The following is a 144,179-nucleotide window of genomic DNA, read 5'->3' as shown; positions in this document are numbered from 1 at the left end:
AAAAATAACATAATATTAAGTGGAGAACCCAGCAGTTTATAAGAGGTTTTCAGCTGAGTTCATCAGTAGTTTATGCTAATCAGATGTCTCAGATAAAACTCTATGTATGACATCCTCCTTTCCTCTCATGACCTAAGGTGTTGCCATTGCTGTTTTCAATTAAATTTTTAAAAATTAAATATATACAATAGTTTAATGTTTACAAAAGCAATTACATTTGAATATTTACCTGTCTAATATCTCAGGATTGTGATTTTTTGTAATACCAGCGTAAGGTTTTTAGACAAAGAGACTCCAGATTGCTGTTTATTAAAAATTACCTTTATTCTTTGCCTAGTTCTCTTACCGTTACTCATCCAAAAACTAATCCTTGAAAATGCAGTGGGAATGTTCTATTGACATGGTGTTCTTCACATTATTATTGTAGAATCATAGAATGGCTAAGGTTGGAAGGGACCTTAAAGATCATCAGGTTCCAACCTCCCTGCTATGAGCAGGGACACCTGACACTAGACCAGGCTGCACATCATCCAGCCTGGCCTTGAACACCTCCAAGGCGGGAGCTTCCACAGCCTCCCTGGGCAACCTGTTCCAATGCCTTACTACCCTCATGGTGAAGAATTTCTTCCTGATATCTAACCTAAATCTACCCTCTTTCAGATGAAAACCATTACCCCTTGTCCTGTCACTGTTGAAAAGTCCCTCCAGCTTTCCTGTAGGCCCCCTTCAGGTACTGGAAGGCCACTATAAGGTCGTCTCATAGCCTTCTCTTCTCCATGCTGAATAGCCTAAATTAGCATTGCAGAATACAGTTAGGTTCACTTTTCTGTGGTAAATTTCTACCCAAATGATTATTCAATCCAGATTGTTACTGGGGTATAAAAGCATCTGTGGTCTGTTGAATTCAATAGCAGGCCAGAGATTTCTAAGCATGTCAATTCATGACAATGTAAGCATAAGGAAAGCTCATAATTTACAAAGGATATGGAAGCTATGCTTTAATGAATTCTTGATTATTGCTTATGTACATCTATATGCATGCTGATGCACAGAGAAAACATTTATTTCCATGCCAATGAACACCACCAAACCTATTTTGAAAAAGCAAGGTCATCACATTTTCATTCAGTTCTGCCTGTTGTCTGTAACAGCTAAGTGCAAGAAAGAGAAGTATCCTGAAAATCCAGTGGAAACCTTATGGCAGGCATCTCCAAGCTAGTCATAGAAATATTTCCAAGACATGCATCTTGGTGTTATTGCTTTAGAAATCTCCCCAAATCAAGTTTCTGTATTTGGGAGTGATTTCTGTTTCTTCTTGATTATGAAGAAATCAGAAAGATTTCTTACAGCATTCACCCTGGGAGCTTCAGTTTTACCATTCTGAGGCTCTGTAAGTAAGTAGAGAGGTGCAAGAGAGAAACACTAAAAGTGAGAGTTGCAATTATGATTCAGAGAAACTCTGATCTTATCTGTATGAATTCCTTCAATTTTGTGTTATCCACAGTTAACCGTGTGGTTCCCTCAGCTATGCCTGTGCACATCTCTTGAAGTGACTGTGCTGACAAGGCCCCAGGACCGTATCAGTCCCTATATGATAACAGCCAAATAGTATCTTCACTTGCATCATCTGTCCCTCATCACCTTCTCTCCCAGCCTACTTCTCATGTATCTCTTCCTTTGCATTTCTGTATGTTCGTTGCTATCAGTTCCCTGCTTCCTGGCACTTTCTCATAGTATCTCTATCTTTCTTTTTTAAACATTGGAAGAAACAGAGAATTGAATTCGAACTGTCAAATTCATGCGTACTGCATAGTCATGTCCTGGACCCATGAGATGTGTTTACTGTGTCCTCCCTCTGTACCTTTTCCCTAGTTACTCATTCTCAGATCAGGCTTTCTGGGTGGAACTCCTCTCTCCTGACTTCAGACATGAATTCCTGAGCCAGCCTTTCATTTTCCTGCCTTACAGCAGGAAGAAATAGGTGCTTGGAGACATGATTCATCTCATGCATTTTAGATTCCTACCTTTGGATGAAACTACTTGAATCTTGGGATACCCTCTTTCTTTCCACTGAGTAGAAGGGTAGCAGAGGTAGTAACTAGCTAATAACCCCACTTGAGATACTTACATTTGGTCAGACAGATCTTCACTTGTCCTATGCCATGTAGACCAGAGCAAGTCAAAGGGAATTTGAAATAGGGAGATAGTGAAAACCACAATTCCAGCTCTAAACAGAAAAAAAGCCCTAACAATATAGAGTTGGCAGTACTGAACAGCTATCTACTGTTGCATGTTTTTCATGCAATTGACTTTTTTAAGTTGGCAATTTTAATGTTATACATAAAACAAAGCTTCAACAGAATCCAAATCAACAGCAACTACAATCTTCAAAATGAGTTGGTAGAAAAATCTTCTACACTACAGGTTTGTCTTGATGCTTTAAATGTTACAGCTGCCACTCTTCATCCATTTTATGAGCACTAATAATTGGATTTATGGCCCTGCAAGCATGGAGGTGAGGAATCATAAGAAAAATAAGTCTGCTGATTCACATGAAAAGTATGTGCCAAATAAACTTTTAAATCATTTTATGCAGCCTGTCATTCAAACATATTTGACTGTCATCCAAATTGTTGGAATTGTCTTTCATACAGAAAAAAAAATCTGTTTATTTTTAGGATAATTGGAAAAGCAACAGATTATCTTCAAATTAATGAATAGGTCAAGTTGTTTTTATAAGCTTAGTAATATTTTCCTTGTCCCTCCCTCAACACCTATCTTTGTTGCCTTATCATTCACATACTTCATTTTTTTGTTTTTGGGTGAGTCATGAAGTGAACATTATGATGATAAATATATCATCTCTGCTTCCTATTAATGTTAACTCCGTGGTGTGATTCAAGCCATGAACCTATTTTACTCATTCTGTCCTTTGTTGTTCATAACATTGACTGTTAACATCAACAGTACTGCTGGAATCACATGTTTTTACTTAAAAGTCAACATAAAGGTTTTATCTGCTTTACATTTTATAAATTCAGTCTGGCACATGATTTTCTATTACACCAGTTATTCACATGGAATGACAAATGTTACTGTAATGCAAGCTGTAAAAACTCGCCTTACATATGAAGCTGGTATTTCTTGCCTATGATGCTATTTGACTGATTTATTTCAGTTACGTAAATATTGTAAAAATTATCAGAGGGCTGGAGCACCTCTCCTATGAAGACAGGCTGAGAGAGTTGGGGTTGTTCATCCTGGAGAAGAGAAGGCTCTGGGAGGACTTCACAGTGGCCTTCCAGTACCTGAAGGGGGCCCACAGGAAAGCTGGGGAGGGACTTTTTAGCAGGGCATGTAGTAATAGGACAAGGGGTAATGGTTTTAAACTAGAAAAGGGTAGATTTAGGTTAGACATCAGGAAGAAATTATTTCCTGTGAGGGTGGTGAGACACCAGCACAGGTTGTCCAGAGGAGTTGTGGATGCCCTGTCCTTGGCAGTGTTCAAGGCCAGGTTGAATGGGGCTTTGAGCAATCTGGTTGAGTGGAAGATGAGCAGGGGAGTTGGAACTACATGATCTGTAAGATCCCTTCCAACCCAAACCATTCTATAATTCTCTGATTCTGTGACTCTTTTACAGCTTAGGCCACAATTTTAAGCTCAACTGGGACTGATTTCCCACACCATGTTAGAAAATTGATGCGCCCTCTGTGTGTGACTCAACATCATATTTGGGACTTTCTTACCAGACCCCAAGGGCTATACTTATATTCACACCATCCCTGAAACTTGGAATATCTACTTGGCTTCTCTGATTTCATATGAGCAACAAATGATTTGTAATAGCTCTGAGACTGTAGTGGTTGATGATCGTGACTGAGAGCAATTATGTGTATCTCTGAAGCAATGTGTAGCTGAGGTGTAATATTCTAAGGATAGTAATGCATCCTTTTGTGTGCTTGTGACTGAATAGTAAAGGAACATAAGATCTTCATGAAGAGGAAGTTAATGAAAATTTAAACGAAAAGACAACAGGCATTGTTTTCTCAACAATCCTTTCAGAAATAGGAGGCTAAATCTTGAAATTAAATTGCTGATTCACCATATTTATGAGCTCAGAGGAAGACAGAATTATTAGAAGCTGCTGGCTAATGATAAGGTAGAGAGAAAATGGTGAGATCTTTTGGATATGAACACAAAAGCATATGGGCAGATGCTGTGAGAGTCTCTGAAATTAGAAAGACAAGCTTTTTCAGCTTCCAGCCTTAGAAAAGACAAGGAAGTGCTAAGACTGTAGCTTAAGACAGTGGATTTTTTTTCTGAAAACAAATAATTTGTCCAGTGATAGCCAATAACTGTTGACTTGTCTTTTCATTCAGGGGTGAATACATGTCAGATTTATTTGCAGGGAAGTGATGTGGGAGTATGTGCTATGAATTTTTAAGAGATGGGGAGTGCAAAGAGGGTAGAGAGTGCAACGGGTAGCGAGTGGTGGTGTAGAAGACTGGGAAGCTTCCTAAACTGGCTTCTCCCTGGTAAATCATTATCTGTTGCTCCAATGGGACAAAAACCTACTGAATGCAAATGTGCTAAGGTAACCAAACTGAATAGCTGTAGACCAGTTCTTGGTCCAGCCCTAGACCAGGAAACTGCATGGCAAATTGACTGAGTGATGTCTTTTTTCATTCATGCAAATGGGACTCTTACTATTAACCTCAGTGGGTCAAGAAACATACAATAATTAAAGCAACTACGGGGACTTGCTCTTTAAATATCCTATTTGAGCACAAATGTTTGACCATCTTTGGTAGCCATTTTATTCTTGATGTTTAAACAGCAATAAAACTTAATATTCCATTTTCATTCAAGTATGGAAGCTGGAGTAAGTTTTGACATAATTCAAATTTATATGGCTAATTTTAATGTTAAGAGTAAACAAAGAAGTGGTGTACTTCCTGAAAAGCTCCTTTCCTTGGAAATCTGATTTATAGTATAATGTTGAAGAAGGAGGCCAGGACTATGTAAACACTTGCTGTCCTGTTTACTCTGGTTATCAGCTGGGAACTAGTGTACAGTCATTACAGCATGGTTGTTTTTCTGGTCCAGTTTATATATCTGGATTTTTTTTCTATTATTTGTTCCAGGATCACCACTGTCTGCTTAGCCTGGCTTCAGAGGACCCTGGTGTATTTCTGTACCTACAAGTTAAACCACCCTGTGATGCCTTGCTGGCTGGTCCCACACCACTCTTTTCATGGCAGGCTGTACCCTCTGTCCCTTTCTCTATCCCCAGGTGGAGATGTGTCCCTCTCTCACCCACAGCTCCAGCTCCTCCAGCACCCAGCCACTGCTCTGCAGCAGGTCCAACTGGATCTGATGTCTCCCAGAGACTGCCCTTCAGCAGCTGGGCCTGAGAATGTAAGCACAGTGACTGAGGAAGGCTTCTCCAAACAAAATATGACTTATTCATGGGAATGGAGTACTCAGGGGGAAAAATGTTAATGTGAGATGAGGCAATGTCTCACTCGAAAGGTAGGCAAGCCCAACTCTTCCTTTGACCCCCCTTTCTGGATGGGAATGCCACTGAAGAACTTCACTTTTCTTAGCCTCAGAGCATTTTTCGTTTTCAGAATTAGGCAGCCCCTCTGTTTTCTGTGTCCACACATTCCTCTTGCCAAGCTCACCCAGTAAAGAAACTAATGGACACTGGAAACATTCCTCTGACTGCCCTGCTTTTTGTAATGCATGTTGCACATCAGCAGGAGAGGACTCCCTGCTTCTAAAATTGAACTGTCTCTTTATTAACAGCCTCATTTACCAGGACACTGAGCTAGCAAATCAGATGCACTCAACTTGCCTGGCTCTGCTGCCTCCAAGCTCTGCCTTCTGCAACATGTGCTCTTCCTTCCAAGCGCACTTCAGGTAAGTTCATCTGTAAGTACTTGTAGGTGGCTGGATATCTACATTAATGCTGCTTATTTTACTGGAAAACAGGGAAAAAACCTCTTGAAATTATTTGTCTCCTTGCTGATTTGACAGACCATACCATGAGAAAGGGACATGTAATATTTAAAAAGAGAGTGAAATGTCTATAGTCCATTTTAAAACTATTTAGAAAACTTCTCGGTTTGTGTTTCATTTAATTATTAGATGCCAACAGAACAATTATTCTATAATTTGCACTCACATAGTAATCTAGAAAGTATTCATAAATGCAGATGAGCCTTTTGAAGGTAGTATGTATATATATATAAAATAAACAAAATCAAAATTCCTACCTCATTTGTGTGTTTTAAAATTCGGCACATTAAATATGAATGGCATTGCCTAAACATATAATATAGGGATTTCTTTTTCTTAAAAGGAGTGACTTGTCTTGGTACAGGAAGTAAATTAAATACTTCAGAATATAGTCTGTCTTTCTGAATATAGAAAAAAAAGGGGTGGAACAAATATTTGCTGCATCTTGTATTACTTGTAGGGAGTAGGTGCTTTCCTTGTGTCACTGCAAATGATATAAACATGTTATTACTTGCTTGTTGGCATACAAGCTAGAAATAAACTTATTATCTCCTTAATATATGCCCTTGCTACTGGATCTCAGGTTTCTATCCAATGAATTCAAGAGTTACTCTCAGCTTTCAGGCTAGGAGTTAAATCTCAGACCCACAAATGTCAATGGGAGGTTTGCCATTACATTAATTGGGACCAGGATTTCACCCATTGAGTATTTCTTGGTGAAGATCTAAAATACTGTGTTAAAAATCGAATGAGAGAAATCTCAACTTACAAGTATGTAAGGCATTCACTTCTATCCTAATGTAAAATGACTTGGTCAATACCCAGAGGCAGTTAAATTAAGCTTGGTTCAAGCTTTTACTTGCTGCTAAAAATGCAGCAACTCACATTTAGAATAGATTTTGTTTTCACTAAGAGAGAAACAGACTCCAGATATTTAGCTTGTGACATAGCTATGATTTATTTTAGACCATGCATCAGACTTGAGTAGACAGCTTAAACTGCCAATGTCAAAGGCTGGTTGTCTTAGAAGCCCTTCTAATTCTGCTAGAAGGTTATGCATCAGGTTACGCATAATTGTGCATAAGGTTCTGTGGATGGCACAACACACAGGCATTTTTCCTAACAAAACAGATGAATACATTAGCCAAGGATTTCTGTCTCAAAAAGCAATGTGTTTCTTCAGTGACAGCTGATCACTAGTGCTCTTTAGCTAAAGAATTTCAACTGCCAGGTGACAGCATGAAGATTAGTGACTTCTTAATGCATCCAACAACAGCATCTTGAATTTGGATCTTACATCAGTGATACTATAGCAATGTGAACTACGCAATAATACACAGCATTTCACAGATGTGCCTTCCCTAACCACTAGGCTTTCAGTTGGAGCAGGAAGAGAATAACACAAGCTCATTACATAAAAATACAGTCTTGCTATTTCTGCATAAACTTTTTAACACAAAAGCAAGCTCGGATCATTGGAGTGATGAAGAGAGTGCTCAGTGCAGCATCCAGGCTGTGCAAAACCGGCTTCAAGCCAAATTCATTTTTTCCTGGTTGTGGAACCCTGTTGGGGCTAGTGTATAGCAGAGAGTTAAAAGGCTAGTGTAGATGCCAGCAGTCTCAAAAGGGCTATTTTAGTAGCCAGGATTATCGGGGCATAAAGGAACCACAAAACCTTTGCTCTCTGGCTGCCTTGTGCCAACAGCATCCAGCAACGGAGCAACAGAAGGTGCTTATAGTATATGAGGTTTTCGCTGTTCTCAGGGAATCTCTTTGTCACCAACTCCTCTGGGATCCTAGACTCATGCAGATCTGCCCTTATTTACCAGCACACTGGTGTTACAGTTTTGGGGAGACAGCTGAAGTGCTGCAGATTACATTTTGAAGACGTGATGCTGACAAATTAAGTTCAAAGTCTTAGCAGGGCCCTTCCAAGTGGCAACTCTCCAGGGCTGGACAGTTATAGCAGTAACTTCTATAAATCTTTTCAGAAGCTCCTTGGGCTTAAAATACTTCTAACATTTCGTCATTCCCTTTAAACAAGGAAAATTGCCCAATCCCTTTTTGGAGGCCAGCATAATTACACTTTCAGGAAATAATAATAATAAAAAAGTTTAAAACCCAGAACACACTAGTTCACATGACATGATAGAATTAGTTAATTATCACAGTAAATACTGACAAAAATGTTAATACAATGGCTGTCTTAGATGCACTCCTGTAAATTTATGTTCATGCAAAGATGTGCAAAAAAGAGCTTTTAAGAGATTTGTTTGGAACTCTTCTTTGTAGCCAGGGAACAGTTTAATTTCAGCTATAAAACCTCTGCCAAGCTGTGTACATGTCTCACTGTACAGTGTGCATTTCTTTATTTAAACATGTCCCAAACAAAACCAACTGGACAAAATGTTTGCATTGCTTTACATATACTGCCTTTTCCTCCATCCTATTTGCTTGCTACTGCTACCCCTGTTAATTAGCATTCTGAAATATTTTGGAGGAAGGAAATGTGAAGACAAGTCTCAAAGAAGTCTCTCCCGTCTACAGCAATAGAACTGATCACATGATAACAGCCAAAAGCTCACAGGATACCTCAAAAGACAGTTTGGCTATATGCTCATGCAGCTGGTTACCTCCACGAATGACATAAATAAAATATCGCTTGTTTAAAATGAAAACTCTCCTGTGAACTCACAATTTGCAGTAAGGCCTCCAGTGAAGGCTTTTTTTTTCTGCCATGGCTGAAGTCGTCTTGCTAAAATTTAACCTCCATCCTCACATACTATATGTGCAACAAAACAAGAGAAAACAAACCAAAACAAATCAGATGATTGAACCTGGGACAATATTACATGGCTTCAAAAGAAGAAGAGAATCAAACTGATGAAGATTCAAAAAGAAAATGAAAGGAAATATCAGTCTGGCAAAATGAACAGATGCGTTGCACTGCTTTTGGACCGTTATGTTTCAGACTCTGAGAATACCTGACAGGGCACTACATTGCCTATCACTCTTAATTATTTTCTACATTGCTACATGATGAAGGTGATTTTGCTGTTTGTCAATGTCTTCATTGAATCAATTCATCTGACACAAAGTCCTCTCTGTTTCCTACATGGCAAAAAGGAAAAAGAGTTAGCAACACTTAGACCACCTTAATTGAATACTCATATAAATGAGCTGCTGGATTTATACCAAGTTTTCAGGAAGGTGAAAATCAAAAAAAGAGGAGATCCAAAGGACTAGTGGATTTAAAAGATCTAACTTCTCTTGATTTCTACTTATAGGTGTGATATAAAAGAGGAATTTTGCGATTACTAAAAAGAGGAACATGCTATCTTGGAGAAAACAGACTGTAACTGGAAGAAAGCCATAGGTGTGGCTGTGGTGCTGGTGTGGTTGCTGTTTTCGCACCCGATGGCAGGGCTGATGAAGCCACAAGGCCAGCAGAGATGAGGCCCTTCCCAGCAAGGTACGTGGGAGCTGGAGGATGGAGCTGAGGAGGGGGATACCTATGTGAAGCAAAGAGTGAGTGGTGGCCTTGCAGGGAGAAGAGCAACAGCAGTAGCAAAGAGCAGGGCAAAACCAGAAAAGATTGAATTGCTTTAGCAAGCAATTAATTATATATTGGGGTGGCATTTTTTGTCAGAGAAGTCATATGTGTTCCTGTGAACTAAAAAGTTAATATGTTTAACAAAGTCTCAGCATGGCTTAGATTTCCTTCTGAAATTGGCATATTTAAGGCCACACTTTGAATACTGTGTTCAGTTTTGGGCCCCTCATTACCAGAAGGACACTGAAGTGCTGGAATGAGTCCAGAGAAGGGCAACAAAGTTGGTGAAGGGTCTGGAATCTCACAAGGAGCGGCTGAGGGAACTGGGGTTGTTCAGCCTGGAGACGAGAAGGCTGAGGGGAGACCTTACTGCTCTCTACAGGTACCTGAAAGGAGGCTGTAGCAAGGTGGGGGTCAGCCTCTTCTCCCAGGTAACAAGTGAAAAGAGAAAAGTGGCCTCAAGTTGTGCCTGGGGAAGTTTGTATTGGATATTATGAAACATTTCTTCACTGAAAGGGTTGTCAGGCACTGTAACAGGCTGCCCAGGAAGGTGGTGGAGTCATCATTCCTGGATGTATTTAAAAGATGCATAGATATGATACTTAGGGACATGGTTTAGTGGTGGACTTGGCAGTAATAGGTTAACAGTTGGACATGATGATATTAGATGTCTTTTCCAACCAAAACGAGTCTATGATTCTGTAGCACCTTAAAAAACAAAGCTTGTGTTTACAAGAGGAGTACTCAGAGAGCCAAGGTGCAAGGCCTGTGAGGAAAAAGGAGCTGTGCCTGCTACACTACTTAAATACTTTATAATTTCCAGTATTCTGTGCCAGACAATCACTCTGATACATGTAAGTTGTACCACTATGATCTGATACATCAAGAAGCAAGCAGGTTACATCAGTTGTTGCGATCTTATCAGAACAAAAAACCCGTGTGTCTTTTTTTCTGTTCATTGCCTCATTTCCCAAACTATTTTTCTTGTGTTGCCTTCCCAGATTAACTTTTCCATTTATTGTCTCTTAATTCTTCATTGAAATTAACATGCCCCAGCATTTTTCCTTTAGTTTGTTATCTACCACCTGAGCATAACCCCAGTATTTGTCTTGCTGTTGTTCTAGTAGCCTGAAGGCTATTTCAGTCACAAAGAGAGCAAGCAGTTCAGTTGCCTAACTTGGGTGCCTGATGCCACTGGAGAAGCTCTGGGGTATCTAAGCCACCCATCAGAGCTGGTAACACAAGATCCATGGCAGGCCCACACCCTTGTTGACTGCCAGGTTGAGACAAAGGCAGATAACCTTTGGTTCATGTGAAGTTACACAAGATGCCTACATTTGGGTAACTGGATTGAGCCTCAACAGCTGATCATAAAAATATTATTGTGCCAACAATGATTCAGCTTGACTATAAATCAGTCTTTTGATTCCTGTTAACTTTTCCTGGTGCTGTATTTCTCTTATTGCAGCCTCTTCTCTGAAAAGCAATTAGCAAGTACTTATGTTCTACCTAATCTCTAGCTCATGTAAAGGAACCTCAAGCACAAGAAGTTACAATAACATTGGGAAGTAAACTGCTATTTACAAATTTACCCATTTGCCATATTAAACATATGCATCATTCCGTTTCTAAGCTTGAGTTTCAGTAGCCATAGAAACTGAAGAAGACTAAAAATGGCATCACTTATTTCCTTTCTTGTTTACAGATCTTGAAAAGGATTCCTGAATCTGCAGTCCTGTAGTATATTGCATGTGCACTTGCTTCCAGTCTGATTTTATGTTAAATACTGTATAGAACTTAAAAAACCCCCACTATCAGGTACCTTATATTATAGCATTTCTGATTAAAACTGAAGCAATGGTTCAATTGTGCTACTGTTTCATTGCATTTAAAAAAAATGTATTTCCTTGGTGACTGTCTATCTTATGAGTAGATGCTTTCATATATTGTGTCCATACTTCACAGTCCTACTGTTTTTCATTGCTTGCTACATACCCTTCTTGGCTGCTGCTCACAAATGATGTTTGCAAGAGGAAATGGATGGTAAAGTACTGATGCTAAAAAAAACACTTAGCACCTCAAAGCTGTTCCTATGGCAACCAAGCCCTACAGAAGTTTTTGAGCATATATAAAACTTCATGCAGTTTTCAAGCATGGTATTTTTGCAAATGCTGGTTTCTGTTAAACTTCCTAGACATCCATGAACATGTATTTTTAGGAACATACTTCTTTTGACATCATGACTAATTCATTGCTTGATTATGCTTTTGGGATGTCAACTGCCACAGCACATTACTACTAGATTTACAAAATCATGTTCATATTAAAAAAGAGGATTTTTTAGTCATACATATTCAAGTATGGTATCTTGAATAACTTAAGTTTTTAAATTAAATGTAAGCACCTAAGATTAAAAACCTCCTTTATTTTTCTTAACAGCTTGTAAATATATAAATCTAGTTGAAAAAATTAACCCTGTGTGTATTTTCCTTTGTGTGCTGCCTCCACTTTCTCAAACAGTCATTGCAATAGATTAGGAAGTCCTGGTCTGGTCCAAGAGCCTGATGGCTCCAAACTCAAGGTTTGTCACTTAAGCCTGGTGTATGTCCAGCCGAGCTCACCCCCTTTGCTCGGGGCTAGTTTTGAGGTGCTGCACAGCCCTGATACCAGGGTGCAGCCTGGTTCTGCTTGTGGGTCCTACCTGTTGCAAAGGGGACAAAGCAAGTGAGAGGAGGGTAATCAGCAGTTGTCTTTGTTGAGGTAATGTCTTCCTTCACTGACACACCTCCTTGTGTACACAGCACCTAAATATCCAGAAAAATAACCATATGACAGACAACAGGGATGATCCAGACTGAGGGTGATCCATCCTTGCTCCAGCAGTAGCTGGAGTCTTAGCAGCAGCATCTGTGGTAGCACCTACATGCACATGACTTTCTTGACGCATCACCAGTGCCTACATGCTGCTAGCCTGCAAGGTTCCAACTAACTTGTACATGGACAAGGGCATGTGACTACAACCTCATGGTCTGGCCATACTGTCATCTGCCCAGGTCCCACTGGCCCACTCCACGTGAACCACCAGCTGTGTGCTCAGTGAGAAGGACTTGCCTTATAAATGGATGTAAAGGGGAATTTTCCAGATTAATCCATATCCGGAACTCTATTTCCCTCTGTGCTCTCCTGAGATTTGCTCTTTTCCAACACAATAGATCTTTGCTCTGCATCCATAGCTTTTCTGTGCACCCAGCCTTTATCATTCATCTCAGTTTAAAAACAAAGTTTTTCTTATGCTTCAGTTGGTGCCTTGTCCCAGGCTGTTTCCAGCTCAATAGCCATCTACTAAAATTTAACATTCAATTTTTTTCCTGGGAAATACGGGCAGGAGTCTTGTCAGAAAAAATGAATATCCATGCAAGAAGCTTTATGATACAATGATTTTAAGGAAATAATTACTTGCTAGCGGTCTTCTTTCTCAACCACTGAAGAATTCAGGGTTTTTCAGGCTTTCTCCTGGGACTGTGTTTCATTAATATAATTAAAATATAAGAAAGCAACAGAAAAATCCATCATCTTGCATCACTGGGGTCCTTAAAATGGTATTTCAGGATGAGTATCTGTCTGGCCTACTACTTGGTCCTGAGTGGGGGCCTAAAGTCACCTCCAGTGTCATTGAGGAAGCCACATACTGCACTGAACACCCCATAGGAAGGGGTCTGGGTCAAGGTCTCTCACAGAACCTTCCCTGGGTTTGGATTTTTTTCTTACAAGCTGTTTTACTGCTATTGTCCTCAGTTACCATGATATGACACAGGGGAACAGGTCATCTTCAGAGAGGTTTGTCTGGAAATCAAGAAGTAGAAGCTACTAAGTGCCATCCTTTACTATCACATGCACTGCATCAGTCAAGTATCTATACATAAAAAGCGAAAGAACTTAAAATCAAGATTTTGTTTAATAACTGTAAAGCAAAAGTGACATCCAGTGGCCTGCAAAGCCAGACAGATTGTTTGGAGTTGGTATTATAAAAGAGCTGCAGAATTTTTCAAAGGCAATTTTGTCTTCTTTGCTGACTTCCATGAATTTGCTCTTCAGTAATCTCTTTTTTAAAGTTATAATTTGACTTTAAAAATATAAACATTGTGCTAGAGTGCTGAACAAACTTGGTTTGCACTTATAAGGATCTCAATAGTACCACAGTGAATAAGAAAACATTTTAAAATTGTGTATAAGTTCAAGAAGGAGAAAGGTCAACTTCACAAGGATTTGATTACTTCATTCTTGACACAATCTAAGGAATACTTAATTACTAGTTTCTAAAATTGCATAAATAAGAGTATAGACAGTTTATAGGCAATTTTATAAATGTGAATATAGAATGACCTTGATAAGATGTGCCTTATCCTAGAATCATAGAATGGTTAGGGTTGGAAGGGACCTTAAAGATCATCAGGTTCCAACCTCCCTGCTATGAGCAGGGACACCTGACACTAGACCAGGCTGCACATCATCCAACCTGGCCTTGAATACCTCCAGGGAGGAGGCTTCCACAATGTCCCTGGGCAACCTACTCCAGTGCCTTACTGCCCTCATGGTGAAGAATCTCTTCCTGATGTCTAACCTAAATCTACCTTCTTTCAGTTTAAAACCATTACCCCTTGTCCTATCGCTGCCCTCTCTGGTGAAAAGCCCCTCCCCAGCTTTCCTGTAGCCCCTTCAGGTACTGGAAGACTGCTTCTGGCTAAACATTTCCCAGACCACTCTGCAAAGAGGTCTCAATTCTACAGTGTGCTAATCCTCTTCTAGGACATGATAAAGCCCCATGGGAGGCAAGGTCCTTCTGCAAGGCGTGAACCATGCAGCAAACCAACAGATCTGAGCAAAACTGAAAGAGCGCTCAAATGCAACACAGCGATAGGAGGGAACATAATGCCCCATGACAAGGAATGAAAAGCATCAGCACCCTGAAACCAGGGCAGGCAGGGAAGCACTAAACTATAGCATTTTGCAAACCCAAGCTATTTTGCAATATGCTCTTGTCCTGCCTGCTTAAGCAAGACTGATTTCAGATGGATAAACTGGTCCATGTAACTCTACTTAATAGACCTCTGTCCAGAACTGTTTCTATTGAGAGACTAGACAACCAGTTTTCAATTGCTGGACATCTGCCTTCTGGTACTAAAGGCTATCAATACACAAAGTGAATCCCAGAAAATAAATGGCGACAAAGAAAGACAAAGAAAAATACAGCCAAAAGATGTTTGTACACACAAGGAAATGAATAGTAAGCTATGACCATCAAAAAGACACGAGTAACTGGCATTGTGAAGGAGAAAACCTTACAGAGTTGCTTTGTCATCCTTCCTGGGGTAACCACTAGGAACAGGAAGGCTGTACAAATACTAATGCAGAGCTACCTTTTTCTCTCAGTAAACCAAGACATGTTTTCTCACGTGCACTCTCTCCCTCTCTTAGGGTTCTCTAGTCATCCATCACACTGGAGACAGCTTCAAAGGCAAGTAGACTGTCACATCAATTTTCACTGGGAATTCAAATTTGCCCAAATGAGAAGGCCTTTTTGTATTCAGTAACTTTTAAAAACACTTGAAGAAAAGCTGGTAAAACACTAACTCTTTGAGTTATTTTGATGGAAAGAGGCTCTAGAATACACTCATTTTGAACAGTGACAATCTGGATCTGGAAAGAGTGCCAGTCGAAAACACATGAAAGGAGCGTGGTAAGGAAGTGAGAGAAGTCCCTTCAGAGCAGCTAAAGAAATAGCCTTGATCCTTCCAGCTTGTGCCTCTTCAGCAGAAACACTCAGCTGCAGACTCAGAGAACTTGGGAAGCAGTTAAAATGGTGCTAGTAGCTCCTTTCCTGACTTGGGGGGGCAACAGGAGACTGAGATTGCAATGGTTCTTCTGCAGTTTCCACTACAGTCACATTTGCTGAACAAGAAGTGCTTTCAATGAGGGATTGGAACTTTTCCATTAAAAATTTAAATTACAGTTCCCTCTCTATTGACACAGCAAACAGGCACCTTTGTAATCAACCCTTCTACTGATGTATGGTCTTGTTTGGGTGTCTTCCATTGGCAATACAAAACTAAAAGAGAAAAGAGAGTTAAGTAGGACACAGCCACCAAATCTGGCAGTGTTCCCTTTGAATATTTTTCTAAGGATTTTGTCCATATGAGTTCTGAGCGCAAAAGCCAAATGACATTCAGAAGGAAAAGATTAAGCTGATAAAACTGTGCAGCAAGTTTTTTCTACTATTTTGGCTGCCTGTGGTATACAAATTACATTACATTTTTTGTTTGATTAAAATTAAAGGAAGTAAGAGTAGGTACTAGCCTTCCTTTTTAATTAAACTGATTTAAAAGGATCATCTGTGTGTTTGTCCTTTCATTTCATACTTCACTAGCCAAATGGGTTCTCAAAAGAGCTGTGCTGCAAGATAGGATATCTCTAATGAGGTAGCATTATTATTTTTTAATTTTTTTTGCAGGTATCTACTCACTTTATCTGGATGCCTTATTGTTAATAGTCTCCTCTGCTCAGGCAGCTGTGCCTATGATAGCAGAACAACATGTTCCCTTCAGTACAGTGTGAGGAGTTATTTAATGTCCAACCAGAGATAAAATCTAAGCTACTCAAAAGGAACTTCCAAATCACCCTGTAGAAGGAGACTGCAGAGAGACAAGCTGCTGGCAAGAAGAGAGTTTAGAGGGTTATGTTAAGGATTTATTGACCATATTCCTCTTTCATTGGGCTGGATTATGCAATCTGCCATGTGCAGAATACTTGCAGTTTCTAAGAGCTGAGCAAGCATTACACATATGTGCAGAGCGAATACCTTCATTTAAGTGATATGCTGGGAAAACAAAGTCATTTTGCAAGGAGGTCAGGGAACAGGTGGTAGACACAGATATTTTGGAATGGTTCTTCCACACTTTGGAGCATGCAAGGGAAAAGATTTAATTTGCATTGTTACAGGGGTCGGTGGATAATTCCCTTCCTTATTTAGACATATTTACTGAAAAGGGAGTGAGACCACCTGGTAATATGTTTTGAAGCTTAAGTATTCCTGCAGGGCAGGGCTGTGGAGACCAGCTCTGCTGCAACATCACTGGAAGAGGGACTGATGGTTCCAGGGGACTGAAACGGTGTCCTGTGCTGTGGGCAGGGTGGGGAGATCCCCAGAGAGGTGTCAGGGACCCCTAAAATAAGGAACCACATTGCACTGGATAGTGAACTTTCAGTTGACTACATCTAAATAAGGTTAATCCTCCTGAGGCTTACTCTGCCTAATGCTTCAGGATGAATTTTATCAGGTGATGTTCTCACTAGTTAATTTGGGAATCTTAAACTTACTTAAGTGCTTATGTTTTCTTTACCCTAGCCCTTTGTCACTTGGGTGATTTGTGCCAGCCATCTGGCAGCAGACGCCCTTTGCAGAGCATTCTGCAGCAGAAAGGCATTAAACACTTCAGCCTTCGCAGCATCATCTGTTTAGATCTTTCCTCCCCTCGGCGCAGCAGACCAAAGCTTTCTCAGCCTTCCTCTTACTATTAGTGCAATTACAGAAGGATTTCCTGATACTTTTTACAGCCACAGCCTTTCTGCTTTCCCCCTCCCTAACAGCATGTTGCTCTCTTACTGCTGCAGCCATGCTGGGGCTTTTAGCGTTCTTCTTCTGCACCCAGGTGGGTAGCAGAGCCTTTCACAGTGGTGGCTCGCGCTTCCACCCTCTGTTCTCCCAACTTATTTGTCTCCCTCTGACTCTACCTATCACCCTCTGAGGTTGGCAAAATCTGCTTTTTTGGAGTAACTCTTGTCTCCTCTTGTTCCTCTTTTCAAACAACAGGGAACTCGGCAACTTCAGAAATAGCCCAGGCTGCCCCCATCATGATCTCTGAACTTGCTGAATAGTTAATCCTGGTGTACTATTTTTCCATGTACTTAAAGCACTTCATTACCACTCCTGTCCTTTGGATGTAGAAATGTAAAAGTACTCAGAAATCAAAATAAACTTAACATCTCTTGCTTTTGTGTGCTGAAACAGTTGTTCACTGATGCATTAGCATATGAAGAGGACAGAAAAATGTATTTAAAAACAAATGTAAGTCACCCTTGGTCCAACAGACTCATGGTTCAAAGATAAAAATGACAACTCTCAGGTCTTCCGTTCTAATTGAGCAATCTGTTGGAATGGTGAAAACTGCAGACAGCTTTTAAAGAAGTTGTTTGTACTTTCATTTTGATTCTCTTCAAAACTGCACAATAATTTAACTCTAACGGATCTGACCCACATTCCAATGAAACCAATGGAGAATTTCTTGTACTCATTGATGGATTTAAGCTATGATGGAAAGTATGGAGCAAAAGAAGATGTTCAGTATTTAAAGTTCAATCTTGATAATAAAAATCAGAAGGAATATTTATAATTTTTTGTTTATAACCATATTATTACTATGTTTATGATTACCATCTCTCATTTTGTTTGCCTTAGAGTAAGCAGAGTGTGTTCTTAAGAGAAACCATTATTAATGATCACTTGCAGGGATCTTTTAAAATATGCACAGTCTAAAATATCCCTCTAAAACACAAATAATTGTGTCACAGCATTAGCTTTAGCTTCACTGTCCTTCTGAGTAATGCACACTGCTTTAAAAGCTTAACAAGCATCCAAAAATAATGATAAACAACAAATTACCAAACTATTGGTGCAATTCGGTCCAAGCATAGTTCAGAGGCAGAAAAAGATGAAAAACAATGGAGGAAGTAGAGGACTATTATGTCTTTTTTATTTTCCTCTCTTTGTAGGCAAGGTGGAAAACCACAAAAGATGTTTAAATGAAAAGACAAAGCAGTATTTTTATCTCCTGCTCTTCCTTCTCCATACAAGCAGTATGGGGACTGACATCCTCAAAATTCAACAAAACTTTGGTGAATATTTCTAAGTGCAAAAACATGCTTTTCCAAATCAATATTTTGATGAAAATGAGTCTCAGTATATTGATGAAGAAAAAAAATCTTTGAAATGAAAAAACTGACCAGAACCAAAAGCTATTTCTAATACGACACGCACTGTTCGCATCTGTGGATGTGCAATGACAGTTAAGCATTTCCAAAACTTTGCTTGTTTATTTTGGGGAATACTTTGCAAATGGAATTTGCATCATTGTGGGCAAAGATGAGTCAAAGTATGGCTCTGGGATGCCAACAAAACTGTTTCAACCATCACTGGAGAGATGCATTATTTATAAAAGGCAAACTAGCAGGTTGATAAGATTTGGCTCAGAAACCCCAGAGCAATGAAGTGTCTGAGAGAGGGGTCCTTATTTCAACAAATCTTGATATAAAGCAGCAAGGAGCTGGTGACTGAGCAGCCCAGCACCTATTCCCCAGGGCAGCCAGGAGAGCTGCATGCCGCGGCCGTGCTGTGCGTTGGGATTCCAGCTCCTGCTCCCAGACAAAAGGAGCTTTCATTTAAACTGAGAGGTATTGAGTAACGAGCCTCTGCACAACACAACAAACCAAACACAACTGTTTCAAGCAAGGCTGTATTAAAGCATGGGAAATTTGCCATGGCCCCATGGTTTATCATTTTAATTGGAATAAGACAGATTCCATCAACGATTACAGAGCAGCAAGAAATATATGTTTTTCTTGAGCAGCTTTTGTTATGCAGGAGAAACAAAAAGCTAAGAGCAAAACCCCTTTTCAGTGTAAACAGATACCCGTCTAATCTGTAGAAGAGTGTGCAGGAGAAGAAGTGAAACAGGATCTTTCAGATACAATCAATACTGAAGAAGCAAATCATGGCTTTTCCACAGCCTTGGTAAGGGCTGCACCCAGCCTTTCTTACCTCTTACAAATTCCTGTGCTGGTGCTACAGTAACTTCCCTATACTTCTTGGAGCCACATTTCAACAAGAGTTTTCAAAGAGTCATTCTTTGACCTTTCCAGGTGCTGCTCATTTAGAGCAGGAGTCAGTGAGGACCACCACTAAGCAGGAAAAAACAGAATTGCAGCTTAGCATGCCTTGTTACAGAACTGGTATTTTCACTACAGTACATTAAGGATTTTAATATTATGCCTCAATGGTGATATAAAAGACCATAATGATTAAGTTTATTATTTTAATTAATAAATATGATAGCCTACTGGGTATTTTTTTCCAAGGTCTCATAGCCTTTGTGGAAATGACACATCATTGAGCAGAAGAGCAAAAGACTTAAAGCTGATTAATTTTTAATGCAAACTAGTTTTCTGCAGTTGGAAAATTCTCTAATACTGCACAGCTTCCTAAACTGAACATCACTATTCCGTCCTCTGAATACATACTGATTTCAGAGCAGACAAGATTAGGGACCTGGCCATCAGAGTGCAATACAAAACCATGTCTGGAAGAGAGGCTTCAATTTCAGGACACAAGGAGATGCATGTATCTCTAAAGGTAATCTAAAAAGTACCTAGCAGATATGCAGCTAGAAATGCCTGCAATGGTCAGCAGTGGCCAAAAGCCAAATAAAATAAAAGATGACTGTGCCACCACAACCCAAATGTGAATACTGTGATCAGTTTTTGGTAAGCAGTGGTAGAAATGCCTTAGAGGTGAGCAACAGATAGTAGCCAGCTCCAAAGAACAGCAAGTGTAGATAAATTTTTTCACTTTGGGAAAGACACATGTGAAAAAGGCTGGAGACCTAAAAAACTGCCACAGTTGGGATCAAGAAGACGAGCAGAATTATGACTCATTATTTTTTATGATAAGGGACATCAAATGAAATTGGTAGACAATAAACTGAAAACAACTGATTTTTTATTACTGAACTGCAGAATTTTGACTTAAAGGTACAGATGAGTTAGGAAAAATTGGTGGGATGAATTCATGGAATGTAGGTGCAAAGCTGCCTATTAAACACGGTAATCCGTGGAGGAAGAGACAATTGCTAGCTGTTCACTGGTAGGCCAGGAAAGGAAGGACATTTTTTGGTTCATGCCCTTTCTTCCAACTTTTTTTTTTTTTTCCCAAACATCTGCTGTTGGAAATAGAATTCTGAGCTGTTTCATTACCTATATATGAGCTGAAAATAAGAAGTTAAATATATTCCTTTAAATCACTACAGAAAAAACACATTTGTATTTTCATTGCAGTAAGAGTGGTCCCACTGCTCAGCTGACAAGCTGTCATTTTTGAGTGATGAACCATGTCTACTTATGATTATCACCCCATCACTGCTGTAGTACAAGAAAGAATAAATTGTAATTCTCAAAGCTAAACTTGGTGCCTAGTAAACATTAATAGTAAAAACATAATCAAGACTAATACAATGAAACAAATGGGTTTTGATTAAATAATGTCATGCAGAAACACCAGACAAATTGAAACACCATTTCCTAGAGTTGCATTCCTCTCTAATTCTGGTAGAGATTGATTCTGAGTGTGTACTGCCTCATAATTAAATCCATTTCTGTTAATATTTTCATAAAACACACTTAGCCAGTGGTACATAGCAGGCTAAAGGGTAGGAGGCTGACAGTTGCTGTCATGGCTTTGCTAAGTAGGAAAGCAGGAAATCACCAGACCTCCCTTTTTTCACATCTCTCCCATGCACAGGGGACAGGGAAGAGGTATCTTTTTCCCATGGAAAAAAAAAGCAAAAAAAAAAAAATCCTTAAGTTCTAAACTACCTCCTACACTTTCCTGTGAGTTAAAACTCCAAGTGCCTCCTGACCAGCTCTTGGCTTCTCACTTACCCGCTGTCAACTCAGAAATCTGCAGCACATTAAGAAAGCACAAGTTGAAGACAGACCAAAGTAAAGTGAATTAAAATGATGATAAATATAATAAGAAATATAATTTTAATTCAATAAAGCCATTCCCTTTTTAGTCAATGCTGAAGCAGAGTTTCCATTCAGAGATGCCAGCGAAAGAGAAAAAAAAAAAAAAAGGAAAAGTCAGGGAGAGCTTACATTAAAATACAGTGCTAAATCTAATTCTGCAAACAGCATGCGAGTGTAATGTGTGGTTTGAGAAAAAATCCAAATAAAAATATGAATATATCACATCAGTCAATCTCTATTTCAGGAAGTGAGGCAAGCAAAGCCTGCAGTGAAGTGTGCCTCCCAGAAATACTCTGCCACCCACAGCATTGTGTAACTTTCCTTTAGAGTGAAACACGGTTGGGCTTAGCTACTGTTAGCACCAGCTAATTGCACCCCATGCAACCTTACTGAAAGTTAAAAAAACAACAAATAGATGATGTTATTTCCCTCCCTCTGCAAAAGCAGGCCTGATTAAACTCCAGTTACAAAACCCTAAGACAGCAGAAATGTGTCCTGCAGTTTCTGATAGGAAAAGTGGCTGCTCACATCCCACCAAAGTGAACGGAAAGGCTGGTTTGCTTGAGAGCAGTTCATGTTTTGGATCTTGCCTCTGTTGCACCACTGGTGCTTCTCTAGTTTCAACTTTCTTTGTTTTGTTTCATTTCTCTTATTTTCTCTCCTATCATCTAATTTTCCTTTTTGTTCCTTTCAGTTTCCAAAAGTGAATAAACAAGGAAAATGTACATTCAGGAGACAAGACTCATCACCTGACAGTTACTTTTAGGCAACACTGATGCAATGATTGCAGCTGATAAATGACTGTATTACATCATTTTTAATTTGGCTGCTGCCATACTCTGTTTTCCATGTAGAGCATCCACTACACTACCTCAAACCCATTACTTCCTAAGCATATCCACATCGACTATTTCCTGGCAGAGTAATGGCTACCTCAAAGCTATTGCATGAGCAAAGTGGAACGAGAAGACAGCACATGATTTGATACTACTTATTCTGATCTCCGGATATTTAGTTGCATTTTTCAGTTGTTGCCCTATTCCTGTGAGGCCACAGCTTCCCACTGCTGCTGTAGAAATGGTTCATCTGCTGTTGCTTTCTTGCTTTCAGAGCAGGGCTGGTGGCAGGAAGCCACAATTGCTCCCTGTGTTTATCTCTCCCCATCTCACAGCCCTGACAGAGCAAGTCTATTTGGATAGCAAGAAGCTGTGGTAACTAAGCAGCCGCAAAACCTAAAAGGGACATTTCCCAGCTACTTGCACTGCTAAAAGTAAGTGAAAAATAAGTCCTTTATAGCAGAACAAGTATATTTTTTAATGTGAATGGAGTAAGGAAAAGGAATAGCAGATTTTACGTGGGTGCTCTACTTACATAATCTTAAACTAAATCTTTCTGCTTTAGAATAAAAACTCTTCCTCTTCCTAGAGACAGTTTTCACTGACAAAGTTATTAGCAAAAACTTCATATTCTAGTTACTATCTCTACGTAATTCATCTTGAGCTCTTCTGTGGGTAGTTTAGTATGTCCCTTCTTCCTCTAAAATGTAGCTCCCATTTCCTTAAGGAGTAACAAAATCCCTGCCTTTATGAAACAGACAGACCCACTTAACCCCTTCCTGGTATATTTAACACTTTGCCTCAGGAAAAGGTGCTTCAAGCAAGTATTACCAGATAGTTAGAAAAAACATTTGAAGGGATGGGTTTAAAATGCAAGCTTCAAACCTGGAGCTCAGCCTTCCCAAAGAAGGTAGTGCTGAGACCTCAGACTTGGGTTCAGGGTCACCTGGGGGGCCAGAAGCACACCTGGAGTGCAGACTGGGACCAGCATTGCTCCTGGACCCACTTCCTGTGCTCAGAACACTTCTGTAATTTTCTTTCTTCTTTTATTTAATTATTTATTTATTTAACAAACAATGCTAGTGACCACAACAGTCTCCAAGAAAGACTAACAAAACGGTGATGAAGACTACTAGCAGTAAGTTATTCTGCTATTTCCAGATGGGTTACTAGAAGCAAAGACAAAATTTTACAACAGTGGTGTTCCTGAAAATAAGATTTGATCCTAAAAATATCACCACAGATTTCAGGGGGTTTTCTGCTCACACAGAACCTAAGAGTTTTATCAGATGAGGATTTAATTTTTACGCCTCAAGTATTATTATTTTCAGTGGACTTGCATTATAAACAATGACAAGTACATTTTAAAGAAGAAGGGGCTATGCCTGCATTCCTGCAAAGGTAAACTCTACCTAAACTCTCTGTACACTTGTCCTCCTGACGTCCGGTAACCAGTGTAGCGCAGCTGGGCGAGAGACAATGCTCAGCCTCTCTGCACGACCTCGGGGCTGGTGTGAGGAGGTGTTTTCTGTGTCCTTAGTTTTTCCAGCTGAAGGGCAAGATTTTCAGGCACATTCTGGCTGCCTTTTACTGCTTCAGGGATGCAGAGTAGTCATAAAGTTTAATTGTCCAATTAAGCAGGGTTTACAGTTGCTTTGCATTGCTTGAGTGCCACAAAGCAGATGGAACAAACTAGAGAAACTGCGTCTTGGTTTGGTTTTTTTTGGTTCATTGGTTTGTTTGGGGCTTGTTTGTTTGTTTTGTTTTGTTTTGTTTTGTGGGTTTTTTTTTTTTGTTTGTTTGTTTCAGAAAAACACTGAACTAAGTGTTTTAAGTGTTTAAAAACTAAGTGTTTAAAACTAAGTGTTTAAAAACACTAACCTAAATACAGAGGTAGCTAGAACCTCCTCGTTCTCTTTACAAGAGGGCAGGGGAAGCCCCAGGTGTACAAGCAGAGCTGGCACAGGCAGGGCTGTGGCTGGCTGTGAGATGGAGGGGGAAACAAAGGGTGGGTGGGGCTTCCTGCCACCCTCCCAGGGCAGCAGAAACCACCTTTTGAGACCAAATCATGAGCAAAGGCCAAAAAACTAACAAACAAAAAAACGACAAAGAAAAGAAAACAAAAAAAGTATGTAAGCATCAATGACGATTTGCAAATGGAGGGGTCTAAACTTCAGTGGGGAGCGGCACTCAGTGAGGGTGCCAGTAGGTGAGGGCTCAGACCAGCTGAGCCTGCAGCTCAGCCTCTCACCTCCGGCTTTGCCAGGTCAGCTTTTCTGCCCCCCCAGCCTGTGCGGGTTTCTGTTTCTTTTCAAGCCTCTTGTTTGTGGGGTGACGCCGGATGCACGTGCCTCAGGAGAGAACAGCAAACACCCTAGGGTGGTGGAGGCCTCTAGGGACAATTTCAGTACAGATAAATACTGCAGTTATCTAAATGCCAGCAGGCATCTCAGAAGTGGCTTCATGTTGAAGAAAGCTGCCTGATTACTTCCAGGCTATTTTTTTATTATTATTTAAAAAGCATTTTGTGACAATATAAACTACTAGCTAGAGCAGAACTTCTCAAACTGCCAGCTGCAGCTACCAGAGGAGCCATGGGAGAATTCAGAAGGACCGAAGGTCACAAAAAATGAATCAATTCACAATATTTTTACATGAAAATGCCAACAATTTAAGGCAGGAAGTATTTTTCTTGATAAGTAGGTGGCATCCACGGCTTGCAGGATTTTCATGGAAACAGAAAAATCAAAAGAAAGCAATGTTTGTAAAACCAAATATAAAAAATTGTGAAATGGACCCTGTTACCAGCCCCCAGCTCAGCCTCATGGTATGGTGTCCCTTTGGTGAGGCACTGCCTGTGCTGGGGTCACTCTCAGCTCCTGGTTTGTTGCAGCTCGAAGTCCTGCTTCTTCTGCTCCCTGACAAAGTCAACCTGAAGTGCTTTGTTTATTGGATCCATGTCAAAGTTTATTACAACATTTTTTCAAGCATTGTTTCTAAGTGAGTGAAACTAATATAAATCAGCTGATTTCTAGTTGTTTTTCAGCGAGGATGAGTGGAGACAAATTTGACTTCGTACAAACACACTTCAGTTGAGCTTGTCCACTATGTAATGATGGGGCTTGAGGTGTGGTTCTTGCTCAGTGGTGACAGAAGACCTAAGGGAGCTTAGACCTTCACTCGCATGGCAGCTGGCTGTCCCAATGTGATCCCCCTCTTTCATCCCCAAGGACACTTGCAGCTACATGGGGCTGAGCCCTAGCCTGGCATCACCCTCCCCATCCCCTGCCACCCACACACACTTAGGTCAGCATGGAGTCCATTGTTGCAGGCTTGCCACAATCCTCTGACAAAGTGAAGAGGGGAAAAGGGATAAAGGATAGGGACTGAAACAGCAAGGAGGGGAGACATAGAAGGAATACCTATGTGGAATGGGAAAGGGATGAACAGATGATTGGCTGAAAAAAAAAAATCCTACTGCAGTTTTCAGTTGTGTTTTAACAGACTTTCATTAACAAGCACTTGTACAGGACCCTGAGCAGATGACAGAAGTCGCAAAGGTCACTTTAAGTGAACTGATTTCAAATCTAGCTCACATTAGAAGGGCTGGAGGTCTGACCACTAGATAGTTAGGCAATGATCACAAGTGAAATAATCAGTTGGTCCTTATAATGTAGTTCGAGTGGTATGAGCTGGCACTGTACAAGGTGTAAATCCTCTGCTTAGCCTAGTGTTTCCTCTGGAGTTAATGCCGGAATAGCAGAAAGAACCTGCATTTCAAGATAATTTCTCATTATCAGAACAGCCCATAAAGTGATTGTCTCTTTTGGATGTCTCTTTTGGAAGGAATAATTATGTATATTCTTTAGACCAGAGATAAATTATTTGGACCAGAGCTACCTACTGAACAGTCAGACATCGTGACTTAGGGACATAAGCCAACAAAATTTGAAATCCAAACATGCAGACATTAATAGGAACCTAGAGGCTTTAGATAAAATATGCATTGCAAATGCTAAGCAGAGAAGTTTGCACTGGCACTGCTTTCTATAAAACAAGATTTCAGTTGCTATGGTTTATAAATGGCCACATTCTGAGAGCAATCAATAAAGGCACTTAATTAAATTGAAATCAGGAAGACCGATGGGGGTTGTGGAGCTTCTGGTGCTGAAGGGAAGTGCTCTGTGCATGTTCAGTCAGAACTATTGGTTAGTTTAGTTAAGTCTTTGTATTCAGAGGATTCAATAATTGTATAGAAGAAATTCACGCTTGCACAGGCTGAGATCACTCAGAGACAAGATAGTATTTTTTTTTCATATTCCACAAATGATGGTCTGCCTCTTTGTGCAGACTGTTGAAAAGCAACTATTCTGTTAAGCTCATATGAGATTCAACTAACTGCAAAAAATTATGTTCAAAATTATATATCACTATACCGCATTTTCATATTTTATTGAAGCATGGTTAAAATTATTGTTATTACATGTGGAAAACATGTACCATATTGTTATTAATGTGGAAAAACCCAAGTGATCTATTATTTTAATTAAAAAGGTATAAACTCCAAATACATTAAAATCAAACTCCAACAGATTTGAAACTGGATACTATCTATGGATTAAAAAAAAATGTTTACATCAGCACCATATGATCTAGCAAAAATATATAATTATCATTAAACTGATTTTGGGATGATGGAAGATGGTAAAAAGTTACGTTTATGGCTTACCTATTTAAAATGACACTCGCCACAGAATGGAACTACATGATAGAGATTGTATGGGACTTTTTGATCAAAATACTTTAATTCTTCAAATAAACAACTAACAACTGAGTCCAGAATGCACAATAAACAGACTTGAAGAGCTTTTAACTCCAATCTTAAAAAAAAAAAAAAAAAAAAAAAAGGAAAAGAGAAAGTGTTTATATAAGAACAGCAATTCAGAGAGTATCTTTAAATCTAATGGAATACATTCTTTCTTAATACCCTGCATTTGTCTCAAGTACAACCCTAGTCTTCCTCTTGTCCTATCACTTGGGAGAAGAGACCAACACCAGCCTGACTACAACCTCCTATCAGGTAGTTGTAGAGAGCGATAAGGTCTTCCTTCAGCCTCCTTTTTCTCCAGACTATACAAGCCCAGTTCTCTCAGACATTCCTAGTAGGACTTTGTTGTTCTTCTCTGGACATGCTCCAGCACTTCAATGTATTTTATGTAGTGAGGAGCCCAAACCTGAGCACGGTATTCAGGTGCAACACACTACTTGAAGGGCAACGATGATCACTGTGGGAGGATTATTGCTTACTGTTCTGAATAATATCTTTGTTTGATACTATATGGTTGATACATGATATTTTTATGCCTCGTGAAGAAAATGTGCCAAACTCAGGGACTCCCATGGAGCCCAAAGCATCATCTGATCTGCAGAAGTGAAACAACATCCCAGGGGCCTGTTAGAGCATGGTCATGTACAAAGCATGCATGTCTCACACTGTGGGAGGTGTCTTGCTTTGGCAAGGAGTTATTGTTTCTCCTGTGTCCATTCAATGACTGTATTCAGGAACTAGCTGAAATTCCAACTTACTTTCTTTCACGGTTTGAAATGCATATGGGGCTCCTATTCTACAGGGAAACTACAATTTCTGTGTTGATGTTCTCGGTGGTTTGTTTTTTTTTCCAGCTCAGATTTTTCACATATTGATATATTGTACTTTCTCCTTGATTTTGATTGCCATAAAATTAAACAAATAATTTTGATTTTCAAAAAAGGCGTATTTTCCTTTTGTTGTAGTTCATAGGTGCCACACTAGTGTCTTTGGTTCTATGGTATTTATTTTGGAATGTTAATACTTTCCAGAAAAAATCATGAGGAGGTCTTTCTAACATTTAGATCAGTCTGACACTTTTGCTACCAGTGAAATTTTGTATCTGATCTGTATTTTCTACATCTCCCTAGCTCCACTGAGCAGTCCTAACCATTAAAGGACACTCTTATAAAACAAATAAATGAGCAAGAATATGAATAAGATGAAATTTTCAGCAAAGCTGAATTTTGGATGGAATGTAAACAGGAAGAGAGTCCAAAATGGATCTCTGTTGAAGTGGTGTTTATAGTTTAGCGCAATTCTTTGTAAGGAATCGATGATGAAAGTTCATTCATCTGTTTTTTTTAAAAACTGCATTTAGAAATTCACCAAAGCCATTTCTTTTGCTTCTTTATCTGCTTATCACAACATATGTGTCACTATGCCACACCTACGTTAAAATTGTGGAAATACATTTTCCAGAAATACTTTTTTCTAGGATCAGCATTAATCTATAGGTAGCACCATCAGGAAAAACAAACAAACAAACAAACAACAAAGCACAACAAAACAAACCTCTGGATCACAAGTTCTTGTGAAATTATGACATAAATAGTTAAAAAAGAGTTGTGTAAGACATTATAGATGATGAGCTACTAGGACTGCTGTGTTGCTGGAGGGTACTGCCTGAGCAGAGAGCTACTATAAGGTTTTTAGCCTAAGGTGTTGACTTTGCATTGAAATAATCTGGAGTCCACTTACTGTGCTAGTCTGTCAGAGAACTGACCCCCATCAGACAGGGCAACAGTTTCTTGAGGAGGCTGAAGCACAGCTGAATGAGTACAGATGACAATTCACAAAACAGTGCGTTTCAAGGGACCTTGAAATTATAACAGGTTTTGATGAAGCAGCTTTTAAAAGAGAAGGAAAAATCTGTATGCATATACCAATATACTTTCTGGGTTTCCAGTAAAACTAAAACCGAAGGACTAGAGGGTCAGTGCAGTTAACTTCATAGGTAGCGAAAAGGCGAGTTAGTTTTTAGTTGAAACCCATCAGTAACAGCCTTTAGTCTCTCTCTTACTTTCTTCTACCATTGGTCAGCTCCTGTGTTACATTTTGTCTTCCTTAGACTTTAAACACTTGTGAGCAAAGACTGTATCTTCCTATGCAATTTTATGACACATTACAAAAGCTGCTTATAATCCTCTCTAAAGCCTTTGGATGCTACTGCAATAAAAAGTAGAAACACCATGTACAGTACCAGCCAACAAGTATCCTAATGATGTAATAATAATGGTGATATTTCTATTAAAAGGACAATGAACTACTTGATGAGAGTTACATTTGCATGAATGTTCCAGTCCATCATCACAGGACACATATAGAATTATTTTACTTTGTGTGTGAGACCTTCTCTAGAAGAACAAAGTACCTCACTAAATGTGAACTTTGTCTGCATAAATAAAACCATCTGGTTTGCTGTTTAACCATCTGGTTTGTCTAAAGTTTATAGTCTCCTGAGTGTTATTCACAGGCCCACATATGATCAAGCCTCCACAGACATTTTTATTTGGTAAAAGCTTTCCCACAGCACTTTATTTTTTCTATCCGTTTTGATCTTCTAAAAAAATGCCATTTTAATACGTGTGTTGTAATGCTGCATGTGTTTGTGTTTCTGTGAACTGTGTGTAGATCTCCTAGTGGGTAGATATTATGGGCTAGATTCTCTTGGGAACAGTGGGGGAAGGAACTACAAAGAGCCATTTGGAGATACCAGACCCTATGATTTCTTCACCACTGTCCCTGAACAAAAGGCTAGGTGAGGGTGGACTTTAAAATGCATTAGCTGCTAACATGTACCGAGGCACTGAGAACTGACCTCTGTCTGAGCTCAAGAGGTGCAGCTGGTAACAGGTAACAACCACTTTGTTAGTCCTATAACAGACAGGGACTCTGCTGCATCCAATGGCTCCACAATTTCTGGCAGCACACAGCATCCGGATATTCTATCTGTATTCAGCCCTGTGTGAACAAACATACATTATTTTTCCCTTACGCTACAAGCGGAACAGTCTCTATATTTCTGCTCGCTCTCTTTGCTTCATAAACGCAAGATTTTCTATACAGAGCCTTTATAAAGCATTGCCAAAAGGGTTCATTCTCCTTCAAAGTTCAGCTGCTCCAGTTTCTGGAGAAAATGTCTCAGTTCTCTGGTAGGTCAGTAAGTACACAGCAGTTCACGAGCTCTGATACTTCTGCCTTATCTGCCCTCCTACCACAGGCAATGGAAAATGTTTCACTTGAAACAACAAACAGATTCAAAATCAGAAATAGAAATGACCTCAGTAGAGATTAATATAACTTTGCAGAAACCTATCTCTTTCTGCTCTAAGCCACAGTTGATGTTTCAGCAAATGAAGTGTATGCATAACTAGTAGTCTATTTTTGCAGTCAATAACAATAATCACACCTCTTTGTCTACCTAGAAGATAGCATCTTTCTGGATGCATTACTTCAAAATTGTGATTTAAAGAGAAATGTAGATTTACAGATTAAGGAGTGTGATACCATATTTGTAATCTGAACATACATAAATCAGCTGAGGCAAGAAGCCCCTATTTGAGAGATGTGCCAAATAGGTGTCAATTTCTATGGTCACTCTTCCCCAAAATTCTTTAACATAGAAAAGCAGAAAGCATCCCAAGAGGCCTGTGGAAGCTAAGGACCAGGACAACTCCTCTCTCTGCAGGGAAGCTGAGAGAGGGCAGCTGGATCCCACTGGACCATGCTGTGTTTAGTTTCTAAAAAAGGGAACTAAACCGAGAAGCAGCCTCCAGGGGCAGCAAAATACAGCAGGAAGCTTGGAGATGCCGTTCTGTTCTAAAAAAATAGTTTCATGTACATGATTCTATTTACTTGTTAGCTTATTTGTGTAGCTTCGGCGTACTGGGTTGTTGCCTGGTCAGCTTCTTGCAACTTTGATTCCTCTTGACTTATAAAAGCGTGGGTGTATGAGCTCGTGCACACATACTTAAGAGCAGCTTCTCTGGATGTATAGAAGAATTGAAAGTAATTCTAATTCCCTGTCAATAAATTTCACTAAAGCCTTGTACACTGCAAGTGAGGTTGAACATAGATGAAGTCATAGTCCAAACCTAAGTCCTAGATTTTTAGCTTTTATCCTTTAATATATGAACAGATTCTAAGATAAGTAGTTATACATTATCACTTTCCAGCTAAACTATGTTAACTGAATAAATGCATTTCCACCCATTGTAAATAGGATGCATGTTGTAAATTAAAGTCACTATATTTTATCAGATTCCAGCAAGTCAGGTAACAGAGCTAAACAAATGAGCCTTCATGTCTGTCAATATGCTCATATTCAAGATGGGCTCTGTATTTCTTCTGTTTATTGTACTGAAAGAGCTATCCTATTCATTCAAAACTAATTAATGTCCAAGTAGCAATGCTGAGTGGATCCTAAGTGACCTGTTGTATTTCTATTTACACGTAATGAATTCCAGTGTGAATATGCCTGTGTCAATTTATACATAAAAAACTGGCATGTTTTCAATCTCAGTGTGACATTAAAATTTATAATCTGCAAAAAGGAGTCAGCATTCACACCAATCAGGATAATCCATATCCTTGTTTCAGAGCTTACGTTGTAGAGCTTCCTTAGAGAAGGATGATTAAACAAAAAAAATTTGGTTTAGATTTTAAATATTTTCTTAGGAAAACAATATTTATTAACATGAAAATCTTGTGTGATCCTTATTTGTTTTCAGAACATACTTCCAAGAGCTGGGAAGATTTGTTTTCTGGCATGCTTCAAACATTTTTCCATTGGTCATAGCATTCTTGCACTAATTGAGTTTAGAAAACTTCAGCTGCTGCCTGGATTAATACGATCTGTGAAAAGCAAGCATCAGAAATAATAGGATCCATTAGCTAATTACACTTTATCATCAAACATGCATCAGTTGCAAAATGTAATATGAGAACTACATTCTGGTAACTCAGATCTTTCAGATTGTAAGAGCTGGCATAAAGCACGTCAGTGTCTTCTTTCCTGAAATACTTCTTACTTTTCAGTGAAGGAGTCCACTGATTTTCAAAATGTATAAATCTGTACAAGACAGAAACCTCCTGCAGCACATAGAGATGATTTTGCTCTCTGAAGTAAAACTGTAGGGAATGTGCTTTGTTTATCATGAATGAAATATCAACACATCTTTTCTTTGGTTAAAATTATCGACTCTGCTAAAAAAAATCCTACAATGTGTAATTCAATTGCAAATTGAGACATTTTGGTAGAAGACATAAACAATAATAATAATAATAATAATAATAATAATAATAATAATAATAATAATAAATGAATTTATAAATTGTTAATAATAATTTATAAATTTATAAATTGTTATAAATTGTTATTATTATAATTTATAAATTTATAAATTGTTAATAATAATTTATAAATTCATAAATGGTTATAAATTATTATTATTATTATTATTATTATTATTATTATTATTATTATTATTATTATGTGATTACAGACTATGTAGAGGAAATGTTTCTTTGTATTTCCTCTAAATGCCCCTTACTTTTACAATTATGATTTTTTAAAAATTTTCTATGACAACATACATAGAAGTAACTGAACATATTTTGCCATGGCTCTCACCTTTCTAGTAATGTTTCAGATATTATAAGAGAAAGATGATCTCACTAATTCTCTGTTTTTCCATGGAGAACATTTTTTCTCCAGGAGGAAATTTAGAGTCACATTACACCTGGCCTTGTTAACATACTGACCTTTACTCTTTGTTGCCTTACACTCTCAGTAGCTACATACTTCTGTTAAGTGGAAGCTAAAATGCCGTCCTCCTGGAATGTTTACCTTTTGAACCTACATATGAATTTGATTTGGAAGACGACAGGGTTCAAGTGGAGAACCAACATCATGATTTCACATGAAAGTCCAGTCACATGCTATTTTAAATTCCAAACTACGTGAAAACACAGAAAAAAACCCCAAACAAACAAACCTTGCCAACTCCCCACAAACACATAAATAGCAAAATTATATAGATTTGACGCATGCATAGAGACACCAAATAGAATTTCTGTTAGCATTCAAGTAACAAGTAAGTATACATTTAAAATTCACTGTTTGCACTACATTAGCCTGACAGTACTGGTGAGCAGTGTCCTGACACCCAGGTTTCGTACTGCAGTTTTCCATATGCTCCATGTTGGTTTCAAACTTAACAATGCTGCTCAGCTTGCCCCAGCTTACCAACCTTTGCCCACCTCCTGCCATTCCCCTCCTGCCCTCCTCCCCATGGACAAATGTTACCTACACAAGGTTGGTGCTCCTGTTGCAAAGGGAGGAAGCAGCCGGAGACGTTCCCCTATATACAGGACGAACACCCAGTGCCATAGCCTAGCTGTTTCCAGCAAACTGGCAGAGCAGCAGTGCGTGTGCCTGGTCTGTGGAAAGAGAATAGGTCACAGCAGCATCTTCCCCCATGGCCTGCAGTGAGGCCAGAGCAGCTCCAGTGGATGAGGTTAGGCAGCAATAGGATCTCAATCCCTTAAAGTCTCACTAAATGCCCCTGTAAAGGATTTAGTAGTTCTAAGATGCTTGTCGGTACAAAGATATGCAAGAGATCATCTGTTAGTACAATACAGAATCACTGTGAAATCAAGGACTTAGACTCAAAGCCAAATATTTTTCCTCCTGTTAGGAAATAATAAAAATGCCCTATTGAGATGGGGTAAAACCTGCCAGCTTTCTCTTGAAATGCTCTTTCTGGTAACAGTGGTTTACCAGCAAATACACCTTGATTTCTCTGGGCCTGATTATTCACTGTTTTGCATGTTGTGTAACTCTTCACACCCATGCAAAAGGCTAAAAAAAATTATTAAAAAATGGCTGCCAAACAAGTGCCTTACATTCCACAGGTGCAATTATTGTACAGGTAAAAAGGAAGTGAATACATGAGCCTATTGGTGGTGCTTGGAGATTCTCACTATGTTACTCTTTTTGAAATAAATCAGAGATAAATTACCATTCTAGAGCATTCTGTGCTGAGTAAAAGCAAGTAGGCATATTGTTAGTGCTTGGACTTTTCTTAGTAATAGTAATAATCTTAATAGTAATAATCTTACCTGAAGTTTTTTTCCTCATTCTGGTGTCTTTATTTTCATCTCATTTCTATATGGTGATATTTACAATCTGATTCTTTCATCCCATGTTACAGCCTATTTTCTGTGGTGGGTGGTTTCTAAATGCCTTCTATTGCCATTTTTATGCCCAAAAGAAAAGGAAACAAGCAGCACAAAGCGTGTAACCTTATCTTCCAGGCAACGCTATTAATACATGTTACTTAGCTTCCTGTTTTGCTATCAGAAAACAGAAAGATGTAAATGTGTATGTGTATCACTGGTTTTGTACACAGGCTCTTCTAAGATGAATGTTTTCAGTTCCAGCAAGATTGTGCAGCAAATGGACACCCAAAAGAGGATAAATTTTGCAGGACCTAAGAAAGCATGCTCCCAAAACCTAAGCTTTATACAAGCAGACATTTGAAAACTCCCTACTTAATGGAATATTTGGTACTAAAACATGGATCCTCATTACCAGGCCTCAGATAATGCACACAACAGATGTAGGTTTGCTCTCTTTTCTTTTAAAAGTGCCCTGAACACCTGACAAAACTCAGTTACTAATGGCCCACCTTTGGGTTGATCCTAAGTCTTAGTTGAATCTTTTTGTCTAACTGGGTTAATTAGGTATTTTCTCTTTTTTGCCTAAATAAAGGCTTTGTAATGTTTAGTATTCCAGCTCCTGCACCTGCTTTGATTATGGAAGTAAAAGATCTCCCTTATATGGAGCCACCTATTTTCACCAAATATGTACAAACTAAATCGGTTCTGAAATTTCCATTCTTACGTGAAAACTAACTGAAATTGGCCAACAAGCTGGTGACCGTTCCCCCTCTTCCAAGTGATGGGGAAATTGTGGATGATGAACAAGTGTGACTGCATAAACACTGTTCCTTAGGAAACAGCCTTAAAAAAAATACAATCACTTTTTGGGTCACATGTTCAAGCTTTGTACAATTGGGGGTTTGAGATGTGCTAAATCTTACACGCTCTGCACAGTACTATTCACTTGAATAGAACTAATCACTCAAATTGCATAAAGCTAAGTGCTTGTTTAAATCCTCACATGACTGATGACTAATGTTCAGTATTTAAAACCCTGTCCAAAGACAAAGGAACTGATTGTTTCTTTTGAGCAGTCAGCTTTCTAATTAATCATAGTAATTTAAATCTCCAAGCAGCATGATCTTGCTTAATCGATAAATTCTGTTTTTGTCCTCTGGACAATTTTGCATACTAAATACCAAACCTTAAAAGTAAAGTATTTTCTGTCTGTAAGTGATGTAAATTCCATGTTTTATGACAGATATAAAACAAGGAAAACTGAGATAAAAGTTCAAACTGATGGTGCTTCCAGGATGCCCTAAATCTAAGCACTCCTTGATCTGATCCTAAACATAAAGGTCCCTGTTTAAGTGGGTATAAAGAATTGCTTGAGCTTGCCTCAGTGTGCGATGCTAGAATGGAAGACAGGGTTTAATGGTTCATCTTCTCCAGCTGTTCACTAATCTTTAAAACCCAAAAGCTATGTTTGTATTGCTGCATCTCGAGGGAGCCCGGAGTGACTGTAAGCCTTCTGGGGAAGGCATCTTTGTGCTCTCTTTGGAGAAGAATGGGTTGTGCTTGGGACCGGGACGCCTAAAAGATGGCACGCTCTGGTGTCAGCAGAGACGTTTAAGAAAAGCCCTCTCGCAGGCCAGGCATCCGTTCTGTCCCTCTCCAGAAGTTGTTCAAGCTGCCGCAATCCATGCCAGAGCCCGCACAGCAAGTGACCTACCCTCCTTCCCCATTCCAACCTCGCCCGTTCGAGCGCGGGCCGCGCTTCTCCCGAGGCGCCGTCCCGGTGACCCGGGCGGGAGGGCCGCGCTCCTCCCGCGGAGCGGCGGGAACCCTGGGCGGGAGGTTCCGCACCGGCAGCGCCAGGCCAGCGCAGAAGCTTCAGGAGACAGCAGCTGCTTCTGGGGCGGCGCCCGCTGCCCAGCGCTCACGGCGCCCGGCAGGACTCCAGCCCCCGCAGCAGGAGCAGGACGTGCGGGGATTCTGAGTGCGACGGAAACAGCTCTTAGCAAACCGGCGCGGGCGAGCGGGAGGGACGAGGACAGGGTGCCCCCACAGCACCGTGCCGAGGCCGAGCCGCTGGCGGAGCCTTACAAGCGGCCCGCTCTGCCCCGTTTCCCCTCCCTAAAGCCTCCCGAGCCTCCCGGCCGGCGGCAGAACCCGGGCCCTCCTGCCGGCGGGAGGTGCCACCCGCCGCCCGCCAACCGCCACCCGCCGCCCGCCGCCCGCCAACCGCCAACCGCCACCCGCCAACCGCCGCCCGCCGGGAGGGCCTGGCGGACCCTCCCCCCGCCGCCCGGCGCGGCGGCTAACGGAAAGCTCGCGCGCCCCGGCCCCTCCCGGCTGCCGGAAAGCGCGGCCGGGCGAGGGAGGAGCGGCTGGGCGCACTGTCGCGCTGCCGGAAGACGGACGCTGCTGTTTGCGGCTCCGCTGCCCCTGAGCAGAGCCTGGGAAGCCCCGTTCGGTCTTTTTCCGGTGCCGCCGCCGCGGGAGGGTGAGTGTCCGGGCGCTGCGGCCTCCCCGCCCGCTCCCGGCCGCGGGTCCGGCCGCGCTAACGCCGCTTCCCTCTCTCTTGCAGGAGGAATCATGCCGGCCAAGGGCCCCCTGCAGAGCGTCCAGGTCTTCGGGCGGAAGGTGAGTCCGGGCGCCGCGGCCCGTTCCTGCTTCTCCTCGCTCTCGGGCTGGGCCGCGCCCTGGGACCTCGTGCGCCCGGGGTCCCTCGGCCTCGGTGCTGGAGCAGCGACGCTGGCTCCTCGCCGGGGCCGTGTGCGGGAGGGTCAGCGGGATTGAGGCCTGCGCGGCAGCTCCACGTGTCCCGCTCCGGGGCCGTGCGGAACAGGGGGAAATGTTTGGCCTCTTGGGGAGTGGGCTCAGGTTGTCTGGGTCGGAGCTCTGCCAGGAAACGGTCGTCTCTGTCGTTTCCAGGCCGTAAGGGCCTGGCTCACCATTGCCGTTCTGAAGTTCGTGCTGCAGGAATCCAGTGGCTGGAATAATTGTAGGTAGCAGGGTCTTGTGAGGAAACAAGCAACAAAAGTGCCATGTTGCAGAACGGAGAGGGTGTCTTTACCGCATTTATAGCTAAGTGTTGTAACTGTCTAACGTTTATAGCCATAAACTAAATACAGTATTGTTAAGATAGTCCCTTAATATTTTTAGTGAATGCCTGGAAGTGTAAAGAGTGGCACTTTTTTATTTAGTATGAGATGTTAATCTTGGGTATTAGGCTAAGATTTTTAGATTGTTACATAGAAATTGATTTCACTAGTGCAAAACTGAAGTGCTACACTAACACATATTTGTTTTTTTAGAAAACAGCAACTGCTGTTGCCCACTGCAAGAGAGGAAATGGCCTTATTAAAGTAAATGGAAGACCTCTGGAAATGATTGAGCCCAGAACTCTGCAGTATAAAGTAAGCATCCACCCAGCTTCCCACCACCTTTGGATATTAAAATGCTATTATACACATAATTGCTTGGTGGCAGAGAAGAATTGCTTGCCTTATTGACAGTTCTAAATTTTTGGTTGTGTTTTATCTGGTCACACTGTTTTACTGGGAGGAGTGGGGTTTTTTACTTAATCGGGTTAATGTGCATTAACATAATGTGAAGTATTTTCAGTATATCACATCTGTTTTTTAAGTTTAAATGGGGGACTTAAACCCGCCTTTTTAAAGATTCTTTAGGAGTTGTTAAGATAGCTGTTTGAACACTGCTAAGAGAATCTAAAACCTGAATAAAGTGTAAAAATAGTGGAGAAAACCACCCACAAATTATTTTAGATCTTCAATTTTAGTAACTTGCTATAGTTTTCCAGTGCTGATGTAATTAGGCCGTTTTACTTAAACTATTCCCTTGCTGTTCATTCCTGTGTTCATGTGTATTGCTGTTAAGATTTTTTTAGAAAAGACTTCAAGTTTATTTTACAGCAGCACTGGTAGATGTCATGGAATTCTGCAAGAGGTGTACTTAACCTGGGTGTGTGCTTATATAATGACATCTCTGTATTTCAGAACATACAATAGCTTCACATTTGTTAAACCTACTACAACTCTGATCTTTGTTTTTTCTGGTCACAAATTAATTTTCTTCCTGTGTTTTGTTTCCCAGCTGCTTGAACCTGTCCTCCTCCTGGGGAAGGAAAGATTTGCTGGTGTTGACATCAGAGTCCGTGTGAAGGGTGGTGGCCACGTAGCACAAATTTATGGTATGATTTTTGGTGGGACCTCTGGTGTGGGTTGGAACAGGTCAAGCCACATACTTAAGAGGCTTCAGTTCAGAATACTAACTTGTGCATCTTGCTGTTCTGTTTCTTTTTCCACTGCACAAACGTAGTTTTTCACAAGGTCTTGCTGGTTGTATTTTATGTGCAAAGTGTAACATCTAGAGTAAGATGCATGAAGTAAATTGATGGAATTTTGTGGAAATGTGAGGAAACTGTGCAGTATGTGAGGAAAACTTGCAGTATGACAGGACAGTTCAAGTGCAGCTGAGCACAGAGATTTTTGGGAGGAGGGAAAGGGACTTGTGATTAGATTTTTGTGTTGTTCAGAAACATCTTCCAGCTGACCTGCAGAGCTGGGCTGTTATTTCCCCTTGCAGAGAAGGTGGAGAACATACTTGAGTTAGCTGTTTATTTATAGAACTGCCCTTTACAAATGATGGATTTGTTCTGCTGTTTCAGTTTGGTTGTAGATCAGTGAAATGGAGCTGGAGCTGCATAAAGAGCAGAGATGTTTCAGTCTCAAAGCTGAGTACATTTGCTTTTGAGAAAACTCAGATTTTCATAAAAATCCTGATCTTAGTATTCTGACAGATAAAAGCCTAACGAACTCTGTACAGTTACTCCCATACTCCTGGTTTGAGTTCTGATTACTGTGTTACTATGCTGCAGGCTGGTTTTACTGAGGTATGCTAGATTTTTCACACAGTCCTGTTGTCTCCTTACTGTCTGTACACATTGATCAATTTTATCTTTGTTAAGTATAGCGATTTGAGAGAATGGTGCTCTTAAGGATTCTGAAAATTGGCTACTTGTAGGTAGGAGAGGAACCGATGTTAGTACTCAGAAAATGTGGTGATTAGGAGTGTCCCTGTACAATTCCTTGGCTAGCTGGCTGGCAGCCATCAAATCAACACATGAACAGTGGGTGGCCTCTTGGCACAGATTTCTTCAGATTTGCAAAGGTCACATGGCATGTGTGGGAGAAGAGGTTAAGGAGAGAAACGACAGTTTGACAGAAAACAGGACAGCAAGTCTTTCAGATAACTTGACACTTTGTTTAAGTTTGAAATACGTTTGTGATCCTTACTGATCCATTACCTTTTTTTAACAGCTATCCGTCAAGCTATTTCCAAAGCACTGGTGGCTTACTATCAAAAATGTAAGTAGTTTTCTTGTTGTATTAGCCTGAAGTGGCACCGTATGGCTGCTGGTATTTTTCATGCAAAAAATGTTAATATGCATTGGTTCTGTGCGAAACTTCTTAAACAGAAGAATTTCCTATTTATTTATTTATTTTTCAACAGATGTTGATGAAGCCTCCAAGAAAGAGATCAAGGATATTCTGATCCAATACGATAGGACTCTGCTGGTTGCAGATCCCCGCCGTTGTGAATCCAAGAAGTTTGGAGGACCTGGTGCTCGTGCACGCTACCAGAAGTCTTACCGTTAAAATTGTTCTACAGTTATGTGGCAATAAACGTAAAGAGAATTTGATACATTTCCTGGTTTTCTGTGTGCATAAGCTCATTTTTCACTGTGTTATAAGATTGATCAGTGAGTTGATCAATATTAAAGTAAGATGGGAGGGCTGTTTGCAGTTTGCTTTTATGCCTTCCTACTAAGTCAGTCTCAGTAGGCAGAGTCTTGGGGTCTGTCCTGTCAAGGACGGAAGTTGGACTTGATGATGGGTCCCTTGTAACTCAGCATATTCTGTGATTCTGTTGATGAATGGGTGGTTAGATACAGATGTGGTGCTTGGGGACACAGTTTAGCACTGGACTTGGTAGAGTTAGGTTCGACTTGATGATCTTAAAGGTCTTTTCCAAGCTGAATAATCCTGTGATCCTGTTAGCAGAACATACAGAAGGCTTACAGCCTATGTTTTGTGATACCTGCAGCAGTGTAGCAGTTCCTTAAAGCAGAGTTCACTCTTTGCTTTTTTGGTAAATCTAAACAAATAGGGACCTTTTTCAGTGCCTGGCTGGCCACTCTTCCTGGTGTTAGCAGCCTAGGTGAGTATTCTGTGTGAAAGTGTCCTTCTCAGCCTGCTTACAGAGTCGAGTTCATCAGGAGTATAAGTGTGAATCCGACCAGTGGCTGGTAACTTGGGTGCCTTGCTCTAGTGTGCAGCCCTAGCGCAGGGCAGCGTGCAGCAGCTCTGCACGCACCTCCGCGCTGGCAGTTTGTTTGCTTCCAAAGGACTTCTGTGTTCCTTGTGTGTTCCCCTGAAACACCACACAGTCAAGTTCCAAACACCGCTGTAGAATATGCTAGAGCAATGAGTATTGTCTGCCTGCATTAATTGCTTCTTTTGGTACCTCCTCAGTGGTTAGTGGCAAGGAACCCCTTGAGGGTGTAACTCGGCACAGTGATGTATGTAGTGGGTATTCAGGCAGCTGTGCTAATGTTTGTATTTAAAGTTCACTGTCAAAGCCAAAGTTAATTCTGGGAGTAAGGGAGGGAGGTCTGTTGAACTCTTGCCATACCAGATAATACAGAGACGGAGTTCTGGACTAGTCTAATTGTAGGAAACTTTTTTTTTAAAATAACAAACTCCGTATTGCATTCTGTTTCAATATAATATTTTGTAAATGTAAAACAGAAGTGATTTGGGGTTACAAGTACAGTTGGCACACTAGCTAGAGTGTGTGTATTAAATATGAAAAGATGTTGGAGAAGTTCCAGTTCCATCCATTGGAATTGAAGGTGATCTGCTTGGGACAAAAGAGTAAAGTTCCAAGTAAGATGTAGGATGTACCAACAAAAGAAAGACTAATTCCAACAGTGCTGGAAAATCTAATGTCTGCCCCTTGGAAGAGTTGCAAGTAGTTGATTGAGGCCTTGGATGCATGCTGACCCAACAGGCATGGGCACAGCCCTGGAATTTTGTTTCCAATGTTTGAAAGCCAGTTTGGAGAAGGACTGGAAGAAGCATTAGATACTAAGCAACTGAAAGCCTAGCTTCTGCTGGGTTGCTCTCTAAGCCTGGTGGTTTTGTGTCAAACTGGCTGGCCAATACTATGAGTGTATCAAGGAGCACCTTGATACTTGAGATTTTTGTTGGTCTTTCCATTAATATGGTATTTCTTCTCTCAGTTTTTTAATGATAGGTCATTTTAGTGCACTCATTCAACAAAAAGTTAAATCAGCTTCCTTGGGGGAATTGGAAAGGATAGTACAATTTTGCCTGTTTCCTCTGGCTTAGGAAAGATGGTGCTTGTGACTTTTTATAAATGTTAATATTTGTTATTATGTCTTTTTGCTTGTTCTGTAGAAAGGCATTTAAGGCATCCTCACTGAAGTGTAGTTATTCACAAATTAAGTGTGTTTAACTTGAACAAATTCCTTCTGGAAAGGAATTCTCCATCCATCTTCCGTTTTAGCATCTACCTCAAAATTCTGCGTTACATGACCTGAATAGAAGTAGAACACTTATCCAGACTCCTCACTCCCATTGAAGGGGACTGTTGTATATTCTATCACCAATTTACATGCCAGGATTTTTTGTCTTACACTGAGTGAATGAGATGCTCAATTCCAGACACTTGTCTTTTGGGCAAGATGCATAGTTTGCAATCCCCAGTTCCCCTTTTCTGCACCCTCAGATTTGCCCCATTTCTGGTCCAATGAGTTATTCAGAGTTTCTGCCCTGTAGCAGAGTTGCTCACAAATTATTCTAGCTCTTGGGCTGCCAAAACCTGCTATGTTCTTGCATTCTAGCCTGGCTTTCTAAGGAAAAGATGCTATGTAGGGTTAACTTCAAATGTGATTGCTTGAATTTCTATGAGTTTTGTGAAAACTGGCATCCTGGTAGATGTTAATTAGCTTCAGCTGAGGAAAAATAAGCATTTTAGTTGTTTGGCTCATGTGGTGACTGAAAGCAATGGCTCAGTCATTGCTCAGGAAATGTGGACTGGCCTGCCAGTTGGCACACGCATATCCTGTGCCGTGGTGTGTCCAAAACTGATCCTTGCATAGCTGGTTGAATGCAGGGAAAAATGGAAGACGCAAAGTTACTGTGGTGTGAAACTCAAGGAGGCAGGGCGAGAGGCAATACCTGATGCCAGTCACCCTAAGGGTGGATTTCACCGTTACCCGGAAACCTAATGTATCAGTTTTTCTGCCCAGAGAATGGCTTATAACAATTGGGGAGTTTTGATTTGTTGTTCTTTTATGGAAAAGCTGAAAATAAAAGTTGCATTGCTACCAATATATCCAGAGATGCTATCTGCGTGTCATTTCTTCAACCAAAAGGCTCTTGGTATAATAAAAATGTTTTCTGAGCTGAACTCTGATCCTATAAAAATGCCCCATTAATCCTGTAGAGTGATGTAATCCCCACAGACTTGCTTTCTAAATGAGAAATGTTCATGGAATCAGGCTGGTGTCTGCCTGGGTGGCTGAAGATTTTTCTTTTGAATGGTTACTTACTCATCACCCACTAGAGGGCTTAACTTCACTGGTGAAATGTAACTAACGTGAAATTTGAAGGTGTACAGGGAAAACCTGTTCAGAAAAAGGTTTCCTTTCCTAATGCCCTGCTTCTGCAGGGGTGTCAGTCAAGCCTGTGTCATTGGCCATCTGCTCTGGTCAGAGACACTCTTCCACATAGATACAGTAACAAATTGATCTTCAAGCCCCTAGTGAGGTTCTTGAGCAGCTGTGGAGGTGATTCTTGGAAAAGAAGAAATGCCACTAACCTCGTATTGCCCAGCTCTTTCGTTAATTTCGCTGGTGCTAATCCTTAGGAAGACCAGATGTGCACATTGAAATGTAGCCTCATTTGAATTTGTCATTGAAAATACCAGTTTAATGAAGGCTGGAGTGTGAGCTCTAGAAAGTACCATGTTTTGTTAACAATGACAATGGATCCAGTTCCAAACCAGGGTGATCTTGTACCCGTGGTGCTGAAGGTGGTTATTTTCTCACCCATTGTTTATAATCCTGATAAACTACCTAACCTGTATATAAAATAAAGTCCTCTCAAATGTTATGCTGAAAAGTTTTGGGCACAAAATGTTGACTGTAATATAAAATGTATTAACATTGAAAAGTCAATTAACATTGACATTTTTTCTTTTAAGAAAAATCTGTAGCTTAAAAATGTAATACCACATTTTTTTTAAGTATGGACCAGTGTGTCCTGTATTGTGTTTGTTTTCTTACAAAACTGATCATATTCTAATGCATGTTTTCAGTCTATGAGTATTCTGCTACTTGTGTAGATAGTGTGTCACTGCCTTGATATAGCTTGATTAATTTTTTAAAAAATCCATTTCTTAATATAGTCCTCTGAGTTGCAATTCAGTGTACTTGGCTGAATAGTTCTTTTTCCTTATTAGCTAACATCCTTCATGTCCTTGAGATTGTGCTGTTTCCTAGCCTGCCCTGAGAAGAGATATCCAGACCTAACAAAGCCTATTGCTCTGACACAAAGTCCCTTTGCAGCTGATGAGGGGTGGCTTACTTTATAAATATTAGAAATCAGACAACTGTGAAATACTAACGTGCAGCAAATATTTCCTCAAATTTGTTATAGAAAAATTGTAAAAACAAACAAACAAAAAAGAAGAGGAAAAAAAAAAGGCTGCTTTTGATAGTTTCTGTAAAAAAAAAAAAATAGTGCTTTAATATAAATGGAAATATTCTTTTTGTGAAGCTGCTTATGAATCATGGTGTGAAATACGGTCTTGAGGAACTGAGGAATCCCAGATCAGACTCCTCAGAAGAGTTTGAAACAGTTCCTAAACCAGCCTTAGCTTGAAAGTAAGATAACACAGAGACTGGTAATGGAAAGTTGAAGCTCTAATGCTTGGGTGCATCTCAGCTTGAGAGCAACCTAAGCAGTGTCCTCTAAGAGTAGATTTAAGAAAAGGTAACATGTTGAGTAGCCTCTGCGACTTACTGTAAGATAGGTGCCCATATAATAGTTCACAGTCTGTGAGTCTGAGTACCTTGGTGTGTTAATTTGGATCAAGAGCTCACTTCTTGTGCTGCTTTTTGCAGTTTGGATGTTTTTGGACCGCATGGAGCAGATGAAACCAAGCTGGGAGATGCAGCCCAGCTGCAGATGAGCCGCCAGTCCATAGGACCAGCCCATAGGTAGTGAGAGGTTAAAAGAAAGCAAAAAATCTCTTGAAATGAATGTCAGCTTCTGAGGTCCAACAGTAATAAAAATCATTCTTAGAAAATACCTTAAACACAATGTGGCTTTATAACATGTATGAGTTTGCAGTAAGTAACTTCACAAGTACTGTGTGGATACAGGGTTTTGTCTTTGTCTGTGGTTGGAGAGGTTGAGTGTTTTCCTTGACCTTCTTTTCCAGTCTAGCTGGGGAGCAAGGAAGAGAAAGGGCTAGAAGAAATGGTGGTAGAACTTTTTACCTGAGGGAAGCCATCCATTTCTACATTTTATTTTGGTCTAAACCCACCTTCTGTAGCATGCTCAGAGGGTGTCACAAAGCACAGTCTAGGAAGATTGGAGGGTTAAGCAAAAGAGGCTTCACATAATAAAATGAGTAGTAGCAGTTTCAATTAGCATTATTTGTGTCTTTAAAGCTGCACTTGTTAATGACTCTGTAACTGTTAGGCTAAAGCAGGTAATTTATTTCTGTTTTAAAATATGATAATTTTTTAATTTTGGTGAAATTATATATTTTATTGAAAATTAGAAACAAAACCCATTGGCCCCATTGACTTCTTTCTCCTTTTTGTTAAGATAAAAATGTCATGTTTTATTAAAAATGAAACATGATTAACCTATTGGAAGCTTTCTTTTGTGACATAAACAAACTATACACAAAAATGTATCTATGACTCTCTTAAAAACCCAGGTGTATTGTTTCATGTCTCTCCTTTAATCTCTAAAACTTCCTGTTTATAATATATACAGTCGCATCCCTGCTGGGTCTTGCAAAAATATTTCACTGTAATAAAGGGCAGCACTCGGCACAAGCTTCAAAGCACACAAAGGTGTGTGACGACTGAAGGAACTCTCAAGCCTTCATGACAGGGCAACATTTCTATGTCATTGTCTGCTTTGTTATAAAGGGCCGATTCAATTCAACAGGGGAGTAATTCTTGCAGGTCTAGAGAAAGTGTAACTAATACAGACTCTGCTGAGGAGTTACCATGCATTGCTAATGAGAGACATGCAGCCAGAAAGTTGTACGCAACTCTTGCAAAGCTCCTGGAGCTGTATGTAGCTACCAAGCTTCATGTCTCCTTTTCTTTTCTTTTGTTGCATGGCATTATTTCAAATAATGCACCTGACTATCTAACTTTTAAAGGATTTAAATGCACTGTAGAGATACACAGTTCTAAGATGCCATCGTAATCAAAGCCGTTAATTTGGATACATTTCCTATCACTAAGTTATACTGAAATGAACATTGTGGGAAAGCTCAGTTTAATGATACTGTGGAGTATATTCTTGCTTCATTCACTGCTGTCCTCTTTGCAAGGTAAGAACTCTATTTCATCATTGTAGTAGTAATACTAAATTCTAAAAAATATTTTTCTAAATATCGTAATATTGCAGCTCCTTCTTTATCTACTTCTATATAAACCCTTTTTTTGACCCTTGCTGGAATTAATAAATAAAAAACTTTTCAAACACAGATTAAAAAACTGTATATAACCTTTTTCTCTCACAGGTGTAGATGCTAAAATCATAGAATCATAGAACTATTCAGGTTGGAAAAAACCCTTGGGATCACCAAGTCCAACCATCATCCCTACTCTACAAAGTTCTCCCCTAGCTCTTTAAAAAGTAAATAAATTTCTGTCGATTTGCTACAAAACAATTATTTAGGAACAAAATTGAAGTTTCTTAGCTTTCTTGCCATTATTTCCAGATGAGTAAGCATCTAATGATTTTCAAAGGTGTATGGTTTTGTTTGAATAGAGTGTACCTGCAGTTTGTTTTAGCATTTTTAGAACGTTAGACTAAATAAACACTCTTCCGTTTGTAGAATCGATTCTATTTTCTGTGTAATGCAAATGGGTCTTGTAGATAGTTTTTATTTTTGCAGCAATTACAAGGATTTCTAAAGCAGTATGAGAAAGAAGGGGCTTGGTCTTTGTCTGTTTGCTTGTTTTTAAAGCATGGACACTAGAGCGTTCAAAATGCTTTAAAATTGTGGCTTACAAGTAACATTCTGAAAATTATGATAGGTAACCACCCTAAAGGTTTGATTCCAGAGAGCTCTGAGCACCTCTTTTCTTTTATCAGTTTTATTCTGAGCTTCTGAAGAACTATGAACTCTTTGCTCTTTTTCATGGTAGCATGTATCAGAACTGAGACAATGGAAACTTGCAGGTGATGAGTACTTGAGAGAAAGAAACTCTCATGAAGGAAAGCATGTGGTGCTACATCCCTTGGAAAAAGAAAAAAGTTTCTGTAAAGATGCTCTGGAAAATTGAGGATCATTAAAAAACAAAATTCAATAGTATTGTTTTTAAATTGACAAAATGTTGCTTGCTGAGTTCAGAGGAAGACTGCAGAAGAAAAGCAAAACATTTAACTTGATGACTTTTTAACCTACAGGATCTTGTTGCAAGATTTCTCTTTTGAGAAGAACTTCAAGGTAAGTTTTTATTCCTGATTTGTCAAGTCCTACAAACAGAACAAAAATGAGTAATTGTGAAGCAGTGCAAGTTAGAAAGTAAAATATAGCCTTGAATTCAACATGTAAAATGTCATGTGCATATACATTGGATGTAAAACACACTTTTGGAATGTTTACAACTCTTTTCGAAGAATTTACATAAAGGGCACAGGTCCTCTGTTTGAAAAATGGAGTCCCCTATAAAAAAATTATTCTTCCACTGTCTTGAGAAAGCTTAGAGGAATAATGGAATGAAACCAGGATGAGATCATGATTTCATGACTGGAAAAATACATTAAATGAGTATCCTTCTACAGTTTTAATTGCATGATAAAATCCTGACTTCTATTTGGAGCACAGAAAAGTAAGTGCTATACAGCCTTAAAACAAACATTTTCAATACAAGTTTTGATGTAGAAGCTGAAATCCAAACAAAACCCAAACTAGGGAATGTTCCCGATCCCATTGAATTAAATGGGAACTATGCCATCAATTTCAATATGAGCATCCAGTCGGATGTAGCTTCTCATGTTTAATGACCTCTAATACCTCTGGCAAACAAACACGCACATCAAATGACATGCCGTCTTGGACTGTTGTTAAAACTAAGTATGTATTATAGTTTGATGCCCTTATTTCTAAACTTAATCACAAATTCAAGTAATCTACACCTGGAGAATAATTTCTTCCTATCAAAAGTACTGTCACATTATTCAAGTAACTTTTGGGGAAACTTGCAGCCACTTGCACTTAGCATCAAATAAATATGAAGCTGCTTTTACAATTTTGTATCCTGTCATGTAAGCCTATTTTGCCTATTTGTGTCTGCCCCACAAGCTCCAGGTACCTCCCTGTCCTAGCAGAGATCAGAGAGCAGCCCAATTCTGTAAAATGAGACTACGAGAAGAAAACATTTTTTTAAAAAAACCCTCACCTTTTAAAATGTTAACCCAAGAAAGACCTCTTTGATAAAGTGATGGTAATCAGAGAGAAACACTTCTCCCTGGGGAGCTGCTTATTCAGGTTGCTCCAGGGACCTTTGATAATACAAGATCCTTTTTGTTTTCTTCCAGAAATGAGTTTAATGCAACTCGACAGAAAAGAGATCTCATAGCAGCTGAGGTAGGTTATACCTCCAAAAGCGGGTGGGAGGGGAAACCCTCCCCTCCTTTTCTGCTCTGGGCCTTTGCTGTCCTTACAAAGGAGCCTTTGTGGGGAGAAGGGCTGTGGTAACAGGAGGACAGTGAGGAGGAGCAGCCATTCCCTATCTGCTCATCCTCTGCGGGAGCCCATAGCCTCATGCCTTCATTCAGGCAAAGTGCCTGGTGGGCAACCCACCCTGAGGAGCCGGTTGATGCCCACCATGGGACTGCGACAGCTCTGTCTTTTGTGAGGGTGAACAGAGAGCCCTACAACGCTGCTCATGTTTCGTGAGGGGCACCATGGCATCTCCACCAGCAAGGCTCTGTCCCACACATTGCAGTGGCAGCTTTGGCCTGGCTCTGCTTCCCACTGCCCGGCCCACCCCTGCCTCAGCACTTTATCCTGGCAATATTGTGCTGAAATAGTGAACCAGGGAATCTCATTCACCTGCTGGTACATGTCTCAGGCTATGGAGCCTAAGCAAGGGTTATCACCCTTTTCGATGGCGGCAGGTAGGAAGCCCAAGGTGGTCCTTCCCCATGGTCTTGCAAGGGGCTTGCAGCCCAACTACGGATGATTTTTTGCAAGTCCCTTTCAGATAGATGTGCCTCTTGATCAAGTAGTAGCTGGTGTGAAACACTGTGCTAAGGCAAGTCGAGCCTCTGAGGGAAATGGGCCCTCAGGACTGACAGTGTCCCATGTGGGCCTTCAGGAGGAAAGTGCTGTCACAGCAAGGGCTCTCTACCTCCTTGAAATAACGCAAAGGCCAAAAGCCACTTTCCTGCAGAGAAGGGGTCAAAGTAAATATCAGGGGAAATGGTAATGGGCATTGTTGTGCAGGGAGGGAAAGGATCCTCTCCAGCTAGCAGCAGGCCATGGGGACCGGGAATAGCTTTGGTGTGGGGGCCTTCCAGGACCTGATTTGATGAAGTCCATTACAGGCAGATTTTAGATAGATTGTGCAGCTTGGATGCATCTCCTGATGTATTTCCAGTTGGAAAAGGAAAGTTTTAAAGTCACTGTATGGGGGCCTTAGTGAGGCTTAACCTAACCTATTCCTTGCACAGCACTGTTCACTTTGAGATCCATTAGTTCATACTCCAGACATGGAGAATGACCGGTGGCAGGAGGGAAGAACGGAATTAGCTTACAACTTAAAAAATATATTTTGCTTAGTTGAGCAGCTGAAGGCTGGCATATCTGTTTGTAGGAAGCACAGAAGGGTAACTGTTGTCCCATAGAAAATCAGAGAGGGGATGAATAAAAACCACAGGGAAGAAGAGCTATTTAAGCAAAAGGGCCAAATTTTATAAACCAAAAGGATTTAAACTGGACATTAATAAATGTAAGAAATATTTAACTACCTAGCACTTCACCCTTGTAAGCTTTCCAATCAGACTGATGGGGGCAAAAACCTGAGTGCTTTCAGCCTAGAATGGGATCAGTTCTAAGAAGAGACAAAGCAATGTGACAAGCAGCAGCAGCAGAGTACTGGGTCAGATCCAGGATTTCCTTATAGTTTGATGTTCCCCAGTTTCTAAACAAGACAGGAAGCATATCAAGAAGTTCTGCCTCCTCTTTTGTTTGGGATGAACCAAAATGCAATTCTGAAGGATCTCAAGTTGGAGTGGCCACAGTGGGATGACCAGGGTGCAGCACAGAGCCTGAGTAAGGGGAGAGGATGAAATGGAGGGATATCGCATCTTTGAGCCCTCCACCTACTGGTATTTGACCAAAGTGAAAAGGCAGGAGTGCTCTCTGCCCCCTCAGTTGTCCATCAAAATGTAAATGCAAAACTTCCCAGGTGGAGACCTGCTGGTTCATTGGCACTGGAGGGTATGGAGAGGAGGCCAGAAGTGATCCCACAGCACAACTGTATCATTCCCCACCCCCTCAAAAGCTGTGCTTCTCCTCCCTATGGTGCCAATTGCTGCAGCCACCGCCTTCCCCACTGGCATGGGCTGCAGCTCCCTCCTGCAGGGCCCACAGCTGTGCCATGTGCTGGCCGAGCTGCAAATCACTCTTCTGAATTAAAAGTCCCAACCAGTGTTTGTTAGGCTGTAAGGCCTCAGGTTCATAGTGGCTCACTCCTAAGGCACAAACACCCTGATTTTGCTTTAACATTTCTCTGACAGATTCAAGCTGCCTCTCCTCGGACACACCTTCACGGGGCCTTGACGCGGAGTCTGCCGGGAGGTCAGTACCGTGCTCCTCACCCGCAGGAGGAGAGGTGGTCCTGAAAATGCTGTCTTCCTACCAACTCTTCTGTGTTACCATGGCTTGTGGGAGCTCTCCTTATTTTATCCTCTTCAAAAATCTTCTCTGTCTCATTTTCTCATTTTCTCTATGTTAAATCAGGGAAAATTCATGTTAAAATTGTACTTTCAAAATAATGTCTTACAACCAAATCTGAACAGCTAACTAAGGCAATCCTTCGAATTTTCATTAAAAATAAAAAATTAGTTCCATGCAATTTTTCTTTTCTGCCACTTTTTCTGGCCTTGGCAGAGGATGCAAGTAAGCATATGACAGGTCACGCAAAGGGATGGGGGTGCTCAGGCAACGAGCGTCCAGCTGTTCCTGGAGAGCTTGAAACATTGTACAGATGTAAAGCAGGTCCAAGTTACAGAAGCTTTTTGTAGAAAAATTCATTGTATGCAACTGAACTTTGGTATCCTTCTTGGAAAATATGTATGCCTGGGTAGATGCTTTCTGGTTGTTTGTTTGTTTTGTTTTCCATATAAACAAATTAGTGTAACTTTAAAGCTCACAATTCTAACAACAACAAAGATGTTTTCCACATTAATGCTGCTGTGTAAGCAGTATTTTCTCCTTTGCCAGTATTTTCAGAGTATGTGTGTATATTGGGAAAGCAATTTTTAAATGGAAAAAAAAAAACAACTAAGTGTGGAAGGGCTTTTTCACAGTGAAGGCTGATGGTCTTAATAGTTGGTAATTTCTGTGTGTGCATTACTGCAAAGGTCCCATTTGATTCCTATTTTATATCACTAGCAACTTTACCAAGGCTTCACTGGGAGTAGAAGTGCCTTTTTATTTCATTTACTTCCTCATTTTTGCCATGCTTTTAAAATATCCATCAGCAAGATTGTAAGCATTTCTATCTAGGGTTTTAGTCCTTCCCTGAGAATTAAAGCAACTATCTGCATAACCTGATGAAATTTTCCTTTCAGACTATATTTCTTCTCCACTTTTGGGAAACTATAATTTAGACCCACCTCAGTGAGGGGTTAGTAGGTGCCAGTGAGGTCTTATCTTCCAAACATACTATAAGACCCTTTAATAAAACTGAGTTTGGAAACAATTACTAATTATAACATAAAACAAGCCATTCCCATGGAATCTTAAGTCTCTGACTCCAGTCACCGCTTAAGCAGAAATAACTTTTTAACTGAATTTTTTTTTAGCATGGGGGGAAGGTTATTTATAATTGGTTTTGACTCTGTAAATTATATATTCTGGCCTGTTCATAAGCTGAATGTACCCTTTGCTGTAATGCTTAGGAGGGAGGAGCTGAACGTATGTATACGTTGAGCTGAATTTATTGAATTAGAATAATCTGTGTCCAGTGTATTTCAAGATCAGCAAGACTGGGACTTGCTTTCTTTACATGGGAACTTGACCTTTTGTTTGCTGGGAGGAGGTTGACCTTTTGCTCCTTTGTTAGTTTACAAGTCTCAAACCAAACGAGAGAAAACCTTGCTTCTTTTTTAACCAAGGAACACAAAGGATAAAATTAAGTAAATGTTAGAAAGTGGACATTATTGTCAGTTAATTTTCTTAGTTAATACAGCTGCTTATGATTTAACAGTAAACAGATTTAAAGTGGATCTCAGTCTGTTTGTGAAATACTTTATCTACTGAAAGGCTGCTGTGCTTCCTTACAGGTTCATGTCCTCAGGAATGCCTTAATGGAGCAGCCTGCACAGAGGCAGGTGACTGTGACTGTCAGTTATTTCAGGCTCAAGGAAGCAGGTGCCAAATTGGTAAGTTTTGGGCCAAAAGAGTCAAGTTTCAGCTTCAAGTGAGATTGAAGGTGCAGGTTTTTAAAACAATAGCATTAAAAGCATAGTTGTGATTCCTCTGTAGAAGGACTGTCATTCAACTAGTAGCTAAGAGGATTAAAATGATAAGTGTTAGGAGTACATATAGAGCAACATGAGGAACACCCACATTTTAGCACTTGGGCTTTAATGATACACAGATGCCACAACAGATGGAGCACTGTCTATTACGTCAGTAGCTAGCCAGCCTTTTTATGGTCACTGCATTTTTCTAATAAAATTACTACACATAAAATTACCAAATATTTCAGTGCATTAGTTTCTGGACTCTACTGTGTGTAGGGATCAACATGAATTGTCTTCCAGGATCTGGAGTAGATCTAAATCCCTTACCTCTACTTAAAATTAAAACATATCCACTAAAGAAAATAAAAATCTTATGATGATCACACATGACCAAAACTACAACATAAGGATTAAAAAAATGTATTGACTTTAAATAAAGTTGAAGAAATGAGGCTTTCTTTTGTCCTTGCTATATATTTCCTTTTTAAGCTCTTATTTCCTTTCTGACACCTCTTGGTTTTTGATTACTGTGCTTATTGTAAGCTCTGTGTGTTCTCTCCAGTGCCTAACACTGGTAAGGACCGAGATGGGATTTGCAAATCATGGGGACAGTATCACTTTGAAACATTTGATGGCATCTACTACTACTTCCCAGGAAATTGCTCTTATATTTTTGCAAAAGACTGCAATACTCGAGAACCCCAGTACACTGTTTGGGTAAGTATTTTAGCATACAGTAGAAATAACACATGGAGTATTCCTGTATTACAGGACTTAGTTTTCAACGTAAGAGAAATAAGTAGAGAGACAATAAATACATTAAACCATTGCATTTCTTACTTAAATATAAAACTATCGTGCTGGAAAATGTCTAAGCCTATGTGCAGTAGCTCAAAATACTGATGAAATGATAATTGAGTCATTATATTAAAAATAGCAATTCTTATTCCCCCTATCCTAAAAAGGATCTCTGATCTCTCCTTTCTGGGAGCAGAAGTGGGTCTTAAAGCAGACCTTGAAAACGTCAGCTGTCAGATTGTAAAAATACTTGTGTTGCTGAGTAAAATGCAAACAGCTACCACCTGCCTGATAGCTGGGCACCCAGGTGTCCTGGGTGCTGATCCGCAGCCATCACTGCCCTATAGGGAGCTGCCTCTCTGGCCCATGGAAAACTTTGTCCCCTCTGGGGATTTGTCTTCTAATTTTGGATTACCTCTATGTCATGTGGAGAAGATTAACAGCTCATAAGCCTTCATCTTGACCTATGTATGGAAGGAAGTATTTTTAGTAATTTCTTCAAATTGTTGAGTATCCATGGTTAATGACTTTGGGTCAGGGAGAGTTCAAACCTATACTCTCTTTGAAGGAAGATGCTCTGTTTATTGGGCTGTTGGTTACTGTGGGGAGAGGATATGATGTCATTATGTTATTTTTTACACAATGGTTGGGATTTGGTGCTGATTGGGCAAGGGAGAGAGGACAAGATGGATCCCAATTTGGAGCCCAGGTGGTCACAGACCTCAGAGGGGCAAGGGCAGACCTAGATGCTTACTTCTGCTATAAGGGCCAGTTTTCATTTATAAACACATGACCTCCTTTCCCTCCAGACAATAGCATCTGGTGAAGATGAATCTGCCATTAAACTGCCATTCCTGTTCACTCAGGATGCAGACAGATATTGTTACACCTGCCTTCCATGACTTAATTTTAATTCTTTGGATTTTTTGTGCAGCTATCATATTTTTTGAGTTTTCAGAAAATGCTGTAGCAAAGCACAAGACTATATTTAAACCTAGAATAGCTATTTCAGTGTATTCCAGTTAATTTCCAGTGGATTTCAGTGGATTTCTGGTGAAAAGAGAGAAACTACCATTTGATTGCTGGAACAAATGTGTTTTGTTAAAAACTGAAAATGTTTACTCAGAAAAGGCACAATTAGTGTTGAAGCACTGCAGTGATTATAGGCTGTGCAATGGTTAGCCAAGAACCTCATCAAATCCACACTTTATGGTCTTTCTGGCTTTAATAATCCACCTTTCTAAAGGAGAAGAAAACAAAATAAGTATTTTGATTTTCCTTGATTATGTTTCTGAATTGGGCCAGGTTTACATAAAAACCATCTGTCAATACTAGTAACATTTATGTTGTCTTTAATTATAATTATCTTTATACATGTGAAAACTAATGCTTTTCCTGGTTTGGTTTATTTCACTCTAAGAAGCAGTAACTAGTTTTTAATTCCAGGATTAAGTAACAGTTTAGAAGTCCAGTTTGAATATGTGTTAGCATTGTGGGTGTTTACCAACAGATCTTTTCTACAAAGATGATAGCTCTAGTTACTTTTACAGCCTCCACTACTAACCTGGCAAAATGTTTCTCAATAACTAATCTATTTAGTTTCTCAGCACTGCCAAGTAAACTGGTAATGCAACTCCCATCCTTCTCAGAGAATGGTGGCACACACAGTCATAGGAGTAATATTTGAGCTATCTAAATTCTATTTATATTTTAATTTAGGTAATGATAGGCATCTAAGGTTCACAACACATTCTGCTGTCTCCTCAGCGGTGTCTAAAGTCAGCTCACATACTTTTGAAGCATGGTAGTGTAGGACATCTCACTGAGATCAATGAAATCTGTTGAAGTTTTTCTCAAGCCCTTGGAGTAGGTATGTGCTTAAAACTCCGACTATGTGAGTGTAATTCAAAACTGTGTAGTAGTTAATTGGTTAGAGCCTATGCACGGAAAGTTGGAGACCTACATCTCTAGAATAAATCTGAGTAAATCTGAACTCACAGTTTTCAACTCCTGAGAGCATGCCCTGGCCAATGAAAGCTGTGTGGTCTCTGAGGACAAGGACCTTCCTGGAGGAGTCATGCTCTGCCATGGCAAAGGCTGGGAATACAAAAGGAAGTCTGACTTTGGGGGTAGCCTCCTTTTTGCCAAACTATAAAAGAGTGCTGGCTTATCATGCCTGTTCCAAACTTTGATTATACATTTTTTTTTAATGTGAGATCTACTTCACTGCCATAAAACTGTAGACATGCTGAGACAGGAGTTGCACAGTTTTCATTTCTGGAAGCCTGCATCTGAGATCTGTTTTAACACCTCTCTCTAATAGTGGGCAGCTGTGGAAGTCATACAGTACTGATACTTGAGACACATTTTTGTGGATCTTTCTCTGACTGACTGAAACTTGTATTTCCATTGTTGTGCTAAAACTAGAAAAGCTGATAGGTGTCTCAAACCAATACTGTGGCTCACTGTGCTCACTCTGAAGTCTCAGCAAATCCTGGATGCATCAGGAAGGCAAGGTGGTAGTTCAGGCAATGCCAGTTTCAGTTCTCATGGAGAACTCTGGTATTATCTTGAGGTTTTGTATTGGGTTGCAGTCCCTCTTACAGATCAGACCTCTAGAAACAGAAAAATAGGGGTATCTCCTCAGTGCAAATATGAACTCCTCTATTGGCAGTTATAAGCTAGCTCACTGTCTCTGAAGTTAATCTACATAAAATAACTGACTATTTAATCCAGTATTTACATCACTATCTTGTGGTTCTCTGTGCTAGTAAACAGTCATTGTATTTCTCAGTAGTATTAGACAGTGTGAACTTCTAGTTTTGCATGTCTTTGTGACTTTTAAAAATGTATTTGTAAAGCTCTTTCAGTATTTGATGCATAGAAATGCAAATTATCATATATGAATTTATGAAAAATTGAATGAAATTATTGAAAACAAACATTTATTCTTATTGTGTGTATATTTTTCCACTCTTAGGTTCATAATAGTCCTCACTGTTATGGTTCGGTATATACTTGTCAGAGGTCTGTCAGCTTATTTTTTTCAAACCAAGAAGAAATAATTATTTCAGGACATGAAGTAAGAAAAGCTGGAACCAGGTAAGTGTTCTAATGGTGTGTTTTAACATTTTATTGCAAAAAATATAGTTTGGACTTTGGGCACATAATGTTTTTTAAAGTAGCCAGAGAAAACAATTTTATATATATCTATATGTATTCCTTGCTGTTCTGTATTGGAGTTAATGGAGCTCTAGTATGAGCAGATGTAGTGGTGCTGATGTAATGCCTGACATCATTTTCTTCTAGACAAGTCTGAATTGGTTGAATCAAATATATTAAGTCCTCTTTGCCCCTTTGGGCAAAAACCCCACAAAACATCTCTGAGGTACATCAACCCCCAGATTTACCAGTTTTGGTTTTTTGTTTGTTTGTTTTAATAATTAAAACAATGAATGCAAGGCTATCATAAGTGAGTTGTACTGGTTTATGAAGTATAGTAGTTTTCAAGGAGTTGTTAAGGTGTTCTTGCCATCCCCTTTGATGTAATGCTCTAGCCATTAACATCTTAGACTAATAACTACAGCGATTCTGTTCATCTCAGCAGAAGTAACTTTGGAAGATTAGAATCAGATCTGTGCTGCAATCTCATTGTCCAGTGGTCTTTGGCCAAAGGAGGAGTGATGACCTTGTGCCCAGAAGGACCACTGGTGGTCACAGTGTCACAAAACTCCCTGCACAATGCAGCATGCTTGTGAAGTCACATATTCCTCCTCAACATGCCCATGCTGGGTTTTGAAAATGAAGATTCATTATGCTTTCAGGCTTATAATTGGTACAAGTATTGGTACAACTGATGGGTGTATGCAGCAGAAAAGCCTTCCTTTTTGATGGTCTATATAGGGAATTAAACAGCAGAAAAGGTAGTAAAAGCATGACTAAGAATGGAAGGGAGGTGCCTATATAGACCTGAGGAAAAGTGAGTTAGGAGATGATGTTTTGTGTGGTATTTTTCTAGCACTAACCTCATCTCATGTGGGATCTTTGAAGCAGGCTGTTTGTTTTTCCAGATTAATGTTGCCTCAGACAGTTGGAAATGCTTTCTTTGAGAGACTGGCTGACTATATTCTGGTGAAGACTACCTTTGGTTTTTCCCTTGCTTGGGATGGCAACTCTGGTATTTATATTAAGCTGACAGAAGACCATAAGAGGAAACCTTGCGGCCTCTGTGGAAATTTTAATGGCAATAAATACGATGACCTAATACTGCAAAATAGTAAGTAAACTGCTTAGAAATACGTCCTTGTGTGAACTACTTCCGTTTTCACTTTCAGTATAGTAATCTAAAAAGGCAGAGTCCTGTTTCAGTTATTTCAGTTGAAAATTGGATATCTGTTCTACTCCTTCTGATCATTAAGGATACTAAGGGAAAAAGTCCTAGTTCAAGAAAACATTTCTATGTATGTTCAGGCTTTTTCTTGCTCTGCAAAGTACTTGGGGTATGTTTATCTTAGCTGATGAAAGTGCCTTCAAATAATCAATAATTAAACAAATGCTTGTAGTTTTCCCTATGTTTAAAGATGGAGGGAGAAGAAGAAAAGAATTAGTATTTGGAAAAAGCACCATCTCGAGGAATTTGATTATATGAGCATCATAAAAATGCTGGTTGAAATACGTACATTTCAAAGCTGTTGCCAGAGACTTCCTTGTCTCTCTTGCTTGGTATGATCCACTGTGGGCCTCCAAATACGCTGTAGGATGAGGAGCTGCCCGATGCTGCATCTGAGGCAGAGACAACTTGCTAAGCTGCTATAAAATTCTGTGGTCTATGTGGGGAAAACTCTATAGGGGTTTATGTCCAATGTGCAAATAATGTGAAAAAACCCCCAAAGAACAAGCTTGAGAATATGAGGAATATTTTCTTAGTTGCTGATAAAAACAAAGATAGGACTGTTTTATCATCAATTGCTGAGATAATCTGGTCCTATGGCCCTGCATATTCTCAAGGCACAAAAGTTATCTCACTCCAACTTTTTTTCCTGTTTTCCCCATTTTTTATGGTTGATAGGAGAGCTTTTTACTTTAAGTGAAGGAAGATGCAGTATACCTATATTTGTACAGTCTTAAAAAATTTGCTTAATATAAATTTCTCATGACTCTTCTCCCACGAGAGTATCAAGTTTCCTGTTTCATGCATTAAGTTCTTCACACCGGAGTATAGTGTGTTTAATAACTAGTTAAAGCTGGTTATCTGTAATAATGGAGAAAAATAAGAGTTTGGAGGAGACAGTGAATTCACACAATTTCTGAAAAATAGTAATTTGAGTATATTTAGTGTTAAAAAGCACTTCCAGCTCTTAGCTTTTTTATTTCCAGAGCTACATTTCTTCACTATCATGATTTCTTCTGGCATTTTTCTTTATCAGAGATGATAGTATTATTGTAATGTAGAATTGAGAGTGCTATGAATCATTTGAGCCTTGAACCAGTTGTGTAACATGGTGCCTTGACTCTCTAGCATGATGTTCTGATATCTTCACAAGAATGGGCTGCTAATTCAAATTACTTCTAAGTTGCAACATATTTCTAAGTGTTTCCAAATCTTATAAATAATTTGGGAGGGTGATTTATTTCCCCCAACTAAACTACTTCCTCCTAGTAGTGTAAGGGAAGCTTTTACATCTGTCCTGAGTCCTCCAGAGTGTGGATACGCTCTATTTGTAATGCCCCAAATAAAGAAGATGCTGGGAAGCATGTTATAGTCCATTTCAAAGCACAGTTTAAAAACAAACTCCTTTGTCTTTTTATCTTCATCTTTAACATTTGTTTTGTATTGCTTTAATATACAAGGCTGTATCGGTGAATATAACTGTTTCAAGGAGAGTGATTTTATTTTGTGGCATTTTTTTGAGGACTTAGAACACTTTTTAAAGTAATGTAAAAATATAAAAAAAATGTTTAAAATGTTGGGGTTTTTTTCAGAAACAGAATTATGTCAACAGGTTTACCTCTAGATCAAAACTCGGGTTTTTTGTCTGGGAAGGTTTTTCATTTGGGAAGGTTTTTCAGCATAAGGAACTATTCCATCAGAGAGGGAGAAGTGTTTTAGGTCTCCCTGGCTCTTAAGTAAAATAGACTGGCAGTTAGGATCTTATCTTTGTTTATTTGTGGAGATCCAAGAACAAATAACTGATTACTGTGCTTTGGGACCTTCCACATTGCAGCATGTCAAACTTTGTACATCTAGAATAAGTTAGATTAAGTTTTGGATAGTACAGCTCTGTGAAAAAAACTATAGCAAATTTGATTTTGATATCTTGTTTCCTAACCACGCATAGATACGCATAACCATAACTTTAAGGTTCTTCAAGGTAAACGCAATATAACCCTTTTTAACATATGTAGAGAAAATGTAACATTCTTGCTTCAAAAATATGTAAATCTGGGGTCTGTTTCTTTACTACCAGCTTTCTTGTATTCTCATGTATCCTTCTCAGCCTGTTGCCATGACTTCCAGCCATGCATCTTGTTCATTAATTCTCCCATGCTCCTGCTGTGAGGAGAGCTGGCATGTAGTGGTATGTTCGTTGTGTTTCTGCAGCAAGGGAAAAGGAGGGAGATAATAGTGCTAACTGCCTTTGTGAAACATGATGAAAACCTTAAATTGTTCTAAAGTAATGTGGTTTTTCTCCAGTATTGAAGGAATTATGCTTCTCCCTGTCTGTGTATTTATTATAAAGTTGTCAGTGCTTGCCCTTAAATCCCACCACCAACACCTCATATATATACTTAATGTTTTCATTTACATGTAGTATAAAGTACTACCTTAAATTAAAAAAGAAAAACATTTTTCTACACCACCTCTACTCTGAACATAATGGTAACTGAAGTAACAAACTCATTGAGAAGCTGTCTTTTGTGTTGACCTTTTTTTTTTTTTTTCCCCCCTGGATGCTCTTCCAATGTTTTCATGTAGTAGATGAATATACAGAAGATATTGCTGCATTTGCAAATAGCTGGTCTGTGCAAACCTCAGATGACACAGCTTGTGTACCTACTGCCTCAGATTTTTCCAGTCCTTGTTCAGCTGATGCAGAATCCACTGAGGTAAGTTAATCATGTTATTCACACACACACACTCTATCTTCACTGTCTATTGATGGTACAAGATTCTAGCGATACACACTTAGTGGAAAAAGACTTAAATGCATCGAGGCTTTGTGAAAGGGAAGATTCAGATCTCTGAAGATATTTAGCTTAAAAGTACAAAGGCTCAGATACGATGTGCCAGGTGGTACGGGTCTGCTGGCAGAGTTCTTCCTTGCTGCATTGAACTTGGGTTCCATTTCCAGTACTGGCAATTATTTTGGAAACTGTGAAATACTGCAGAAGTAACATGCACAGCTCCTGCCTTGACACAAAATGTGTTTTTTGTTTTCCTCCACTCTTTCACCTCAAGTGACACACAGGCACAGGACAATTTTTAGGAAGAATAATAAAGGAGACTTAATAATAAATTCAGACTGCGAGAGTCTCAGACTTTAATGGGGATATAAAGCACACTAGATCAGGGAAACAAATCTAAAAAGAACTATGGTTGTTGTATTTCCTGACTGTCATTTACTGATTCTCTTCAATCTGCAGGACATATTCTTCAAGTGCCAAATACTCCTACAGTTTCCTTTCCTCAGCTGTCATGAAAGCATAGATCCATATTCTTATATTTCTAGCTGTATGAATGATCTTTGCAGGTAAGACTGGGATTTTTGTGCATGTATTTTTGATGCATGCAGTGAATGCTCTAGTCTTTCATTTGAGATGACAGCTGAGCAGCATTGAGTGAAGTTGGGAGGAGCCAAGTTCAAAGCAAGAGTTGGGGTTTCTAAGTGAGTGATTTAGTGGGGAAACAAAGGGCACAGAACCAGTGTAACAAGGCATATTTTGATTGCTAAAGGTTTTCATGAATTCAAAGAGAAAAAAGAAACCTAGACAAATACATAGAAGAGAAATCCATGGAGAGTCATAAACAACAAAAGAGGACCTGCTAATCACAAAAAACCTGAAACCTGTATCTGAAGGTTCTGAACCAAAAATACATGGAGATTATACTAGGGGGAAATATCAATGATGCTGGAGGAGATAGATCATTTGTCTGATGCAGCTGGACTCCTTCTATGAGCAACCATGATGGTTCAAATTAGTACAATTATTAAAAACTTTTGATTTTGTAAATTCAGAGTTGTTAAAAGAAATTAAACTCTCTTCCCATCAGCTTCTGGCATTATATGCAACCTGGTATTTTCCCCTTACCTTTCCGGACTCCTGTTTAATTCCTGTCATTCAAGTTAAACTGGTTCTCCAGAGTATAATTGAAGAGATGACTGAGCAGTGTAGCACTTCCTTTTTAGCAGTGTTTTAAAATTAAGAAGTAATTGTCACAAATAGCAGGATTTTCACCAGATACTGTGATGGCCTTCTCAGAGTATCATCAGTTTAATCAAAAACATGCAGAAAGAATCACAAGACTAGAAGTAAGAATCACTCAGTGTAATCTATTACAACTTGTTAGTTAATTTTTTATGATTTTTTTATTTTTTTGCTGTACCATAAAGTCAAGATGGAAGAATTTGTGTTTGTAGGCAAATTTCCAAAGTGTGCTTCCTGAAGTTTACTGTCTAGACATTGATTTCACTCAGAGATGTGATGAGTTGTCTCTGTATGGTCTCTTTGTAACTCAGGAGTTTATTGCGACTTTTTCTTAGCAAAATAAGAATAACGAAAAGCAATTTTTAAACTGTCATATTGAATCAGTGTCATGGTATTAAGGCAGATTTGATATTTTGTCAACACGCATATGTGTGTTGATGTGAATTGTGTGAATGTTAAAAAACCTGAACTAAGTTTCTGTGTCTCAGAACCTCATTAATTTAGGCTTATTTTGTTTATAAAAGAGACCTCTCTTCTTGTAGCTTAGTGTCAATTTATGAAGTTTTTAGAGGGGCCATAGTATATGCCAAGCATTCTTTCTATTAAGACCCAGTTAATTGGGTTAGATAAGGAGAGCTAGAGAGACTCTAATCACTGTAACAAAGAGTATAGTGGTGTTTGATTTGATAACAGATGTGTTGAAAGCAAAATACAAACACAATGTAATATATTTCTAAGACCATTAATTTTGGAAGCATGATCTTGTGTGCTGAAAGACAAACTCATCTGATCTGTCACAGTCATGCTTAAAATAGAAGTGTTGTGTTATGACTAGTTCATTTTGGCATTGAGTCCTCATCTCATTGAGTCCTCATTGAGTGATGGGAGTTGGACTTTCACAGTAGCACAAGGTTGGTGCTATCTTACCTTATGTGACTTACATCAGAATAAAATATGAGCTTACCTAAACACTGATGAATGTCTCTTTGCTTGGTGTTGGCAAAAGTGCACTGTAGTGCTTCTTCTATATAGACTAAAGCAGATATATTGTCTTTCCTCAAGGTCACACTGTGAATCCATGAGCCTGTCTACAGTATGTAGTGGATAATGCTTCTGCGCGCCAAGCACTTCAGCAAAATGTCAGGAGTCCACCAACAGGACTCTTCTCACCTAAGTTCAAGGCCTGACAGGCAGTTGGAAATGACCTTGCTACTTGGGTCAGAATCTCTTTTATCAGTCTAGGTCAGGGTTTCCATGTCACGCAGGAGGGAAAGGGACTGAGATGTGGATCTTGAGACTGTTGAGTTGTCCATCGTATTCAAGACAAAGTCATGTTTCTTTTTCACCATAAACAGCATTTATCTTTTTTGTAATAAATTAGTGGTTTTGTTCACTGTGGTAATTAGAATGAAATAACTTATTGTGAGATCAAAGTATAAAACCACAACACATTCAGTACAGCTCGTTCCTTTCCCCAGTATTTTCACTGTGTGCTGTTCTGACTGAGTGGTGTCAGCTAGGTGTGAAGTATCTAGTGCAATGTCATGTGGCAGAGATTTGTGGATGGGATTTGAGTTCCTTATTACCCTCTTGTTTTATCATTTCAGAGTGGATGATGATGAAACATACTGCAGGGCAGTGACAGAGTACGCCAGGGCATGCTCTCACGCGGGGTCCCCAGTGAGGGACTGGAGGGATGACTTTCCTGCCTGTAGTAAGATTCTTTAATAAAGCATACAAATAATTTCATCTTGACAATGTTTGTCACTATAAGACTCAAACATGACACTGGAGTAGAACAGTCAGTTTCACTTTTACTGGTGAATAAAGTAAATGACTTGCTAGAGGAATATTTAGTTCTGATCTAGATCTGATCTAGACCCATACAAAATTCATGTTTCTGTAGATTACTTGAAACATCATGTGTGCTGATCATATTCTAGGATAAAGAATGACCATGTAGGGAGATTTGATGCTGCCCTGCTTCCTAGATGACCTTTCTGCATCTATTTGCTCTATAACAGAATTAACACAGTTCATCCAGCTCCTTCTAGTTATCACCACTACCCATCAACTGCAGTTCAGTCTCATGCACAAGACTTTGAACTAGCTGAGATAAGAGTACATGTTGTTCTCTGACAGAAGCTATAATTTATTTTGGAGGGATGCTGTAAGAATTTTGTAAATAAAGAGTGAAACCCTGATGAGAGATTCACCACAGTTCATCAGTTAAAACCTCTCCAAACAATCCATGGTACCTGATCTGAAAAATAACCTGTACCAGAAGTGCTGCACAGCTGTTAATTTGAGAGAGAGGTGTTCTCCAGTATGGAAAGAAAAATCTCACTGATGTTCAATATACCGTGTATTTTTTTTCTAGCTGAGAAGTGTGAAGACAGTTTTGTACACCGTGACTGTATCAGCTGTTGTCCACCAACCTGCACGTTTGAAAAAGACTGTCTTGGCAGCAACCTGCACTGCTTAGATGGCTGTTACTGTCCAGATGGTAAGTACTGTCAATTTTATGTGAAAAAATATATGTAAAGCCAATACCCACCGTGATACTGAAATCATCCAAATAGACTGTGCCTAAAGTTAAAACCTGAAAATTTAATTTATTAACTTATTTAACTTATTTAACTTATTAACTTAACTTATTTATTAAATTTAACTTAAAAAGTTAATAAAATAACTTCCCTCCCAACAGGTCTCATTATGGAAAACGGAACTTGTATCTCTGTGTCAAACTGTCCTTGTATTTATCATGGAACTGCTTTCCCTGTAGGCTCAAAAATTGAACAAGAATGTAGCAACTGGTATGTGAAAGCCTCACATCTCTCTGTGACTGCTGCTCATACTTAGTTTAACATTATAGTCACACTAACATTTTAAAGAGTAATTAATATATATGTTCTACAGTCTGGGCCCTGTGTATCACTAAAATATGCAGGCCGTTCTATAGAAAGGTTGAATTGAAAACATATTAATGAGCTCAAAACTGCTCTTTTTGCTAAAGATCAGAACACTGAATTTCTGTGCTTTGTGATTTTTCTTTTTAGTATTTGTACTGGTGGCATTTGGAACTGCACAGATCATGATTGCCCAGGTATCTGTGTTTCATTATTCTTTTCTCCCCTCAATAAGCATAAAGGATAACCTTTTCCAAACACAACAGACCGAAATATGACCCGAGCTCTTCAGATGCTATTTTAAGAAGACAGGTTAAGCAGATGGATGTTGAGAATAGGAGTGGGCCAGCCAGGGTGAAGCTGTTAACCGCCTGATCATACTTATCTTACCTTTTCTCATTTGCTTCCTTAGCTCAGTGAGTTACATCTGACTCTTGTTTTCTAACTCTTTTTTTATGCTCTGTGCTCTTTGGAGCGGGCAGCTTATTTCCACTGCCTGTGCAGTACCTAGGCCATGTATAATGATCTCCTCCCTTATAGGTGAAATTGTATTACAAATAATAAGAAAAGCATCATTCTGATTCTCAGTGTGCTGTATTTTCTCCCTTGTAAGAGCAGTTCATGTTGGATCATGTGTCTGTAATAAGTTACTCAGAGGAACATGCAGTAGTCAGGTAGTGAAACTCCCTTGACAGTTCTGCATCTTAGACAAGATTATACTGTGGAATTGGTTAGAGAGCATTTTTTATAAATTAAGGAACAAGGTTCAGAGTTACAAAGCAAGACTTGACAGGGTGGATCTGTAGTGTAAAACGGTTGACACAAAGAACCACTCCCTATGTCTTGTGTGCATTTTGTGTGCACGTGACATTCTGACTGCTCTAGTCTGGTCCTAGGGACTAACTGGCTGTTAGTAATGGGGAGCAGGTTAGATATGTTCCCACAGAGCACCTCCTGCAGTAGTTGCAGCCAAAATGGATCTAGTTCATGGGCTCTGACACTTTCCCATGGCATGAATGAAAGTGCAGTACATGGGGATGTTCTGGAGACTTGCTGCAACAATGCACTCCTGATCTGAACTGAAAAATGATATAATATAGTTGCACCCTGAGGACAGACACCTGCAGCCTGTTCATACCTGTGGTAACAAGCAGTGCCATAGTTCCTAGGAGGAATTTCACTCAGTCCTATTTCACACTCAGTTGTGCCAAAAAGATTATGAGGAAGAATATTTTAGGAAACTTCGAGGCTGTCATAAAGAGAAAGCTCTTTTGTGGTTCACATAACTTGTGATTCAAAGGCATCTCATCTTATTAGAACCAAAAGGTGTCTGCAACATGAGATGGTATCTGATGGAAATAGGTGTGTATAACATTATTTTGTCTCTGAATGCCATGGTACCTAGATAGATTAAAGTTAGCCTGGATTATGTACTCAGAAATAGGGAGAAAGTTTCTTATTTATCTCTCTCTTCCATAATTTGTAGAATAATGATACATTCTTATGCAAGTGAACATTCTTGTTTATCCCTTTTCTCTCAAGCTGAGTGCTCCATCACAGGTAGCTCTCATTTCACAACATTTGATGGACGTCATTTTACTTCTCTTGGGATTTGCCAGTACATTTTGGTAAAGGGCACTGGGAAAAACAAATTCACAATCACTTTACAGAAAGCACCTTGTGGACAGGTAAGTCACATTTTTGTTGAACATTCAAAACAAATGTGTCTATTCATATTTCAGGCAATCTTGTAGAGTTTCTACTGTAAACTAGCAGGTGGCATTTAACAGAAAATATATATTGAAAACATTTTACAGCTTTTTGTAAGTGGTTGTATTGCTACATGTTGTATTGCCTTTTGTAAAATCAATTCATCTTTAGAGGGATAAAGTCTAAAGGGTAATTAATTTATGCACACTGAACAAGTATATACACCTTTGGTTATGGTACAAACACATGTCTTTAGAAAAGCTCTTGCTGGCAGCGCTGAACAGGCTTAATACACTGGAAGTATTTTGTCAGGTATCCAACAACAAGCTTTACAAATAGAGGTGCTTATAAGAAGTACTTATCTGCAAGACTGGATTTAATGATGTTACGAGTCATCTAGGCTCTCAGGAGAAGGGGCTCAGAGACTGTGACCCACAGCTGTCCATGTGCTGAGGGCTGGAACACATGAACTCATCAGCATGGAGTGATGCACTGAAGCTGCCCTACTATGGGGATGTGTCTTATGTCCCTTCAAAAGCTAGTCTATGAGCTGGTGCCTCTAATTATTTTGTAAGCACCTCCTTTGCCTGCATAGGTGTTAGGAATCCTGCTTCTGCATTTCAGGTGGCCTCAAGCATGACATTGTTGGTTAGGTAGCCACTGAGAGACAAGGATGCTACTGGAAATGACCCTTAGCACAGCTCTAGGCATGTTGGACAGTTCCTGGGTGCAAACATACAGGCTCTGGGGACCATAAGATGCTTGATTTAAGCTGGTTATGTGTCACCTTTTGTCCTGTACTCAGGTTCATAGATTCTGCCTGGTTAGCACTCAAAAATGAGGGGTGTTAGTTTATAAGTTATATAGTTTATATGTTTTATAGTCAGACATTTATGAATTATTGTAGTATAATTCTGGAGAAATTATATCCTTTTGGTCTGCAGTCAGAGATGATGACTACATTTCAAGGCAAGAAGCACCTTCATGTGTGCAATAGCTTTTTTCTCCTGCATTGCTGGATTTGGGCTGTGCTTGCATGAGCTTGACATAGAGTCTGACTCTTGCTCAAACACTGGCTTACCCAGCAATGAAGAGTATTCTGGATGACCATGCAAGAATGGCCTTTTGAACCCAGTATCAGTACATGGAGATCTCTGTCCAATTACTACTAGACTGTTACAATAGCTAAAATGCATTCTCCTTTCTCTGATGTGCATATGTGATGTTTTATTTTGTTCTACATACAGTTTCAAGTATTCTGTTTAATGCTTTGAGTGATAGTTAACAACTGATTTACCTGATGCCAGGTCTGGTATTTCCTTTCTGTACAACTGTTTTTTCCTTTGTTGGTTTTGCCTTTTTTTTTTTTTTTCTTTTTTTTTCTTTTTTTTTTTCTTCTTTTTTCCTCCCTCCCCCTCAAAATTAATATTTTGTAATATTAATGTCTTTGCCTGTTTCTAATGGTGAAACTTGTTTCTACTTAGAATTTTGACCATGCCTGCATTGAGTCTGTAACACTAGTTCTTGAAGATGATGTAAGCAAACAAGTAACTCTCACAAGATATGGACAACTCCTAACTGATTCAAACCAAGTTTTTAACCTTAACGGTAAGAAGTGCATAGAGTAGAATTTTACCAGGGTTTACATTCTTTCCTTTATATGCTCTAAAGCTTTCTAATAATATATAAGAAAATAATTTATTTAAACTTGGCTTAGGAAACGTACAATCACTTACTTCTTATAACCTTCATATTATAGAAATTCACTTTTTCAGCCTGTGAAATAGAATCCTTCATTTTGCCTTCATTTCTTTGCATTTCTTATCTTGCAGAATACCTAGAAAATCCACCCATTTAATTTGTATTTAGGGGAGAGGAGGTACAAAAAAAGAAGGAAAGTGAAGAGAGGTTGGAAATCATCTTGATGCTGATGTTAAACTCTAGATTGATTAAACCTTTTAGGAATAAATGGCATGGAATACAATCCATGTGCTCTGCAGGATCTAGGTTGCTTTCAGTGCTGACTTATGTTGTGGTTTCAGGCGGGTTACTTCACCTTTTTTGAAAGGATAGAAAAGTAAGTCAGTCTTAAAAAATTGTCATAAAATTAAGCACTAAAGGTAGAAATTATATTGCTAAGTTTCTGACGGTGATCAGTGGTAATTTCTTACTGGATTTTGAGTCTCTTTCTGAAAAAGTAAAGTGAGAGTTCCACTTTCCTTTCCCAGCCTCTGGCAAAAGAAGAGTTTAGGGAGTTCAGTGCTAGTGGTTGCAGTTGTCTTTTCATCATTGAATTTATCCAGTGATAGTTCTGCTTTTGGCATTCCCAACTTCCTATGGCAATGAGTTTCACAGGTCAGTTATACTTCAATTATGCTGACAGTTCTGCTTCGTAATTTCATTGATAATTATAATTTCGTGTCTTTTGAATCAGTCTCTATTTGCTTATCTCTTTCCATAGCCTGCAACAAACATTGTCTATGACAAGTATTTTGGTGTGACATTCTTGATAGTTGGGTGCATCTAGTTAGTCTTATGAGCTAAGAACCTCTTTAAGCTCACATAAGCATTTTATCTGCCTCTTCTCAGTTTATGCAGCTAAGTGTGTGTGTATGTGCAGAGGCTGCTTGTGAAGGTAGATCTGCTTTAAGCCTAGAGGTGCGAGTAGCCCAACAATGTGTAGCAAATGAATGCTGTGACTGTGAAATTTCCTTTTCCTCACAGAATGGATTTCCTGGGAAGGAAAGCTGGGAATTTGATAGTTCACATACAGTCTAAGGAAGGAGCTATACTGATGTCATACCTTCCATTTAAAGATTGCAAGGGGCTTTACAGACATCTGTTAATTATTCTTGTAACATCCCTAGAGACTAAGAAACAAGTGGTTTCTTGTCTTCTCATTGCCAGAGGCATGCTGTTGCATTGCTTTCTTCTAAAAAAAAGCACAATGAAATGCAAGAGTGGTTTCTGGATAGCTCCCAGGTACAGAAAGGTGAGAGATTTTTTTACTGCTGATAGTAGTTGCCATTCCTGATTCATGTTACTAATGAAAAACATATGTAATCTCAGTAGTTCAGGTGGAGAATGGGTGAGGTTATTTGGCTGCAAGTGAGGTTGTGCAGTTTCTCTTTAAGTTTTCAGAATCTATTTTGTTTAAGGGGTAGACCAATACAACCTGGAAGTTGGATTTCAGTGACTTTGTGTTCCTTTTCCTTTTGCTATGTGCAGGGGCTATTGAAATTCAGAATATATCTTCTTTGTTTGTTCAACTGAAAACTAGTTTTGGCTTGAAGATACTGTTTGCTAAAGATGGAGAGAGGATCTATGTTCAAGTTGATGTTGGCTGGAAGAGAAGAACATTAGGACTATGTGGAACATACAATGGGAATTTAAGAGATGATTTTCTGTAAGTTGTATAGACTGTTTCATAACAAGGGAAAAGTTTTGTTAAATATAATAATCCAATTTCATTAACATGCTTATACTGTAGTAAACTAATCTTTATAAAATCTCTTAATTGAAAAGTTAGTAAGTTTTAAAAATATGAAACTCATAAATTTAACTAAGTTATTCTAAGATGTTTAGCTAAGTAATTCTAGAAAGGTATCATATTATTTATAGAAGTTACTGGATGATGATATTGCTAGGATGACCTTTTTCCCCTCCCTGCTGCTGCCTTATAATCTGAGTAGATACATGAGCACTGACAAAAAGAGTGGATTATAATATTCATGTCATCCTCACATGACTAACCCTTACTACTGCTTGATTTTTTTTTCCCATATCAAGTTTTAAAAAGTAATTCTGAACCACAGGAATAGTTTAATTAGAAGGGCACATTTTCCTTACTTTTGTACATAATTTCCTCCAAAGCTCTTCAAGCTATAATATCACAAATGCTTTCTAGTAACAATAAACGCTTTTGAAACACTTGGGGGAAAAAAGCACCAAAATGCAAACAGCCCCTCTCTATAACATGGAAATCAGCTAACGGGCCAAATTTTTGACATTTTGCTGACTGTATGTACTGGAATAAAGGCCAGATTCTTCTCCCATTAAGGACTTCTCCAACTGAGTTCAGAGTACTTGAATTAAGTGTAAGTGAGGGCAAACACTGAGCATAAGAATGTTTTTGCTTGAGTAAAATATTGAAGAAAAGAGAGCTTCACGTGCTCTCTCCTCTTTTGTAGCTCACAAAAGGAAATTCTGTTGACACATTGACTGTTTAATGTGACTATGCATCTAAGGCTTTTTGATGTGCTTGTGTCCTCACCCATGTAGTCCATAAGGTCAGAGGATGCTTGCAGTGTTGGTATTTTCTTTTTCAGTTCTCCAGCAGGGATGATAGAAGGGACCCCACAACTTCATGCCAATGCATGGAAAGTTTCCTCAGCTTGTTCTGTGCCTATCAATATTCCTGTGGTTGATCCCTGCAATGTTAATCAGCAAAATGGTAAGTTTTCACATGGGAGTCTGGAATTAGTTGTATCATATTATTATGAGATATTATTTGTTGTCTCTGTGAAGGAGTTGCATGTATTTGTATTTCAACTTCAATTTTAAATATAAGCTCTTTTTCTCATTTTTCTTTTTTTTGGCAAAGACCATTCTTTTCACTCATGTAGCATGTAAAAATATAGTAAATCCTTCCTAAATACAAACTATTTGGTTATTTAGTGCTGGGAGTACTTGCCATGAGTCCTAAAATCTGCTGCCTCATATACATGCAGAGTGCTAGGCAGAACACCATCTGTAGTCCTGTAAATTATGCCAGTCAAGAGGAATGATGTGATGCACATTTGTAGATTGACAAAGAAACTACAGGAGACAGAGTCTTGCTGAGACAGAGTTCAGATCAAAACTCCTGTCTCTGGCTTCTCCATGCTTGTTGTGTTAGAAGTTTCCTTATCCTCCATCTATGTGCTCTGACACAAACAACACGAGATCTGTGGATTTGTTCAAATTCCTGAGTAAAGATTCAGTTTTGACTGGTTGACGTGTCTATGTTTTGCGTTGAACTTTCACTGTCTCCTCATTTCCATGTTGATGTTATTTTCAATTAGTGAAGACAATGGGCAGACAATAGTTTCCAATTCTGACAGAATTTAGTCTAATGTTTTTCATGTTTCAGACGTAAGGCCTCACTAAGGATGTGGGATTTGGCCATATATAGAGCCTGTGGGAGCAAGCCTTAAAATAACCATAAACCTTTAAGAATCTGGGGCATTCTAAGATTTCTCATGTCTTCAGCATTGGCTATCTTGAAAGCCAGGTCATCTCAGAAAGGTTTCATGCCTTACTTTCAGTTCTGTGCTTCCGCAGTGGTAGTGGAGTTTGACATAAATGTAAGAACATGACTATATGACCTTCTGAGGTCCCTTCCTGTATGAATTTTCCTGTAATACTGTAATATCATCACTGGAAAAAGCAGTCCCAGAGTAAGTGGTCCTGCTTCATCTTACCACCTGTGCTAAGCCAGTGCAAGCATTTTTCCAGGCCTATGGTTATGTTAATCTGATGAAACTGAAAAATAAATTATTGTTTGTTGACTTATTTTGTGAGGTTACTTTCAACCAAGTGAAATTCACTCCTTGAATCTAGTTTACTGAAAGATTCCAGAAATCCTTGTGTATCCTTGTGTATCAGTGTGTGTATCTGGGAATGAACAGAGAAGATGTAGGGTAGGGACAGTCTTTTAGCTGCAAAATTTGCTTACACATGATCCACACTATGATGTTCCTCAGATATTCTACCATTTGTGGTGGTAGCGTGTTTTAGTGGTAGGAGTATCTCTTGGTGTTAGAAGGTATATGGCCAGCCTGGGACTTGCATGCCCTTGAGCTCCAGTTTGTAATGCTTCCTGAGTCCACATGCCAAGAAGGATATGGTCATTGTGATTTCAAAGCTAAATGAAACATCAAGTAGGAAAAAACATATTCCAAGCTTTGGAGGATTCTTCTAACTCTTTTGAAATACATTGTTTTGCTATTGAAGTTTCCTGCACTACTATAGGAAGGCAGACCTGGTTTTATATATTTATTTTTGTCTTAAGTGGAGTTTGTTGTTGAGGGAATTGCTTACAATATCAGTTTTTAAAGTATAGAACTTTGCAGAAAGACATTCTGTACAAGTTTTTGTTGCACAACTGTCTGCGTTTGGTTTTAATATTCTGTGCTACTCATTTGACTGTCATATTAAAATGGATCTGGCTAAAACAATGTCACCTTCTCTTAGCTGGGTATGCATCTCACTGTGATATCATCAATCAAGAGGTTTTTGCTCCCTGCCATGCCTACATCAGTCCAGGGTTATACTACCAGCTTTGCCGCTTTGATGCATGCAAGTGCGGAAGCAGCTGCTTGTGCAACGCTCTGGCACACTACGCTTACGTCTGTGGCAAGCACGGTGTTGTTGTTGACTTCAGATCTCATATTTCTTACTGTGGTGAGTAACGTTTGCAGAACAGAGTGTCTTTTAGACATGTGAAATTCTGCAAATATCATTCGCTCCACAAAATACAGGGATTGACTCTTTTTTTGCTGAAAGCTAGAACTGGACCATGGGGTAATGACCTACTCAGGAGAGAACACCGCTAGTCTTTATGTTAGGCTTCTGAGTTAGGGATGCTGAGCTGCCTCACATAGGGTGCCTGTCCCTTCAGTTGGCTACAGAGAGAATTTAAATTACTGACTTTGAATCCCTAAGTCATATGAAAGCCCTTGGTAGCCTAAAGCAGTCTGGGAGTGGCAGAAGCAGGGCTGTTCCCTAAGGAAAGGCAAGACAGGGTGGCAGGCGTTTCCCAGGGTTGGCAGGGCAGGGTGGGCAGTGATTTGCCAAGTAGCATGTAACAAGGCATTACTAGATCATGGAATAATGCCTCAACCTTAACTGGACCATTCGTCCCTCTTGGAAGCCTGAGTTACTAGATAGACAAACCCACCACATACACGTACACTTAATATACATAAAGAATAGACACCTACTGCTTATAAAGTAGGCAATTCTAGCCAAGGATTTGTCTAATATACACCCACCTGGATCTAAAAATTTCTAACTTAAGAAATCAGTAAAAGAGCATATTTTTCTCATGCATTTTAACTCACCCCAGTGTAGCAAGAGACCATTTTGCTTCGCTGTCTTGCACTCCCATGATATACTGCTTTGTTTTCTATTTTTCACATTTTAAGAGTATGTTGTTCTCCCTTCTCTCTCCTTCTCTCTCTTCCAGCTGTGATGTGTCACAGTGGTATGCTTTATCATCAGTGCTCTTCTTTTTGTAAACACTCCTGTGCTTCACTTTCTATGGCAAATATCTGTGGTGATGACTGTGCAGAAGGATGTAATTGTCCTGATGGGAAATATTTTGAAGAGTCGGTCAACTTTTGTGTATCAATGTAAGTCATAAGAAAATAGAATATATGCATAGGGACATTTCCCTCTTTCCAGCAAGACTTAAGTGTTGGTTGTTTCTTTGGTGTTGTTTGTTTTTTTTTTTGCTGTTTCCCTCAATATGTAGACTGACTAAACAGGACAGCAAGCAATATGTGAAGATTTCATATTCTTTTGTCCTAATTGTTAGTGTGTACAGCCATCTACTTCTGTTCAGAGAAGATATGTCACACTGCTCTAGAGAAGGGTGATTAAACTTTTTTAATCAATGGGAAAGCATTTTCATGTGAAAACCTTCGTTTTAACACTTCAGAACAAATGAGAAGAAATCTCCACAGTAACAATCCATGAATTCAGGGATAGTATGGAAAGAGTGGCCAAGAGTGTCTTTTTTTCCGTATCGCAATGTAAATCCCTTCAGTTAAAGGAAAGGAAATGGTCAATGGAAGGAAATAGGTTTTGTACATTGTGGACCAAAATTTTACAGCATGCCATCATGGGGAGCTACTGAGTTCAGGTACTGAATTAAAAACTGGAAGGAGTATTTGTATACATTTCAGGATTATGCAGGGTTCTTGCTGTTCATTGCTACTTATATTCTGGAAACTGTGAAGTTCATACTGTAGGGATAAAGGCTGTTCCAAATTATTAAAGAGTGTGAGATAACAGCATTCCCATAGTTTTGCATGGTTTCTAGGGAATTCTGTTGCTACTTCTCTCTCATCTGGCTCTTACCACAGACAGAATTAATGGATTTTGCTCTGATAATTCCTCTGTCCCATGATTTTGATAGTTGCCATTCTACTCCCACAGCTAGGAAGAAAAGCTCCTTTCTATAAGACTAATGTGTAGAAACAACAAATAAATAATATGTAGTCTGAAGAAGCTCCTGGCTTTGTGGAAGATGGTAGGAGTTTTGCCACTGACTTCAATAGAGTCAGTGTGTCAACCTTACATTTTTGCCTATAGGACTATATTGTAAATATAAAGATTGAGTTAATGAATTATCAGCCCTGCTTATCATAATAGCATGGTAAATGGATTGTCCTTAAATTCCATTTCATCTTGCTTTTGTATCTCCATGAATAAATATTCTTTTAACAGATCTGCCTGTCATTGTCATTACAAGGGCAAAGCCCTCCAGCCTGGAGAAATCCTCTCTACGCCAACAGGCTCCTGGTAAGTTTGAGTGCCAAGAGTTTAATCTTTTACCTGTCATAATTTGGGTGCTATGCAAGAGCCTTGAGAATTTTTTTTCACATAGGATGAAGATTCATTGTATCAAGATTTTATTTTTGTTACACACTTAGTAAAAGGGAGCCTAATATAAATTGGATTATACACCTGCTTGTTTTGACATCAAGATATCTGGAAAATTCTGTAAGCCAGGGACTAAAGAACATTTCAAAGCACAAACATAGAGGTTGCAGTCCTGTCCTTATACCTGGGGGTATTATGATAGCAATAGGAGGCTGGTTTCAGAAGAATAAACAATGTGATTCTATTTTGGAAAGTCTTTCAAAGGAAGGCTTGCAGGGAGATATATTTTTGTTATATTATTATTAATTCATGATGGAATCCTGACCTCACTGAAACAAGTGGGGAAATCTCCAAGGTTTCAAAGTAAAACTTGTCCATTTTACAAGAAATTGTCTCAAACTGCTGATGTAAAATCATGTCTGTGACTTAAGTGTCAATATTGATTCTTTCTGAGGTCTTATATATTATTATTGTTATAACTGAAGCTTGGTAATCATGTAGTTCAAGAGGTGCAAGGAGGGGCTCCATTTTTCTGCATTTGTTATGCCTCTGCAATGCTCTTTTTTTCACTTTTTTAAATGAAAAAAATAAGACTAGGTTTATTGTTGAATGTGTTTTTTGGTAATTCCATATTTTATCATAAAAAGCACCCAGCTGTGTATCATAACATCTGTGCAACAGGAAATGTGCACACTGTATCCTTCCATATTCACCAAGGTGGATACGGCACTGTGTTACACTGCCAGTATCCTGAGTCATGTGGCCCTACTTCCCACAGAGGCTGATGTACCCAGCTCCTTTTTTATTTCAGTGAAAGTTAGGCAGTTAAATAGTATATAAACACTTCTGTGACTAGTACATAAATAGTTATTAGTGAAATAGTACATAAACACTCATTATAGAACAGCAGTTAGAAAACACCAACAAAATGTTGGTCAGGACTCATGTTTTTGGATTTTAATCCTTCTCCTGCTCCTGATATGTGTTGTTTAAATTGGGTTAAGTTATATTATCTTTTTAACATGGTGGCTAGAAATAATTTTCTCCTTGAATAAAGATGGATTTGCTTTTCTTTTCCAGTCAATGCTTGAATGGAACAGTGAAATGTATTGAAAGCACTACAGAAAATACAGGTAATTTACTGTCTTGTCTCATATTACAACTGCACAGAGAAAGTTTCAGACGTTGAATAGTCATTTGATTTTCTCCTCACTTGTATTTCCATTATGAGTTACTTAACATCATGACATATTTAAAACAGGAGGTTAGGAACACAAGATACCTTGTTTTTTGTTTTTCCTTTTTCTGTAGCAAACATTATACTAAGTCACTTGAGAAATTAAACCAATGAATAATTACATGTGAAATGTAAGTCAATATGATCTCATGGGAATATGTACAATTAGGTTCACTGTCCATGTTTAGGAACCCTTAAGATTTTATTTTTAGCAAGTAAATTTTTAATGCATTCCTAATAAATTTATAAGATATTTCAATACACTGAAAATTATGCCACTTCTACAGAATCTGCCTACTGAAGGTGTAATTACTCCATCTTTAACAATGGGCAGAGTATCAGATCTGGGGTGCAGAGATCCAGATGCTTAATATTAAGCTTTGGACTTCGTTGTTTTTACATTAAAGCATATTAATTCAGTGTCTCTGTAATGCAAATGCCATTTTAGGCTTTTATTCAGATTGTATTCTTACGTGTACTGTAATGTAGAATAACTGCATTAAAATAGATTGTGAACAAAAGAGAAAACTTACAGTGTAACAGAGCAGTTGTCTCATTTAACCTGCATTCTGCATTCAAAGTTCACATATGCCCTGAAGGAAAAATCTACTATGACTGCAGATCTCCTGTGCCTGGATTACCAGCAGCAGGTGTAAATTGCGGGATCTCTTGTGCAAACCTTGCCATGAACTTCTCCTGTGTCCCTTCACCACCCTGTGCAAGTGGCTGCATTTGCCCTCTGGGGTAAGCTTTGGCAGAACAACCTGGAGCACAAGCAATATACATATTTTCACAGTTTAACTCTGCATTTTTAAATTATTATTATTATTTTTTAAATTCCAGTGGTATCACAGTTCTAATTTTGAAGCCTATTGTTCTATAAATTTTTGCAGATATACAGTCACAGTTAAAAGCTGCCAACTCTTTTCTTTGTCTCTAAGAGCCCTTTTCTCCTTCCTGATGCTGTGAGGCTTCCTGCTGTAATGCTTCCTCAGTTGAAGTTCCACAGTTTCTCCATCCTGAGACCATGATTCCATTATCCCATGAGATACCTAGCTTGCTACCAGTACCAGTCTGATTGGCTGGTATTTGGGACTCTTTGGACAGGAGATGACTCCCACCACTTTTGCACAGTGTAGTTTATTTGAGTGTAGAGGCACACATGATAAAAAAATGTTAAGTAAACCATCTGTGATCCTGCTTTACTGCCCAAGTAATTGTCTTACCTAGATTTCTACTTAGGCTTACAGGATTGTTGCCCAACCTGGGTTGGGGTTTCAGGGGTGCGGGCTGGATCCTGCCCTCTTCCTCTTCATTCTCTATGCTCTTCTGAACTCAAGCAGTTTTTGTCTGCTGAGCTTTGCAGGGGTCAACTCAAAATACAAAAGCTAAAAGTATTTGTTGCAAAGTTTCTGTCGGGATCCACCAGCACTCCCTCCATCTGTTCCTGTTCTCTCCCCTGACACCTGCTGTGTGTGCTTTCAGATTTGAAGAGTCAAATATGCTGTGCAATATTGCTGTGATTTGACTTCAGGTGGTGTGGGAAACTATTCTTTTCTTCCTCACATAGCTCCCCAATATTGGCTCGCGACAGGTGGAGTCCTCCCTGGTTTTACTTAACCTTTGGTTTTGTTTCACTGTCTGTGTAGCCAATGGTCCCCTGACAGTATGTGGGTTATGCACAGATCAGAGTGTAGAAACTGCCAGAATTCCTGTTCTAGAAACTTGTGATGTTCATAGGTGACTAAGCATGGGTGAAGGACAGATTTCAGGCATAACTATTTAAGATATCACTAGTTCCTCTTTCCTGGTATTCTATAGTCCTCTACAACCTTTGCCTCAGCTGAGAGGTTAGTTTCTAAGACTATTTGTGTTATAGGAACACACAATTACTTTCGACACAAAAATGTAACCTCCACCACCACCCTTTCTGAACTGTTTTTCTTTTGTCCTGCTAACCCTACAACAGCTCAGTATCCTGTGCTCAGAACAGGATGGCTGCTGCTCTGCACTGGTGAGCAGGCACATCAATCCAGCTGCTTCCCTGGGAGAGCAGGACAAGGGAGCAGCAGAGGGAAGGGCATCCTGGCTGCAGCTTCAGCAGAGTGCATAACACTCAGATGCTCTGCGGTTTGAAGGGAGGAGTACCTACAGCATCTATGCTTTTGTGCAGGTGCTACTGCCCCACACCAACATACCCCTTTCAAGGCAGAAGGAGACAGGGCTGTGAGCTTTGCTAGGTTGCCATCTATGCAGGATGGCGATCATTTGGTCCAGACAGCTTTTGCTGCTGAAGTAATTAACCTTGGCTTGATGGAAGAAGACTGGTTGGCAGGGCTTAGACTTCACATTCAGTTAGGTTGATCTACTTGTAAATTTATGTTTCATCTTAATAATTCTTTTATTTTGAAGGATGGCTGAGCATAGAGGGAAGTGTTATATTCCTGACAGTTGCCCATGCACCTGGAAAGACAGGGAATTTCTTTCAGGAGAAGTGATAGCTACACCATGTTACACCTGGTGAGTGACCCAAAATTTGCTTGCTTCCAGATCATCTGGGTCTAACCACAAAGGGAAATCTATACAGATAACACAATGAACACACAGAAATTCATAAATGTATATGCTTATTTATAAATAGTTACTGGATGTATCTTTTTTAGGCTTACTAATTGACATGGAAGAGTAGGCAGACTTTTGGGTGAGTGCTTCTTCTGGTCTGAGAAGGAAGTAGGAGATACCCAAGTTCGGAAATAGTCAAGAAGAAATGCTTGATTCCACATGTGTCAGTTAATCTCTAAAAGAAAAGACATTTGGCAGTTTAGAGAACAGAATATCATGATTTACAACCCAAGGAGAAAACAGAAATTAAATGTATGACAGTGGTAAATAATTTTTGGGAACTGGACTGCTTGTAGTGTGAGTTATTACTCAGCATGAGCAACTGTATAAGAAGAAGAAAAGCAATAAAAACAGAAATACAAAAGCATTAGAACTGAAAAAAAACTAGTGCTTCTTAATGAGCCTTACCTGACTCCTATTGATGCAAAAGTTTTTCATCCATTATAATTTGCTAGACAAAATATCTATCTTTAGTTAAGTATATATTTAATAATTAAAAAAAGGTTGGCATGGCAGTTTTTAATCAGTTAAAAACATCATTGGCAAATCAACTGCTCTTATAGACTTACACAAGCAAAACCCAAGGCTGTCAGTACTACCTTCATACAAATTTTGGTAAGTAACTGAATGTAGCTGACAGGAAAAGTAACCTTGCAAATTATGAGCACTTATTTCTCAAACTCATGCTGTACACTCTGATACCCTGACACCTTATAGGTAGCAACCAGAGGTCTTTTGCATTGGATATGTGCAGTTTACATCTCAGAAAATTTATCATTTCTTAAGAATTATAATATTGATGTTTAATGAATAAGCATGTCGGGGCACAGTGTCTTATCTACTGGAGGCAGTGATGGAAATATTTGCATAAGCCACAAAAGTTTTAAGATTTTGCATTAGTTTTAATGAATTTTTATTGTACTTCTGTGCTGATGGCAAAATGCTCAGCACTTTTCTGCCATGGCATCACCAATAATGTCAGAAGCAACCCACAGAATAACTCGGTGTTTCAAGGTCTTTGGCTGTTCCTCCTTTCATGAATTTCTGTGTGACTTGCAATAAAAAGCCCAATAAAGTCTTCTTGAAAGTAAAATGAAAATGACCCTGTTGTGAGAAGATACTGATTGTTAATTTTCCTTACAGTGTTTGTCGGAGAGGAATATTCAATTGCACCAGTTACCCCTGTCCTGCTGTGTGCACTATTTACGGAGATAGACATTATTATACCTTTGATGGACTGGAGTATGATTATGTCAGTGATTGCCAAGCTTACCTGCTGAAGGTAGGAGGACTTTTCATGCATTTCCACGTGTCCCAGTGAAAGTTCCTGAGAGGCCAAATATTTTGAACACTGGGAGATGATCTGTTGAAACAAGCATTAAGAAAACTGGTGCAGAGCAGATGTGTCTGAAAGGAAAAATCTGCAAATGACATTTTGTGCTCAGTCATTTGAAAATGTACATGGATGTGTCCTTATGTATCTATGTGATCTAGAGAAAAATAGAAACAAGTTTTCTCTCCTAACTTAACCATGCTGTCATCACATTGTGCGAAGGAGAACACTATAGAAACTCTTCCAGAACTAGGTATAATCTATAGATGTATTTAATAATTATCCTGAAACTCAGTTTGACAGAGGGTTAATGAAGACCTCTGAGGCTAATTGGAATCCCTTTTGAATGTGATCTTCATCAGATCTGGAGTGTATGTGTATAATAATATCAAACACAATCATTTCATAATTCAACAATGAAATCCTTTGACGTTGTCTGGCAGCTACATGTTAATGTTCCCCATAGCACACAATTACAGTACATTGCTAGCCTTTTTTGTTTAAAAATACCATTGCTGACATTTAGAAATGTATTTTATTACTAACAACACTATTGTTTATTATCATTGTTGCTATTATTAAGGCTAAGAGCCTGTCTTCTGAGTTACAGTAATGTGTTTAGAAGTATATTAATTTTCTGTCAACTCTAAATGTCTAACTCTAAGAAAAAGTGTAGTTTCTTAACAAGAACTACTGCAAAAATGTTTATTTTTTTATGTTTTAGTACAGTATTCACAGCTGTGTTTCATTGCAGATTATTTTTTTTTTTTAAATTTTTAAAAAGAGGGAGGCTTGATAAAGAGAGCAAGAATACCTCATAGCAAACCCCTGGTGGTGTGAGGATTGAGGTGAAATATGCTAATGGTAAGGACTAAGTCTAAAGAGCTGAAACACAGACAGACCACCAAAAGGCTCAGAAGATCTTATAGCAAAAAAAACCTGCATGATAAAATGGAAGATGAAATTCAATGGTATAATATGCAAATAAGTGAGCAGAAAAAATAACTGTAACTATGCTACCATGAAGACAGGCACTAAATTAGCTACTAGTATGTAGGAATGGAACTAAACAAAGGTGTTTTAGAAGTGTGATAAGGGAAATTATAACTGCAATAAATTTGTTGGCATTCTAGTCCTTCCCAGACACAGAACTAAGTCCAAGAATTGTAATCTGAATCCCATGTCCCCAGTGGCATGATAACGCACTGTTCCCATCCACGTTAGCAGCCCTCACTGTTTGACTTGGCTGTTAGCCTCCCTTAATGTGATCTGTTTGAACAGCTCATTAACTTGTCACTGCATTGCACTGTACCAAACAAAGAAGTCATCCTTACCTTTTACTACATTTTTAATAAGGAGTTCTGTGCTCTTACGGGAGAAAAATCAACTATCAACTTTCAGCCAATTATGAAACCTCAAACTCGGTTTTCAACATCAGTATCAGCTGTCAGGCCTTTTTGTTTAAGGTGACAGTAGGTGTATGAAAAGTCCTTTATAACTAGTTCAACTGATATACCATCAGTCAGAAAGTGACCAAAAAAGTTTTAATGCAGCAGTTACGGAAATTAGGGCAGTAATATCTCCTAAAATGAAAACTTGGTCTTTTTCAAAGAATTAGGAGATACATTACACATTGAGAAGTAAAGTCCCTGTATGGAAAAATGACATTCACAGAGAAGACATCAGTATTGTTTTCTAACATTTTGAAACCTCAGTAATTTCAAATGAAAAAAAAGAAAAATCTTATCTAAATGAGACCAACTTATTCAAGTTTTATCAGTGCAGATTAATAAACACTTAATTTTAGCTGAAGTGCATATTGATGAATTCAAGCCAACCAATTTCTTATATTAAAAATATTTAAATAGCTTGCTTTCTTCCATTTCCTTGTCTATCTTCTGTCTTTGACGAAGCTACATTCTTTCCCTAACAAAATATTGCTGTTTTTCTAGCAAACCTTTTCTCCTTTTTATTTGTACTTGTTGTCTATTTTTTCCACTTACCTGTTTCATAGACTTCTGCTTTTATAGGAAAATGGCTGTCTTTCTATCACACATGTTGGCCTTTTTCTGTATTTATGGTGATTTTAGTCCTGCAGTTTAGTGTGTTTATTAAGACTTGTAGGGTTAGTGTCCTTGGAGCTGCCCCAGACTTGTTTTCTTCTCAGTAGCAGGACTATGTTTTCTCTGATTTGAGGGAGTCTTCAAGCAAGAGTTTAGAGGAATAGTCTACCTATCAGAATACCCCTGTATGAGAGTGAACTCTGTTGTAATGCTTATCGGCCTTTTAAAAAAACCCACCAGAAAACACACTGAAGTCTTTCCATTAACTTTAGTAGACTGTCAGTAATGTCCTACAGCCAAGAAAAGGAAGGACTGTTTCATTCCTGTATCTGGAAAGACAGAGGTCGGCAGAACTAAGCCCTCATCTTCAAGTGTTCACATTATATGGATTAGTTCTAACTTTAAAGAATGCAATAAAAATATTTTCCCTTCTTTTCATCTGGCATTGGGGCTCTGGCCATTTTAAAGTCAGGTTTTTAATCTTTTAGATGCAACCATGAAGGCTTTTTTAAAGCCAATGTTACCACCAGATTTAGTGTATTGGGGGATTACGAAAGCAACGATCAGACATTTGATCAAATAATTGAACTGTTATGCCAATTAAAAGTGCAGATACAACTCTTTCGGGTTAGGAGACACCACAGAAGAGCCCATTTGTTAAAGCAGACATTAATTGAACAAAACATTCATGATCTGGTGAACCAGTACTAGTTTCCTAAATGATTATCCTATTGATGAGCAGTCCCCAGTGTTAGATACTTGATGTGCTCAGGGGAATACAGCAAGGGAGTTTTCTTGCATAACCCTTCTTTTGTAACTTGAAGCAAGTTCAAAGCTCTTAGTTTATGATGCTTTTATCAGAGTTCTTAATACAGAAGCTGGTTGATGCACTGATAATCTATACATGTTACTTGCTGATATATTTATCTTGATTGGTAAGTTTGTTAAATGATGATTGGGCATAAGTTGGAGCAATCACACATCAAGCAACAATTGTTCAGTTACTCATCTGTCACACCTGAGGAAGCCTTTATCCCATTTCCACCTTAATGAAGATCTGTAATTTTTTGCACAGCCTTTTTCAACATCATTTATACGAGGCACCAGATCCACAAAGCTGTCAAACCTATAGAATGAAATATTAATTTGCACCACATGTTCTGTAGCCAATTGATAAAATCAATACATTCTGCTTGCTGTTAGTTACCCTATGGATGACTAAAGCTGCAGGTTCACGGTTAACTGACATGGTCAATCTGACTGCTCATAGTTAAAACAAATATTTTCTTTTAATAGACTCTGAAGATTTTAATGGGAAAGTAAATAATGTTGAATTTGAAATACAAATGTTTTAAATTGGAAACCTGACTCTAAAAGTAACCTGCATTTCTTTAGGGAATAAAACTGTAACATGGGGTTCCAATCAGAATGTCTTTAATTTTTTAATTGGCATATCTAATCCTCAAAGTCACATTCCAGCAATTTGTTTCATGAGTAAGTGATGTGCCAAAATATGTTTACCTAAAACACTTGTGAAATAAGTTATAGCAGCAGCAACTGTGTAGAAATAATGTTGTTTCTTGACAATTTGCATGCAAATTTGTGTCCCCAAAAAGAGATACTATATTTCAGTGAAAGTATTGTTTACTGTGAATAGTTTGCCCTGCTTTAGTTGCAAGGAATACCAATAGTTTACTTTTCACCAGTCCCATGATTTCAGAGGAAACCTTTCTGGATGTCTTATTTTTTCTGGGTCCTTAGAAGTTCTGTAAGGGTCAGCAGGGAGCTCCCTGTGGGAGACATCCCTTTGCATCCTTGTCTTCAGCTGGGAAGCACAGTGCTCAGATAACATTGGCTTGTGCCTGTTTTTCCATTTGTTCTACCCCTTCTGTGAGCAAAAGATTGGATTACAGTTGACAATGGATTTATACTCTGATTCCATTTTCTCCAGATCAATGATTTCAGACTCAATTACCTCAACATGCCTTTCTGTCTCCACCACCTGATTCTCCAGACCATTAAATTATGCAATGAATGAATCACTTTATTCTTCAACAAAGGAAAGATTTCTTTCAATTTGTGCAGATTAGCATGGAGGGCTTCCAGGAAAGGCTTGGGGAAAAGTTTCTTGCCATGAGAATGGCAATTTGGAGGCCGTGTGTGCATGGTGTGACTCAGAAGTTGGATCCTCTTTCTGAGGACCTTGCCATTTAGCGACCACACAGCTTGAAGAAAGTGACCTTTTCACCTTCAGTTTCTACTTTTGGCTTAATGTTCAGCATCCAACAGCCCTTTGGCTATACTAACAGTCTGATGGCTGCGTGAAAAGGCAGTTCACTGTAAGAATGACTGCCTGAGTCAAACTGACTCTGGTGGGTCCAGCTTTGTGGACTGTCGATGTCCACTCATACAGCAGAGAAGATGAGTAAAAACCAGCATCATATGCTGCTGTTTCAGGAAGCTGTACAATGTGGTGGCAGCAGGAAAAAGGAAGCCTTTTGCTATGTTTGAAAGGGGAGGATGCTCAAGCTAAGCACCTGCAGATGCTGCTTTAGCAATTTATGGCTTCTGACTCTGGTTGATGTGAATTAAATGTACTCTGGTTTAGGTCAGGATATGAGCTTTTTTCTGAATGCATAGAAACTAAATTTCAACAGTGCAAACAAAAATATTTAACATTCATTGTATTACAAAAATAAATAAAAGTTTCAGCTTTCCAGCTCCTGCCATCATTTGCTAGAGCTCAGAAAAGGCAAATTTATCAACACGATCTTGTCTTTTTTTTCTCCGTTATGTTGTACTGTATCATTACAGCCAACAATGACAAAATACTGACATTTATCATGAAATTATGAATAAAACAATAATAATAGGCCTCATATAAATACTTGTTTAGATATTTAAAACTAAAACCACCAACTGTAAAGATGATTTGTGACTCAGAGTAGCTCGTGTTGCAGTATGTGTCACTTGGAAACAAATATTTGAATGTTCCTAAATCCTTAATCTTCAGAATATCTCCTTTTTAATTAGAAAGGGATTTCAGCAATGTGACCCTTGCAAAAGCCAAATCTGATACACAAGCAGGCAAGCTAAGTAAATGAAACAAAAGAAAATCTGTTCTAAATGATCTCTTCTGAATATTTTAAATATAGTTCTCTTAAAATATAAAAAAGAAAAACCTTTCCAGTGAAATCCTATCTGAGTAACCATCTTTTTCAAAATTAAGAAATATGAACTTAGAACAAGGTTTTGAAGTATATAAAGTAAAATACTCCCTGTCCTGTACTTTTCATTAGCAGTAGATTTTAAAAAAATAATTTAATTTAAAAAACATGGTTGACAAAACCTCAGAAGACCCAACAACTCTATATTGACATAAAATCTACTACAAAACCCCTGTGTATAGTAAAGAAAATATAACACAATTATTTATTTTTTCTATTGCTTGCATATGTATACATCTATACTTGTAATACATCTTTCTAGGGATTGTTGAAAACTTATTCTGCCAGAGGTGTATCCTTTTGGGAAGTTACTTTCAAGGAAATAGGAAAGAGTTATTGTGAATGCATTAGCAGGTATCTGGCAGTTGTTTGAGCGAGAGTCAGTAGCTGAAATAATCTCACTCTGAATTTGCATCAGTGAAACTACTCAAATAATGTTGCTCTCCTCCATTTCTACTCAACTGTGCTACAATCTAGAAATGTGTCATATCTTACAGGTGTATTGCAAGTTTCTTTGCTATATTTTAAGTGAAAATAATCATGTAACCTACAGCTCTGTAGAAGATGCTGAGGAAAAGAGAATTTGTGTGTGTGTGCATGAACAATCTAGCTCATAGGATCTTAGTTCCTAAATATGAGGTTTTTAAAATTACTTGTATAGCAATATATAACATCAGTGGAAAACGAAATACTAATAGTATTCCATTTTTATCTCTTGTAAGAGGATCACCTACTATCTTTCCTGTAATATTGTTTCCCAGCCTTCATACAGATTTCTTCCCAAATGGAGAGAATGTGTATCAGTGCCATCTGCTGACTCCAAGCAATATTACTCCAATGTTTGAATAGCTATGGGGAAAAGGATTTGTCAGTACAAACTTGTACAGGATGCAAAAGCAGTGATTGAAGTGACACAGAATATACATATCTAATTTTGAAATGGTATAGAAGAAATTATCACACCAGCAAAATGAAAGAAGCATTCCAAGAGGAGGTGCTTCTTGGTGTAAATGGTGAATTAATTTTGCATAATTAATGTGTTTTCAATTATTATCTTGAGATCAACCACTCCATAAAATGGCACAAGAAACAAACAGAGCAAGATCATGTCAGGGGCCAAGGCATCTAGCTGGTCTAAAGGCACACTTAAATATTTATGCCTAAGTGTTCACTAGATCTGGGATGCTTTACTTCTAGGATCAAGCTCACTAAAAGCAATAAAACAAACAAACAACAAGAACAAAAAAGGGAAATCAGGGTATTAAGAATGGAAAATAATGACTCTTTACACTGAACCGTTAGAGAGATTTTAAGGAAACTCTCAAAGAAGATGAATGCAGCCACTTTTAAACTGTCTTCTCCCAGGCTGCATTTTGATTATGTGAGCACCCTACACACTGTTGTTAGTGGTTCAGAGCAATAGAAAATTTCAAATGGGTTATTGAAATAGAAACTTTCTAACAAAAATAAACCCTAGCATTCCCAAGCGCTACTAGCTAGGAAGAAATATGGAAAAAAAGTGCACTGTAGAAAAAGAATGTCCTGAGAAGCGGGACTGACAATGAGCTTTTGACTGACTGCCCGGAGCTGTGACTCTGTCTTCCCTGTTGCTTGGCAACTCTGTGTTATCACAAAGAAACTGATATTAAGTTGGAACAGACTGGATAGGGTAATTTACGTGGGAAGATACTCTTGCAGTGGGAAAACCATTTTATTTCTAGTTTCTGTCAGCGTAAGTAGGTTTCACATGATGAACTGTAGTACATCCCCTGTTGGGTGCATTTTACCTAAAAAGGTAAAGAGCAATTCTGCCTTGGAAGGAGACTGTGCAGAAAAAAAAGAAACCGAACATAACCCCCCACCTTGTTATTCATTAGATCTGCTCCTAGTGTCTGCTCAGACATTTCTTCCAGCAGTAGTGACAAAAGCTGGCTTTCATACCTGTGTGGATTCAGTGCAGATTAGAGAGATGGAACTTGATCTTTATAATTTAAATTATCCCAGTCCCTAAAAGCTGTTGAGAGTTGCCCAAGACCTTACTGTCTTGTACAAACATTAAAAGATGATCCTCACTTTATACAAATAGCCCCTATTCCTTCTTTTGTGTTGACAATAGGTAAGTGGTGAGGTTCAATCACATTTTATCTCTTCCTTGCTGAAGGGCTGCACATGTAGCAGTTACAGAATAATTTGAAGACCATGATAGAAACTGTCATTCAACTTTGAATTTGGCTGGTACCATATGGCTGGGAAAAGACTCAATTTTTATTGAGATGTATGGAGAGAATGGCAAGGGTGTATATATAAAGCAAATCTTACTGTGAAAGCTTTGAGCCACAAAATAGACATAATCCATAATGGTGTTTTTTTGGGTTTAGGTCTAAGACTTAATTAAAAGGAGAGAACGCATGGAAGATTCAGGATTTAATGCAAACCCCTATTTCTTAAACGTCTGGTTTACTCATAGCTTTATTGAACCACCTCCACTGTCTCTTTTGCATTTCTATCCCGCATTGTTTCTTTTTATTTAACACCACCACAGAGCCCTACAAGTAAGGAAGTACTTCACATGTCTTCAGGACTCCCTGCTCTGGCTTTGGTCAGCAAAACACTCCCTGTCTCCAGGCTTCTCTCTACTGCAGAGTTAACTTGAAATATAACTCAGCTTTTGCTGTTGGCTCAAATCCCAACCGTACACAGAAACTTCTGACTTGAATATGTTGATGCTGTTCAGCTGAAGGGATTGGCCTGGCCTGTCAGAAGGCACAGGCAGCAGCTTCAATTAGCACAGCTAATATAGCTACCCACTGCTGCTCCATGAACTTGTCTTCATTGCCAAAAAAGGTGTATTTTTACTGTGGGATAATTAGCCTGAATTAAATATCCTTATTTCAAATAAAGCACTCCATCTCTTTTCTTACAGTGAAGACATTGCTTCCCCATTAACTCAGAGTATCCCCTTTTGCTGAGGCTAAGCTAACTGAAGAGGAATGAACTCTGCAATGAAAACAGCCCACAATGTCCTAGGCATTAAATAGATCCATAAACTGCAAGCAAACTCCTTTTCTGAACTGACTCATGGTGGGGAGGTAGCTTCCTTGCTCACTTTTCATTTGGCCAGCACAGAAAGTATCAGCTTGCATCCTATCTACTAAACTAATGAGTTTGTCTCCTCTTTAATTTACCACACCACCTCCAATAAATCAAAAAATGCTCTGGGCTGTTATCTGACTTGGAGGGGAATAATTGCTGGACTGACTCCAGCAGCAAGTCTGGCTGAATTAAAACACAGTGTATTTCCCAAAAAGGTAGTGACCAATTTCATTCCAAGTGCAACCTGAAACAATTTCACAACAGAAGATATGAACTTTGCTTTACCCTGAAGCTTTCAGTACTTTTCAACTGAGTTGCCCTGCTAAATCACAAAACGCCCATTTCCTACACCCCCTTACCACTAGCAGCCAGTGACTAACTTTACCCACCTTAACTGTCTTCCAGGCTAATGGCTGACACATACCACCTGTTTCTTAAGTCTTGGCATTAGGGTAACAGAAAGCTTGCGGGCATCTCCCACACCTTATGTTCATCACATTTGTTCACGCTTGCTGTAGAGTGTTTTCTCTGCCAAGTAGCAGCATCCTCTGGCTTGTAGGCCATGCTAGACTAAGGGCAGCAAAGCTCTACCACCTCTTCTGTATGACAACAAACATGCCTCTGCACTTCCCATCAGATAGGGTTGGTTTGTTGTTGTTGCTTTTGTGTTTTGTTTTGGTTTGTTTTTTCCTTTTTATTAGATTGAAATTTTTCTCTAAACAGTTTTGGAACAATGACTTTAATTAAGAAAACAAAGTTGCTGCCTATATGCAATGTTTCTCACTGGTGAGGAAAAAATGCTGATATGTTTTTTTTATGCTTGAATTCTGATGTGCACAGAACAAATAAGGGTACAAATGTGAGACAGGCCACGAATAATTAGGAATACACACCCAGCACCTTTCAGAGGTACACTGACCAAAGGGAGGGAGCAAAACTCTGGGAAGGGATGCTGTGGACTCAAACCAAGGCAAGGGATCCCTCCTCCCATTGTGGCCAAGTGAAGCTCTACAAGAGCCTTGCTGGGAGCAAGAGGATTTCCCAGGACCTGGGAACTGGTGATAGCTGCCATTCCGATCTTGCCCACTGTGCACATTAGAACGTGCAATCAGTTTCAGCTAGTCATAGTCTTCACAGTGTGCTTCAAAGAGGGTGGGAGTAAGAGGAGAATTTTAAACATCTGTTTGTTTCCGGCACTACCCAAATGTCTCATAGAAGACAGGATGACTCAGTAGGTTTGCTACCTCCAAGATTTTTATTTCATATTTATCTAAGGTTTATAATGACTGTGGGACTGAATAGTATCAGAATTAAATTGGATTCAGAAAAACTGTTACTGACTTACATTAATGTTATGAACGTAACTCTCTCAAGTCTTATATATAGTTGTAACTTGTTGTTTTGTTCACTTGCAAGGTTTGGTACAGAAAATACTTGAAAGGCAAATTAAAGTAAGAAACAGTAATTCAACTTTTATTTTTGTTTGTGGTGTAATTATCAACTCTGAAAATACAGCAGGTCTCCTTTGTTCCAGCACAGGGAACTAAAGGGTGCATGTATGTCTTCCTTAAGGTATAGAAGAACCACAGAAGCTGTAGGTGAATAAACAGACACGCTGAGCAAGGGTGAAAAAATGATTCTACATGCTGAGGATGCAAAATTAATTTACAGGCTGGAGAGCCAACTGATACGGGATTGGGAAGGCAGTAAATTTGAATTTTGGGTACTAAACCACTAAGAAATCAAAAGACAGAGTAGACAAATATTCTAGATGTTAAAGAAAAAACCCACAAACAAAAATATCAGCAGAAACCTTTGCCCCTTCCGATAACATTGAGTATGACTCATGGTTTTGCAAATTTTGATGGGTGCTGGTAGAAAAATTGCTCTATCTAGTACTTACAGATGGTAGGTTTCTTAGCTTTAAAAATACGAAAACAGCTTGATCTCAAGTACCTTGGTTTAAAAATAAAGCTCCTTTTATAGCATGTCTCAATTTTGACAACCGTACTGTGCAGTAAATATTGGATTCTATGTATAAGCACATTTTAAAAGCCTAAACCAGACTCTTATTTTAAGTGGTAGGCTGATCCTCTGAGTTAGTGAAGTGGCTTTGTGTTTAACTCCAAAGTTTGAGCTTTGAATTGAGAAATGCATTTCATTGTTCAGCAACCTTCTTAAATTTCATTTCAAAGATGTCTACATACTAAGATATACATATTGTTGTGATGGTAAGCTGAGAATAAATTTGCAGGAGTGAAATGCATGTGAATTTATGAGCAAAATTATTTCTTCTTCATATTGCAGAGCACAGATAACTCAAATATATCTATAATTGCTCAGAACAAAAAGTGCTTTGACAATGATATTGTTTGCTCAAAGAATGTTTTCATCACTGTTGGAGACACTGAGATTTATTTTAGTGAACCTTCTGAGAAGCAGGTTAGTTATTTTCTTTACTTTTTGGGTTGCCCCTTAAGATAAGCATTCTAAAGTTACAACCCTAGAGGAACATATTTTTGGAAAATGTCTCTCAATCTGCATTAACAGAGTACAAGTGCCTAGGCCTGGATAAAGAAGCAGGTCCCAGGAAAAAAACCTATTTTTTAAATTTTTTTTTTTGCAAGTTTTATTTGTCCATCAATGAAGGCTACTCAAAGGCCTCAAGCAGCCAAAAGATTTTGACATTCATATGTTTTTTTCCACATGGTTTTAAAAGAGAAACCAAAGTACAAAATAAAAGCATCTTGAATGATTGAAAAGACAAAATATCCAAGTTTTAAACAACATTTTTTGTAATATTATTGGTCCAGCTATATGATAAAGTATTCTTCAGTATATGGTTTGCTATTAATTGGCTACATACCCTGGTAGGTTTACTTCATTAGATCTTAATAACTATTCATTTCTGTCAGAAGACCTTAAGGGGACAGGAAAACTATCAGCTTTGGAAGGCTGGATATTATACTGTGATACACTTTCCAGAACAGGACATCACAGTTCTGTGGGATAAGAAGACAATGATGCATGTTAAAGTTGGACCTCGATGGAAGGTGAGCTAAAATAAAAATCTGAGACTCTGTGTTGCTAATGTGATTTCTATTGAATAACTGTGATTGTCTTTTCTTCATTACTAACTTTCCCAGTGATATAGCTGTTTATCACAGTGCTCAGCAGCAAGCATTTCTCAGGTGAGAAGATGTGGAGAATGTGATTTAATGAGAAGATGTGGAGAATGTGATTTAATGACTGGACACCTGAAGACAAAGGGTGGTTCCTATATGCATATTTATTCCATTGATCCATTCACTGCAAACTTGCAGATATGCAGTGATTCAGCTCTGACTCAAAGCTCATTTGGAGGAGGGAAGAGAGGATTAGTTAAGAGTCACCCTGTTCACCATGTTTTTATAATTGTAGAAGCCAATGGAAGAGAAGCTTCCAAATCTAGCAAGATGAAAGATGCCGGCGTTGTAGCACAGACTGGGTTACGTTAATTATGGAACTGTACTCTTGAGATGTAGTAGGGCTGTTGAGATGAACAGATAGAGCCACATCTTCGGTTTAAGTTCAGATAAGGGAAGGATCTAAACAAAAATGGACATTATTACTGTGCCAGGACTCAGTCATGATGCAGGGGAGAATATGAGGCTCCTCTTATAAAAGGCTGAAAGGGAATCGTTTCAAACTGAGGAGGGTAGTTTTAGATTGGATAGTAGGAAGCAATTCTTTACTGAGAGGGTGGTGAGACAATAGCACAAGTTGCCCATAGTAGTTGCACATGCCCTTAGTTCAAGGCCAGGTTGGATGGGGCCTTGAACAACCTGGTATAGTGGGAGGTGATCTTTAAGGTCCCTTCCAACCCAAAACATTCTGTGATTCTATGAATCTCTTGCCAGTTGCTCTTCTCTGTTCCATTCCTACATCATCGTCATCATCTGCCTTGGTGTCTCCGCTACTCAGTCTTTGGTTCCTGGGAGAGCAACCTTATCTGCACATTTGATAATTATATTCCTACTTCATGTCAATCATGAGCACATGTATTGAGATGAGGCTCTTTCCATCAATACAAAAAAGGCACTTTATGCTAGAATACAATATCAGATTTTTTTTGAAATGTAAGTCAACATTACAATGACCATCTAATCTGGTTTTAAAGCAACCCTATTCTATTCTTTTGTCACAATAGTTGTAAAACCCCTTACTTCACATACAAGCTGACTCACCAATGCACATAGCAAAAAAAATTCTTAAGTTTTGAGTCAGCTTACAGGGAGCTAAATTCTGTAGGCTGCATGCAGGGACACAAACACTTCAAGCTCTTTCTGTTTCCAATGACTATTTCTTACAGAGGCTTCTGTTCAGTAAGATAATCTCTGCAGCAGACCTTACGGAAAAGGAATTCATTGTAGTGAGCCACAGCATCCTAGAAATCCAACTCTACATTTTACTGTTGTGCAGGAATATATTTTTCTCTCTTTCTGTATATATGTATGCATGTATATATACTTTTTCCATCAGTAGCACACGCCCCAATACAAGAAAGTTGCAGCTGTCTCTTTTGTAACTGCTATTACAAATGTTCTTGCTATCGTGAGCTAAAATTAGAAGCATCAAGTTTTAACAAAAACAACTAGTCAGGCTTCACAATCATGAGGTTATTCACCTGAACTTTTGATTTTTGGACTAGCTTACAAGTTATTTGCAATATGGAGCTGTAAGCAAAGCAGAGTGTCAGATATTTTCAAAGCATGAGTTAGAGTTTCATTCACCTTTTTCAGTTTAAGAATATTTTATTCCATGTGTTGTTTTTACCAATTATAAAGTGTCAGTATATGTAAAAAAAAAAACAAACAAAAACCTTCTCTTTTAGGGTAAACTGGCAGGTTTGTGTGGAAATTTTGACAAATACACTTCAAATGATTTAACTACATCAAACAACATGGAAGTGAGAAATGCACAAGTGTTTGGAGACAGCTGGGTATTAGGACAGGTAAGTCCCACATTCAGTAAAAACTTAGAAAAAAAGGATGATAATTTTAATCTATAAATGCACAGTTTGTAAGCAGATGATATACAGAGATTTTCTAAACTCATGCTCATCTATAGACATCTTTATGTCAGAGCAAAAACATACTGAATTTAAATTAAATCAAGCAATCTCTTTAGGGAGGAATACGTTTTCCCCTACATAAGATATTTATCACTGTTGTCTGGATTTCAGTTTTCTACAAAATTAGATACATTGATTCTGATATTTTGCATTCAGCCCAATTATAAAAGCAGTTATAATTTCTGTGGTGTTGGAGGCTTTAATCAGGATATTGAAAGTAAATAGAATCTGAACACTGGGAAAAAAGGTATTGAAAAAAGTCTACTTCTCAACACTGAAAAAAAAAATATATTTTTTTTTTGTTACATTTTGTAAGCAGAACACAAAGTGATGAAGCAGTGGTTGTGAAGGGGTGAGACAGAAAAGGCTCAGATCAGCAACAGGCACAACCCAGTATGAAAAATTGGTTTCTGAGAAGGGAAGAGGCTGTAGGGAGTGGATGTCTGCAACTATGTTTATAACACAGGAGAACAGGTATTTTATTAATTTGTGCAGAGAAGTTGTAAGGTTTTATAGGCTTGTGAAACTCCTGAAAAATGAGTATTTGTAAACCACTCCCTTAGGATGCTTGTGAGAACCAGTTTTTAATCAGTTCTCTCCCTGACTCGAAGCAGGAAATTGAATCAAAATCTCTCACCTCATAAAAAGAATATGGCACCTATTCTGCTTTGGAGTAATGATTTTGAAGGTTCTCTCCCTCAAGATCTGCCTTTGGATTAATTTTATTCTACATAAAATGTTTACATTGTGTGAGCAAGGAAGGCAAATGTGTACTTTTGGTGGTTATACAGCTCATCTAGAAGGTGGAATGTAAAAAAATGTGTAAATACTTTGTATGAATTAAAGAATTTTTCTCTTCTGATGTATCAGTTCAGTGGCTGCTTTAAAAAAAGTGTAGTGTTTGCACAGCACTTTAACTTCTACAATGTTATGACCTTTGCTTATGCAGCCCAAACTTGCACTTAACTTTTTCTGGTTATATATTTAGATACATATTTGTTAAATTTCATGTAATCTTCCAATCTCCGTGGCTGCAGAGCACTCGGATCCGAGTTCCACCTTGGCCTTGCAGGCAGCCTGCGTTCAGCCAGGCTTGATACTTCATCTGCCTCCACAGTCGGAGTTAGGGGTTTTTTTTCAGAAAGGACCTTTGGCCTTTGTAGAGATGTATCCTGGTCGTCTTTCCTGCAAAATCTAAATACTGTAAAGGATTATTTGATAGCTGGAGGCCTTGAATCCAACTCTGCTACTGCCAAGCATTCTTGCATTGGCACTGTGGAGCACGGGATGCTTCCAGGGTTTCTCCCTCCTAGGAGCGGCAGTATGATCCCCGTGGCTGTGTCCAAGCATCTGCAGAGGAGGGCAGTGTAGGTGGGCAACTGCACTGCAGCTGAGGCTGCAGCAGGACACCCCGGTGCTGCCTATGGATCCATTGTTACCCTCTCCTGAGCTTCTCTGCTGCACCAAGAGAGTATAGTTTTGGATAAACTCATGTTTTCTGAGCTGAGCGTCATTTTATTATTTTTTTTCTGTTCATTTGTTTTTCTTCTTGAGAGAAACTTGAGGAGAGGGAGTTTTATCTCAGCCATTTGAGTTATCATGATGATCTTTTTTTTTTTTTTTTTCTTTCCTACCACTGCTTCTTTATTTGAACTTACAGGGCTAAAGCCATCTGTGACTCCATTTAAAGTCAGTCCATCCACCAGAGATGGATTTGGACCATGTATTTGTTTGTGATGTTACAGTTGGTTGCTCTGGTAATGATTATAATGTGTCACAAAGAAAACATTTTGTCTTTATGCACTGAGCAGACAGCAGGAACATTTTAGTACTTCAGAACAAAACACAAAGATTCTTTTTTGTGCAAATGTTTTTAATTATAACAAATCAGGAAAAGGGGAAGATGAAGAGGACAGCATTTAAACTTTATTTTTGTTTTCTGGCTATGCAGGTATTGAATTATATGATATTAGAGTGTACTTGAGTCCATGGTAAACACACCTTCATATAAAATGTTTGTGTTTTTTTTGCTTGTTTTTAAGTGCAAGAGCCCAAATGAAACACTGAGACCATGTGAAGTATATCAGAGCAAGTTCCCTTATGCCAAAAAGGAATGCTCAATTTTATACAGTGACGTTTTTGCACCTTGTCGCAATGTGGTAAGTTTATTAAATATCCAAGTGTGTTCTCATGTTGGAAGATATTACAATTCCAGTAATTAATTTCTTCCTCCCATTCCCCTCTGTCTGAATGCTGTGGAGGATACAGGGTAGAGCCCTCCAAGTATCTCTCTGTGGGTGGGCTATGTTTGTACAGAGCTCCTTGTTCCCTTCAACACTGGAGCCTAAACATAATGGTGATAACCGGGAGCCATGAGTTAATAGGTTGGATAATCAGGGTTCTGTTCTCTTTGGGTTTTGTTTATGTCTTGTATTTATCTAGGTACCTACGTTTTTAAGGATTTTGTATATATTGCAGGATTCCAAAATAAGCATTTGTGTAATGTGCCTACAGCTTATCTCAAATGGTTTCTTAGCTGTTCTGATCGCTATAGAAAGAAATAGGAGAGCTATCAGTATTTTCAATTGGATGACAATTTATAATCTGGTTTTATCAAAACTCTGAGGTATGGTGTCATTGTTTCCCCAATACCTGGCTGAGCCCGGGATGTGACTTACAAGAATGTCCTTCAGTTCAGTCTGGACAAGGTGCGGAAAACAATAGCTTGTATGGGAATATTTTATTTTATCCACCCTTTATGAACACAACACCTGCCTTGTACATTTCTCCTTACTTCAGATTTTAACCTCCCAAAGGTGCTCTATTTATTGAAGATGCAAGCAAGAACTACTATGACATTTTGTCTCAGTCTCTTATTTTCTTTATGACTATTAATACTAAATGAGATCATTAGATGTCCTAGCTGAACCTCCTGACTTTCAGAACTGAAATTTGATATCACATGGTTAGGAATTCGCCTGAGGAGGAGGTTGCAGTAGCTTAACCCAAGAGATTTATGAATGTTGACTTTAGTTATTCTGTAAAGAATTTTTTGAGCATGTGCCTGAGAACATAGTGATGAGTGTATTTTCAAAGTTGAAAGTAATAAATAAAATTGGAACTTTTGAGAGTTTTTAAGGAGCTGTATTATAATAGCTCCTTATTATAAAAGCAAGATGTTTTCTCTTGAACATTAATTTTCTATATCTTATCCATCTTGTGATTAAAATTTGCGAACATTATGCCAAAATTTGCATAATAATTTTTAAAAATGCATAGCAGGTGCAAAACATAGTTAAATTAGTAGCCAACTATTTTCACATGCACATAGCCATCCATGGGACAGCCCATAAATGAATTATTTTCCAGGTGTTCTTCCAACCTATTCATCAGCATATGAAAATACAGGTCTTAGAAATATAATGTAAAGTGACCTCCTATCAAGAATATCTGCAGCTGATTGCTGGCTGTAAGGGTGGGGAACAGGATACCAAGGAAAAAAGCCCAAACAGACTGAAACTGGAGGCACGGAAGGAACAAAAAGTATAGACGTGGGTTTCAGGATATGCTTAGAGCAGCACTCTTACAGTCACTCCTTCTGGTGGAAGACCCTGCATTGCAGGGGAGTGCCTGCCTGTGGGACAGGCAGCCTCAGAGTTCAGGTCAGGCTGGAATACCCCATTTTCAGGGAGACAAAAACTTACATCTCTGGCTGGCAGCAACCGATAGATTGCAGTTGCCCAGTTAACTGCTGAACTCGGTGGGGGATGAGGAGCCTCAACACTTGCAGAAAAAAAAGGTCTTCCTCATAACTCCTAAATTCAGCAAGATTTTTGACCCTAGGCTCCCATTTTGTCACAACAGCAGGCTGCTGCTGACCTATGGAGAGATGCTGTCCTGCAGACCTGAGAGACAAGTTGAGCTCTTTGGAGCCAGTCTGCTTTTTGGTGATTGCCATGAAACTACTGCAGCTATTTTCAGTGGAGCTAATGCTTGTGCCCCCATCCCAGTGGTATTCTGATTTTCAAAATAAGAAAAAGAATGAAAGCAAAATGACATCTCTCTCCACTGAGGGCAGAAAAACAGTCTTCATTTCCCTGCTAGCTGCTCGCAACTGCCAGCTGAGAAGCTGTCACCTTGTAAGATGAGTGCTGCTTTGTTACTGTGATGGTATTTCTGTAATCTGAAGTGTGCCATTTGAGTGCTCTACAACTGAGCTAGACCAGAGTCTAAAAACAAGTTTAAACTGAAGAAAAGCATTGCTTTAAACATTCCATGTGTTCAGTAAGAACACTGTTTTGGAAACTTTGCTCAGCATTACAAAAAGGTGATTAAACCCCAAGAAGTAATGTATCAGGTAAAACCATAAAATGACAGGATTTTAAAGTGGGGAAGTAGATTTCTGACCTAATTAAGGTTTGAGGACAAAGTATATTAACATCTGGATTAGTGCAGAAATATTTTCCTGAAAAATGGCACCAGCATGCTCAAGTTTTCTGCGCCTGAACAAAATCCCCTCTACAAATTATTACTTTAATTAGTTGGTAATCAGAACTGCAGCTCTGACCTTGTTGTTCATGCAAAACTGACAGCATGACTATAGATAGCAGTATTTGGCTTATAAAAACAGAACTGCCAGCTCCAATATACTCTCTAAAAACTACTGAAGAACAGCAAGAGTGTGGACAGACACACTTGATAATAGTCACTGAATGACATTTTATCTAGGCATGTAATGTAGGTACAAGCTGATCATTTGAAGCGCACTTTTTTTGTACAGAAGTGTACCCAAACCTTAGAAAATGCCTTATTTTGTGTTAAATTCTTTCAGTCAGTTCAGCTGAAAATGGTGCAACAGGAATTTGGACAGCTCATGCGATTAAGTTACCAGACCTTTTTTTTAATTATTATTATTATTTTTTTTTATCCACAGATTGACGTAACTTCCTTTGTCAAAAACTGTCACACAGATACATGCAACTGCAATCTTGGTGGGGACTGTGAGTGCTTGTGTACCAGTATTGCAGCTTATGCCCACAAATGCTGCCAGCAAGGAGCAGTCATTCACTGGCGATCTCCTTCGCTCTGTGGTATGTCCTTGGGCTGGCCTTGCACCGGAGCTCATCTCTGAGGCATCCCTGGCCTTTTGATGCCTAATAATACAAATATGACAGAAGCAGGTGCACAGTAATTGTACTTATTCACATTTTTCAAGCTGTCTGTGTGTTCGCTGTTAGTCTTACACACCCAATTGGCTGTCTTACTGAAGAGGACTGGCTGTGCTCAGGGTGTGCCAGAGCAGAGACTGCTGGAAAGGCACAGGTGTACCAGATGGGGAGTACGTCCAGTGTTCTGTGTGGGGCTGCAAAAAGATTCAGTCCATTCTACATTTCGTGGACAGTGAGAAAGATTCTCCACTATGGAATAACCTGTGCTTCAGGTCTGCTGTCCTGGCACATCTGTTTTAAATGCAACTGTATGTCACTGAATAAAAGCCTGAGGAAATAAAGTCACTGACTCAAATACATTATGGGAAACGAAACTTCTGCTTATGAAAGTGAATTTTACATTTTTGGGATGCATATTTGCAGATTCTGTTGTTACTCCATAGTAGTAGTGTACTTTGTAATAATGTGTTGTCTTTTTTTTCTTTTTTTGTAGCTTATGACTGTGAATATTACAATCAAGGTATGTAATATTTAATTTTACTGACTTTGATTGATCCTCATATTTATATACCTTGTGGTATATCACTTACTCTTCATGTTTTCTAGCATACCCACTAGCTGTGTGCTAGAAAGACATCTGTAGTTCCTGGCTCCAAAATGGAATCTATTGTTATATTTAGTTGCAGACAACTCCCCACATCAACCACTCCAACAAACAGAAGATTTTTTCTATTTGATCATCTTTCTATCTGTTTGATGCAATTTTGAGATACTGATTTCTTCACCCCTCCCTTATTTCTTTTTCTCTTTTTAAAAACAAATACCCAAAATACACTTTTCTTATATCAGTTCACTCAAACTAGCCTAGAAAGAAACTATAGTTTGGTAAGTTGTCTCTTTCACAGGTTAATTTTTTTGTTTTGTTTTGTTTACTTTATACTCTTGGTTTGGGAACATGAGCTTAATGAGCTCAGCAAGTTAGCAAAGAAAGTCTCCATGGGCCTTTCTACTCTATGTCCAGGGACAATGGTGGCATGGAAACAAACATACTAGTTGTAAGTGAATCAACACATCTGGTATCTCAGATGAAACACAATACAGTGCACTGCAAATAAAACCTTTCATAGCTTGTGCTGAGGATCTCTGTCAGCTGCAGCAGTGTTGTATTGGAGGTTATCTCTCTTCCGTTCTCCCTGTTCCCTAGGGTAGGATTGCATAGTCACAATCCCTTGAGCTCACTGGCCCTTCAAATCCATTTGAAAGGAAAGGTGACTTGTATGAGCAGCCTGGAGTATTGTGTGTCATTTTGCAACATATTTTTGCCCATTTAATACCATTATGTCATTATACTGACTTTTTCTTCCCTCCTGTTGTGCTATGAGTATGTGCAATGCTGTTTTTCTGTGCAATATCTCATGCATTACTTGAGATTGTCCTACATAAACACAAACAACCCTGTAATAGTGAGGAATTCAAATACTGACACATTAGTGTGCATTTTAGAAGGTTATACATGGTAATTGCCATTTGAATTTTCACCTCACTGAACTAATTGCCTTTGGCACAGGAAAATTAAAGTCCTTTTCTCAAAAAAATGGATGGTGTTGATATAATGCATCTCTGATGATATTGAGTTAAGATTTGTCAGAATAATAATCAATTTGGTATAATTTTTGGGAAAAAAAAAAAGCCTCATGAATGTTATGAACTTTTGTCACATTATGCTGTTATCTTCTAGGTTTTCATTCTGAGAGTCGCTTGGCTTGTTTTATTTTTCTTTCTTACATTCACACATAAAAGATACTCCTCTGGTTCAATTAATACTCAACTGAAAAAACTGATGGGCCTTTTCTTTGACTTCGTGTATGTGGTTTTAACATTTATCCTATTTTTAACTGGCCCAGCTGATTTGAATTATCTTAATATTTCCTAATGTCTCAATTAATAACCTCATATTTTCATTGTGGGGATGGATTAATTAATTGATGGTCAAGGAGAAGCTCTAGAAGGATGCTAGCTTGTGCTTGTACCATAAATTTCAGAACTGGGAACTGTTATATTTTTATATAGATAGGTTACAGGATTTTATGCACAAGTCTCACAAATATTGTTCTCTAAAGAATGGTTCACTAGAATGACAGTTGTATTCATTTAATAAACTAAATTTTTGTGGCATCCCCTCTTATTTTTGGATACTGTGCATGTATTTTGTGGGGAGCAGAACACTGAAAATTAAGAGAAACTTGAATAAATGCAATGATATGAATGAGACTTTTGATACATCTTTTTCAGCAACTTGCTGAAAATGCTCATAATGAGCATCATACAGTATATGATTTTTTTCTTTCTCCTCAAATGAGCCTGGCCCACTACAGCAGCAGCTTGCTGATCCTGCTAGGTGTAGCTGACTTTCCCTAATTTCCTTGCAATAGAGAAATTTCTCTTGCTTAAGAAGTGGTAAGGTGTACTGGTTTTGGCTGGGATAGAGTTAAATTTCTTCATAGTAGCTTGTATGGGGATACATTTTGTATATGTGATAAGAACAGGGTTAATAACACACTCAGGTTTTAACTACTGCTTACACATCATCAAGGCCTTTTCTGTTTCTTGCCTCACTAGCAAGTAGGCTGGGGGTCCACCAGAGGTAGGGAGAGGACACAGCTTGGTCAGTTGACTCCAGCTGACCAAAGGGATATTGAAGAACATATGATGTGCTCAGCAATAAAAAACAGGGGGCAGTTAGTTTGCCAGGGGTGGCTTTGCTTGGTGTTTAGCTGAGCATTGGTCAGCTGGTGGTGAGCTTTCCTTTCTTTTTCTTTTTTTTTTTTCCCATCTCTTTTCTTGGTTTTGTTTTCTTTGGATTTTTTTGATTTTTTTTTTTTTTTAATTAAACTGTCTTTACCTTAACCCACAAATATTTTCTGTTCTTCCCCTCTGATTCTCTCCCGCATCCCACTTGGGAGGAAACAAGGGAGTGGCTCTGTGGTGCTTAGCTGCCTGCTGGGGTTAAAGTCAAGGAGGGCATTGTGCTTGTTTCCACCACCAAGTGCCAGCAAAATACTTTCCAGGATCAGGATGGCTCCTCTGATTCTTTTTTTGTTCTGCATGATATCAAACCCTTGAATCTTTATCGAAGCTTTAGCAATTGCTGCTCAGTCTTACTTTTACTCATGTCATAGGCAAAATGCCTGTTAATATGTAGGGATAAACATCCAATTATTTAGAATAAGGAGCCTTTTTAAGATAAATTGCCTCACCACTGCCTTAAAAGTGGACATTTTGTGGCACACTTGTGGGCTTCATGTGCCTATGAGCTCCAGAGTAGTTTGCATATAAAAACAGTAGTTGTTTTCATGCCATTTTCTTCAGAAATTGGTGTTTGACTTCTAGCTGAGACAAAGCTCATTATTTTGATAATTCCTTCTCTCTTGGAAGAGTCATTTTTGAAAGGAGTTGTCTTAGACTGGGAAAGGGGTTCAGTCTTTTCACTGTAAGGATTAAAGCTTTCACACAATTTATACATTTTGCTTCTTACTCACAAGGTGATGTTTTAGAAGTGTGCTGCTCTTGGTTCTTTCAGTGGAATATAGTTCCAAATTTATTTGATTCCAGGTATGGTGAAATATTTAAGGCAATGTGTTATGTCAACTAAGTTTTGTATGGTATGCAAGGATATATATATATATATATTTTATTTTTTTTTTTTTCTATTTTATTTTTCTCCCCTTAGGCCTTGGAGAAGGACCCTATATTTTGGCAAGTTATGGAGAGAATGACACAATTATAGGAGCTAATGTATCCAGTAGAAGGATATTTCCCCTGCCTAGAACTGGAGCATACGGAAATGTATTTTTCAGTTTCATGATAACTCCAGGTCTTTTCAAAGACAAAGGTTTATGTAAGTGTTCTCAACAATTTTGCTGATGGCAATACATATTTTTCAAGCTATATGAATTATTTTTGCTGCATGTTCTATGTATGCCAAAATAATCTAGATATTTTTAGTTACTGGAATAAATGAGGACAAAGCACCCAAATACAAAACTGAGGAGAAAAGACTGATTTTTATTATTTTTTTAATATTGAAAAATTTTACTGCCACCTTTAAAGCTAACTTTTAAAATATTATTTTGAAAATATTGCAAAATACAAGTTAATATAATTCCTTTGTGGAAAAAAATATTGTTTTTTTAACTGGAAAGGGAATATTCTGCATATTTATCTAGCAAGTATCAACACTGAAGGTGAATGCATGACGTTTTTGTCTCCTGCAAAATCACTTCTACTTTATCTTTTGTTCATTTTTGTGACTTTCAGTGGACTATAAAATGCACAACTTAGAACAACCAGTCTATCTCCTGCATTGTTAGTGAGCAGCATCTCCATACAACGTAGAAGGAAGTTTCTTAGGTGAAAAGCTATTCCTAAACTCTGCTTCTCACTTTTCAGAGACTGAACCAAATTATACAGCCAAAAATAAACAGGTTTAAATATTTTTCCTTCTGCATATATTTTCCTTTCTTCACATGTTGGGTTTGTGCCAAATAAGTCAATACAGACTTTGTCATTGTTTCCTCATAAAGTTTAATCTGTCGAAAATAACCCAAACCCTCGAAAGCCAACATAGAGAAGGGCTGTGTTCACAGTAAAATTTGAAACTATATTCAGAATCAGTTGACAATTTTGCAGTGGAGAAATTAGTTTTTTAGATATGATTATGAAATTATAAAGCATGTAGAACAGAAGGATTAATACAGTCTTGTCAGTTCTCCAACCAATGTAAAGTGGAAGCAAAACATTAATTCTATCTGCAGTACACCTGTAGCTTTCTTATCTGTGAGGAACAACACAATAGTATTTATCTAAATTAAAGACACTTCAAGATTTTATTCACGTTGAAAACCAAATCTGCACTCAGTCTTCTTCTAAGTTCTTAAATTTTAAAGAAATTTTCTTCACTTTTAATTTCTGGCCTGGGTAGAGCAAATAGAGGGTTGAGACTTTATTTGGCCACAGGTTTCCTTGTTGTATTGCTGCATATGACTCTATGTTAAAAAAGCCTGACCTCAAGGGAAAGTCAAGCCTGTTTTATGATATTTGTGTGATGTTATTTATGAATGAAGTTTTCATACAGCTAAACTGTCAGGCATTGAAGTGAATTTTTAAAAAAATCTCAATTTGAGCAAGTCCCAGTTTGAGACTGCTTATGAGTGATTTCAAAGGCTGGTAGCAGCAGGCTGAATGTAGTTTTGATCTGACTGATGAGCCCTCTGGTGACTCTGGGTTTTTTTTGGCCATTTGAAGTCTCCTTTAAGCCCTGTGTTTCTTCTTTTTGTGTTACATAAAAATGAAATATGTTTGTTTTGTGAAAAGCAGTTGTTTAAAAGGAGCCGCTTAACAGCAAATATATAGATTTTTATCTCACATTTGGGTTGTTTTCTGTGAAAATCTTACTATTATTTTTTATTCTATTCTTCTGTGGAAGCACTCTCTCTTGTTTCCCTTGAATCTGCTGAAAGACCAAACTACTTCCTGTATGTACATGACAATGAAACTGTTGGGTTGGAGCAGTGGCAGGCAAGTGCTTCCTTTCGGAGACAAGCCACCTTCTTCCACCACCAGGGCCTCTGGAGTCCGGGGCTCAGCGCATTCGAACTGCACAGTAAAAAAGGCTTTTTCATCATTCTGACCTCATCGGGTGTTAAAGTGGCAAAGTACGATGATTCAGAAGAATTCAAACGTTTGAGTAGCTTTAGTATTGAAGGTAAATTTTGTGTAATCCCCAGGGACAAGTATGTTTGTTTTCTGCTTGCATTCAGAGCACTTGTCTTTGATAATGTCATAATTTTTTATCCTATTTTTAATTACTATTCTGTCTCTTTCTTCTATTCTGCCTCCAAATGCTATTATTTTCTGATTTTTTACAGATATGATGAACCCTTTCTCTTTGAACTACATTTTTCTTGTTTTACTCTTTCAAAATTAATTTAGAATGTCACAAAAAGATGCACGTTAACGTATTGTTAGTGAGTGCAATGAATGGAGTAACTGTATTGCTTCTGCAACCATCAGTACCTTCACTACATTTAACTGATTTTTAAGATTTCTAAACAGAATATATTGTAAAAGTGTGTATCTGTTTGCATCTTGAAAGCTTCAGTGTCTTTTAGCTTGACTGAATTTAGAATACTTGAAACTGAAAAGGTACAAAGTCTATTTGAAAGTTCTCAAGAATTTCTGTACTTGGTTTTAATTTTTTCATTTCTCTGAAGAAGAGGAGGCTGAGGGGAGACCTTACTGCTCTCTACAACCACCTGAAAGGAGGCTGTAGCAAGGTGGGGGTCAGCCTCTTCTCCCATGTAACAAGTGAAAAGGCAAAAGAAAATGGTCTCAGATTTTACCAGGGGAGATCTAGGCTGGATATTAGGAAAACTTTCTTCACAGAAAGGGTTGTCAGGCACTGAACAGGCTGCCCAGGGGAGATGGTGGAGTCACCATCCCTAGATGTGTTTATAAGTCATGTAGATGTGCTGCTTAGGCACATGGTTTAGAAGTGGACTTGGTGAAGTTAGGTTAATGGTTGGACTTGATTATCATAAAGGTCTTTTCCAACATAAACAGTTCTGTTATCCTATTAAAATCCTAATGTACATTATAAAAAAGACTATAAATGTCTATTTCATGGACTACACAATAAATAACACCTTTTCCTTCTTTCTCAGAACTCAGTGCATCTGTACCTTATAGAAAGATGTGTGAATGGCGATATGAATCTTGTGCTAATCCTTGTATTAAAACATGTAGTGATCCTGAAGGAACAGCCTGTAGATTCCTTCCTCCGTAAGTAAAACTAAGCTCATGTTGTTACTTTTTTTTTTTTTTTTTTTTTTTTGTGGTATGTGTCCCATATGTTTGCTGAAAATTATTGCAGCTGCAATATACATTCATCTTTACTCCTCCAGATTTTAGTATCACTCTTAGGAGCAACTCTCACGGGGCATGTGAAAACATTTGTAACAAGCCTCTTGTTTCCCACGGTATATATTCATGTTTACATGCAACCTTTCAACATAATAAGACAGTTTGTATTTAGCCCAGGGGATTAGCTTCTGTCAGTGGTTAAAGTAGAAATCTATTAAATTAAATGAAGGCTATTCCCTACTATGGTTTTATATTCACATCCTAAACAAGCATCCTGTGATGCTGTAGATGACTGCATTTTTCTGGCTTTTATATGACGCAGATGAAAAACTATAGGAATAATAAAGGTGGACTACGCCCTCTCCTGTGAGAGGAGGGAACTTTATGCTGAGAGATGCTCATTGGAACGATGTGAGCGATTTCACATGGCTGATATTATCTGGTTAGTAAGTGCAAGGTCCTGCACCTGCATAGGAGGAATCCTTGTTACCAGTACAGGCTGGGGGATGATGTGATAGAGAGCAGCCCTGCAGAAAGGGACTTGGGGTACTAGCGTACGAAAAGTTGGACATGAGCAAACAATGTGCTCTGTATCTGGGTAAAACAGCAGTCTTGTAGAGAAGGTCTTTGTCCTATGGAAAACCTTTCTGCTTACAGATCTGAACTTCCACCTCTTTGTGGAAGTAGAATGGTCCAAAGATATTATGTCCCTTAACCTATGCAAAGGGATTATTAGCGATTTAGAAACAGAATTGTGATGTTCAGTGTCTTTTTGACCTAAAAATGCTGTGTTCACCGTTGTGATGGTTTGACTCAGGATCAGCAATTAAACCAGTGTCAACAATGCTCTTGATCCCCTCCCCCTCCCACCCAGGTAGGGAAAGGAGAGAGAGAATAAGGAGAGAGGCTTCTGGATGGAAAACTTAACTAGACAGCTTTAATTAAATACTGATGGTAAAGGAAAATATGTACAAGTATGTTCAGGAGTGTGCAAAAGCCTCTTGCCTCCCCCCACCCCCAGCAACTCCCCCAGCATCTCCTGAGCTGTGAGCAGTTCTGAAATGTCCCAGAGCTGCCTGAGTGAGCGGCAGAGCAGACAGGAGCTGGGGGCAGATTTGTGAGGGTCAGGGATACACGAGCCTAGGGATATAAGGAGATGGAGGGATGGAGTCCTCGCTGCACACTGGCCATGAATGGAAGAGAAGGGAAGAAGGGCTTGACTTCTGTCATCCCTAAATTTCCACTGAGTGCCATGTATACATCTGGATGGAATAATTCTTTGGTGAATTCTGCCATCTGTCCAGTCCCCTCCTCCTTATGGGACAGTTGTAGATACGACTCCTCTGCTCCCTTCGTGTCAAAGCAGTATATTCAACAAGCAGAGCAAAGTGTCCTTGGTTTCTCAGCAGTAACTATAAAGATTTGAGCATTACCAGTCTGCTAGCTGGAAAACCTGCTGTGCTACTTTCAGTCAGTATGCCTCTTAAAAGTGAGTTCACTGAAGAAAAATAATCAGTAAAAAGAAAATTGTCTTAATCCTAGCTCAAAGCTGGAACCTATTACACTGGGAAGTTCTCAGAACTTTGATGGGGAAGACATTCAAATGTTTAATTTTACCAAAGTAAAATAATTTAAAATTAATTTATATTTCTACTGAGGCTTCAGAACTAACTATACAATATTTTCAAGGGTTGAAGGATGCTTGCCGTACTGTCCCAAAAACATGATCCTTGATGAGGTCACACTTAAATGTGTTTATCCAGAAGACTGTAAGTATATTTTATTATATTGGTCTAGTCTTACAAATCACTCTAGAGGTCACATGAAATGTTATAATAAAATGTACCTTGCTGGTTTTTTTTATCAAATGCTTTACCAGAACATCTTTCTGTTGAAGAATATTTCTCTGGGACAAAGACTCTATTCCCAGTCATCCAAAATGTATCTCCTACATCCAAACAAGCCATTTCAAAAGCTGAATTATTTCATTTCTCTAATAGTGTATTAAACTTAATCTTTTGCGATGGTGTGATACTCATCACAACTATATTTGACTCCTTAATGCTAGTATGTTATATGTATATAAGAGAAAGATCCCAAGTGGAAGAAATAGTCCTGTAGTGAAAAGTTCACTTTTCAGCTGATGAGCCACCACTAAAGAATTCAGTGCATCTATTTAATAACTTCTGGTGTGTGAAGATACCACATTTTTTGCTTATTTTAGGGATATAGTATTCTTTTAACATAGCAGTTACATTTTAACACTGTCTTTTATTTAAAAGGTTTTCAATTAAATACATTATGCTCTATATTTGCTAATACAAAGCTGTCTTATGTAATATCTCATACCTCCCAAAGATGTATTTATTCCAGATATTTTTTTTTATTTTACTCTCTTGGATTGGCTGAATTTTCCATGGAATTCCTTTTTTCCTTCAAAACTGCTCTGCAAAATCAAGGTTTTCACAAATAATAATAAATTAGCAAGTTCCTTTGCAAAGATTAGAAGACTTCTCGAGTCAGCTGAGTTCCGCAAAGTCATCAGACAGCCTGGAACCACTAGCAATCTAACTTCTCAGCAAAATGATGCTCTGATTTGCTAATGTTTTAATGGACTTGAATAGAGATAGATGTTGCTATTTTGCTTTACTAATAATCCATAAATGACAGTGAAACATGCACTTTTCCTTTTAGGCATACCTGTGACACCTACTGAATCAGCAATTGGAACAAAACCTTCATTGTTAATCTCTCAGACAGGTGCTACCACAGAGACATTTCCTCAGACACCTCCTTTATTTGTTACTTCAGGGACTGAGTCAGCTCATACCAGTGTGACAGCCAAAATAACCATGAAGGCAAACACAACTTTGAGGGGAATGGACATGTCAGCACAGTCCATTACAGACTTTTATTCTCTGGAAACATCTAATGCAGCCACCTATTCAACATTTTCATTACCAAGTACAGTGGAGCCTTTTGATGTACTTGACAGCACAGCCAACCCTACTGTCCTTTCCAAACTCATCTCTTCAACAGATTTTCCAACTGCTCTTCAAGCCTCAGCAGTCACATCACATACTGTTGGTTCTACTGCATCTTTAACTTTACCCATTAAAATACCAACTCCAACAACCCTGCTCAGTGCAAGTCCTATTCCAACATGTTCTGCATTATTAACACCCACTTCCTTAGTGGTAGTTCCATTTCCACTTGAAACATCAACCACTCAACTAGGAACTGTTCCCCCTACCTCCGCACTAACAATTTTAACGTCCAAGCCATCTTTTGTCACTTCTGAGCTGCCTGAAGGGATTGGGAAGAGTAGGAGTCCTTCAGTAAGTCATTCTAAGGGAGCAGCAGTATTCTCTCAAGTGTCTTTCTCTGCTTTGCTGGCTGGCAGAGCAACTTTCACAAGACCAGTATTTCTTCTAGGCTCATGGTTGACACTAAGCCCATCTGCTTCTGTATCTACTTTGTCTGTTACAAATAGGTCTGGCATTGGTCAAACTGCTGTTCACCCAACAGCTGTTTCTCCACTGATTTCAGCTGCTCCTCGAATTCCTATTACTAGTTTTTCTAGCTTTGAGAAGAGTTTTCCTCAATTAATGACAGTTTCATATTTTGAAACAGCAAAACCCTTGTCTAAAACTTGTCTGGTATCATTAAATGCAAGTTCTTTAGCTAGCTTTTCTCCAAAGCCATTTTTCTCTGCAGTGGAAATTTCACTGACTGCTCCTAAGCAGACATCTCCATTAATAAAAGGCAATATTTCTTCTGCTGTGCCCATAAGGACTGCACCTTCACCTCAAGGTGCTTCTCAAATTCCCATAAACACTTCTTTGAGACCTTCTGTAACACATACAGTGTCTATACCAGTGGATTCTCTGATTACCTCTCTGAAGCCCAAAGCTATGACAGATGTCACTGTTGCCTCTGAAAGTCTTCATAAAGTACCTTATGCTGCTTCCACTCTTCTGGTAAATCCAGCAATCTCTGATATGTCCATAGCAAGTAAAGCCTCAACAAAAAATAAATGCATATTGCACACCGATTCCCTTTCAGTGTCATCCATTTCTAAAAAGCCAATGAAATCCTTTACATCTACAGGCTTCCCTCTTAGGACATTGTTGTTACCTCTAAATGCTACATTAATACCTACTTCAGAAATTACATAATACCCGAGCAGTTCACATATAGAATTGAAAACTGACCTTGTCACACAAAGCTTAGGCACTTTAATTCCTTAAGATCCTTGTCTTACAAGGTCATCATCTTTATTTGCAGTCTTGTTATCAACTTCACGTTATGTGACATCCCATACTACAAGTTCTTCATTGATTCCCATAGTCAGTAGGATATCATAATTAACACACAATTTAACTCCTGCCCAAACATCAGTTTCATCTCTATATACACAAGGAACCTCAAAAAGTCCAGCTATCGACTTTGCAACTTTTTTAGATTTTTCTACGTTCACTTTAAGCACAAGCCCTTCTACTAGCCTTTCACCATCTCAGAAAACATCCATTGTAATGCCCTCTTTATTAATGCCTACTACTCCTGAAGACACTTCAGAAAGCCAGTCCAGTAGGATGTCTATGTCTTCACCTCCTCTTAAGACCACTTGTATCTCTACGGTTTCTTTAGGAAAAGAGAGTTCTTCAGTAAGTTCTGCAGAAGAAGATGGAACTATATCAGCCATGGCATCTGGAACCATCACTCAGTCCACTACACCGACGATCATGAACACAACAGTGAATGCTACATCCTTAAAAGCACCTTATGTTTTTGCAAAAATACCACCTAGCTCTTCAGCCAGCTTATTAGTTTCTTCTGGCACTACTGTAGCCTCTAGGATTCCTGCAAAAACTACTGATTCTCTTGTTGCCAATTTGGAGTTTTATATGGTGTCAACTTCAGTTCCTACCACCATAGAAACACCCACGCATGTGTCACAAAAATCTTTATTTGCATCTACCATGACTCAAGCCTCACAGAGCACTACAGAAACTCCAAATATTTTGATAATGAAAACAACTAGCACTATAAGTCCGTTATCACAGACAAAGAGTATCTCATTTACAGCTTCAAAAGTTAAATACACAACCTTATTTGAAAGAGCTGTGGATATTTTAGAAAGTGGTCAGACTTCACTTGAGCCAAATGTTACCAAGATAAAGTCAACCACAACTGAGAAATCTTCCTTTCCTTATCTGACAGTATCTTCAGTTCTGAGTTCATCCTTTTCAAGACATACAACCTCAACAAAAAATCTCTCTTCTTCTGGAGTCCTGGATGTAACAACATCAGATTGGTCCAAAATCCCAGTACAGAAGCCTGTTAAGCCTTTATTTGGTTTAACAGAGCCCACAGAGCTGCAGACCAGAAATATAATAGATTTATCTCATTCTAGTGGTGGAATGGCTCTGCCTTCCTCTTCACAACCTGTGGAAACACAAACTTCACCTACAAGGGCAGAAACAATGACAGTTACAGCTGACAAGGCATCCTTTGGTACAATGATGCATACACTGATGTCTACATCTTCCAAATGTGTGGTATGATCAGTTTTACTTGCCCCTATGTCTTTATATGCTCCTATGTCTATATATTGCTTTTCAGTCCATTCTGTAATGCTATGAATGTAATACTAGCTTTTAAAAATTTCTTCTATTTTTATTTTTATTAGTATATTTTAAAATACTCAGTGATTCTTAGAGGCTTGTCATATCAGTGCTCTTATACTGCCCTGGTATTTTCTGCAACTTGGATGTGTTGCTCTAGAAAAAAATGGCTTTTAAAGCAATTTGCTAAGTCTAGACAGCAAAATGTTATTTCTGAAGTGAAGAAAAAACCCTAATATATGGATTTTTTTGTGTGTGTTTCTGCATAGTCTGACCCTGTCTTTCTTTTTTTCTATTTGCTTCTTTGTCACTAATTTTAAAATGATGGGATTGCATGATTCTATATTTTTAAAGATGCTTCAGATTATTACTGAATATAATATAAAGCTTCAATGCATAATGTTTTACACAGAGTATTGCACCAAAGCTAGATGGGACAGGAAGCGTGTGGATGAATGGACGTACATAATTGTCAGCTCTTCTAACCACACAAAAGCAATTGATTAAAAAATAACTGATGAGGGGTCACGTAGATACGCTGATCCTGTCTCAGAGCAAGGCAGTGAACAAGTGACTGCTTGGACAATGAATGTAAAATTGATTTTGGTTGTTTTTTTCTTTGTGACAGCCAAGATATCTTGAACCTGTCGACAAATGTAGCCAGTACGTATGTGTTCATACGAGCTGGATGTTGTACAATGTTTCAAAGAACTGCCCTAAGGACGTGCAGAAGCCAGACTGTGGTTTCCGAGGAATGCCAGTTCAAGTTAATACTGATAGTTGTTGCCCAGAATGGGAATGTCCCTGTAAGTAATTGTTTTATTTTTAAATACAACACAAAGCTTTGATCTGTAAATTTCAAGAAATAAATTAAAGGTTTATTACAGTGGGAATATGAGGTTGAATACTGGAATGAATATAAAAGATCTGTTCATCAGCAAAATCAATTAAATACACTGAATGTGTTGATATCTTTGAATTAACATTCAAGAGAGTAAAATAATTTTGTTTTGAATTAAAACAATGAAATGAAATCTACAACATGAACAACAGTGTTTCTCAACTGAGACTATAGAATTTCTATGAGTAGAAATGTTGAGAGTTCAATATTTTATGAAGAAAACAAATTAAATACTGGGATTTTCTGAAAGACAGAACTCCTAAATTTCAGTTAGCTCTAACTGTAGTTCTTACTACAGTTTTTACTGCTGCAGAAACTAACAGATGACTGTCTGTCAAAGGAACAAAAAGGCCAAAGAGAAGTAATGTTAAAAACTTTGCAGAATTGCCTCATGATATGATAGGACAGACTACTCTTGCTATCAGTACCTTGAAAATATGTATATTTTAATGCATGTATTTTATCTCCCAGTGTACATATTCATTGACCTTGCCTGTAAAATATTGACTTAAATTAGAATTTTCAGCAATTTAAACTTTCTTCCCTACTATGGACACAGAGCAATAGGTTAAGGTGTTTCCACCAAGTAATGTAAGATACTTGGTTTTGATTGCGGCTCTGTATGCTCTTTACAGAACAAGCTTATCTCTCTCTCTATATAAATGCATATATGAAAGCAAATATTGCCACAACTGAAAGTCAATAGAATACCTTGTATTTGGTTTTGTGGTAACTTCATTAAATGACAGTTCTTTTTTAGGTCAATGTTCTGTACTGTCTGAACTGAGTGTTATTACATTTGATGGAAACAACATAGCCCTCTGTAATATGGCTTCCTACATTCTAGTCAAGTTACCAGGAGAAATTATTGTTGCTCATATTGAAAAATGTCCTGCTAACCAGGTAAGAGTCTTGCATTTCTGCAGTAATTTTACTAGTTTCTTGAATTATTGTTTTAGGTATGAAATCACAAAAAACTTTCAGACAAAAGCCATATCCATCGAAAAATCACAAGTTATTTTAAAAGAGCATACCTAATCATGCTGTCTAGATTTTATCTCACGTTAAATAGTAATTGTTGTATTGTGTTATAAGGAAATTGCAGTGTAGGTTACTTTTAAACTATCAGGTGTGACAACTTCTGAATCTGCGTGTCTCCTTTTAGGCTCTCCACCCACAAACCTAGAGGCCTTGAATTTATACTTTACAGTGTAGTCAAAATACTAAAATATATTGAATAGTTACAAAAATTGTTTGTAGATATTTTAAGGAGGTATTAATGAGTTTGGGATGAGTGTGATGGGTTGATCTTTGTAGTTGCCTACAGAGGAGATCCAGCCACTTCATTTTTAGACTGCCAGTTTAGATCAGGTCAGTCTTGTACATAGATTTGCTTTGCATTGTCCATAATCCTGATTTATGTAGCGCTTAAACAGGCTTGTATTTTCATCTTCAGTTTGCAGATAAACAAGTTTCCGATGAGGAACTTCATCAGGCTTCTTTCCTTCCCATCCTTTTTTGGTTTCTTTTCTACTCTCACTGAGCAACTGTACACTTGATTTTTAAGTCCTGAGTCTTACACAGTTTTAGAGGTTTCCTTTTCAACTGCTCTCTTCTCTGTTTCTTGGTTGCAGTCTAAAGGTGTGAACACAGCTCATATAGGCAGATGTTTTTCAGAAGTTTGTGGCTATAGTTTTTTAAGAAATATTTTTTGAAAGGGCTTTGCAGCATATATTAACTCTTGTGATGCTGGTAATGAGTTGCTCTTAATGTTAAAGCTGTTTAGTTAAAAGCCAGCTGCAAGCTTGTGCAGGAAGATGCCTTAGTAAACCAGCAGTTTTACCCAAGCTAGGGCAGGGGATTTTATTGCCATGATCATAGCATGTCTGTGTATTTTGAACTCAAATTGTTCAGGTCATTATGTTATCTTTTTGATATTATTTTTCACATAAACCCTTTTGATTTAAATGTTTAACAAGTTATTAAAGTTTATAAAAACAGTTCATACAAAGGTGCACTATATTAGTTGGGAAATGTGTATTTTTATTATTTATAAGGAACACATTAAATTAGTTTAATTATTAAGCTGCTTGTACAAGAGCTTCAAACAAAAAGAAAACAGTCAACTGCTTTTTGCCAAATAAAAATGCTGCTGATTATAATTGCACTTCTATTTTGAATGTTTTCCAGAGTGCTAATTCAATAAGAAAACCTGTGAGTACTTATTCTTTTACTTATTATAAAATACAATCATATTACACATATTGGGAAAATTCCCTATAACACTAGGACAGAATTAGAAAAACAATAGTAACTAAACTTTTTTGTCACTTTTCTTTCTAGGTTCCCCCTGCAAGCACTTCAGGACTCTGTTTTAAGAAACTAAATGTAACATCACATAAACATAAGTTACTTATAAATCGTTTAGCAAGAAAAGTAAGTATATATCACCAGTCTTTATTATGTGTACAGCTAAAAGATAGATGGAGAGCTATTCTGTTGTAGAATGGAATTGATCAGATTTATAATGAATGTGCAAGTGGATTAGGATTACTTTTGCAGTTCAGGTTCCCAGTAATTCATGGTGTGCTAGAAGCAAAAAATATACATTTCTGACACTATGCTTAATTTATATGTCATTTATCCAAAATGACATTTCAAAGTTCTTTTGAGATTTTAAAGAAGCTGCAAAAGCATTTATATTTGAGACTTTATTTCCAGAAAAACTAGAACTGAACAGAAATGTTCCAAGATGTGATAAACACTTTAACTGCCTTTACTGCTAGTCAGTAACAGGTCAGAACAGACAACTTTGAGTAAGTGGGATGAGTTTTTGTTTTGTTGTGCCTTATCATATGATACGTGATAAATAAGATTTATTGCTTCCTTAATTAGAAAAGATGTTCATATCATTATTTTTTCTCAGGCCTACTTCATTTGCAGTTATAGGAAGTGGCACTGACAGGAAGCTCTGTGATTTAAGCACTGTGACTGTTACTGTATATGGCAGAGACTGTAAATAATATCTTTTGCTATAAAATGTGAAGATATATAAAACACATCTTCATAATCTGTTTTTATCCCTAATATGTATTTGGTTTATTTTAGGTAGTAGTGGATTCTGTAACTCAATCATTACCATTTTCAAAAGAAGGGCTGAGTATTCAGGATACTGGTGCAATGTATGTCATCAATACCCCAGCTGGTATTAGCATCAAGTGGGCTCATGTTACAGGCATCATAGATATACAGTATGGATTACACTCTAACACATCCATGAAGACAGAAGGACTTTGTGGTGAGGATATGGTAGCACTTTTTTTTTTCTTATTTAATTATTTCCCATGGAAAATTTACACTTCTCTTTTGAGTCTGTGACCTGCTGTCCCTATAGCTCTCCTCATGACCCTCATTAACTACACCAATAATCCTGTTTGAATGGAATTATAAAATTATATTAATTAATAATAAAAAACCAATAATTATTATATAAAAGTGCTTGCTAATAATTTTTTTGTTTACAGAAAATGTAATTATTAGTACGATAAAGTTTAAGCAGGTATGTTAGTGTTATTTTAATTTTGTTATAAAGTTCATTTTCTGGGGCATTGGAATTTTACAGAATCAATTCCATATTGAACAGGAAAATGAACTTTATCATCTTTCAAACTGCTTTTAGTTTTAAAAGCAAGCAATGCAATTCAAGTATGGTTTCAAGATGCACATAAGCAAAGTAACTGTTTTAAATAAATTGCTAGATTCTGCTTGAACAAAAGGAGAGTTCTAAATCCAGTGAGAGAAGGCAAATACTGACACTGGCATGTACTGCGTCTTTTCCAAGTATCATGCCATTTTCTCTATGCAGACCGAAAAAGACTGGGATGACATGAGGTCAATGTAGGAAGGGCTACAGAATAGTTACTCTTTCTGCCATGAAAGGACAGAAAGAAGACAACCATGCAGACAAATCCAAGCTCTGCTGTAAAGCGTTCTTCTACCTGATATTTTGCAGTAAAGTCTAAAGCCTTCATTAATGCCTCCTTCCTATTCTCTGCCATTTTTTCCTGTCTGAGATTCTCCTATCCTCTCCCTCTCATACTGACAAAATTGTGGGACTGTGTGGTAAATTTGCTTTATTTTTAAAACTTTATTGATACTGCAATCCTGTATTATGGCCCTACAAATTCTAATGCAGCGCAGTTTCTGGCATGGCACTAGGACAGCAGCAAGAAGCAGAAGTGCTAAGAATACTGGAAAGCTGTGCTGCTGTCAAATGCTTCTTATCATGCAGCAGGCATAACATTTGTGTTTCACTATATCCTCTGAGAGAATGACAGCCTGTCACACCAGGCTAGCCCAGTTCTCACAAGGGACCCTAGAGAGTTTTGGGGTGCAGGGCTGGAAGCATGAAGGCAAGGGTTTAGGGTGTGTTTAGCAATGCAGAAGGAAAGTGAAAAAAAGGATATAGGAATTCTGGCTGATCAGTCCTTGGGATGCAAACTGCTATTATAATGATTAAAAGTTTTGCATTGATGACTTGTTATGTGCTTACAGGAAGTGTATGTTTTGTTTGATGAATAACTGAACACATACAATAAGGAATTCAGATAGCCAGTGGATGTCAGGCATTTGGGTGTGGTGTTTTTTCAGTGGTTTTGTAAAGAAAAATATTTTCTCTATAGAAAGCAAAAGTTTCCTTCCATAACTTCTTGCATTTAGAATGTTCAATTCAGTTTCAATACAGCATCAAATCACCAGCGATATGCAGTTAATAGGAAAGCCATTTACATTGGCTGCCATGGAGCTGATTGCTATTCAGTAGAATGTGATCCGGTGCCATGGCAGTGAGTTTGCTATACTCAACAGCACATTTTTGGTAGCAGCTTTTCTCAAAAGTTAATTCACTGTCGGGAAAAGTATCACTACTTCTACCGTATCATCTGCTTGTTTTGCTAAGCCATTGATCTTACAGTTCAAGCAGAAAGTTGAAACTACAGTGGGCATGTAGCTAACTTCATGTATAAATTCAGATGACAAAGTGTCACAGACAGGTGACCCTGATGTTAATCTAACTTATCAAGTGCACTTTTCTTTCTTGAAGAAGTAATAGGGTATCTTTACTTGTGCTTTGAATGTGATGCTCTCTCTCCAGGGGTGTGTAATGGAGACCCTTCTGATGACCTGAAAATGCAAAACAGGACCATAATTACAAATATGGAGGAAACTGAAGCCTTCATTAAGAGCTGGGAAATTGAGAAATCACTCGATGTAGCAACCAGGAGGCCAGTAAGAAACTGTACTGAAGATAACTGCACATACTGTATGGAATTGCTAAACAAAAGCATTTTCATCCCTTGTCACAAGAAAGTGAGTACAAAGATCAGAGAAATTCCAGGTGCAAATTAAATAAAATATGTATAGTTAAGAAAAGAGTGAGATATATATGCGCATTTTTAATGGTTTGCTTGTTTTCATCAGTTGACAACTGTATGGGTGGCTTTAATACCTCTGTCATGTAGGTTTTGGTACTTTTGTCATGTTGTCCATTGTAAACACACATCTATATAGATTCTTGTGCTATTATGCTGTTTCTTAAATCATTTAGTAGGCAAAGCTCAAGGGAGAGACACCAGATAATCATATCAACAGAAATGCATTCCAAAAGCCTTATGTTTAATAAATGCTTGACATGGGTCAGTATAACAGAAAGCCTCATGCTTCTGCTGCATACAGCAGCAACTCATGCAGTTTGAGATGAAGTTGACTAAAGAAATTGCTAGTTAAACAAATTCTGCCATAGTCATTACATCATGTTGACAATTTGGTAGCATTTATTACAGAAATCCTTATCATTTATTTCTGGACACTATATTTCTAATAGGGATACACAGCTGTAGCATGCAGACTACCACTAGAGGTAGGTAGTGCAGCACAGTTGCTTCCCAGAACACAAGATGTGGAAGCCCCAGATCTCTGAGGTCTGACTTACTTTTCCCGTTTAATTAAAAATAAAAAGGATTAATTACTCAAGTGACCGTTTCTTTCCCAGAGATAGACGCATCAAGATTTCTGGTTAATTTCTTGCTGTTCTCCCTTTCCAGCCTTCGTTTGTGTTGTGTTGCTTTTCTGTTTTCATCATAGACCAATGCTGTTAAAGGTATTGCAGGCATGAGGTATGAGCCCATTCCTTCAAACTCCCAAGACCTCTTCTCACTTCCCCAGGTAGAAAAAAAATGGAGGCAGTTCTTTTGAAAAGAAGGGGTTAAAGAGATTGTTATTTTAAAAAAAGATTAGTATCTATTTGCCACAGAAACTTAATGGGAGGTAGCAGTGGTAACCAGTTTGGAATCAAGAAGGGAGAGTAGCACCAGTGAGCAGCAGGATGTTTTTCATAATTATTTAACATACCTCATTTAAAAATAATAAAAGGGAATCTGAATAGTCAGAATTCCTACTTCATCTGTGTTTTCAGGAGAACTCTCATCATCTCAGGTAAAATGCAATTGCATCTTTTCCTGTTTATAGCAAAACCTGACATAGCACCAAAATTGTCAAGCACTTGGTTAATCCATTATGAAATTTGTTTTCTTTCACAAACATGAGGCTGGCAGAGGCAGAGTGGATGGAGTGTATTGTGCCCTTCACAGGTATGAAACAATTGGACAAGGCTGGTTATCAGAGCCATTAATGTAATGAACTTGATGGCAGAAGTGAGCGATTGCTTGGAGATTTGCTGAAACCACAGGGAGAGCTGGGCTGCAGCACAGTAATGAACAGGCAGAATGAAACAAATCTGACTTCTTCCACCTTGCTATAAGCTTCTGCAAATAAAACCAACAGGAATAATATAGTTTTCACCACCTGCATTTTGACCTAGCAACACAGGCTCTTGAGTCCTATAGGCACAGAAACAGAGCACTCAGTAGTAATTCATTCACAGCAGGAACTGTGGAAGGTACAGTAGCATTGCTTAGCTGAGATGGTTGAATTTTAGCTGACAGGGCTATGCTGCAGAAGTTCTTGTAAGTAGTGTGACAGCCTCATGAGGACTGTGTTCTGTGCCTACTAATGAACATAAAAATTCTGGCAGCTTAGGTTTTGCAGAATTAGTGTTCTGAAAAAGATGGTATTTTCTACTTTAGACTGCTTGTGAATTTTTTCCCTTGCAGCTATATTATTTATTGTAAATAATTATTTATTTTAATTACAGAAGGTTCTTTGTCTTATTAATTCTCAATTACGATGTGTTCCTAGGTGTCACCACAGGAGTTTTGTGAGAAGATGTGGGTCAACAGTAGTTATTTTTTGAATTATGAGTGTGATGCCCTTTCTGCATATGTGGCTTTATGTAACAAGCACAACATCTGCATTAAATGGAGGACTCCTGATTACTGTTGTAAGCAGATAACCATGTTTTGTACCCCAGTGTGGCTTTATACTGCTGTACTGTTTAGTGATGAGTTAAAAATATATTTCTTTTGTTACTGTAAGTACCATCTCATTCTACTGCAGCATTAGCAAATCAGGGAACAATTTCTTAAGATGTTTTCTTTTAGTCAAAGTGTAATGAATCAGTTTTAATATTGATTGAATGAGTTGCTTACCTAAACAACTGTTAAAGATATAAATGCATGTTTTCTATGATACAGTCACTTGTTCTTACTATCTGTTTATCCAATGAAACACTGAAAGAGTAGCAGCAGCAATCAATGTCCTATTTCTATGACTTGCAGCATTGTCTTGTCCTGAGGGCAAGGAATATCAGCCTTGTGTGCAACCCTGTGAAGCCAAGACGTGCTTGAATAAATGGTTCTATGAAGATTCTCCCTGTTCCTATTTAAGAGAAGACTGTGTGTGTAAAAATGGCACTATTCTGCATAGAACGGACTCTGACCTCTGCATACCAGAAGAAAAATGTAGTAAGTGCAGCAGGACAGAATAGTTTTTCAGATATTCTAATATTAACTGCAGCTCAGTGTAAGCAATATTTAAGATCTGTGTTAGTCTCAGTAAGCGTGAATCTGGTCCTGCTCCCTTCAACAGAGCCTAACTTCATCTCAAGCTACAGCAGTCTGTGCTTTCAGCTCACCTGGACTGAAGCCCCAGTGCTGATGTACTTCTGGGGGGAGGAATCATAGAATAGTTTGGGTTGGAAGTGACCTAGAAGATCGTTTAGTTCCAACCTCCCCGCAAGGGAAGGGACACCTTCCACTAGACCAGGTTGCAGAAAACCCTGTCCAACCTGGCCCTGAACACCTCCAGGGAAGGGGCATCCACAACCTCCCTGGGCAACTTGTTCCAATGTCTCACCACCCTAACAGTAAAAAAATTCCTAATGTCTAACCTAAATCTACCCTCTTCCAGTTTAAAACCATTACCCCTCGTCCTATCTCTACACATACTTGTAAAAAGTCCCTCCCCAAAAAAATGGTAGTCACTCTTCCATAGGTCCTAGGCTTTCTTTCCTCCAAGCTCTTTCCCTTGCTCTCAGTATTTATTTCCACCTGTAGCAAAGCATTTGTTCATTTGTCAATTTTAAGGTCATAATCTTTTATTGGATTCTTTGACTGTAATGCTCCACAGCACTCATGTTTTATGCAATAATTTTATATAATTCATAGTTGCTTGCAGGATATCTCTCCTCTCTACTTGTTGAAGTGATAAAATGTGTTTTCTTTTTCTCAGCATGCACAGATAACAAAGGACAACCCCGCTCTGCTGGAGAGATCTGGAATGAGTCCATGAGAGGCTGCTGCATGTACAACTGTTCAGAAAATGGAAGCATTGTTGCTGTAGAACCTGAATGCAATGAGGATCCAACACCAGTCTGTGAAAGAGAAGGGGAAGTTATTGTCCATGTCATCGAAGAGAGAGCTTGCTGTCCAAAGAAAGTTTGTGGTATGTACCACACTTACTTTCAGTAACAGACATAAAAGTTGAGTGCTTGACATTCACTGGTAGATGACAATCCTTAGACAGGGTTCAAGGTAATATTTTTCAGATGTGATTTTTAGGTACTTGTGGCCAGCTGGGCCAGCAAAGCAGGCTTCTTTTCTTTCTAAGTGTGTGAGTCAGTCTGTCTGATTCACTGAGATAATTTTTTTTTTCCCTCAGATGTCCACTAGGGAAACAAAACTTCTGTTAAAAATAAACTTTTAAGCTCCTGGGTGAAATTTCAGAAGAAATTTGTAAATAGTCTATGACAGAAAAACCTTGGTAACTGGAACAGTGAGCAGAGCCTTCACTTTTCTTATTAGTGCTTTGGTGTCAAGAGCAGTATCCTCTGACCAACTGCTGTTCCCAGAAGCAGTATTCTATGAGCTGATCACTCAAAACTAATATTCTGTGTAGCCATGGTTGCTAGAAAATGGAATAAGCTCCTAAAAATATTAAGCAAAAGATGCTTATTTCTTCATAAAATCTTCAAGGATTCAAAATCTTTAAGCCAGAACAAATGATCCAGCTGCTCTGGTGCTTTTACTCATTAGATAGACACCTGCAACCAACAATATATTGTCAATTTGTTTAGGGAGTATTTTCAAGGAGACATTTTAGCTGGCTTCATGTGCAGGAAGCAGAGCAAGTAAATAACTGCTTTAATTGGGATATAATTGTGCTTGCACAGTACCACATGGATGGTACCACAGCCCTGGATTGTGCTTGGAAGTCTACATGATGGTATGGAGTGCACTTTAAGCTGACTGGGGCTGCTCTTATTTTGTGGATCTCTATATTAGATGGTATCTTGAGCTATTGCATTTGTATCTGTTCAAATGTGTCAAAATGGCTTATTTTTTATCCCACAGAATGTAACATGTCATTGTGTGATGCCATTATCCCAACATGCAAACCCAATGAGAAATTAGTGGTAGGCTACCACTCCCTGTCCTGCTGCCCACAGTACCGATGTGGTAAGAGAAATACAAAGAAACAGTTACTTCTATTATGAGCAAGAAAAATTGCCTTGCAAATTGTTTTGATTGTTAACAGAATAGGACATTTTAAGTAGCACCAGGCAATGATGTTTTTCTTTTCTCTTTTCTTTTCTTTTCTTTTCTTTTCTTTTCTTTTCTTTTCTTTTCTTTTCTTTTCTTTTCTTTTCTTTTCTTTTCTTTTCACATTCTCCAATATTTTTTGTGGTTTTATTTTGTGGCACTTCTGATTTACAGTCAATTTGGGGTACTTTGTTTTCCTAAGTAGATGAAGAATATAGCTTCTTTATCTTTTTTGTACGGTTTCTGTGACTCTAAAATACTAATTATTTCATATCCTACAGAATGTGATTCTTCCACTTGTTTCAATGCTTCCCAGCTGGACTGCAGAGAAGATCAATTTATTGTTGAAGCAAAACAGGAAGATCCCTGTTGTTTTTCTTATCTCTGTGGTAAGCAGCCTCTGATATTTTTAAGAATAACTAAAGAATAGTTAAGTGTTTACAAAAACAGCCAATAGTTCTAAATGTAATAAATTAATCCAGGAATTTTTTGAGAGGTCAGTGTGACTTCATGTAGGTCAGGCTGACTGAAACATGAGCTATTCTTGGCTTTTGGGATCTTTTCTTTACAACATAATTTTGAACATCATATTTGAACTGTTATGTTTATATCTTTGAATGTCAATCAATAAAAGATCTGTTTATGAGCTTTTAGCTGACAGGTTAAAGTAACAAGCAAAATATGACTTGTTATATAGTCCATTAAATAGAACTCACATATGCTAACTTTTTTTGTATTTAAAATTTTGTTAATGTTTTTTAATTTAGTTTGTGAATCCTGTATTGAGCCAGTTCCCTTGTGTAATGAAGGGGAAATTCTGACTGTAGACCTTAATACCATACATTACTGTTGTCCTCATTACTACTGCGGTGAGTGTAACTTGTCAGTACAACATGTTATCAAACAGTTGTTATCAGTCACAGACTCCGTGTGTGTGTGTAGATATTTTTGATTCAGCATTTAGGGTGGGCTTCAGATAGAGATTAAGAGATCTAAAATGAGAATGTCTGTATTTGAGGTAGGCTCAAAGTTCTTGATGTACGAAGTGGTGGTCTAACCAACCCAATCAATGGAGTCTGGAGAGGTTATGAAGTTCACCAGACAGCATATAGCTATATTCAGGGTGATCTACATCTCCATATATGAATGTGGAACTCAATCCTATCCTTTATTATCCTGTAATAAAACAGCTTCCATATTGTTTTTCCTCTGTTGTACCTATCATTAGTGTTTAAACAGCTTTGCATATTTAGCTTTTAGAAGAAGCAGTAGGCCAAGGGCTTCAAATACTGCTGGGTTGACTACTATTTAACTAATGAACTGCCAGAAGAAAAAAAACTCTGCAGTGTAATGTAGTCTCTTTGGTAGCTTCATAAAATACTGGAATTGTGCTATATGTAAATAATTGTGCTATATGTAAATAATGGCTACAAGTGTAACTTGGATTAGAATTAATTTAGATTAACTCTTGTCCTATTGCAGTCTTTGGAAAATTTAAAATAATTAAAGATTCTGCAAAGGTGTTTGGCATTGATTTTGCCAAATTCTGGCAGGTAGAAAGTTAGATCTTAGTATTTGGTCTTTGTTTCAGAGTCCCAGCAAGCCACCTCCGATAAGACAGGCAGGTATTTTCTTACTAGAATCATTCCAGGAGGACGGTTGCTCCCTGTTATCTTAGAGAAATGTGCTTTACAGCACATGCATAGCTGAGAGGGAAAAAAACCCACACAACATGTTTTCCAAAACCTATAATTTTAGCTTACTTTGGTACTGGTTATCAGCTTGACTGACTTTGAAGTAGGAAGAATATTAAATTACTCTTGTCTGATGTTTTCTGAAAATTTAAACATGTTCTAAGGCTACTAAAAGCACTTTTGAAAATCTTTGTTTACTTTCCAGTGTCAAATATAATTCAGATGCTTAAGAAACACACTAAGAATTTATTTTTATGTCATTATTGTTAAAATAGTTGATCATCAGAAATATAAGCTGAAAAATTCAAAGGAAATTTGAGTACATTCTCATATGTATCTTTTCCCCCCATCTAGTTTGCGATGAAAATCTTTGTTCTGAGCCTCCTATGAATTGCACAGATGACACCACACTTGTGAAGGAAAGAATACCTGGGCAGTGTTGTCCAGAATGGCACTGTGGTAATTATTGCTTTATTCTTTAGGCACTGCTTTTAACAAAAGCTAACAGTTAGCTGACTAATACAGTTATCTTATTCTTTTCTCAGAATGCAGTTGTGAAAATGGTACTATGTTGACCTGTGAATTGGTAAGCACTATCTTTCAGATATCCTTATGAGTGGTGTTCAGCTCTTTTACTCCTCCCCTTCCATTCCTTGACTTAATTAATTATAAAGAGTGATGAGGCTGAACAGGGGGCCTGGGACTCTGCCTCCGAGCTCAGGCATGTAACTCCATCAGGTTTCTGCACTGTGTTGCCAACTATTCTCTGTAGAAATTTTGCTTTGTGTGTTTTATGATGTCAAAAGAAGAAAATAAACTAATATTATTCTGTTCAATGTTGACTCGAAACAATATGCTAGGAAGTTTTTCCACTTAACTAATTTCTATTTTTTAAAAATAATTAATGAGGAGCAAGCTTTATGATAATATTTATCATCTGGAGACTGTGTTGTTTTGTTAATAATTTATGCTTTTGATTAAAGCTATTAAATTTAGCCAATATGAGAAGTCAAATATTTTGCTCCTCACATACTTTAGCACAACAGGATCTGTGATCTGAAAAACAACGATAAGTGACTGTTCAAACTCCCATTATTACCATAGTGACAGGGGTATTTTCCCTAGCACAAGCCTGTAGCTTGTCCTTCTCGTCCTGTTATATGAAGACTGCATAATGTAAACTCTAAATAGGGGCTGCAAATTTGAATAGCTTTCACCTATCTTTTTGGGAGAAAATTCAGAGAAGGCAGCCTTTTGCTAATATGTTTATTATCGAAATAACTTTGTATCTCAGGAAAAAGTGCTGCATAGCGAATCTGCTATTCATATGCATTCTGAGAGAAAACGAAGTGCTTTGCTCCTGTGTCAAGAGATAAATACATTTAATAACTCTGAACATGCTACTGTTCCTTGAGTGCATTGCAATTTTTCTGTTTTATGAAAGCAGGGGCGGAAGCGCTGAAAGTAGTATTTTACATTTTTAGAGAAAAATTGTCTGTTTACTGTTGCATTTAATTGTGCATGACTCTGCAAACTCTTTTATCTTTTTATACTCAGGGAGAAGTTAAAAAAATAGATAGTAGTGTTTCCAGTGCTTGTGGATGCACTCACTACATTTGTGGTAACGTTTTCATATTCCTAACTGATTTGTTTTAGTTTTTAGTACAAAGGACATACAAAGAAAGTAGAAACAGGACCATAATATCCTTCTAAAGTGTAAACACTCTTGTATGTCGATTTTATGGGTGTCTACCTAGTAATGCAATTATGTCCTCTGTTCTGAATATGATGCTGTGTCTGCTAACCCATCCATTTTATGTCTGTTCCGGCGGGGGGAGGGACTGTTGCAGGACTGCCTGTGCTTCCAGAGTCAGGTATGGCCCCTAGTGAGATGCAGAAAGGAAGCAGGTTGTGAACCTTAAATGAGTGCGAGTGATGCGACTGCTCCTGGTCCACTGTTGAGCACAAATGAGACATCTCATACCAGAGCAACAGACCTGTCCAGCCAGCATGAGGATAGGCATATACCCTTAAGATCAGACCTCTTCGCTCACTCAGCAACCCTATGTAGATTAGATTTCAGCTGCGCTGTGCATGGAGGTGCTTGGGGTACACTGCAATCTTGACTGCATCCCAGCCTAAGCTGACTCCGGGGGCAAAACACACATTTACAGTACAGCTTGAGCATATTACTGTCCCACAAGTAACTGTAGACATACTAGTTTAATTGACAGGCTACATTTTGGGATGTGCAGAATAATTCAAATTGTGTACTTAGTCCCATGTTAAATATTAGAACTCTCTAAAGCTAAGAACAGCAGTTTTAATTTTTTAACTTTCATAGTAGGAACACTGTCAATTTTAGGCAGTTTTGCATTTGTGGCATTTTCTAAGGCTGAATTACACTTCCTCACCCCCCTGTTTGGTAATTAAAACCATAAAACAATCAAGTCTAAAAGTTAGAATACTTAAGCAGAGCATAAGACTTTCCCTTTTGTCTTTAGAGAGATTCTTTTAATTTGCTTAGTGATTTACCTTTTTTCCCCTCTGGTAACATTTATTTCTTTTGGTGTTAGAGAAGGATGATGTGTGCATCTTCCAAGAGGTCACAGTACTGAATCCTGGGCAGTCAGTGATTCAGTACTTGGATGGAGACCTTTGTTACACTGTACAGTGTTTACAAGAAAAAGACCAGAACACAGGATATAACACCATGAATTTTACAATGGTGAACTGTTCCCAGCAATGTGAAGCTGTGAGTATTTTAAAATACAGGAATGATACAGGGACTAGAACACCTGCCTTATGAGGAAAGACCTGGGGCTTTTCAGTCTAGAGAGGAGAAGACTGAGGGGGGATCTAATGAATGTCTACAAATACATGAGGGCTGGGTGTCAAGAAGGCAGGGACAAGCTCTTTTCACTTGTGCCCTGTGATAGGACGAGGGGCCATGGATTCAAACTCGAGCACAGGAAGTTCCGCCTCAACATGAGGAAGAACTTCTTTACTGTGAGGGTTACAGAGCACTGGAACAGGTTCCCCAGAGAGGTTGTGGAGTCTCCTTCCCTGGAGACTTTCAAGACCTGTCTGGATGCCTTTCTGAGTGATCTGCCCTAGTTTTTTTTGGTCCTGCTCTGGCAGGGGGTTGGACTCGATGATCTTTGAAGGTCCCTTCCAACCCCTAATATTCTGTGATTCGGTGAAGCAATTTGTGAGCACAACTACACAATTAGGATAAAAGTTAAGATATTTGCTAGTCCCATTTGCTCAGCTAGAACTTGAGAACTTAACTGTGATGATGCATGCCTTGTGTCTCTAGGATTATTTTGAGAGGAAACTCCTAGCAGTGTACGTAAACATATCCATCCATATTTTGTTTCTCTTGGTATTCTTAGTTTCAGAAATCAATTAATTTTCATGTACTGTATGTTTAAAATAATACTTTTTTTCTTCCTCTTTTTTTTTTTTTTTTTTTTTTTCCCCCTTTCTTTCCAGCATCAAATATATATCCCTTCCTCCAGTCACCATACTTGCTGTGGTACCTGTCAAAATGTGTCCTGCTCTTTTCATACTGAGAATGGAACATTAATTCTGTATGAGGTAAGTGCCTCTAGAGAGAGACAGAAAATGACCATAGCGATATGATAAACAGGTGTCTGAGAGTAATTTCTTTACTCAGTTAATCCTGTGAGTTTTGCTTCATACCTTCTCACTGCTGGTTACACACTTAGGGGCTATTTCTGGTATATGATAGGAAAAATGTGTGTTTATTTTAAGGCCTACTAGGTTAATATGTTATTTCATTTTATTGGAGGTAACTTTCTACAAAGATATGCAAATCATAATGCAAGTCATAATTAACTTAAGGCTGGATATGCTCGAAGTGCAGGGTAGTGTTCAAATTGTAACTCTAAGTCAGACACTGTGATTTAGGTGAGTTGGGAGCTTCTGAGTCCACATCAGTACTCCTTCCCAGGGTGACTCTTCTCCTCATTCCAGTCTCTACAGAGAGGAAGTGTGCAAACACGAGGGTTCACAATCCTGATGGTGTGTTCCAGTATCCACATGTGAGGAAATGTAGATGTGGCCATGATTTGGTTCATGCTTTCCATTGCCTTCAGCGCAAAAGGAACTATTGGACTTTTTTACTGCCACAGAGGCCTTTTGTTCTGCACTAGGACACCCATGCTGAGCAGCATGCTGGAGAGTAGAGCCATGGCTCCAGGGAGGAGTTGCCAGAGTAGTTAGGGAATGATCTTTCCCTTTGCCATGTATGGGTGGTCTGCAGCAAACCTTCCACTCCAGTAGGTACTACAGCATGAGGACACCACTTATACAGACATTTGGGCTTGGAGATAAAGCTGTAATGTTCTGCCTTTCCTGACAATGATTTTGTTTTATATATTCAGGAGGGAAGTACCTGGAGCTCCAACTGCACCAACTACAAGTGTGCAAAGACTGCTGCAGGGGCTATCATACTGGGATCAAGTGTTGTCTGCCCCCCATTTAATGACACTGAGTGTACAAAGGTTTGTACTTTGGGTGAGGTAAGTGACAATAACTGATCTGGAGTTTGGCTTACAGTTGACAATGCATGCACACCTCATGCAGTTTCTTTAAATAAAAGCGTGGTAAGTAAAAACATGTAAGCAAGCAATTTACAGGTTTGTTGTCTGTATTCCTGTTTGCTTTTTGACTGTCAAATTATCTGTGAGGAGTATGAAAGTTTGTTTTGGGTTTTAATTATAACTGCTTTTAAAATATTGTGGAATTGGAATCATGCTTGATGTACCGATACAAAGTGCTATATAAAATATTAGAAAGATGACAGAATACATATATAAACTTTATTATCTCTTAAACTAAACTTTGTATAACATAACAAAAAATAGCTACCATACATGAAAGAGTATCTACCAACATCGTCTGTCTAAAAGCATAAAGCTGGCATACCCACATAAATTGGTTTGAAGAATGTAGATGCTTCACATACGTTACATATTTGTTTACAATTTAATTCCAAATTGAATAATTTTCTAACTTTATAATACTTATAATTCTTGCGGTTGCAACACACCATAAATATAAACTATAAATCATAGTAAAATAAATGTACCTGTATACAGGATAAGCACTATTTCTGTCCTGACTACAGATTGTAAATTTAGCACAAGTCCTACTTAGCCATTGTATTTGTTCAAAAAAGTCCTTATTCTGACTCTGAAGAAGGCATTCTATCTAAAATTAATACCTGTTCTACTTTGCCTTTATGCTTGAGCTTCTTCCTTGGAATCCTTTTGTCACCATCTATTGGGGTCAGTACTGGGACCAGTGTTGTTCAACATATTCATCAACGACCTGGATGAGGGTACAGAATGTACCCTCAGCAAGTTTGCTGATGACACTAAGCTGGGAGGAGTGGCTGACACACCAGAAGGCTGTGCTGCCATTCAGAGAGACCTAGACAGGCTGGAGACTTGGGCGGGGAAAAACCTGATGAAGTTCAACAAGGGCAAGTGTAGAGTTTTGCATTTGGGGAAGAAAAACGCCATGTACCAGTACAGGTTGGGGGCTGACCTGCTTGAGAGCAGTGTAGGTGAAAGGGACCTGGGGGTCCTAGTAGACAGGAGCATGACCATGAGCCAGCAGTGTGCCCTTGTGGCTAAGAAGGCCAATGGCATCCTGGGGTGCATTAGAAAGGGTGTGGTTAGTAGGTCAAGAGGGGTTCTCCTCCCCCTCTATTCTGCATTGGTGAGGCCGCATCTGGAGTATTGTGTCCAGTTCTGGGCCCCTCAGTTCAAGAAGGACAGGGAACTGCTGGAAAGAGTCCAGCGCAGAGCCACAAAGATGATGAAGGGAGTGGAACATCTCCCTTATGAGGAAAGGCTGAGAGAGCTGGGTCTCTTTAGTTTGGAGAAAAGGAGACTGAGGGGTGACCTCATCAATGTTTACAAATACGTAAAGGGTGAGTGTCAAGAAGATGGAGTTAAGCTTTTTTCAGTGATGACCAGTGATAGGACAAGGAGTAATGGATACAAATTGGAGCATAGGAGGTTTAAGGTGAATATCAGAAAAGAATTTTTTACTGTGAGAGTGACAGATCACTGGAACAGGCTGCCCAGAGAGGTTGTGGAGTCTTCTTCACTGGAGACATTCAAGACCCGCCTGGACGCATTCCTGTGTGATGTGCTCTAGGTGACCCTCCTCTGGCAGGGGGGTTGGACTAGATGATCTTTTGAGGTCCCTTCCAACCCCTAGGATTCTATGATTCTATGATTCTATCATTCTATTAGGATCTTTCCTTACTAATAATGGCTCAGATTTTAAAGACTGGAGCCCTAAAATTAACTTCCTGAATAATTCTGACCTGTTTTTCAGAGATACTGAGCACAGACTTGAATCAGTAGCTAAGGAGAAAGCTCTTTTGACAGGCAGCTCAGGATAATTTAGGAAAATGGATTTAAGAGGCTGAGTTTAAGTGCTCACGTAAGAAGTTCTTGAACAATGATTTCAGTAATTTTTCTGTAATGAGATAAAAAAATGCATGCTAGCCTGAAAAGATGGAAGCTTAAAAAAGTCAGTTATTGTAAGAGTGCTATTTATGTTCAGTTGTGTGCTGGATATCCATTTCTCGGCTAGGCACTAACATTGTGGGCATATGTTTCTCTCTTGTGCCCATTCTAACAGATTCCGACAGCCTCTGTCTCTGTCTCCCTCTCATGCTCCCTTTTCATTTCAAAAGGATGTTTTCTTCACTTTCATACATTTTAACTTTCTAGCTAACAAGCAACTTTAACAGAAATCAGTAACAAAGACCATAACTGAAAAAAAGAATTGAGCACACCAATAGTTCTCAAATTCTGTAGTTAGTCTTCTCTTTTGAAAATAGGTATATTTAATGTTGTTAAGAGCTACTAAATAGGTATTAATTTTCTCCTTGGCATATGATCAGTGTAAATCTTTCCACATCATCAGTAAAGCTGCCATATAATTTTTTTAAAACTAGCTCATTCATGGTGAAATAGGTGGTAATGGATGATATTAAAAACAAACAAACCAGCTAGATCAGATAAGCAGTGACAAGTTAATTCTCAATGTTAAAGCTGTAAAGAATTTGTGAATCTAACCCTCAGCTGACACACATATGTCTAGGTCTCTTCATTTCAGTAATTTTGTTTTTTATTAGTTGGACATCTTTAAAACATGGAATGTCTTGAGATACAATTCACATTTGCATTGGGCACAGTCTTTTTTCATATATTTTCCTTTTATTTTCCTAGAATGGAGGAACTGTGCAGACGTATAATGATGGCTGCTGCAAGACCTGTAAGTGATGAAGGCTGCAATATGTGGTAGTTTGGCTTTGGTTTTGGAGGGCTTGTTTTTTAACCTCAGTTGCTGGGACATAAAGAAGGAAAAAGCATGCGGTCCCCCCATAAATCACATACAATTGTTTTAGTTACCTAACTACTTCTATTAAAAGTTCTTGCTTCATTTGGCTGCTGACTTGGTGATTTTTAACATTCTTGTTCTGGAGTATAACCAAATCTCTCCAAATATAACTTGTGGAAGATGAAAAGTTATCTAGTTTAAAATACTGACAACATTCTCTATATTGCTAAGCTGACTCTAAAATGTTGCCTATATGATATTCACCATGAAAAATAAGGATTTTCACCCCTAAAACTGACTCCTGATTCAATGACTCCAAGCTTACGGATTTATTCTGTATCATGTGTACATCTTTTCTAGGGCCAAAAATACAGGACTGTATATAAATTTTTTAAATCTCAGATGAGGAAAAGTTATAGTATAATAAAATATATAAAATTTAACTTTTTAAAATCTGAGAATACTTCCACATTTTCGGAGTGTGTAACTTTGTAATATGATGAATTGTGATGCAAGCTTATATAAAGGTTTTATCATTTATGCAATTTTAAATGTTGATTGAGAACAAACTTATTTTCTCTGCGGTTTTGATGAGAAAAGTTTTTATTATCAAGTTATATAATGGTCTATACATAAAATTAAAACACTGTTATGTAAAACTAAGTGTGTAGAGCAACATCACAGAAAATCCTCCCCGTTTTTTGTCCTTTTTTGTGTTTAATGGTAGAGTTCAAATATATGAGTAAATTAGTCTTTGGATTTTTTTTAGACAAGCCTTTACTTAATTGGAATTGGAAGTCACAGACTTATAACCATATACTACATAGTTATTAAAAAAAATTCAGAAGTGCAATGTGTTGTAAATAATTTGGTGACATAAAGTGAAATATTTATATTTATCAAATACAGAACAATACTCACAGTTTCCAAGTTATGCAAAGTTTTCAAAGTGAAGTGCAAGTATTATTTTATTGAGTTCAATGCATAGAAAATAAAAGCTATTTTAATACAACAGAATACTTTTTTGAATAAGCATTAAGTAATACACCAAGTGTGCTAAAATTTTACTAACCAATATTCTTTAATGACCTAAGTTATGTTGAAAAATATTTAATTGCTCCCCCACCTATCAAATGAAGTTGGCTTTATTTAGAAAATTAGTCTAAAGAATTAATAGCTACTGGCTCTCTGTTGACTAGGAAGATTTGTAATTTTGGCCCAATTCTGTGGCCTCAGAAAAGACATTGTTATACTTCAGAAATTCTTGCTGATGTGGCTGCTAAAAACCAGATATAATTCATACAATTCTATGCTATTTTATGTTTTTTTTTTTTTAATTTTATTTTTAACTAAAAGCATGTGCCCTGTGGTGAAACATTTAAAAAGAATACTTACAAATAGTGCTTGCAACAGTTTGGGGTTTTAAGGGGAACAAATAATCTTTCTGAAAGAGCTTGATTCAATGCATGCCAACTGAGTGCATCTATTTAATTCTTACCTTGCCATAGAGAGACTCATTGCAAAAGTTTGGTTTAGAAGGAAGCATCATTCCAGTTTTGTGTTAACCAGGAGAGTAATAAAGTTTAGGCCATCTTTAGAAAGACTGGAAGCAGCTGCAGAGTTTCTAAATTTGGAGGACTAACAGGAAAGCTTATAATCTTTTGCTAAAAGAAAAATCGCAGTTGGCAGTGTAAGAATTAATGAAATGTCATTTATATTAAAATGTTTTTATTTAATGAGAAACTTACATTCCTAATGATTCTGCCAGGTTCTGGATTGGGTCTATTACCCTTTGCCATTAATCCAGTAGTGCCTACTGGTAGTATTAATTGTGAACCAGGTATTATTTTTAATAATGTATTTTCTTTTTTTAATAGTGTAAGCACTGCTTGATATGTGTATAGCTGTCATCACCAGTAAATGTTACCCTGCAGTTAATGGTACTAAGAGATGCTGATCTCCTCTCGGCCTCCCACACCAGTGTTTTTCTAAAGCCTGATTAGGGTTTACTGCTCAGCACCTATGAGAATTAGGTTCATCCATTCATGGTACATGCTGCTGATGGGTCTTTCTCCTGTTCATTTTTGAAGTTGGTTTTAATACTTGAACTTACTGTACAGGGTAGTTGTAATAAGAAATGTTACTTCCAAAAATGTCATCATCCTGAATACTGTTACCAAGAGATTCTAAATCTGATCACAAGTGTCTGAGTTTAATGTCTGAACTGTTTTTGCCTTACTATACAGCAAGAGTGTGCATTACTGCTGCTGTCACCTTTGCAGACATGGATTTATGCCGTATTTCTTCTTTATCACAAATAATGTGTTTTATAAAGTTATAAAAACACTGGGGGTGAAACATATAATTACAACTGTGCATTAATAAATAATCTTTACACTACCAATTACAGAATGTTACAAAACTTTTGTATTGTGATCATAATTCTTTGCTTTTAAGGATAGGTAAGTCACAGAAACTCCTTAATCAAATAAAGAGTGAGTGAAGAAAGCACACCTGATACTGAATGCAGATTGTCTTGACAGGTGAAGGTGGGAGAGAGGAAAGTGTAGCAGCAGAGTTTTCATTAGACACCAGCACCTTATACTCTGAACTGTCATATATCTCTCTATATGACTTGCAGAGGTACAAAGGTTGCGTTCTCTACACGTACTGCTGGCAAGCACTCTCTAAAGGAAATACCACAGGACTGTTTTTTTCAAGTGTTGCCGAGGAAGGAAAACCAAGATGCTGCAGGCTACCAGCTTTGATCATACAGTGATCTGCTGGTTCAGGAGCAGGATCTTCTTTAATCCTTTAATGCTTAAATTAAAATCCAACTGTACTCTGCAGCCAGCCTAATTTTTAAATAACCACTGGAGCTGTGGTTGCAGAATGTCTTGGTTACTCAGAGCTCACTTACCTTATAAAAGAGGCCACAAGCTTCTGGGGAACAGAAAAGTTGTTCTTTTTATGCACACCCAACCAGGATGGCATGTGCTGAAGGTGGAGAAACTCTGCTCAGTAGTGCCTGTTATTTTGTATAGTGGATGTCCAGAATGGTTGCATAGCAAAACTAATAGATTATTTTGATGGGCAGTGAAACAGGAGTTCTAAATAATGGCTGTTACACAGATAGTAATAACAGTCTGATATAGAATGCAGCATGAAAGACTGTACGCTTAATTGTTTCAATATTACATGATGATTTTTGTTATGCTATAAATGGCTTTGCGCTCTACAGCTTTATTTTTCAAATAAAATAAAAAAATCCAACAAATATCTTGCAGAATATACTTAAAAATGCAGTATTTCCCTAATCCAAGATCTGTATGCTGACTCAGTGCTACATGTTTCAGTTCTGGTGGTATAAACTGCACCCAATTTAGTAAATATATGCATGTCTCTCTTTCAAAGCTTCCCTGAAGGACATTTTTCTCAAAATTATACTGAAATTACATAGTTCTATTTAAATTTTAAACATCAAAGTTGTAATCACATTCACAGCTTTACCTTCTCAAATGTTAAGTTCTGTAGATTTTCTAAAATGCAGAATCAAAGTATTGTTTACATTCAGTATTCCTACCAAACTAGAATTAACTCATTAATTCTAAGACTATCCACTTTTAGGCTATTTTAAGAATAATTAACTCTAATTTTAAGAGTATCCAAAATTACTTGAGGCATCTTTTTTCTATTTGTCTTTTTCTTTTTTCTTATATTTGTCTTGCCATATGTGCAGTATCAATGTTTTAATATTTCTAAAATCTGTATGGCTTGATGGGCCACACCTCATGTGCCAGCTACAAAATGGATAATCCTGCACAGGAAGTATTTATTACTACCTGAGAGTTATTTGTTTTTTTTCTAAAACATGTAATTATGGAAGTAGCAGTTTCACTGTGTACATTAATTTTAAAAGTATAATTATTAAAATTATTTTACTAGTTTTTTAGTAGTAAATACAGTACAGAAGGTGTATTGATTCAGAATGCATTTTCTGTATTTTATCAGGCAAAAAAGAAGAAAGGATTTGCCAGAAAATGACAATCAGGACAACCATAAGGAAAAATGACTGTATAAGTCAAAGTCCGGTAAGCAGAAAAGATCTGTGTTTGATGCTGGGCATAAAACAGATAGAGCCTTAAGTGGGTTATAAGCAACAAAATATGCCGCTGTCTTCTCAGAAGCAGACCTGTGACCCCAGGAATGTTATTCTCCTCATAAATGGAATAAACTTTCCTGTTCCTATGGCTGAAAGACTGAGCCCTCCTACGTGTAAAAACATCTGGCTTCAAATTAAAAGTACACAGCATAATTATTGGCAACTAACGAAGGCACTGAAGTCTTCACCATGAAATAACATCCCTCTCTAAAAGAGGAGTAGAAATGCTTCCACTTAGGATGTGATGGAAACACTGCTGCATTCCTCTTTGAAGGTCTTTACTCTCTGGGTGTTTCCTCCTCCACATAGCATACGTCAACATATCATAAATTCATTATTCTGATTATTTATGGGTCTGAATAAGGCATTTCTCAGCTTTGATGTAGCCCCATCTACAAAACCTAGGACATGTTGAGTCAGGAAATGTGCTTCTGCTGTAGCACTTAAAGAAGGAGCAACTGGCACGGTATCTAGAGACTTCAGAGGGCCTCTGGTAAGATTCTGTCAAAGAACCTAAACAGTCATAAAGGAAGAGGCAAAATATCATCACAGTTTGGAAACTGGGCAGGTTTTTCCATCCTGATAGAAGGTCAACAGTGGCATGCCCAAACTTTTATAGTAAAAGAGTGTGTGGTACAACTATTTGGTTTTAGAAAAAGGGCTGGTAAGGAGGGGGAGTATAAATATGTAGATGAAACATCTATTTGCCCTACTTAGAGGTGAGAAAACTGTGGAGAGCTTCACAATTACTTCAATGACCTAGGTTAAGGGCCAGCATTATGACAAAATAAAGACATGACAAAGAGTATTAAAAAGAAAGACTTAGTCAAATGTCTTGGGTTTTTAAGATAGCTGAAAAGGATTTTGCCCTTGCATCCATTTATGTGAAAATCTCTATTAAATGCTCTTTTGCAGACAGAAGGCTAACCAAGAGTTATGACATTTAAGGAATAGGATAGGGAGTAGAAACAAACATGTTCTAGTGTCTCTTATGAGCCAATGGTGCAGGACTATCGAGGGTGATCTGAGCAGTTATGGTCCCTCTACATTTCTGCAGAACTAGAGAGGGTTCAGAGAGGAGCAACACGAGTGCTGGCCAGGTCACTCTGTGGCACAACAAATGAAGCCTTCCTTTTTTCACTTTCTATTGTAGATTCTTTATCTTTTCCACCCCACCTCCACCTTCCAAAAAGACCTACCCCCATCCCTCCTCCACCTCTATTAAAAACCCCTTTCCCCAGTATCTCTTTGTTCCCCATTTCTTTGATGACTGCCAACCCTTCCAACAGTCCAGATTCCCTTACCTTTCATGCACAAGTACCTCCAGATCTTCATGTCCTCAAAATCTCTATTTGTATCCTTAGCTGCACTTCCTTTCCTCTCCAGCTCACCCATTGCAAATCCCCTGGCACTCTAAATCATTATTTTGGTCCATCAAATGGAGGTATCTGCTATATCTGGTTTGGAACTACATACATGTTCTTTGGCCAGATCAACTTTGTCAAACTTTGGATAAGGCTGAGAATAATTACATTTTATTAATTAATAACAGATGGTTAGTGTTGAGGACAAGGTCTTTATTTTTCCTTCTCAAATTTCAGGAAAGCCGTAAGAGTAACCTTTTGGTCTAATTTGTTTTGATATGGCCCATTTGTTCACAGGCTGTTTGGACAGGAATGGATCAAAGCATCTTTCATATGCCACACTGGCACAAAAAAAACAAATTTAGAATGATCACAAAAATAAGTAGATCTACTACAGCCATTCTCAATTTCCCAGCATATCAACACCTTTTCTTTTCTGTCAGTGTACCAGCTAAGATGACACTTCACATAAAGCAGTAGTGAGAGAAACTTTGCTCTGCTCAGGTGTAGAGCACAAATAATTTTATAGCCAGTCCCTACCCTCACTGGTTTGCTAATGCATCTACTTTTTGGATATATTTGTTACAGTCATAACACAGCTAATATTGGCATGTATTAATAAGAAATGGAGATGCTTTTGTACAGATATGCTTTTCCTCTTGAACCTTCAGGGAGAAGGAATGACTTTCTGTTGTTTGGCTTTAAGGCTTTCACTTTTCAGGCATGAGCATGAAAAGAATGTGAATTTAGCTATGCTGTATTGGAGTTACTGATTTGTAAATTTGGGACTTGATTTAGGTATCCAAAGCACAACATTTTGCTCATGGTTAAGCATGATTAAACAACCAAATAAAAAAAATAATTAAAAAATATTAAAAATGTATCTACACTTAGAACAAATAAATTTTAGAAGATAAAATAATTTTTAAGAGCTCTTTCCAAATGTAAGAATTACTTTTAATCACAAAGAAGTCTGACAAAGACTATCTTGTTAACAAAATCTGAGATGTCTAATTTCGGATCTTCTTTTACTCTTAGATCAATGTGGCTTCCTGTGATGGAAAATGCCCATCTGCAACAATTTTCAATGTCAATATTGATAGTCACTTAAGATTCTGCAAATGTTGTCGAGAAACTGGAACACGGGATCTGACTGTGCCGCTCCGCTGCTCCGGAAATGGCACTGAAATTATGTACGTCATTCAAGAGCCTATAGACTGCTCATGCCAATGGAACTGAATGTTACTGTGGATACAATTTAATCTGAAGAATTAAAATCAGTTTTCCTTCACCAGACTCTATTTTTGACCCTGGATGGCTATTGTACTCTGCAGGGGGGGGGAAAAAAAGTCCTCAAATATGCTTTGTAATGTAACTTTTCTCAAATTTAGTAAAGGTGATGTTGTTTACTGTTCTTCAAATTTTCTTTCTAAATATAGGCATGTGTAGAAAAAAACAACAAACAAATCCTTTTGAAGGAGGTCTAGTTTAGTCATCATTTATTTCTACTCAGTGGCTTTCTGAGGAGCAGCTGAAAGCTGGTTAATGTCTGTGCTTCCAGAGTTTTAAATTCTTGGATTGTGGCTACTTATCCTCAATGTTCAGAATTCTCAGTGGCTCTTTCCCTTTACTCCGAAACTTCCAGTTGAGAACCATCACTGGCCCCATGTTTAAGTGGGGAAGAAGCATATCGGGGTTTTGAGAATGACCGAATTAATTTATTAGAATAACAATGTGTGCAACTGAAACACTTTTTATCTTGCTGAAAAGTCTGTCTTTTGTCCATTAAGCTGCTGTCAGTGACTGGACCCAGTTACATGTAAGTCACTGAGAAACACCACAACTGTGGCCTTTAAGTACCTGTAGTAAATCTCCAGAGCATATAGTAGAATCATAATAATATCTTTAAACCTTTGACATTTATTTAATTTTTATATATATTATAACTATGAAGCGTGAGTAAGCAAAGGCCAAAGAGTTCATGTTTTTGTTCCTTTAATACAAATACATAAAGGCTGCTTCTGATAGGAAGGATTCTATTCTGTATCCATTTTTGAGTTTTCACAAAGATGAAATTGGCTGTTTACTAGTTGTCGAGTAAGAGTCTATGTATATATATATTTATTTTTAAAAATCAACATACTGCACATTTTAACTGTTCATAATGTGTTTGTTCTTTTTGTTTTCCAGTTGGAAGATTTGTGTTCAGGATATTTTTATAAAATACATTAAAATAGTGACCTTTTTTTTTTTTTTAAATTATTGAGCTTTGGACTATTTACCAAATTTAGATTTCATAATTTTTAAGTCCAGGAAAAAAAGAACCAGGTAAAATAGATGTTTTGAAGGGCTTAGATGAGCTATTCATGATCAGTCAGGTAGTGAATGTTCATGATTCAGCACCTTAAACCAAAAATACTCTCCCTTTTATTAAACATGCTACATAATCTTATCATCAAGATTAAGGATACAGTTTTAGAATTGTTTTTAGAAGACTGTTTTATAAACTCACTGATTGAAACCTAGTTTAAATTATGACAGTGGCAGTTCTGCCATTGAACTCAGTAGGGCCGGTATTTTCCTTATCATGGAAATTGCTTCAGAATTAACATTTTTGTCTAAAAGTCTCAAAACTTTTGGACAGTTTTTATTTCAAGCTGTCATCATTTAATTACAAAAAAGTTTGATATCAAGTTGGTTTATACAATGAAAAATAAACAATACAACATTGAAAAAACTTAAAATCTATTTTGCTACTTCGTGTGACAAACCTTTAAACTTTTGCTGTAGTCAGTTTGGTGGCTTATAAAGAAAAATAGCATAGAGAGTGAAATCTGTCTTCACTATCAAGACTGTAATCTACTCATCCATCTCCTTAAAAATAGTGAAGTGGATTAAAAATTTAAGAACAATCCATTGTATTACCAGTAAAATATTTAACCATTATAAAGTAATAATGATCACCTCGTGGTTAAATTCAAGTGCAGTTTTGAGAAAGCATATGCTTCGTTTGCACATTTTTATGATTTGTATGGCAGATATTTCTAGTTGGTGTAATCACGGCCTAGAACCAAAACAATTTCTGGTATTACTTTTGGAATTTGTGTACAGAAACCTTTTATGCAGGCCAGAAATGGAAAAGAAATCATAGTCATAGCCATAAAGTTTGCATACTCATACAGCAAATTAAAAGGACAACTTTTAAATGAAAAGTACATCCTTAGGGTCTTTTGATTTATTACAATAGAGAAGGGAATCCTGTATTTGCAAGAGAGTTTGGCCCAAAACTTCTTAATGAATTTAGCTTTTGATGAATTACTCAAGGAAACTCCTACAAGATAGCATTTTTCCATGTAATGACTGAACGCTTGCTGTGTTTGGACTGAACAATTGTGCTTTTTTATAAGCAATGTGCTTTTCTAAGATTTAGAGCTGTATTTGTAATTAAAGAGAAATTAATAAACATTATTTTGCAGATTGATAATTAATGGGTGTTGATGCAATTAATTTACTTGTGCCAGTAAAGATGAACGATAATGCAAAATCTTAGACAAACCTGGAAATTAAAAGCAGTTATGCTAAAAATCAACTCCATGATAACCTGTAAAAGGAAAAATGGTATAAAAAAGATCTTTTTTCCACTTATCCAATTTAGCTTTTTAAGTGTAACAATCAGTAGGAACTCTCTCAGGTTCCTCCCTGAAGCCCGCAGCAAAAACTCACATCTTCAGTGGAGCTGGACGTAGTCTAATATTGTCTTTCATTTTACAATTACACTTCAAATTCAGGTGGCTTTGGCCTGGTCAGAAAGTGAACATCTATTAAAACTGGTGAACCATTTTCTGGACAGCCACCAACCCCCACTACCTCCACGAAGGTGACATTGATACAACAGGGTATGTTTTATATAGTTTGAACTAGCCCCCACAGGCCTTGCAAGGGGTAGAAGGTTTACCTGAACCTGCAGTGTGGCAGGTCTGCTCTGCTCCAAGTATTTCCTCCATCTGTAACTAAAATATAAACGTAGACACAGTACATGGTTCTATCTGTTTTCTCAACTCTCTCCGTGTTCCTGCCTCAAGCCCCAGCCTCAAGTTGTGGGAAACTATGTTTGTGCAGGAATCTTGTGAGCTGGTTTGGGAAGCTGCTCCAGCTCATACCTAACCTAGTTAAATACCCAAATTAATTAGTTTGTTTATTATTGACTAAAAGAGCTTTAACACCCACAGAGTTCCCTAACTTCTACTCCTTCTGCAACTAAGACTCAAATTATTTCCACTCCTCTCAAAGAAAGACTGGGAATGCATTCCTCTCTAACTCCCACGCTGCCCCTGGAAAGTGCAAGGAACCAGAGAGAAGCTGTGCGTGCATGACCGAGTGCACGCCATGCCCCGCCCTGGCACTTCCCCACCCGGAGCTGTGTGCTCCTCTCCTTCATTCCTACATTTCTGCTGCTCTGTTCTCCTTTGCTTGTAAAAGGAATTCCACAATATGAAGACTTACCTATAAAACCATGCAGATTTATTTATTTATTTTAAGGGATTAATGTAAATACACCTCTATACTTAGAATCAGATCATAACTGAATATGTCTCTGCGAAATAGTATGGTTTTATGGTTTTAAGACCAATTCTTGCCCCAACATGCAACTAGATTTTGAAGCACAGCTTTTAATACTGGGTTTACTCCACTTACTGTGTGTTTTCATTAATAAATTCCAGGACCTACAGAAGAGCTATACAGGCAGCTAACACTGTCATTTTTAGCTGGCCAAATCTGTATACTAAAAGTAGAAAGTAAAACTTCATACGTTTGCACAGTTTATTACTTTTCCACATTGCAGTTAGACATCTTCCTCAATACATGCACATGTATATTGGTGAAAAAGCTATTTGCACAGAGGTCTTTGTCACTAGTTCCTTTTGAGAGCAGGATCAGGCCTGAAGTATGTTGTTTGAACATAGTTACAAGCCACATAATACAGTAAAATGTGGAGACATTTACAGGAACACAGGGATGACAAATGGTCCTGGTGCTATTCACAGTGCTTAAGCAGTTTGAAAATGTTGGTTCAGGTGTGGCTTCTTTCCCCTTTCTTTTGATCTCCATTCTTCCTGACACAAATTCAATTGTTTTCCCTCGACCTTCTGCACTGCTCATGAACTCAGCTTATAGAGCCTGGATTTTGATTTTTTTTTTTCCTTTAATTATGCTCTGTATAGTTCTTTGCATCTCTTTTTCTTTCATCTCTCCTTTTATAAGAATTTAATCAACAAATTCAACTTCCAAATATTACAGAGGTTCATCTTTTTGGAAAAAACTTACTGCAAAATAAATGCATAGGTACCAATCAGGAACACTGTGGCAGCAGGAAACATAGACTTGAACTAATTTTTTTCAGGCTCTGTCCCATCAAATTCTTTTCCAGAGACTACCTTGAAGTTATGCCACTAGTGTAATCATAGGTAGATGTAAGTTCTACAGAAAAATCTCACTGATGTGTGTTCTAGTAGAGAGAACAAAATGTAACTGAGTTGTCACACACAACAATGCCAATATAGTGACTGTGGAGGGGCAGCATTAAGAGCAGAACATCAGCAAAAATTTTTATAACTGCAGTGGGATGTTACTGTATTTCCCAGATTATGCTGAATTTCACACTTCCAACCATTCTGAGGTATATATTTTCAAAAAAACTTTCCCAACATGAAAGTAAAAGATCCTTTGAGCATAGACTTCAGCACTTCATGTAAAAGAAGAAAGGCTTTTATTGAGGAAAAGTTACGGCCAAGAGGGTCTGTATGTAACATTGTGTACAGTTCTTTAAATGCCAGGAGAATGTGCAAGATGCCTACAGAACAAGGAAACTTGAGAGATTATTTATCCATTATCATGAATAAATCACTACAGGTAGAAGGGCAGATTCAGACCTGAAGAACAGAAGGATATTGTAGCGCTGGTGCGGGCCCAAAGGAGAGCAACGAGGCTGGTGAAGAGACTAGAGGGAAACTCTTATAGGCATAGGCTGAGGGAGCTGGGTTTGTTTAGCCTGGAGAAGATGAGGCTCAGGGGGACCTTATCAATATCTTCAACTACCTGAAGGGAGGTTGTAGTCAGGTGGGGGCTGGGCTCTTTTTCCAGGCAACTAGCAACAAGACAAGAGGGCAGGGCCTGAAGCTGCTCCAGGGAAGGTTTAGGTTGGGTACTAGGAAGTGCTTCCTCATGGAGAGGGTGATTAGACATAGGAATGGACCGGCCAGGGAAGTGGTGGAGGCACCGTCCCTGGATGTGTTCAAGGAAAGGCTGGATGTGGCACTTAGTGCCATGGTCTGGCTGATGTGCGGGTGTTAGGTCATAGGCTGGACTTGATGATCTTAAAGGTCTTTTCCAGCCTTGGTGATTCTGTAATTCTGTGAACTCTAGCAACTGCAAATACAATTAATTGTTTGGTTCTTGGCAGCCACATACTGACCATTTCAGAACAACCTTTTTTTGCCTAGTTTGAAAAATAATTCTACACGAGGTGTTCATACACCTATATAAATCAGTGGTAAAAGATTCCTTAAGATCAGAGATTTAAGAATCTCACTCAAAGGAGAAAGTTTGAAAAAAAGTCTTCCACGCAGTTTCTACTTTCACAAGTGGTTTTTGTATAAAGAACAGGGGAACTTGAAGAGCTTCTCCTGTACTGATGTGGCACTCTAGAGAACACCCATCGTTAATTATGTTGAAGCTTAATCACTAGAAATGCTGATTAAAAGGAAAATGGTTATGTTTGGGGGAGTGTTCTTTTGATTAAGGTGGAATGTGCCACATACACTTAATTTAAAGAGGTTAAAGATGAGAGGGCTCCTGCTGTTTTCTTGAATATTGCTCCATTAATAGAACCTCCCTTTGTACTTGGGGATTACACAGTGCTCTGGAAAAAAAAAAAAGTGTTTGCTTCGTAAAATGGCTGGATAGGCTGCAGCTTAACTTGTGGGACTTACAGCTAAAATAGCATCCAGGTGATGATATACCCATGTGTGCTCTGGTAAATGAGGATCACGACAGTGACTCCAGCAGCCAGACAATGCCAGTGTCAATTTCTCCTCTGGGGCTAATGTCTCTTTTACAATAAGGGTACACACTGGTGAGGAAACTGGTGTCACAATGAGGAGCAATTGTATAGGCTTTGACACCAGCTTCATTTCTGAGACCAACCTTATTCCTAAACAGTCTGATTTAAGACTTTTCATATAAAATCTAGGACTAAGAAAAATGCCTGTTAAGAGTCTAGCTAGTTAGGATACAACACAGTACTTCATGCTAGTTGCTTTGATTGTATTTGATACTAATACTTCCCAGAGATATACTCTGAAACTCTGTAATGCCCAACTGGGATGTTTGTTCTCAAAGCAAA

The 144,179-nt window shown here is 38.3% G+C and overlaps 2 protein-coding genes and 1 long non-coding RNA gene across 3 annotated transcripts; all 3 read left to right on the top strand.

Annotated features, from left to right (window-relative positions):
* The first annotated feature begins 5,843 nt into the window (after positions 1-5,843).
* Positions 5,844-12,003, top strand: LOC127392623 (uncharacterized). Its single transcript, XR_007891308.1, has 3 exons — positions 5,844-5,923; positions 9,310-9,494; positions 11,281-12,003. It is a non-coding gene; the product is annotated as an uncharacterized LOC127392623 (long non-coding RNA).
* Positions 12,004-36,702: 24,699 nt separating this feature from the next.
* On the top strand, positions 36,703-40,030 carry RPS16 (ribosomal protein S16). Its single transcript, XM_051631404.1, has 6 exons — positions 36,703-36,804; positions 36,889-36,944; positions 37,619-37,720; positions 38,418-38,514; positions 39,644-39,691; positions 39,837-40,030. The coding sequence occupies exons 2-6, from the start codon at positions 36,897-36,899 to the stop codon at positions 39,980-39,982; spliced, it is 441 nt and encodes a 146-aa protein (XP_051487364.1). The 5' UTR covers positions 36,703-36,804; positions 36,889-36,896; the 3' UTR covers positions 39,983-40,030.
* A 5,886-nt stretch (positions 40,031-45,916) lies between these two features.
* Positions 45,917-138,214, top strand: OTOGL (otogelin like). The gene is made up of 58 exons (XM_051621881.1): positions 45,917-45,995; positions 47,081-47,120; positions 48,215-48,263; positions 50,420-50,480; positions 52,190-52,288; positions 52,935-53,089; positions 56,151-56,272; positions 57,241-57,446; positions 60,150-60,277; positions 60,815-60,921; positions 63,205-63,311; positions 63,978-64,103; positions 64,305-64,413; positions 64,657-64,703; positions 66,049-66,194; positions 67,701-67,824; positions 69,445-69,622; positions 70,545-70,669; positions 72,451-72,660; positions 73,445-73,610; positions 74,710-74,784; positions 75,946-75,998; positions 76,684-76,846; positions 78,515-78,622; positions 79,868-80,006; positions 90,748-90,882; positions 91,356-91,493; positions 93,314-93,433; positions 95,596-95,712; positions 98,487-98,643; positions 99,215-99,241; positions 102,452-102,619; positions 104,207-104,485; positions 105,444-105,561; positions 107,332-107,411; positions 108,337-109,656; positions 110,107-111,203; positions 111,898-112,075; positions 112,931-113,073; positions 114,361-114,384; positions 114,514-114,606; positions 115,279-115,468; positions 117,323-117,537; positions 119,425-119,566; positions 119,904-120,089; positions 120,856-121,068; positions 121,977-122,081; positions 122,447-122,554; positions 122,933-123,034; positions 124,214-124,318; positions 124,405-124,445; positions 125,417-125,480; positions 126,436-126,614; positions 127,355-127,459; positions 128,269-128,388; positions 131,140-131,185; positions 135,263-135,342; positions 137,816-138,214. Exons 1-58 carry the CDS (start codon positions 45,917-45,919, stop codon positions 138,014-138,016), a joined length of 9,318 nt encoding a protein of 3,105 aa, XP_051477841.1. The 3' UTR covers positions 138,017-138,214.
* Positions 138,215-144,179: the final 5,965 nt, after the last annotated feature.

This window comes from Apus apus, chromosome 1 (assembly GCF_020740795.1).
Source record: "Apus apus isolate bApuApu2 chromosome 1, bApuApu2.pri.cur, whole genome shotgun sequence".
Taxonomy (NCBI): Eukaryota; Metazoa; Chordata; class Aves; order Apodiformes; family Apodidae; genus Apus; species Apus apus.
Note: the sequence above shows the minus strand (reverse complement) of the source record. Positions and strands in the feature narration are given on the sequence as shown.

Bases quoted from the DNA above. Each gene is read 5' to 3' on its own strand.
- OTOGL (XM_051621881.1), top strand. From the start codon at position 45,917: ATGAACATTGTGGGAAAGCTCAGTTTAATGATACTGTGGAGTATATTC. The intron at 48,264-50,419 runs GTAGGTTATACC...TTTCTCTGACAG, and splicing joins GAGATCTCATAGCAGCTGAG to ATTCAAGCTGCCTCTCCTCG. The intron at 70,670-72,450 runs GTAAGTTTTCAC...ACCTTCTCTTAG, and splicing joins CAATGTTAATCAGCAAAATG to CTGGGTATGCATCTCACTGT.
- RPS16 (XM_051631404.1), top strand. From the start codon at position 36,897: ATGCCGGCCAAGGGCCCCCTGCAGAGCGTCCAGGTCTTCGGGCGGAAG. The intron at 37,721-38,417 runs GTAAGCATCCAC...TTTGTTTCCCAG, and splicing joins CCAGAACTCTGCAGTATAAA to CTGCTTGAACCTGTCCTCCT. The intron at 38,515-39,643 runs GTATGATTTTTG...TTTTTTTAACAG, and splicing joins CCACGTAGCACAAATTTATG to CTATCCGTCAAGCTATTTCC.